This window comes from Molothrus ater, chromosome W (genome assembly GCF_012460135.2).
Source record: "Molothrus ater isolate BHLD 08-10-18 breed brown headed cowbird chromosome W, BPBGC_Mater_1.1, whole genome shotgun sequence".
Lineage (NCBI taxonomy): Eukaryota > Metazoa > Chordata > Aves > Passeriformes > Icteridae > Molothrus > Molothrus ater.
Genome location: NC_050510.2, coordinates 1917863 through 2062041, shown reverse-complemented (window position 1 = coordinate 2062041; position 144179 = coordinate 1917863). Strand labels below are relative to the sequence as shown.

The 144179-nt window shown below is 45.6% G+C and overlaps 1 protein-coding gene and 1 long non-coding RNA gene across 3 annotated transcripts; both read left to right on the top strand.

Annotated features, from left to right (window-relative positions):
• Positions 1-58596: 58596 nt before the first annotated feature.
• LOC118701525 (uncharacterized) lies at positions 58597-64179 on the top strand. Its single transcript, XR_008508932.1, has 2 exons — positions 58597-59455; positions 61913-64179. It is a non-coding gene; the product is annotated as an uncharacterized LOC118701525 (long non-coding RNA).
• A 2738-nt stretch (positions 64180-66917) lies between these two features.
• Positions 66918-117469, top strand: LOC118701502 (transitional endoplasmic reticulum ATPase-like). 2 transcript variants are annotated; one of them, XM_036406148.2, is made up of 17 exons: positions 66918-67087; positions 71471-71582; positions 73536-73708; positions 76588-76730; positions 78257-78387; positions 80095-80226; positions 80668-80770; positions 84147-84280; positions 84547-84682; positions 85672-85784; positions 86349-86513; positions 86624-86746; positions 102311-102523; positions 113096-113404; positions 114997-115152; positions 115496-115650; positions 117024-117469. In XM_036406148.2, the coding sequence occupies exons 1-17, from the start codon at positions 67071-67073 to the stop codon at positions 117127-117129; spliced, it is 2421 nt and encodes an 806-aa protein (XP_036262041.1). In that variant the 5' UTR covers positions 66918-67070; the 3' UTR covers positions 117130-117469. The 2 variants fall into 2 exon arrangements, with proteins under 2 accessions (XP_036262041.1, XP_054373746.1); XM_054517771.1 differs by lacking the exon at positions 71471-71582.
• Positions 117470-144179: the final 26710 nt, after the last annotated feature.

The window sequence follows — 144179 nt, the reverse complement described above, 5'->3', positions numbered from 1 at the left end:
TTAGACTGTAATAATTGGGTACTGGAGGCTTTTTCTTATCACTTAGAGGCTTTTTCGCATCACAAAATTTTAATTTGGTGTGAGACTTTCATAATAAAACATTCTCCTGTCATGAGTTTTCAGGCTTCAGTTACCATTAAAGCCATGGTTGCACAATTCTGCAGACAATGAGGCCAGCCTCCAGGCCACTGGGTCGAACATCTTAGAAAAGTAAGAGGCTGCAGTGCTCCCCTGTGTTCCCATACTAAAATCCTTTTAGTATGGTCCTGTGTAACAAACACATATAATTCAAATTCTTTTTCCCTTTCTGGAAGGTCTATAGCAGGAGCTTCTGCCATTTGTTTTTGTTTTTTTTTTCTAAATCTTTAAAATTCTTCTTTCCTTCTGTTGTCCATTCAAGCACTTTCTTAACTGGCAGGACAGGAGTATTATCGGGGGGCATGCATGGCTCCAAAAGACCTGCCTTTAATAGAGACTCAGTAACAGGCTGCAAGCCCTTCTTTCCCTACCTTGAAAAGAGAGTATTGCTTTTTAGGCACCCCATGTCCTGATTGCTTCAAAGCAGTTTGGAGAGGCTCCATAGTTAATTTTCCAGATTTCCCTGGGACTGCCCACACTTGTAAGTTTACTGCAGCATAGACCTTCTCAGACATTTGACACAAAATTCCAATAGCGTTCATTTTTGTATCACTTTTTACAATGTAATTTTGCATTCCCAATGTAGCCAGCAAATCCCTTCCCAGTAACTTATAATTACAAGTAGGAACAAACAGAAATTCATGCATTTCAAACCTAACCCCCCCCCCCCATGTACTAATTGTGGTAGAATGAAACACATTCGCACCTCTTTTCCACTTACCCCCTGAATAATTAAAGAACTTCTTGACAATTTTTCCCTTTTGGGATAAAATTCACAGTGGATTGAGAGGCCCCTGTGTCTTATCAGGGAACACCTCCTCCTGGTCCAGGCCCACCCTAAATGTTATCAAGGGCTCCAGTGTGGTGGGTCTCTGGTATAATGGGAAGACCTGACACCCCTAACAATCTATCTCCATTAATTGCTGGACTTGCTCCTCCTGAGGATCCAGTTGTTTCTGCAGACATTCTCGCTTCCAGTGTCCCTGCAGATAGTACACTGATTCCTTCCAAGACACTGTTTGGGTCTGCTCTCCCCTGCTGAGGAGGGAATGCCTCTGCCACGTCCTTGTGGCCAATCCCGTCTCTTCTGTCCTGGGGGACCCCTTGGGCCCTGTGGTGTATCCCTCCACGGCAGTAGGAACTCTGCCATCACCTTTACCTTCACCTTTTCCTCATCCCTTCTTACATACACTTGCTGTATCTTTCTAACCAGTCCATCCAGGAGCTTATTCTGCCCTTCCTCTAGCCCCCACCCCCGCTACTGCCTGTGGGTGCTCATTTTCACAGCTCAAAATAATTTGTTTCTCCAGTGACCCAAACAAAATCCTTAAAAGAAAATCTTAATCCTTCCACATATAATCCTCATTTCCCAGATATTCCTTGCTCCTCCTCTTTGTGCTCACTCTTTTCAGCATACATTGTATACTAGAGCCAGTCCCCATCCTGCCACAGTGCCCAAAGGCGGCCCCCTGCAGCTGGCAAATTTTGAGGATAACTGTTGGGAAGAATGAAAGTTTGACAAGAAAGTCTCACAGATATGTATGCTCGGCAGAAAGATTTTTGAATGTAGAATCTGAAGAAGGAATAGAGATGGAAGCAAGTTTTGATAGAGAAGAAAAGAATTGCTGGGCCAGTCTTACTGGATAACTAAGAAGGCAAAGGGTATGTTAGTTAGAAGGGGTTTTTATGACTTAGAGCAAAGGATAAACCCACCTCAAACAAGACGATGTTTTTACCAAGCAGAAAGATAGCACAGGCAAACAAGTCTGCCGATGTTGCAAGTAGAAAAAAGGTCTCAGAATTTTCCACTGCAAGAAAACTGAAAAACAACTTCTAGCTTAAACTGCAAAGTACTAACTTTTAGTGACTGGAGAAGAGTAACATGAACATGGTAATTATAGTAGTTATGATAGGCTATAGGTAAAAGTTAAGGTATAGATTGGTTCTTCTGTATTAAGATGCTCAGCAAAGTATATAATGCATTGTAACCAAAATTAAAGGGTCTTCAGGCCTGCCTGCAGCTGGAGCTGACGGCTGTAGGCACAGGCTCTGTCGCCCACAACCCTGGACTGCTGTAACATCTTGGATGTAATAAACTGCATTATGAAGAGCCGCCTGGAGTCACGCATCTCTCATTCGGGCTCTTACTGATAACTGCTTTCTGCTGCTACTTACCTTAACCATATTCCTACACATTCTACTTCAACCAATCCCTTCCCAACATACCAACACAATCTGTCCCCTGTTGCTGAGACCCCTTCACGACTCCCCTTAGTGCCTCTCTGGGCATGGATTTTCTTTAATTACCCCTGTGAGAGTGTGCAAACTACCTCAACATTTTTCCAAGGGATTCTTTGGACATATTTTGGGAATGTCGTCCCTTTTGCCAGGACCTGGCTTTACCTGTGCTACCTTCCATGGGTGCCCTCTCAGGTTTACTCCCTGAAAATCCTTTTGACTGGTGAGATTTTCAGTGGTCCTTCCCTTAATAAAGCCTCAGATTTGGCCTTATTATAAAGCAGAGCAATATAGCCCGAGAGCTCAGTCCCCAGGGGGACAGGGTGCCCGAGAGCCAGGCTTAGCTCAGGCCGAATCGCCGCGGGGCCACCATCTAGCAAGCATGGTGATTGTCAGCTCTATAGTGATTAGCAAGCTCTCAGGATTTCAGCTTTGCTTGCTAGGTAGTGGCGCCCCGGGCTTGAGGCTGCAGCAGACGGAGAGAGAGGAGAAGGAGAAGGCGCAGGCTGTTCCACGGAGATGGCTTTATTTGGGGAGGTCTGTGAAGGGTCTCTGCTCTTCTTCTTTCTCCCCTAATGGGGTACAGTATGCTTCTTTTATAGGGTTGGAAAGGATCCAAGCTTGACCAATGGGTAAGGGGTTGACATGATATTGCCTTATAGGGTTACAGAGATAGGTTAAGGGCGGAGGACAGGGAAACCGGAATTTTCTTTTGCTGTTTCAGCATTCCTATTGTTCATATCCTCCATGGTGCTTTTTCCAAACTTATGGGGTTTACTACACTTCCCTGTGGAGTATTTACAGATCCCCTAGTCTGCCACTCGTCGACTGGACACTATCAGGTACCCAAACAATTGCCCAGTGCCCGCCTCCACCAAAAGGAACTGATCATCAAAACTGAGTGAGGGGCGCCTTCAGCTCCACTCGCTGCCCCTGGATTCTCAAAGAATCCTGCATGACTTCCCATTTTGTTAGGAAAATTAATCTTTAGTATCAGAGGCTTATGTCCAAAAAGGAGACAGAGGAATCTTGTAACTTGATTGGAATAAAGGGAGAGGTCATGGGGCATTTCCCATGTGGTCTCTCAAATGGTTTGGTGATGCAGCCTCCTTTTTATCCTGAGTTCTCCACTGAATCACTCTCTTCCTTTCCCCATTGGCTGAGGTAATCAGAAGGTACAGACTTCCCGAATTGCCTACTCTATGCCCCACTCTAATAGACACCCTTCTTTTGTTATATAAAAGAAAGAAAAATAAACTCTTCTTAATTCTATAAGTCTCTGTTCTCTTGCTCTAGTTTCAGGGGTTTAGTACAGGTTTTGCTGAGCAACAGTCTGTGTTGCTTAGAAACAGTTTCTAGAACTAAGAGTTTCTTCTGTTGCTTCACTGTCTATAAGTACCTAGACTAGTCTATGAGCAGATTTACATGGTCTGTTTGTAAAGACACATTCACCTGACTCCTTCTCTCCTCCACATTGTTGGTGGTAGGGTGGCTGCCACTACTACTGCCCCCCACACACGAGGTCCACACACCCACCCTGCCCCCCCCACCCTCCCCGCACATACGCTTACCCCACACAACTTGGCAAACAACCCTCCACACACACACACACGCGCGCGCGCGCACACACACACACACACACGCTTTTCTCCACTGCCTTGGACTGATGTGCTTAATCATCCCCCACCTGACTTCCTTGCCCATTTGTCCAGGTCTGGCCTTGCCTTTGCTTCTCCTTCAAGCACTTGCATTGCCTTGCCTTAGAAAGCTACGACTTGCCTTGCCTTGCGCTTGAACCCCTCCCTTGCGTTGCTGTCCCTTGGTGTCCCCTCTCCCACCTGGAATTCAAGACCCCTTTTTAGTGACATTTCCTGGCTTTGCTCTGCCCTGTCTGCTCCTCTTACAACTGTAAAAGCTCTCATGTACCCCTAGTACTTCAGCAACACATGAGAGACAGCCTAGGGGAGGACACATGCTGCCAGACTCATCTGTCTAGGCAGCTTTTGTCTGGGACCAATCCAAGCACCTCTTGAATTTTGGACAGGCAATTCACATTTTGCCCTTGGGCTCCAGGACCAGAAGGACAGTTCTTTTGCATATGAGGGAAAGCCGGTATCTCAAGTGTTTTAGGTGCAGATTAGAGATGGCCCATGTGAGATCAAGGCTGGACAGAGCAATCCTTGAATGTAACTCTCACCTGCCTTGCCTTGGCAACCCAACAGTTTCCTCGCCTTGCCCTTCTAACCCTCCCTTGTCACAATAGGACACGAAATGAACGACACGCACAAGCTGAAACGTCCAAGGTAAAAAGAGCGTAGTTTATTTTTGAACTCCAATATTTATAGATTTTCAAAAGTGACCATGGATTGGAGGATGAAATTGCCACCTCTCCAGCCACACTGGTCAAACCAATGGTCCATCAATTTTCTCCTCCTCCAGAAAGGAATGCAAAACAATCATTATTTACATGAAAAGTGCGTAAGAAACTCCATTACAAAAATGTAAACATCAGAAGGCTTAGAAGAACTTAGAAGAACAGGGTGACATCTCACCCTTTTTCCATTTAAAAAAGAAAAAAGAAAAAATGAACAATGTTAAAAGGAAAAATGAACCATGTTCAGTGTCCCCTTGTGGAGGAATCATCGGAGTGATCACTCACGTTGTCTGCATTTGAGTCATCACTCGATGATTCATCCACTTGATGACTTTCAGTTTGGTCACAGTTTCCATTTTGCCTGTTGGCTGGATTCTGTCTCTGCGGTCTCAGGTCAGGACGAACACACTTCGAAGGTACCCAGCGTACCCCAGTATCTGTGGATACGCACGCATACCCACGCCCCGAAGCGATAAGGTCATAGGGACCTTCCCACTGTTTGGTTGTAGCAGGCTCTGGGCCTGCTAGGGCCCCGTGGAGGGAAGAGGCTTAAAGATAGGAAATGCCATGTCACGGTGAAATAGCAAGAAGCCCCTCTCTTCTGCCTTTCGGACCCCAGCTTATCTCTCTGTAACCCCATAGGTCACTTTCCCTTAACCCCTGCTATTGGACAATTTTAGATCCCCCTATACCCTATATAATGGGCTTTTTTAGCCCATTCTGGTTAGAAGAGACGTCACTGGAACCCTTCACAGACCCCCAATAAAGACATCACTGTGGAACATCAGAACGGCCTTCTCCTCTTTCACCCTGTGTGTGCCGGCCAGCCTGCGGCGCCTTAGCAAGCAAAAGAGCTGAACTCAAAAGAGCTGACAATCACTAAAGAGCTGATATCCCTTATGCTTGCTAAAGGTAGCCAGCGGCTGAGATCTGCTTGGGTTTCGCGCAGTCTGTCCCCGGAAGAGGACTGAGCTATCCGGACCGGGCAGCCTGCTCGGGGGCAAACCTGCTCCCAGCGGGAGGCTGGGACATGTGGCGGGAGGCTGGGACATGTGGCGCACCGAACATAAGGAGACAACTCAAGAGCAGCGTTTTCTTTGGAAAATTGTAACTGCCCTTCATTTTAGCAGGACTTCTCTGCAGGGGGTGTCAGTTGACCTTAAAAAATTTACATCTGAACGAAATTTTTTGAGTAGTCTGACAAGGCAGACCACCTTCCAGCAGACCTCAGACCCTACATGGCTGAAGAAGTGCAAGTTTTAAAACAGCCTTTATTGTGCGCCTTTTTCTCTGGGTCCTTCCTCCCTTTTTGGTTGTTTTTTCTTTTTTTTTTCTCATTTTTGTCTGCTGGAAGGGAAGGGATAAAATGGGGTCAAAACTTACTACTTTGAAACAATCCCAGAACGAGAGAGATTTATATTTACTAATCCTAGAAATCTTATCTTCTAACATCTTTTCTTTCTCTAAAGGTAAACTTTCTAAAAATAGCCTAAAAAAATTTATAAAATGGATTCTTTCTCAGTTTCCAGATACTTACACAGACATTATCACTAAAGACTTCTTTTGGGACAAAGTTGCGATGGCGATATATAATTTGCAAACTAACCAAGATTTCTCTGTAACTCAGTATATGCCTTTGTTTCATATTATAACTAAGATGGTAGAGAAAGCTAACAGAGATAGCTCGCACATCCAGCATTTCGAAAATCTCCCTTTAAATGCTAATCAAACTGATAACAGTCCTACTTTGGAATGCGGCTCTCTGGTCTCCGGTCTGCTGGGTCCTAGTGCCGGCCGCCGCAGCCCCTGTGTGGTGGTTTGACAGGAAATGTGTTTTTTGGGATGCTGTGTTTTGGGCCAATGGATATTCAGGCTTTAATATTGGCATTTAACCTGGCCATTAGGACATGGACACGCCTCTGAGAACACGGGGTTAAAAGCAGAGCTCTCCCCTGGGAGGGTCCTCTTGGGTTTCCGGCGGGAAAGAGTTCAGGTCTCTCCCCCGGCCCAGCTGCTGGCTGGGCAGGGGGAGGGGAAAAGCCATGTGGCCGAGAGAGGTAGGCCTGAGCCCGGGGGGTGGAAGGGTGGAAGAGAGAAAGGGAGAGACCGGGAGCCACCGGGCAGCCCCCCCTGAGAGACACAGAGAGAGAGAGAGAAAGAGAGCCGCTGCCTGGGACTGTAACCTTGAAGCTTGATAAACATGGGCCTGTGCCAGCAGCACGGCGGGGAAGGAGAAGAAGGGGGGGGTTCAGCCGGCCACTTGTAGGAGCTTTTAACCCCTTTTTGGAGAATGAGAACTTTACAGATCATTGACCTCTCCTGGAAGATAGAGTGGAAGATGAGGAAGGAAATGTGCAAGTGTGAGAGAGGTCTGGGCGAGCGAGAGATAGTAGAAGAGTAGAGAAGAATCTTAGTGGGAAGAGATGATGGAGTGGCTTTTGCTGGACTCTTTTTGTATAGCTATGGACAGACTCATGTTCTTTGTGATACAGAGACTGCATTCTAGGGGGAGGCAATGGCCTCAGAACCAAGAGGGTTCAGTGTTGATGCCCCTCGGCCCCAGGGGGTGAAAAAATATGGGGGGGACAGGTGTCCCAAAGGAGAGACTGTGCCTTTTTTGGATCGGGACAGAGCATCCTTAAAAGACAACCCTAGAAGCAGCTCTGGTCCGTGTTCAGTGGTGAGAGCACTGGACATGAAAAGGAAGAAGTCACGACGGCAGATGTACTCCGGGCGGTGCCACGAGTGACACGGAAACACACGAGGCTTCGACTGTGTTTCCAGGGGAAGCCCATGGTACAAGAAGGACTCCTCTCCTCTTGATGAACTGAGGATTGATTGTCTAAAAGGTGGTGCTGGACCGAGAGTTGGTGATTTGAGGAATAAATGTATTGTGTTGGAAATTTGGTGGGGGGAGGAGGAAATGCATTTATGAGGTTTTCATTTTCCCTGTGTGTGTGTTCCTTTTTATCTGTAGTTGTAGAGTAGTTAATAAAGTTCTGGTTCTTTTTTCCCTAAGTAGGAGCCTGCTTTGCTTATTCCTGGTCACATCTCACAGCAGAAACCAGGGAGAAGGTATCTTCATGGGGGCACTGGCATTGTGCCAGTGCCAAACCATGACACCCTGTCTCTCTCTCTGCAAAGGTCACGCCTAAATCAAAATGGATTTCTACCCTGGAAAATTTCCACTCTGCCTCATTCCCCCCTTTCCTAAAAGGAAGAAGTAAATTCTTTTACTTCATGCAAATTCCTATGACAATCAGTGTACTTTAGTGCTTTACCATGTACGTTTGATAAGGAGGTTAACACAGCTACTCGCTGTAGTATTCTCCAATTCCAAATTAGAAATATAATGGATAATCTTAAACTTATTCCAACTAATATTAACAAAACTACAATGGGATGACACAACTTATTAAAGATTCCATTTGCAGTTGGTGACTACTCAAAGATCACATTCCACCAGTGATGATCTGCATTTTGTTTTATTCTTTGCAGAATTCTGGTTATTTCTTTTGTATCATGTTGGACAGTAATTAGAGTTTTGTCTCTGCTTTCTTGGGTTTTTCTTCAAGATCTTTAGTAGGTCTTGGTGCTTAATTAATTGTTTTACTAATGTAAGGTCTATTCCAATAGGAGTAGGTGATAGTCTGTGATACATTGTATAATTGGTTTTAATCAACTGGTGAGATCTCACTGGGGCCAAGTACGAAAAATCACACTCAATAATCTTAAGAAAATTACAAATACAAAAATTAGAATGATTTCTGCTATATTGAATATTAATCCCAATGTTTCCAGGTGTGTCGTGCCTGGCTTCGTCTAGCCCTTGCTGTTGGACCAAAGGCAGCAGCTGTGGCGTTTTACCTCAGAGATACCTTTGGCCAGCTGGATGCTGCAGCTAGACACTCGGAACAAATCCAGGCAAAGTAGGAACTCAGTTTACCTCTGGTGGAAAAGGTTCAGGCGACAGTGAAGAGAAACAGGAGCGGATTCTATCGTAGAGTCTTAATCCAGAGTTTTATTTTAGGATGGGAGACCTCTGAAACAGCTCCCAATAGAACCCGGCCGCAAGATCTTGTGTCCTTTTAAGCCCCGGGGACAGGGGGAGGGGAAGGGACAGGTAAGGGCCAACCAGGTGGGAGGAGGGGAAGGGTCAAGGGATATAGACGCTTGGATAGGCCAATGAGGCCGGACCTGAGGGGCATCTTTTGAACTTCTGCCAACCACACGACGCCCTTGCTGGAATGTTAAGATTGATGGACAGCTCTTAGCAGGAGGGCAAAAGGGGGAGGGGAAAGGTTGGCACACCTGGGGGGGTTGGGATAGGTGAAACAGGAAATCACACTGCAACATCTCCCCCTAGTTTTGTTTAAAAAGAAGAGGACTGGGTTTGGGGTGCAGAATGCTTGCCAAACTATGGTTGCTAAATTGGTTCCTCCTCTACAGGAGGTTCAGTGCTTTCCACTGAGGGTTCCATGTCATCCATTGGAGCACTAAGGGCTCCCAAATGGTAAACTTCAGGAGGGGGAGATGAGCTTGAAATGAACTTGAGAACCATGCGTTTGATTAGTCCAAAAGCAATGCTAACAACTACAACAACAATAACTAATATAAACAATACTAAAATTACAGTTTTCAGAATAGATCCCAACCAGCCCGAGAGTCCCCAGCCTTTGAATAGTCCACTCAGCCAGTCGTCAGTTTCTCTCTTGATGTCGCTCACCATGGTTTTCATCTTGTTGATCATGGCATGGATGTTCTCTGCCTTTGATGACAAATTGAGGCAGCAGAGACCTTCAAATTCTTCACAGCGATGGTTGTGCAGAAGGAGCAGATAGTCTATGGCTGCCCTATTCTGAATGGTGGCTTGCCTGGTAATTTCCTCATCTGATAAGAGGTCACTCAGGGCAGTAAGGTTTGCCTGTTTTGCAACCCAACATTCCAATCGGCCTAATTCTCCCATGCTTTTTGCTGCCGAGATCCACGGCAGAAGGACTGTAATTGCGGTGGCTTTCCATCTAGACCAGTGAACAATTTCCGAATTACAGTCAGGGTCTAATTGCCTTAGGTCTCTTTTTTGGATAGCCAATGTATGTGTGTTGTTTTTTGTTTGCCAATGAATTAGGTTTGTTCGATTTGGGGTTAACAGGCTCAGCTTGCCAAAGGTACATGGACCTCCGAGCAGACAAGGAGGGAGACCTGCCCATGCTCTGTCTCCACATATTAAGAACATACCTTTTGGGAGTTCACGAGGCTTATAATCACCACCTGATGAGTGCATGACTAGGACTGAATTTTCACACCAGTTTTTGTCTGTAGAGTGTGGGTTGCTAGGGTCAGGATAGGTGTTTCATTTAGCTTCCTGATATTGTAATCGGGAATTGAATTTAAAGTGAATGCAAAAGGTTGCATTCATGGAGCCTAAGAGATGGAACTCTTGTGGCTCCCTTTTTGGCACTGGTAACTTTCTCGCCCACTCCTGCCAAAACAATAAAGGATTGTCAGCAGGGTAGCGGCCAGGAGAAGGTGCGAGTAAGTTAACTTCATTTAAAGCATTCCACATTTCATTTGGGAACTCTGAGGATTTAAAGGGAACTCCCTCCAGGCAAGTTGAGAGGGGGTCAGAGGCCGTTGCTGTGGAGAGACAAATGCGATCTTGTCCAAGGGCTCTGGCCAAGGTGGTCCATACATTCGCTTTGGGCTGAGGGACTATCCAGGAGATCGCTGGAGAAGTGATCGCAAGTAGGATGAGGAGCAGGCTCGGTCTCATGGCGTCTCGAGACTGCACACGAACAGTGGGATCTAAACTGGTACAAGGAAACTCAACACAAACATATATTACAAACTATTCCAGATAGGAGGCTTAAATGAAATTTCCTCCAGACAACGCGTGCGGCGTTTCCTTCTCCAGGCAGCATTAGCAACCTGGGGCGCTTCTGTCGATTTCTCTGAGACCTTGGGAATATAGGGCCTTACCCATTTGGAAGGAACCCACTTTAAACCAGAGGGAGTGGACACACAGGTGTATCCACATCCCCAAGAAACCAATTTGTAAGGTCCCACCGTCTTCCAAGTCTCAGGGTCCTTTACTAATACCGGAGGCTTTTCTTTCATCATCGTATGACTGCTCCCCCCAAAGTGGCGTAGGATGGGCGGGTTCAGGCTGTCAAAGGAAAAATTCAGAAAATTGATCGTGAACAGCACCCTGGACAACCGGATGTGGGGGGGTTCCACTTTCAGAATCTGTTGTTGCTGGTCCAGGACACTTTTAATATTGCAGTGAGTCCTTTCTACAATGGCTTGACCTGTAGGGGAGTAGGGGATGCCAGTTTTGTGCTCTACTCCCCATTGCTGCAGGCAGCTCTCAAATTCCTTGGATTTGTAGGCAGGTCCATTATCAGTTTTCAACTCCTTGGGGATGCCCATGAAAGAAAAAGCCTGTAAGAGGCGCTTAATGGCATCATTAGATGACTCTCCTGTGTGGGCAGAGGCATAAACTGCTCCAGAAAAGGTATCTACACTAACATGAACGTATTTCTGCCTTCCAAATGACTGTATGTGTGTAACATCTGTTTGCCACAGTTCACAACTGTTCAACCCCCTAGGGTTTGCTCCCGTACTCACTGTAGGGAGTGCATGTTGTTGGCAATTTGGGCATGTGTCCACAATCGCTTTGGCCTGTTCTCGAGTGATGTGAAACTGACAAACCAGGCCAGGTGCATTTTGGTGGAAAAGCTGGTGGCTGATTTTTGCCTGTTCAAAAACATTTGGGAGAGTGGCCATCACTGCAGGTGCAGCAAGAGCATCTGCCCTTCTGTTGCCTTCAGCGATAAACCCTGGCAAGTCGGTGTGTGACCTGACGTGCATCACATAAAATGGTTGCTCTCGGTGGGTGACTAACTTTACAAGTTTTGAGAGCAATTCGAAAAGTGCGATGTTAGACACTTCTTGCAGTATCGCTTGATCTGCCCTGGATACTACTCCTGCCACATATGCAGAATCCGTAATCAGATTGAATGGTTCTGAGAACCTTTCAAAAGCCCTGACAACTGCAGCCAATTCAGCAACCTGAGGTGAACCTTCCACCTCAGCAATGTCCGTCCCCCACTGCTGGGTTTGAGGATCCTTCCAAGTCATAACAGATTTGTGGGACCTCCCGGATGCATCTGTAAAGACAGTCGGAGCCTTTTTTAAAGGTCTCCTACTCTGAGCACTTCTCAATTTCAGAATAAATTGAACATCTTGTATGAACATTTTGTGGGCAGGTCGGTGGACAGAAATTTATCCTGAGTAGGAATCCAGAGCAAACTGCAACACTTCATTTTCTCAAAACAATTGTTCCAATATTTGCATAGTATTTTGACCCGATTTTAGCTCAATTGGAATGTGAATGCGCTTAAAGTCACATCCTGCTAACTCCCTGATCCGGGTCCTTGCTTTCCGGATCAGTTCTGCTACCAGCTCCTGAGGCTTTGTCATTCTCTTGGACCTTTTGTGACTGAGGAAAACCCATTCTATGATCAAGAGAGGGTCCCTCTGGTCCTGGCCCTTTTTAGGTGTGTCCTTTGCCTTAGGTGTTTGTTTTTCCTCCCACTGGAAAATGATTCCATGGAGGTGTGGCGACTTACCTAAGATGATAAATTTGAATGGCAGGTCAGGCCGCCATCAGTGGGCCTGTTTTGTGGACATGGCAATCTGAACCTTTTCTAGAGCTTTCCATGCCTCTGGGGTAATAGACCTAGGAGCATCTGGGCCCTCCCCCCCTTTCAATAAATTGAAAAGAGGGGCAAGGTCTTTGTTAGTCAGACCTAGCCATGGCCTTACCCAATTCAAAGACCCACACAACTTGTGGACATCTGCAAGGGTCTTGATCCTTGGATTGATTTCTAGTTTTTGAGGAACAATTGTTCTATTTCTAATTTCTAAGCCCAAATATTTCCAAGGTGGCATCTTTTGAATTTTCTTTTCCTGGAGCTCGAAACCTGCAACAATCAATGCATGGATTGTTAGGTCAAGCGCATGTGTGAGTAAATCATCATTGGGGGCACACACAAGGATATCATCCATATAATGATAGATGATGGCCTTTTCTGCAGCTGCACGCACTGGGGAAAGCAGGGAAGAGACATACCACTGGCAGATAGCTGGGGAAACCTTCAGACCCTGAGGAAGAACTGTCCAATGGTACCTTTTCATAGGGGCTTCCATGTTGATGGTCGGGACCGAGAATGCGAAACGCGGTGCATCATCAGGGTGGAGGGGAATATTGAAAAAACAATCTTTTATATCAATAACAGCTAATTTCCAATCCTGGGGAAGCATTGTTGGGGATGGCATACCAGGTTGGGGAGAGCCCATATCTTCAATGACATTATTAATTTGTTGGAGGTCGTGGAGGAGCCGCCATCTCTTTTTGTCGGCTTTCTGAATGACAAAAACTGGAGAGTTCCACGGGGACATGGTCTCCACAATGTGACCCTTTTTCAGTTGCTCTTCCACTAGCTCCTCAAGAGCCTTTATTTTTTGTTTACTGAGCGGCCACTGTTTCACCTCAACTGGTTTGTCTGTTTTCCACTTCAGTTTTTGGGTGGGGCGCTGTTGTTCAATGACCGCTGTACAAAAATCCTGTGGGGAGTCTGGAATATCAATTGTGACACCCCACTGGGCCATTAAATCTCTCCCTAACAAAGGTTCTGAATAATCTAACACAAATGGACAGATATTTGCCAATTGTCCGTTTGGTCCCTCGATTTGGATGATGCTTTTGGATTGTCTTGCCAATTGCAGGCCTCCTACAGCTTGAACGTGACCAGCAATGTTTTGCAAAGGCCAATGTGCTGGCCAGTCTTGTGCTGGGATCACTGTGCAGTCTGCACCCGTGTCTACAAGCATCTCAATGCGTTTTGACTCCCCACCCCCACTGACATTACACCATAATTTGGGTTTGTCTCTCCCAATAACTTGGACCCGGGCGACTGTGGGCCCTTGTTTTTCAGTGCCTTCAGGCAAAAACGGCACAGGGATAGCTTGGGCAACAATTTGTCCTTTGGGAAGAAACAGGGTTGGGTGGAAACAGTGCAGCCCGAGAACGAATTGCTCAGGATCTGATGTTGTCATTCCTGGAGCAATTTCAATCTCATGTGGTGTGTGTTTGGTGTCCCCAATGACGATGTACTTACAACGGATTCGGTGTCAAGTGCCCTTCTGTTCTGGATTAACAGAGACAAAATGCCAGTCAGTGTCTTTCAGGTGGAGTGATTCTGTCAGCTGCAACCTGAAAGGCTCATTGACAGAAGACGTGGTTAACATAGGTTCACTTAAATTGTAACAAAGGTTATTTTGTTGCATTTTCAACAGTGGACCAGCAGACATGGTCTTTGTAGCATCTGCTTCACTTACAGAAACAGTAATATTACCGCGCGCTTGGTTTGTTTTGCTTCCCTTATTCCCTTGGCCTGCTCTTTTTATGTCTGCATGCCTTGCAGGCCAGCGGTCCCCTTTCAGTTTTTTTGTTGTTGTTGACGCCCTGGGAGTGCTTGTAATTTTCTTCCTGTGCCATTTCTAAATTCATCAAATTGTTTTTTCAGGGGGCACTGTCTACTCCAATGTCCAAGGGTTTTGCAAAGCAGGCATGGCTTTGTGGGGTCAACCATTGCTGGTCGTCGCTGCTGCCCAGGGTACTGCTGTGCTGAGGGAATGGGCGCAGGGCTGGCCACGGCGACACGCTGAGGTGGTCTTGGCAGCAGCCTTGGTCTGGTGTCTTCAGCAACACTCATCAGAGGCACATTGCTGTTACAGACTAGAAGCATATCTTTTAGTGTAGGGGGGGGTTCGAGAGGGAGACTCAAAATTGCCACTCAACACTGTTCATTTGCATTTGTAAATGCCATTTCCTCTTAAACCTCTTCCCTTGCATTCTCTTTTTTAACTTGGATTTCAATGGCTCTAGTTAACCTTTCTACAAATTTCAGAAAAGGCTCTGATGGTAGCTGCTTAATCTTACTGTAGGGCTCAAAAGGCCCCTCAGGCTGGAGGGAAAAGAATGCTTTTTCAGCAGCTTCCTTTACTTTCTCGAGTGTTTCTACAGGTATTACAGTTGCTTGGATTGAGGGTGAAGACCACTGGCCTACACCGGAGAGATGCTCAAGGGTAATTAGCATGCCATTAGCATCTTTCGCTGTGTTTAGATCAGCATGCAAGCCTGGGAGAGCCTCTTTTAACAGTTGCTTCCATGCTAATTCCCATAATTTGAATTCTGTAGAGGTCATGAGGCATGAGATAAGCTGTTTTAAATCATGTGGGACTACTACAGTCCTACTCAATTCAGAATTTAAAAGGCCATGGAAATATGGACTGTGTGGGCCATACTCCCGGTGAGATTTACACACCTCTTTAATCAATTGTCGTCCAAAAGAGCTCCAATTAGCAGTTGGGGCTGCTCCTCCTTGTGCTGCAGGCTGATATGAAACAGGGGCAAATGACAAAGTGGGACCCTGTATTGGGTCTGCAGCTTCCTGCCCTGTATCATTTGAATTGGAATTGAGATAACAAATACAGGTTTGGGGACATGCAGTGGGCGTTCCCCCACCATGGGAACCCGGGGAGGGCACGGGGACTCAATGGGAACAGGGGGCGGGGACAGGGGGCAGGCACGGGGCAGAGACACCTGGTTACGTCACATCAGCAGATGCCCCCTGGGAGGAGTAGAGGGGCGGAGCTGAGGGTACTGCAGGTAAGGGAGGGGGAGGGAAGGTGTCACGAGGAACAGGAGGAGAAGAGGATGGGGAAGGAATTTTGGGATGTTTAAGGGGATCTTGGGAAGAAGACGACCAGGTTTGGTAAGGTGCCACGTGGCATCCTCCATCTTGGGTAGCCCCTAGGGACCGGGGGCCATTTTGGGGATCACTGCTCTCCGAAAAACTAACATGTGCTCTGGGTTTCAGAGTGGGGGAAAGAGGGTTTTGGAAAGTTTTCCACGAGACCTGGCCAGGTCCTTGTGGACAAGAGAACTCAGGCATTTTAACGTTCTCAGGGAGTCGACTTCCCAGCGCATGAGCAGGATTTGCTCTCTTTAAAATACTAAGTTTTGGGGTAAGAGTTTTAGGGCTGGAAGGGTGAGAAACAGGGAGAGCAGAGGTTCGTGGCTTGATATTTGGCTTTTTCTCCAATTCCCTTTGTTTTAGCAAGGATGTTCGAATTTGTAAACTCCAGAACACAAATTTAGCTGAAGATGTATTCCCAGACTGTCCCAAGGTTATCAATTCATGCCCTACTTTATCCCAAATTTGAATATTGTGGACTTCCTCAGGAGAAGTTTGTGGGAAGTGTAGAAAAGGCCACCTTATAAACTGTTTCAATTTTCCTTTAGAGAACTTTACATTTGCACTAAAATTCCAACAATATGATAATACACTCCTTTTTGTGCTGTGCTTAACTTCGAGCCCATTTTAGATGTAGATGGCACAGAACAAAGTCCCTCCGACCGAATACAAAGCCAAAATCAGCTACCGATTTCTAAAAAGACCACGGTTAAAAAGCGATAACGATCAGATGAAAGCTTTTACAATGCAGCTGTATATACTGCTTTTAAAATTGCCGCGGCAACAGCAGCAGCAGCAGGGAATGGGGACCCACCCCGCCGCGTGGAGACAGACAAAGCCTCCCCCGCCCGAGAATGCAGCCCCCCCAGGCACCACGCGGCAAGCCAAAACCGGCGCCGCCCCACGCCGCGTTAGAGAGCACCCCCCACTGCGGCACTGAGAGAGAGCAGCCCCCCGCACCGAGAGCCGAGCACGCTGCGCTGCCGAGCTGGGGGGAGGGGCAGACAGAGCTGTCCCGCTCCTCCGACCTACGGCGTGAATTCTGAAATCGGCGAAAACACTCCGCAGAGTTAAAGCTTTACACAGGGTACCGCCTTCGCTCCACAGGGCTGCGCAGCCTAAATGCAAGAGCAAAAAAGAATAAGTCTCACTGCAGAGACGGAATTTAAGCTTCTACCCCCCCCCCAAGGAGCAGAAATACTCATCGAAATCGAAGATGTTTCTGGCAAAGTCAGGCAGGCTGGTCTCTTCACTTTAATAGGACCCCTTGGGCAGGAGGGGCTCCCCTATTCTCCCCTGGAAAATTCGCTCACCAGAAAGGAGCTGCACTTTCCAGAGGCGCAGAGCGTCCCCGAGGCTTCTTGTGGGATCAGTCCCAAAGTCTCTCTGGAGAGCTATGCAACCACAGCTGTACAGTGGAAGCTAAGCTGCCGTAACGCTTTTCCAAGGTTCTGAGATTCCTTCTGGGGCTGCAGGTTTGTGTGGCCACACGTTTGGGCGCCACTATATAGAATATTAATCCCGATGTTTCCGGGTGTGTCGTGCCTGGCTTCGTCTAGCCCTCGCTGCTGGACCAAAGGCGGCAGCTGTGGCGTTTTCACCCCAGAGATACCTTTGGCCAGCTGGATGCTGCAGCTAGACACTCGGAACAAATCCAGGCAAAGTAGGAACTCAGTTTACCTCTGGTGGAAAAGGTTCAGGCGACAGTGAAGAGAAAAGAGCGGATTCTATCATAGAGTCTTAATCCAGAGTTTTATTTTAGGGTGGTAGACCTCTGAAATAGCTCCCAATAGAACCCGACCGCAAGATCTTGTGTCCTTTTAAGCCCCCGGGGACAGGGGGAGGGGAAGGGACAGCTAAGGGCCAACCAGGTGTTAGGAGGGGAAGGCTCAAGGGATATAGACGCTTGGACAGGCCAATGAGGCCGGACCTGAGGGGCATCTTTTGAACTTCTGCCAACCACACGACACCCTTGCTGGAATGTTAAGATTGATGGACAGCTCTTGGCAGGAGGGCAAAAAGGGGGAGGGGAAAGGTTTGTACACCTGAGGGGGTTGGGATAGGTGAAATAAGACATGGCATCACACTGCAGCCGTGTGGCCACTGAGGACATGGATACGCCTCTGAGAACACAGGGGGTTAAAACCAGACAACTCTCAGGAAAACTTTCTCTTGGGTTCCGGTGGGGAAAGAGTTCGGACCTTTCCCCTGCCCAGCTGCTGCGGCTGGGCAGGGGAGGGGAAGCCATGCAGCCGGCTGAGGTAGGCCTGGGCCCTGAGGACGGAAGGGTGGAGGAGCACTAAGAGACATCGGGCAGCCACCCCCCCAGGGCAGCCCCCCCCAGGAGAGAGAGAGACAGAGAGAGAGAGAGAGCTGGTGCCTGTGCTTGTGCCACCTTGAAATTTGATAGCAGGCCGGCTGAGAAGGAGAAGGGGGGGGTGCGGCGAGAAGGTCCCCAGCAGGTCAGCGTGGGAGTTGTGGACAGGCAGAGACTGAGATTTTTAACCCTTTTCTTGGATGATGGAAACCTTACAAATGCTAATCCTCCTGGAGCTGAATGAGAAGAGAGATAGAGATGAGATAAGAGGAAATGGGCCACGAGAAGTGGAGAAGAATCTTAGGTGGGAGGAGGTGATGGAGTGGCCTTTAGCTGGACTTTTCTTGTAGAGCTATGGACTGAACCTTTTTTCCTGTGACACTGAGACTGCATTTAGGGGGAGGCAATGGCTTGGAGCCAAGGAAGTGCAGTGATGTTATGTGAAAGAGTGCATGAACAGAGACAATGGGTGAGGAGGGTGGTTGGTGCCCTCGATCTACAGTGAAGGAGAAGATCTCTGTTCCTGAGACCCCTCGGCCCCAGGGGATGAAATTTGGGGGGGACAAGTGTCCCGAAAGTGAGAGACTGTGCTCTTTTTTTGGAACGGGACAAAGCACCCTTAAAAGGAAAACCCTAGAAGCAGCCATGGTCCATGCGCAGTGGTGAGAGCACTGGGCATGGAAGGAAGATGTCACAATGGCAAATGATCTCTGGGCGGTGCCACGAGTGACATGGGAACACAAGAGGTCTCAACTGTGTTTCCAGAGGAAGCCTATGGTACAAGAAGGACTCCTCACTCCTTGATGAACTGAGAATTGATTATCTAAAGGGTGATGATGGACTGAGAGTTGGTGATCTGAGGGATGGATGTGTTGGAAATTTGGTGGGAGGAGGAGGAAATGTTTTTGGAAGGTTTTCATTCTTTCTGTGTGTTTCTTTTTACATATAGTTGTAGGTTAATAAAGTTTTCTCTTCTTTATTTCTAAGTGGGAGCCTGTTTTGCTCTATTCCTGGTCACATCTCACAGCAGACACCAGGGAGAATGTATTTTCATGGGGGCACTGGCATTGCACCAGTGTCAAACCATGACACAGACTCTACAATCCTCTCAGATTCACCACTCCAGTGGATACAGGAGTGTGCACGAGTTGAGAATCAGGACAAGCACTTATGATTGCTCTCACCTGATCTTTAGAAATAGGAAATGCTTGCATAAGCACTTGAGCATTTTGATGAAAAAATGCATGACTCAGTTTTGCTTGCTCAAAAATATTTGGTAAGGTGTCCACAATGGGCATCGTTAATTTGTCTGCTTCTGCATTTCCTTCCACCAAGAATCCTCGAAGTGAGGAATGTGCTCTGATGTGAGAGATAAAGTATTTGTTTTCTCTGCATTGCAAAACGTCTTGCATGCATGCGAGATAATGATACAGATCAGCATTATCAATATTCTTTAAGAGCGATCCTTCTATTCTTTTGACTACATTAGCTATATAAGCTGAATCTGCAATTAGATTGAGGGGTTCCTGAAATAATTGTAATGCTCTGACTACTGCTGCCAATTCTACAATTTGAGGACAACCTTCCACTATTTGAATGTCTGATTCCCATGTTTTTGTTGTTGGGTTCTGCCATGCTGTTACTGATTTCCGTGTCTTCCCTGAACTGTCAGTGAATAGCGTTATTGCATCCAACAGGACTTCACTGAGCATTGTTTTTTCTCTAAAACTTAATTTTGTTTGCAACAGATTGTGGCTTGGGAAGTGAATTGAACAGACACCAGAATAATCTAGCAATGCAATTTGCAATTCTTCTGATTTTTGCAATGCCCAATCAAAATATTCTCTTTTCAATGGCAGATAAATTGTTGTGAAATCTTTGCCTGCCATCTGTCAGCAATCTCGCTCTGGCTCTGATTATGATCTGAGCTGTCATCTCTAATTTTGTAAAAATTGCTTTTTGAGATCTGTAGGGTAAGAAAACTCATTCAATTATCAGGAGAGGATCTCTCTTTGAATTGTCCCATTGAAATATGAGACCATACAATTGCATTTTTTCTCCTAACACTGCAAGAAGAAACGGTTGTGACAGTGCACAATGATGTGCCTGTCTTTGTTGAAGGGCCTCAGCAACTTTCTCAAGGGCTTCCTGGGCCTCAGCTGTGAGGGTTCTGGGAGATTAAATGTTGCAGTCTCCTCTTAATAAGTTGAAAAGTGGTGCAAGTTCATAATTGGTGATTCCCAAAATTGGCCTGATCCAATTGATTTCTCCCAAAAGCTGCTGTAAATCTTGTAAATTGTTGACATTGGTTCTGAGCTGTATTCTCTGTGGCCTAATTGTTTGCTCTGTGATTCTCCAACACAAGTATTTCCATGGTGAGACTTCTTGTCCTGTGTTTTGAACTTCTTCAATCATGCTGTCATGAGCCTCTTGCATTTCTTTGTGTGTTGGCACTGCAATGAGCAGATCATCCATGAGCTGATCATCGCTTGTGGATGTTTTTCTCAAGCTGGAGACAAGGCCTGTGCCACAAACCATTGGCAAATCACTGGCAAGTTTTTAAGTCCTTGAGAAAGAACCAGCCAATGATATCCTTTCAGAGGTTCTTGTTTGTTGATGCTTGGAACAGAAAATGCAAATCGGGGGGTGTCTTCTGGATGAAGTGGAATGTTGAAGAAACAATCTTTCAGATCTATAATTGCAAGTGGCCACTGTCTCGGCATCATTGAGAGAGAAGGAAGTCCAAGTTGAAGTGGTCCCATCTCTTCAATGACCTTGTTGATTTTTCTGAGGTCATGGAGCAATCTTCATGAATTGGAAGTTTTCCTGTGGATAACGAACACTGGAGAATTCCAAGGACTACCTGTTGGCTTGATGTGGCCTTTCTGCAGTTGTTCCTCCACCAATTCTTTGAGAGCACTCAGTTTCTTTTGTTCCAGGGGCCACTGGTCCACCCAGACAGGGTTCTCTGTCTTCCAAGTCAGTTTCAGGGTGGTGAGTGCCTCAGTGACCCCTATAAAAATCCACTTCAGTTCTTGTTCCCCATTGTGACAGGACATCTCTTCCCCATACTGTGATGGGTCTCTGCACAATGAAGGGACGAATGATTGTTACCTTTCCTTCTGGCCCTGTAACGATGATTGAGTTTTCACTCTGCATGCATAATGTGGTTCCCCCGATTCCTGTGAGAGACTTCAAAGGTGTAATCAAGTTCCATTCTCTGGGCCAAAAGATGGGGGTAATGACTGTGACATCTGCACCAGTATCCAACATGCCTATGATTGTGACTGTTTTGCTATTTTGTGTCTAGTTGCAGGTTATTTGTGGTTGATCATGGCCTATTTGTTTTATCCAGAAGACATAAGTTTCAATGCCTTCACTTTCAGAGGATGCTTGCCGATTCACTGTTGGCATGACTCATTTCTCTATTGCATTGGATGGTAGAGTGATGGCCTTGGCTATTGCAGTATTTTCAGGAACAATCAATGGAGATCGTAAGGCTTGGGCCAAACTTTTAATTCTTCATTATGGTTCACTGAAATGACTGATGGAAAGATGATGAGCACCAAATGCTGCTTCTGTCTTTGCCTATAATTAAAAATTCTTGTCTTTTCCATGATGTTCCAGTGACTCCTGTGGATATCACTGCATGACTCTCATTCATGAAGTATGTTAATTTGGAAGCTGCCAATTTGCATTGCGCACCTGGGGATAATAATCTGGGTCCCTGGGAAAGCGGCATATGGTCCTGTGTAGACAGTCTGACTGGGGTTCCCCACATATTGTATGTTTTGAGGGGCCCCAGGCTGATGAGCCGCCGTCATTTTTTGTGTCATAGCACGCTGGCATGCTGTGCTGTTTTTGGAGTTACCTGGCATGGGTAGAGGTCTTCCACACACGTCTGCTTTGGAACGACACTGATTTGCAAAGTGTCTCGCTTTTCTGCATCTTGGGCAACAATTTGGTGCCTCTGCTTTTGCGGTAGACTCTGGACAATACTTCTTTATATGTCCACATTTTCCACATTTAAAACATGGCCTTTTGGCAAGTTCTGCTGCCATTATTTATGTGGAATTATCTTGTTGAGGAGTTACATAGAGAGGTGTGAGGGTTTTTTTGAGTCTTTGATCTGCTGCTGCTATAAGTTTCCTGAATTGTTCCCCCAAGATGTTTGCTTGAATCACTGCTACATGTTGAGGAATGCCTACCTTGTTGCAGGGTTCTATCATTTGAGGCAAGGTTGGTTGTGGATCAGGTAAGGCATTAATTATATGTTTGCATTCTTCATTGGTGTCTTGGTTTGAAAAGACAGGTGTCTGCTAAGGAAAGCAGGAGCCTCCCCTGAAATGGAAAAATGTAAACCCCCTCCCTCCAAATTGTTATAATTTTGAAATTAAGGGGGGCTCTCAGGCAAAGATATGGGAGAAGGAATAACAGTTCTTTATTAGGGAAGAAAATAAAAATGAAATAAACAATGCAGTAATACAAAACAACACTGACAGTCAGAATACGACCTGACACCCTGTTGGTCAGGGTGTTGGTAGCAGTCCAATTGAAATGGTGGCTGCAGTCCTCCTGGAGTGTCAGGTGTGGTTCTGTTGAAGTAGTGATCCTGTAGAAGGATGTAGTCTTCCTCTAAAGATCCAGTGGTGGTGTAGATGGGTCTGGTCTTCCTCTGGGAATCCAGTGGAAAGACTGTCCTGGTGTCCCAAAATCTCAGATTATATCTAGTTAGGAATGCTTGGCTACTCCCTCTGGGCGGAGCATCTCACAATGGGATGCTGTAATTTTTATCAGTCATGCAGTGACACTCAATGGCTCATTAACAGAAGATATCTCCTAGAGGGAAGATTGGTTTCTGGAAGAGATAAAGAAAACTGCCCAATTAACCCAAGATAACTGCCACACCTCTAACAGATGGCAAATAGAATATACACATGACCCTGCAATCTAGGACATTATCCACCCCTTATTCTATTCCCATCTGCATCACAATGAAACCTTACACACTGTTCTCACTTAAGACTAGGTTTCCCTCTGGTACACAATGGCTTTCTCCATCTTTCTGCATTACCCACCAAGTGTAACCAGGTCCTTGAGCAAACACAATCTCACGGAGGGGTTTGTCTTTGCCTGAGGTGGGATTAATCCAAACAGTCTTTCCTAAAATACCTTTCATATCTACTGCAGGGACTTTATCTCCGTCCACTGTGTGTAAGGGTTCAGGCTAGGCAAGATCAGCTCGACTGATGGACCCTCGGGTGTTGACCATCCAGGTGGCTTCTGTTAAGTTCATTTCCCAATTTCTAAAAGTTCCCGTGCCAACTGCCTTCAGGGTAGTCTTAAGCAGTGTTGTGTTGTGTCTGTATAAGTTGGACTGTTCTGTTCCCCCCTATCATGTAATGGTTCTGCCCTGGTTCTCCCTTCCCTCCTTCATGCTGCCAGTTATCCCAACTCCTCCCCAGTTGCCTTGGAGATCAATGTACCCTTTCTCAAATCCCTTCACTGGTGCCCTGTCCCTCACTCGGCGCTCCCACCCTTCTCTCTAGAACTCTCTAGAAACTTCCAGCTAGAGCGTTGAGTGGTTGGCTCAGGGGCTGGGGCCCCACCCTCAAGTTATCCCCATTGGGGTTTTCCCTAAATCAATCTTTTGTATCCCACTCCCCTCTGAAACCCTATTCGTCCAAGGACTGACTCCTCCCCTGTGTCCCTCCCTCCTTATAAGCTGTTGCAACTCCTCCCTTGCTCTCTTTGGTTGTCAGTTTCCCCTGGGACCCAATAAACCTGGATTCACCACAGCTGGAGAGCGCTCTCTTCTTATTTCTGCTGACTGTAGCCATAAGCCAAGCCACATCCTACCACAAGGTCGCGCTGCTGTCATAGCACAGAGCGTTTGCCTTAGGTGCTGTCCCAAACCATGGAGATTGGGATAGTGCCCCCGTACTGCTAGCAGTGCTGGATAGCTAGCCGGGACGTCCGAGAAGGACAATCTTTCTCCAGCTGGACTGCTTCAAAGCAGTCCGTTGACCATTCAACTTTCCCGGCAGCTGGTGCATGATAGGGGATATGATAGATCCATTCAATACCATGTTCCCTGGCCCAGGTGTTGGTAAGGCCATTCTTGAAATGGGTCCCATTGTCTGACTCAATTCTCTCAGGGGTGCCCTGTCTCCACAGGACTTGCTTTTCCAGGCCCAGGATGGTGTTCTGGGCAGTAGCGTGAGACACAGGGTAGGTCTCCAACTATCCAGTAGTAGATTCCACCATGGTCAGCACAGAGCACTTGCCTTGGCATGTCTGGGGCAGTGTGATGTAGTCAATCTACCAGGCCTCCCCATACTTATATTTGGACCACCACCCACCATACCATAGGGGCTTTATTCGCTTTGCCTGCTTGATCGCAGCACACATCTCACAGTCATGGATAACCTGTGAAATACTGTCCATGGTTGAATCCACCCCTCGGTCTTGTGCCCACTTCTGGGTGGCATCTCTGCCCTGATGATCTGAGGCATCATGGGCCCATTGAACTAGGAACAACTCTCACTCGTGTTGCCAATCTAAGTCTATCTTTGACACCTCTATCTTTGTTGCCTGATCTACCTGCTTGTTGTTTCAGTGTTCCTCATTAGCCTGACTCTTAGGGACATGGGCATCTACATGATGGACTTTCACAGGTAGCTTCTCTGCCTGAGTGGCAATGTCTTTCCATTCATCAGCAGCTCAGATTGGCTTTCCTCTACGCTGCCAGTTGGCCTTTTTCCACCTTTCCAGCCAGCCCTACAGAGCATTTGATATGTTTTCTCCTCGAGCATGGTCTTATGAGATCTCAGAGAACCTTTCAAACCCGAGATAGCCCACCTACCTCAAATGGCATAAAATTAGCAGGATGACTTCTGAGGTAGTGTTGGAAACAGAAAAGTTTTAATAAAAGGCAAAATAACAAAGCTCTTGCAGAGAAAACCTGAGCCAGGGGCAAGAGGTTCTTGCTCCTGCTAAAAACACCCCACAAAAGTGATTATTTCTTTTCTTCTCTTCTTTTTCTAGTGAATTAATTAGGTGGGACCTTTTGGCTTCTGTCAAGTTGGCAGCCCTAGGTTCAAGGTAAAGTTTCAAAGGTCCTATGAGGAGTCTTTTTACTAAATTGAGGAGAGAAACTTCTGGGCTTTTTTCCTTTTTAAGGAGACAAAGGATAATTTGGTCACTCCATCAACAAGGGGTGAATCCTGATTTTAAAGGGTTAAGATCTTAACTGAGGGTTAGAACCAATTCATATTGAAGTTAGATACACCAACAATAGGTTAATGATTATTAGATGCTTAAGCTAAAGCTAATTGTTATATTATGAGCTCACTTGTAGAAGGAAGTGGAGCAAGTGAACCATTATAGGAACATACTGAAACCAGTAGAACAATGCCCAGCACCTGGACTCTATGTCAATCCATCATGAAGCAGGGGGCCTTGGATCACGCCAGAGGGTCACAGAGATCTGACAAAGACCTTCCTGACTTCATCCCTGGGACCACTGACCCAATTTGGGACCACTGACCCAATTTGAGAGAAGAATTGCTCACGCATAAAAGACTAATAACCTCATTTTAATACAAAACGGGGATGGGAGGTTCTAGGGTTGTGCATATGTATTATTTTGGGAAATAAATAAAAGGCAAAAATCCTTGTACGGTGCTGTCACGCATTTCAGGAAGGACCCCTCTGTGCCTCCTGCCGGCATAATAAACATATGACTTTCAAACTTTGACTAGTTAGAGAGTCTTTGTCCGTGATTTTTGGTTTGAACAATTCAGGGGCACATTCCTACAAGCACTGACTACCATCCATGAATCAGTATAAAGGTAGAGCTTTGGTCACTTCTCCACTTCTCTCTTTCAGCAATGTCCAGGGCCAGCTGAACGGCCTTGAGTTCAGCAAGTTGACTTGATCAACCTTCTCCTTCAGTAGCTTGTGCAACCTGTCGTGTGGAGATCCATACGGCTGCTCTCTACTTCCGGTTCATCCCTATGATGCGACAGGAACCGTCAGTGAAAAGAGCATAGCGTGTTTCCTCTGGTGGTAGTTGGTTGTATGGTGGAGCTTCTTCAGCACGTGTCACTTACTCTTGTTCCTCTTCATCAGTGAGACCAAAGTTTTCACCTTCCATCCAGTTTGTAATTATCTCCAAAATCCCAGGGCAATTCAGGTTTCCAATAAGGGCACGCTGCGTGATGAGAGCAATCCATTTGCTCCATGTAGCATCAGTGGCATGGTGGGTAGTGGGCATCTTTTCTTTAAACAATCACCCCCCCAGCACCGGTAGTCAGGGTGCCAGGAGGAGTTGTGCTTCTGTACCAATCATCTCCAAGGTGACTTGAACTCCTTCATAAGCGGCCAAGATTTCCTTCTCTGTGGGAGTATAGTTGGCTTCAGCCCCTCTGTAACTTTGGCTCCAGAATGTCACCCTGGTTTTTTAAGATTTTCTAAGCCTTCTGATGTTGACATCCTTGTAGTGAACTTTCTCACACACTTTCTGTAAATAACTCATTGTTTCGCATTCCTTTATGGAGGAGGAGAAAGTTGATGGACTGTTGGTTTGACCAGTGTCATTGGAGAGGTGGCACTGTCACCCTCCAATCCGCTGTCACTTTTGGAAAACTATAAATGTTGGAGTCAGAAAATAAACTTCCCTTTTTTCTTCACCTTGAGAACAGCAGTGTGAGCTTGGGTTCTTTCGTGTCCTATAGCGACACCAGAATCCCAGTGGTCAGCCTTGAGTCTCCCCAGACACCTTCTGCCAAAGGCTCCAGGACAAGCCATTGCTCCCAGCTGCAGAGTACAGCACATTCTTCACCTCTGGTCCCGTCCTGACAGGGCCAAGAGCTACCGCATGAGCGATCTCCTGCTTGATCAGGGCAAAAGCTTGCTGCTGTTCAGGGCCCCAGTGGAAATTGTTCTTTTTGCGGGTGACCAGGTAGAGAGGGCTCACAGTCTGGCTGTACTCGGGAATGTGCATTCTCCAAAAACCTATGGCACCTAGGAAAGCTTGTGTTTCCTTCTTGCTGGTTGGTGGAGACATGGCTGTGATCTTGTTGATGACCTCAGTGGGAATCTGACACCATCCGTCTTGCCACTTTACTCCCAGGAACTGGATCTCTCGGGCAGGTCCCTTGACTTTACTCTTCTTGATGGTGAAGCCGGCTTCTAGCAGAATCTGTATGATCCTCTCTCCTTTCTCAAATACTTCCATTGCTGTGCTCCCCCACACAATGATGTCATTGATGTACTGCAGGTGTTCTGGAGCCTCACCCTTTTCCAGTGCAGCCTAGATCAGTCCATGGCAGATGGTGGGGTTGTGCTTCCACCCCTGGGGCAGTTGGTTCCAGGTGTACTGCATGCCCCTCCAGGTGAAAGTAAACTGAGGTCTGCATTCTGTTGTCAGAGGAATGGAGAAAAACACGTTGGCAATGTCAATAGTAGAGTACCACTTTGCTGCCTTGGACTCTAGCTCGTACTGGAGTTCCAGCATGTCCGGCACAGCAGCGCTCAGTGGTGGAGTCACTTCATTCAAGCCACGATAGTCCACAGTCAATCTCCATTCTCTGTCAGACTTGCGCACAGGCCAGATAGGAATGTTGAAGGGTGAGTGGGTTTTACTGACCATCCTTTGGCTCTCCAGCTCACGGATCATTTTGTGGATGGGGATCACAGGATCCCGATTCATTCGATACTGCTGGTGGTGCACTGTAGAGGTGGCAATTTGCACTCGTTGCTCTTCCACCTTCAGGAGACCTACTGCAAATGGGTTTTCTGATAGTCCAGGAAAAGTGTTCAACTGCTTAATGTTCTCTGCCTCTACAGCAGCTATGCCAAAAGCCCATCTGAGTCCCTTTGGGTCTTTGTAATAGCCATTCTGGAGGAAGTCTATGCTTAGAATACACAGGGCCTCTGGGCCAGTCACAATAGGATGTTTCTGCCACTCTTTCCCAGTCAGGCTCACCTTGGCTTCCAACAGGGTTAATTGCTGTGATCCCCCCGTCACCCCGGCAATGGAAACAGGTTCTGTCCTCACATGTCCCGATGGTATCAGGGTACACTGCGCACCAGTATTAATTAAGGCATTGTATTTTTTTGGTTCTGATGTGCCAGGCCATTAGATCCACACCATCCAGAAGATCCGGTTTTCCCGTGCCGCTCCCTGGCTAGAGAGCCATTGTTTGTGATTTCTGGGTCTGTGTTTGAAACCCCCGGTCCAGAATCGGATCCGTGTTCCCGTTCGCTCGTTTCAAGGTGTCCCTGTTCTCCCGTAACTTCTGTCTGCCCCTGGCCTGTCCCCGCCAGGCTCTGTGAACTTGCTGAAGGCAAAGTCGTATTTGTTACATTCAAGAACTGTGGCGGAACCGCTGGGTCCATCCTACCAGCACCAGGTGCCATCCCGCCCGCACCAGGCTGCGCCACTTCCTTATTTTGCACTGTTTGCGTACGTTGATCCATCTGTGCAGTTCCTGGCTGAACAGATTGCGTATCTCGTGAACTTTTCGCAGTTTCAAACTCCTGCACGCCGGAGAGCGGTCCGCCCAATCTTGGGCTGGTCCCCAGTAATTCAGGGGGTCCCCTGTCTTTGGGGATCATCTCCGCAGGGTTAGGATGTCCCCTGGGAGAGCTGCAGTGAGCAATTTCTCAGGCTCTACCGATGCTGCTGGGGGGGGGGGGGGGGGGGGGGGGGCTATCCCTCCCGCTGCTTTTGGCTGTGCAGGCTGCACGGTCTGAGACTGAGGGCTTTGTAAGGCACTTATTTCTCTAGCCTCTTCTGTATGCTTCTGTGCATTGCATTTGCTGGCTATTATTATAAATGACCAATCAAAAGCTAAATTATCAAAAATGTGAAAATATTTATTTATCTTTTTCCACGACCAAAATACAATCCTCAAAACCACCACAGCCAAAGACAGCATCGAGCCCGGGATTGGCGCTGGGTGAACCTAGATCCAACCTCTATCGCATCAGACCCTTCCCTTCTTGTGGGGTTGTTTTATACAGTTTATTATGCCTGAGGCGGAGGAGTCCCAGTTTCTTTTGTAACTCTGCATATTCAAGACTATTCTTTTCACTGTGCAGAGCTGGACAATTGCCGTTTCCTGGTCGATAGCCGGTGTTAATCGAGTCCAGGGAAGTCGCATATTCACATGTATCTTTCTGGCGACTCTTGCTATCTTGATTGATGTTATCAAGAGGGTGATGATTGCTCTTAGGCGTGTCTTCCGATGACTCAGGATAACGGTGATCATCACGCTGGGTACGTCAATTCATAAGTTAACTGCCAGTTGTTCTCCTGCTGCCTTCAGAAATTTTGGAATTCGAATAGACGTCTTCCTCTCAGGCTGCTTGTGGTCAGAGACTCATTTGGATTTCACAATTTTTATAAAATACATTCTTTTATAGCATGAATTATTTCCCAACATATATTACAATGACTCCCCTTCAATATAAACACATTAATTCATGCTCCCATTACAACCCAAATAACTATCATCTATTTAATTTCTACATCTACCCTCCACCTCTAAGGATCTACAAAGAGAAGACTTTATTTAAATTCTCATCATGTCCCTGTTCTCCTTGTGGGATTCCTTAATAACCATTATAATTTTTCTCTTTGCGTTTGACCTGTTTCTCAAATTTTGCCAGGACTTTGGCAGCACTGCTCATACACTTTCCTTCTCCCAGGCTCATGATTTTGGACACGCTGTTTCCGGAAGCCAGCTCTGGGTCCATGGGTACTACAGATATCTGCATACCCTGTACCACAGAGTGTATCAGTCTAATAAAGTAAGGTATTAGACACAGGAGGAATATGACCCCAGCTACTGAACACATTACAAAAACAATTCTTTTGTTCCACCAGGCCCCATCAAATAATCTGTCCCACCAAGATGACTGAAAAATAGAATTCCACTTCTTAACTGGGACATGGGCCACCTTTTTTATTTCGGCTGCTAAACCCCTTATGGTCTCACCATTATCATCAATTTCAATGCAGCATTCTGATTCGTTGAATTTCCCACACACTCCCCCTTCCTCAGCCAACAAATAGTCTAAAGCTATTCGATTTTGGTACACAAAAGCCCACACCTGAGTGTGCTGCTGGCTTAACAAGTCCAGGGCCTCCGAGGTGTGGTTCGACACAATTTCCACCACTGCCTGCAGCCTGATCAATTGGTTCAGCAGATAGATATCCATAGCTTCTGTCCTGAGCCCATGTGGCCGGCCCATAATAATCAATTATCCTTGCTACCGGCCATTCTTCCTCTCCCCAAGTTTGCCTGCCGCTTATGACAGGTATCATTTTCTTCAAGCTTCTCCTCTCCCTGTTCAGGGTCTCATATAATGGGGCCCCTAGCAGGTTACTTTTTGTCCGGGGAAGAGTGAAGAATACAGGTCAGATCATGCCCAAAGTGCATGATCCCTTCCATCTGGGAGGTAACTTGCTGTATGCCTTTTTCCCACAAATCCAATAAATTCCATCTGGGGCTTTCTACTTGATATTAGTTTTCCCTGGGTCTCCCCAATATTCTTTTAGCCCTCCCAAGGATTGGTAAGGATTAGCTCCGGGACTCTTGACCCAGCAAAGTCCCATCTGACCATTCCATTTGCAATTTTTCTCATTTTTCTGACTCTAATATCCTGTAGGAGTTTCTGGTTGCCAGATTTTGCTCCTACTATTTGCATTCACAGTCAGGGTGGATATACACAGAGTATATCCCACTATTTCGGTATATTCCTTGCCCTCTCGACTGATGCAAATAGTTCCAATCACTCGCTGGTCCAACACCCACGCCTCGGGTCTCTGTGCTAACTTCGAGACCCTTAGATTGTCCCACTTCAGAAGTTGTTCTGGAGCCAAACTCTCACCCTTCCAGGGCCATTTTTCTGCCGATTTCAGCCCCCCACAAATCCAACAGTTTGACAGTCCCAATTCAGTTGCAATTTCCTGAACCAAGTAAATGAATAGGTTTCAGTCTGGGGAAGGTAATCCCCCATCAGCATATTGTTTCTCGAGCTGCTCGTACTGTTCACTCAGCATTTTCATCCTTTCTTGCTCCACCCTTTTCTTTCTTAACTCTGACTCCCTTCTCTTCAGTTCCTGAGTAATCTGTTTCATTTTCCCCTCAGGATCTATCCCATCTTTGTTCTTTGCAAAACAGACAGCCCTATCATATTGCAGACAAGCTCTATCATCATTTGCCTGTACTAAATCCAACATGATAGGCTCTCTATTTAAGGTGAACCTACTATCAGACTTCACATTCCTTCCCACCCAGTACGTTTTCCCATTCATCACACACATTCCCAACTTTGAATTATCGTAACACAATGGATTAACTTGATGATATGCTACAAAAATTGATTCCGTCTTTCCCCCGACCCACATGGTCCGACTACATTGACTACAAACGGGGATCGACATTGGTTCCGCATTCCTTTTCAATATTTGGTGGTTGAGCCTGTCTGACCGCCCATTCTGTGTCCTAGCCTTTGGATCTAAACACAACACCTCTTTGCCCAATCTGCACAATTTTACCTGAGTGCTGTTTATCAAACAGTACCTGCCAGGATCCCTGATGCATTTCTCTGGGGCTTGGTATGCTGAGATCCCCCTGTCCCTTTGTTCGATTGGGACCATCTGACTGCACTCACTGCACTCATCCACAAAGCTCTGATTTCCGTCATGGATCAGGGTCTCAATGTGCAGACTCCGCGTCCCGCACATGGCTAGGCTCAGGCCAATCAGGATTCCCACCAGGCGTACTTCTCTGCCTTTGCCTCTGCCCCCTGGGGTGCCACCAGCGGCGAGGAAGACCATCTTTGCGGCAGCAGGAGTATTCTTCAGGGAATACATTCTCAGACTATGCCACATACCTCCTTTTAAAGGCGCCCCACCTCAATATCTTGACAGCATCTGAGCTGCATGGTACCTTGATCGATTTTTGGCACACAACATCCAATATCTCTGCCTTTGATTTGAGTTGTCCACGTACCCCATTCTGGAAAATGTGGAACCACTCCTGCGAGTCCAATTCAATAATATCTAAACTTGTGGCTAGATTCAGAATACGGTCAGTCAGCTCAAGCTCTTCCTCCAAACACTGAGGTGCACAAGCCCTTTGGTCTTTGCCCCCTTCTACAATGCACAACAAAAACTCCTTGACAATATTCACACTTGAAGTGTACAAACGGATAGCATACACAATCTGACAGTATACAACCTATCCGATCACCGTCAGTCATTTATGTGAACGACGAAGCTTGATCTTCAGGTCGCCTGGAGAAGAGGTGATCCTCCACTCGGGAGCCTCTTCCTGATGCTTGACCTTTTTCACTCTGGACGCGTGTGTCCAACCTTTTTCCGCTGTCCAAATGGCTGTGTCTGTTGTCAGAAGGACAAGAAAGGGGCCTTCCCAGTGAGGGGAGAGGGGTATGTCTTTCCACACTTTCACAAGCACCCTGTCACCCAGTTGAATTTTGTGGATAGCAAATCCCAGAGGGGCGCTCTGAGATACTATCCCCTGCTTTCTCAGTTCCTGTAGGTTTTTATTTATCGCTACTAAAAACAGTTGAATTTGGCTATCCTCCAATCCGGGGTATCCCACCGGCATCCCGTGCTTATATGGCATTCCATACAGAATCTAGAAAGGTGAGAGCCCTGTCTCTGAGTCCTGATATTAAGTAAGGCAAGAGGGATGCACTTCAGCCAGGACGTCCGGGTTTCCAATATTAATTTAGACAACTGCACTTTCAAGGTCTGATACATCTTTTCAACTTGTCCTGAGCTCTGGGGATGCCACGGGGTGTGGTATTCCCATCGAATGCCTAGTGCCTCTGCCAACTGCTTGATAATCTTTGAAGTAAAATGAGTCCCCTGGTCTGAATCTATGTAATTTACCACCCCATATCAGGGCACAATCTCTTCTAAGAATTTTCTGGACACTGTCTGAGCCGTTGCCCTTGGGCTCAGAAAAGCTTCCACCCAGTGAGTCAATTTGTCCACCAGCACAAGCACAAATTTGAATCTTCCCACCTTGGGCAATTCAGTAAAATCAACTTGGATTCTTTCAAAAGGTTGGTACGCAATGGGATGACTTGCCAGGATTGTCTGTCTTGCTTTAGTCTTATTAATTTTCTGGCAGATCAGGCATCCCTGTACCTCCTGTTTGGCCAATTCATAGATTCCTCTGCACCCAAAAAAATTTCAGAAATTGTTCTGCTAGGGCCTGAGCCCCCCAATGTGTTCGCTGGTGCAGTCTCCTCAAGATTCTCCTGGTAAAGCTTTTGGAGACTAGTTCTCTCCCGTCCGGTAATTTTCACTTTCCTTCCTTCAATTTTCCCCCTATTTTCTCATAACTTTCAATCTCCTTTAGGGAGGGTTGAGGAGGGTGGTCTTGGATCTCGATTATTTTGATCTCCGGGGTACTTACCGTCATCAATGCTGCGCTTTTGGCCTCCTGGTCTGCCAAATTGTTTCCCCGTGTTTGAAACGGCATCCCTGCCTGATGCCCTTTCACATGGACAACAAAAATTTCTCCTGGCTCCCTTATCGCTTCCAGAATTTGCCGGATCAATTCCCCGTGCATCAGTCCCAGTCCTTGTGTGTTGATCAACCCCCTTTCTTCCCAAATTTTCCCAAATGTGTGAACTACCCTGAAGGCATACCTGGAATCTGTGAAAATCATTTCCTTTCTTCCCTTCAGTCCTTTCAAGGCTCTCAGAACCATGTACAATTAGCAAGCCTGTGCTGACCATCCTGCATTCAAAGGACCTGCTTCTATCACTTTTCCTGTTCTCCTGTCCACAACCGTGTATCCTGATTTCCTTTTCCCTTCGATTACCCTGCTTGAGCCATCTACAAACCATTTTTCCCCTTCATCCAATTCCTCTTCTTCCAAAACTGGTCTTATCTTGGTCTGCAATTCGACCGCTTCAACACAGTCATGGACGAGCTTTTCCGAGGCTTCCCCGAACAAAGACTGAGCTGGGTTTTGCACGGTTGTCGTCCACAATTCCAAATCCGGCGAGTGAATCAAAATGGCTTCATATTTTAACAACCTAGCGTCCATGAGCCATTTATCTGCTTTTTGTGGTAGTATACCCCGCACGTTATGGGGCACGAATACTACCAATGGTGCTCCAAAAGTTTTTTTTTTTTTTGCTTCTTCCACCAACAATGCCACAGCTCTGATAGCTTGCAAGCACGTGGGCCAACCCCTGCTTACAGGGTCCAAAAGCCTAGATACGTAACTGACCGGTTTCCTGACCCCAGCCCAATCCTGTGTCAGCACACCATGGGCTGTGTGACTGCTCACATCCACAAACAGCTGAAATGGTCGTTTCACATTGGGGAGGCTCAGCACTGGTGCTGCCATGAGTGCTTCCTTGACTCCCCTAAATTCATCCTCATCCTTTTCTGTCCATTTGATTCTATCCGTGGTGAGTTTTCCGTACAAAAACTTCACCTTCTCACTGTACCCTTCGATCCATTGCTGGCAATATCCCAACACCCCCAGCAACTGCCTTACTTCTCTTTTTGTCTGTGGGGGTGGCAGGGCAATAATCCCCACCACCCTTTCAGGATCTAACTTCTTTTTCCCTTTGGTTAACCAATGTCCCAAATATCTGACCTCGGGCTCTGTGAACTGCAGCTTCGACTTAGACACTTTTAGTCCTTTTTCCCCAAGAAAGTTTAAAAGCTCAATGGTACTCGTCCTTACATCCTCCTCTCTCGGACCCGCAATCAACAAATCGTCTTCGTACTGTAGCAATTTCGTTCCTTCCATTGGTACAAAGTGACTCAGCACTTCTTCGAGTGCTTGCCCAAACAGATTTGTAGAATCTACGAAGCCCTGAAGCAACGATGTCCATCTGAGTTGTTGCTTTCTGTTCATTTCTGGGTCTTCCCATTGAAGCGCAAAGTAATCTCTGCTGTCCTTCGCTAAAAGACAGGTCCAGAAAACATCCTTCAAGTCAATCACACTGTACCGCATGTCCTCAGGAGAGATGTTGTTCAGCAGGGTGTAAGGATTTGAGACCGTGGGGAACAGTGTCTTAGTCCTCCGATTCACAGCCCTTAAGTCTTGCACTAGCCTGTAGCTACCGTCCGTTTTCCGCACTGCCAAAATGAGGGTGTTGTGCTGGGACACGCACGGCTCCAATGTTCCTTTTTTCATTAGTTCGTCAATCACCAGTTTCAACCCCCTCCTCCCTTCCATGGGGATGGGGTATTGTTTGACCCGAATGGGGTCCTCTGGCCTATCAATTTCAATGTGAATTGGCTCTATGTCCAGCCTCCCAGCCTCCCCTTGGACATACCGAACCTTTGGATCAATTTTCTCCTCTTCCTGAGTGGTGAGTTGATACAATCTCACCTTGAGCTGGGAATCTTGCACTGCTAAACCAATTTCCAATGCCACCATCAAATCCCTTCCCAGCAAATTGAAATCTGTCTCTTATTAATAACATGTTTCCTACACACTTATTAGTTTCTGTCTCTATTTCGACATTCTTTATGATCGGAAGCTTAAACGGTTCCTCCTTCGCTCTGATTACCATCATTGAGTCATCGCTCAGAGAGCATCCTCGTGGTAACTGCTGCACAGTGGTCCGTTATGCCCCAGAATCTATTAAAAACCATATCTCCTGCCTGTGGGGTCCCATTCTCAATTTTATCAAGGGCTCCCTCTGTGTTCCAGATACCAGACTGAAAAGCCCCTGACACCCCTAATCTTCCTGAAACATAGCTTGATCCTTGACCTTGTTGGGACAATTCCTCCGAATATGCCCCTTTTGCTTGCAGTAGTAGCACTTGAAATCCTTCTTCTGGTTGTGTGAGCCCTTCCCTTGGGAAGAGTTCTGTTTCTTTGCCAGCGCAGTTTTTGCCAAGTGTCTGACCTGTTCCTGTTTCTGTGCCTCCCTTACTGCAACCACTAGCACTTTTGCCTGAATTTTCTGCTTTTCTTCGTCTCTTCTCATGTAGATCTTCTGGGCTTCTCAGAGCAATTCCTGCAGTTCCCTGTCCTGCCATCCATCTATCTTTTCTAATTTCTTCCTTATATCTTCCCATGATTTCGCCACAAATTGGGTCTTCAACAAGACCACCCCAATCGGGGATTCGGAGTCCATCCCGAAATACATTCTTAGGCTTCTCAGGAGACTTTCCAGCCATTCCGTGGGTGTCTCGTCTTTTCCCTGACATTCCCTGAGTACCTTGCTCATATTTTGTCCCTTCAGCACCACCTTCTGGATTCCTTGTATTATCATATTTCTAAGATTTATCATTTTCTGTCTCCCTTCCTCCATCTGGACATTCCAAGACAGCTTCTGGTCTGGCCACCTCTGATCTCCCCGCTCCCCCTGTGGATTCCTGTGTTCCCAATCCCTGATCGCAGCTTGTCTGATCATTTCCCTCTCCTCGTTGTTGAACAGCAACCTCAGGATCACATTGAGATCCTCATAGGTGTAGGTGCTGGTTCTTAGGAATTCATCTAATCTTTCTGCCACCCCCAATGGATCGTCCATCAATTTCCCCATCTCCTTCTTGAAAGCTCTCACGTCTCTGGTGTCGATCAGCACGTGTAAAAAGCCAATAACTCCCAGACTCGTTGGTACCTCCCGTAAAGGGAACAGACCAGACTTCTCCTCGTCCTCACTATCACCAGTGGTTGCCCTTCTCATTCTCTGCCTTGTTCGATGGGCCGGAGGAGAGCCAGCTTTCTTTGAGGGAAGTATCTGTTTCTCCTCAGTTTTGGGAAGTGTCGGGACTGGGGCTGCTCGCATGGGAGCAGAGGCGCCGATGCCTGTTCACGTGGGAGGAAAGATGCCGCAGCCAGCTCCAGTGGGAGCGGTGGCGCCGAAGTCTGTCCCCACGGGAGCAATGCCTCTGGAGGCAGCGCAGGTCCCTAAGGTACCTGGGCTTGCATGGGCTGGGGCAGAGGGACAAGGTAGGAAAGTGGAAGGTTTTCTAGTGGTTCCCATTCCTTGCCCCACTTTGCTGAGCATCTGAGAGTTCTGATTGGGTATAACCCCAAACAAGCATATTTCCACATCTCAGCATACTCAATTTCCTCAAAATCCTGCAGGTGGTGATTGACTACATGGTCATATAGGGTCTCTCACATCCACACTTCAAAGGGGCCAAAAACCAGCAGACCGCGTATTTTGCAATCTCTTTTCCCCCCCATTTTTCCATACAAAAATGTATGATCTTTTCCTTGGATTTCCCCTCCCTCCTGGGGCTGTCATCCCAATGTTCCAACATCCATCTAAACGTGCTTCCCCTCAGGATTTCAGGCAAAACCTTTTCGGGATCCTGAGGTGTTGTTCTTTTATTATTTCTCTAGAGTCTCATATTGCTGTTGTTATCAGAATTCTAAAGTCCATACCTCTTTGGCATATTCTCATGGCTGCAGATCTTCACTGAATCCTTCTTCTGCATGGTCATCTCTGTTCAGGGCTCCTCCAAGGCTCTCCCTGACTGGCTAACCCACCCCCTTTTATCCCAGTCATCTTCATTGGTTACAGCTGCAGCCCAATTAAGGACATCACAGCTGCAGCTCATCAAGGGAACTGGGACCTCTGGGGCAAAGCCTCTATACAGATATTCAAATACATTACATTTCTTCTACTATACTGGGGAGGGTTTCCCTGGGGCTTTTTCTAGCACTTGCTCTTTTTCAGTCCCATTTTCCAAAAAACCCTGCTCACTATTTTTCTCCCCTCGAGTCCTTAGGCTGGGATTCTCGACACGAGCTTCAAGTCTTGTCCGGTACCGATTTCCTGAGTCTGTGAAACACCACCAGTCTACTCAGCCGCACAGAGAACCGTTCTGTGGGTTTTTCAACTGGTACCGAGCTCTCTTACCTGCTTCTCCAGATCAGAAGGTTGACCAGTTCCCAAAACCTTTTGGGAACATTCTTTCCCCTCCTGACCCCAACTGTGATCGACCCCCTGAACTCCCTACGAGTCCCAGGTCCCATGTGTGATAAGAAAAAGCGCTCACTTCCCCCTTGACCAACCACTTCCCTCGTGGAAGAGTGGAACTGCGATCTTGGGGCCCACTCTTGCTTCGTGATAGAATCACGTCTCACACACACGCTCGATCACACCCCACTCAACCACACGTTACTCACGGTTCCTTTTCCCGTGTGGATTCTTCGTGCACGTCGATTTTCTGAGTGAAAAAAAAGCACCGCATCCTTGGAGATCCCCTTTTGGATTGCTCCAAGTTTTCCAAGAGCTCTGGGCCCATTTTATCGCTCTTTGGCTGTGGTACTGGCTTCAGTTCGGTGTTTGATTGGTTTCACTGACTCCCAATCCTGTAATGCCACTGAAATCAGCGGGGCGCCTCCTGACCGGAGAGGGGTCCCCGAATCCCAAATTCAAATCACGTTGGGGTCACCAGAATTGTTATAAATGATCAATCCAGAAGCCAAATTATCAAAAATGCAAAAAGATTTTATTTATCTTTTTCCGTGACCAAAATACGGTCCTCAAAACCACCACAGCCAAAGAGACAGCATCGAGCCCGGGATTGGCGCTGGGTGAACCTAGATCCAACCTCTATCGCATCAGACCCTTCCCTGTTCATGAGAGCCACGTCTTGCGGGGTTGTTTTATACAGTTTATTATGCCTGAGGCGGAGGAGTCCCAGTTTCTTTTGTAACTCTGCATATTCAAGACTATTCTTTTCACTGTGCAGAGCTGGACAATTGTCGTTTCCTGGTCGATAGCCGGTGTTAATTGCGTCCAGGGAAGTCGCATATTCACATGTATCTTTCTGGCGACTCTTGCTATCTTGATTGATGTTATCAAGAGGGTGATGATTGCTCTTAGGCGTCTTCCGATGACTCAGGATAGCAGCGATCATCGCGCTGGGCACATCTATTCATAGGTGAACTGTGGATTGTTCTCCTGCCGGCTCCAGGAATCTCGGAATTCAAGTAGGTGTCTGTCTTTGGGCTGCTCGTGGTCAGAGACTCATTTGGATTTCACAATTTTTATAAAATACATTCTTTTATAGCATGAATTATTCCATAACATCTATTACAGCCCGAAAACATTAACAGAGGATTAACCTTTTTTCATGGTTTGACACTGGCACAATGCCAGTGCCTCCATGAGAATACTCTCTCCCTGGTTTCTGCTGTGAGATGTGACCAGGAATAAGCAAAGCAGGCTCCCACTTAGAAAAAAAAATTATTAACTAAACTACAAGGGAAAGAAAAAAAAAGAAACACACAAGGAAAATGAAAACTTCACAAATACATCTCCTCCTCCTCCCCACCAAATTCCCAATACAATACATCCCCCAAATCATCGACTCTCGGTCTGGCACCACCCTTCAGAATACTCAATCCTCAGTTCATCAAGAGGAGGAGTCCTTCTTGTGCCAATGGTGACCTCTTCCTTTCATGTCCAGTGCTCTCACCACTGAACACGGACCAGAGCTGCTTCTAGGGTTGACTTTTAAGGATGCCTCGTCCCACTCCAAAAGCACAGTCTCAACTTTGGGACATCTGTCCCCCCCATATTTTTCACCCCCTGGGGCCGAGGGGTACCCACACCGAACCTTCTTGGTCCTGAGGCATTGCCTCCCCCTAGAATGTAGTCCCTGTATCACAAGGAAACATGGGTCTGTCCACGGCTACACAAAAAGAATCCAGCATAAGCTACTCCATCATCTCTTCCACCTGAGTTCTTCTCTATTTCTCTCGTGGCCCATTTCCTCTTATCTCATCTATACCTCTCTTCTCATTCAGCTCCAGGAGGATTCACATTTGTAAGGTTTCCATGATCCAAGAAAAGGGTTAAAAATCTGAGGGTCTGTCTGTCCAGAACTCCCACCGCTGCCCTGCCGGGCACCTTGTTGCACCGCCCCCCTTCTCCTTCTCAGTTGGCCACTATTAAATTTCAAGGTGGCACAAGCACAGGCACAGGCTCTCTCTCTGTCTCTCCTGGGGGGGGTGTGGCTGCCCAATGCCTCTCAGTGCTCCTCCACCCTTCCATCCTGCAGGGGCCTTCCCCTCCCTTCTGTCCAGGGCCCCGGCCTACCTCACCCGGCCACATGCCTTCCCCTCCCCCGCCCAGCCCACAGCCAGGCAGGGGAGGTCTGAACCTTTCACTGACCGGACCCCAAGAGAGCCTCCCAGGGGAGAGCCCTGCTTCTAACCCCATGTTCTCAGAGGCGGATCCAATGTCCCAATGGCCACATTAGGTGCCAATATTAAAATCTGAGCATCCATTGGCCATAACCACAGCATCCCAGAAAACATATTTCCTGCCAAACCACCACACCTTTAAAATCAATAGCCTGTTGCATATTCATACATCTCATACATGATGCATAACTTCCATTCAAACAAAGGATTCTGTCTGGTCAGTGTCAACTTCTTCCTCTTAATCCTAATGGCATCTTCAGGGCTGAGCGAGGCAGGAAGAAGTTAGTTTCTTCTGATAAGAGGGCAATAAATTCTTTTTCTCTGAAAGATTTAGGTGTCCTGTGGCTTCTATCTCGGTGTGAGTCCTTTCTTTAAAAAAAGTATCTTACATAGCATAGTTTCTATTTTAACATTTCTTATAACCTAAAACTATATTTAACACACTACTTAAGAGAATTATTACAGCATTACTTTCTAACACAACACATTAAATATTCATTTTAATATTTGCAAAAAGCCAATCATAAAATACGCATTTTTCACAATCCCCACTCTTATTCTTTGTAAATCATTTGGTTTGAGCAATATTTCTTATCTACTTGCATCTTCTGGACTATGCTGGCAAAATAAAACAGGGGATTACACAAGGAAGAAATATCAAAACAGCTGTAACACATAAAAGGAAAAATCTTAATTTCTTCTAATACATTACACCACCAGCTAGGTTTTAACATTGTTTTCTAATTTTTGGACTGGTACCTGGGTTATTATATGTATATATTTTCTTTCTTTGATTTATTTTGCTTTTTCTAGAATGACTTTTCTGTGGTCATCAATTTTCAACAATCTGATATATTAAACTTTCCACAAACACCTCCTTCTTTGGCCAATAAATAGTCTAAAGCCAACCTATTCTGATACGCTACAGTTTTTGTTTGGCTTTGCTGACTTGATCTTAACTCTAATGCCTGGGTGGCTTTATTTGTTATCATTTCTATAACTGCTTGGAGTCTTGTAATACAACTCAACATATAATTTGGGGTCAATACACAGTTAAATTGCTGTGCTGGTTTTACTTTTTTTGTTTACTATTTGTTTTTTTACCGAATCTTGAACTGTATCTTTAAGATTAAATGCAAAACAAATCCATCTCTCTTCTTTTGGACATTCAATTCCAAATCTTTTACCACATTTTCCTAAGTTTCTTGTAATCCAATAATTTTCTCCATTTTGCCTACAGGTTCTTAATTTGGATGGGTTATAACAGTGGCTGTTGACATAGGTGTGTGTAATAAAAAAGGAACTTTGGTTTCTTTCTATGTGATGCTTTCCGTAGCATTTATGACATGATCTTGCTGTTATCCCGAAAGGGAAAAGACAACAAATAAGTGCCAGAAACAGGAATAACAGAGGTCCAGTATGGCTTATACTCCCACCTTCCATGCCTGTGAGGTTGCAACCCACAGCAGGTGTATTTGATCTTCTTGGTGGCAAAATACAGATGCCAATCTGGTCTTGCCTTCTATTTCCTTGTCACTTTCTCTTAACTAATTTCCAGGCAAATTGTTTTTGCCACCCCTTAACTGTGGTTTCCCACCGTTCCTCAGGTATCTCTCATTCAACAGGCACTAATAATTCCCATCCACAAAACAAAGTTTTTACTTTAACTCTTCTTGCAATAAGAGCATAAATTTTGTGAACTACAATACTAATTATTCCCACAATTCAAGCATTTCCTTATAACCCAGCTAGCATGTCCAGTATAGGAATGAATCAAATAAAATTTACTGATGGAAATAGTAATTCCCCTTCTTCCTGTACAATTCACTGGCTAAGGTCAGAATACAAAAACAGTCTTGATCCTTCTGTCTGAAGTATTCCTCCCCCAAGAAGATGTTTTATTCAGGCAATGCTTGAAACCAGTGATATAAGCGTTGTCTTACTTCTTAATTCAGTGTTATTCTTTGGACATTTCTTGGATCATTAGGGTTTTCCCAAACCATCACCACCCAGTCCCCATTGGAAAGTCAGTTCGATATCACTTGGTTTAAATGTGATAGTCTATTCTTCAGGTTCTTTCACAAGTCCTATGATTCTGCTGGCATGAATTCACTCTCTTTCCGTGATTTGGATTGCTGCTTCAGTAGTACCTGGAAAGGACTTCGTAATAGCATAGCAATAAAAGAAAGACAATACTGCATTAACTTTTACCATTCACTTTTCTTCCAAACTTTCTGGGTTTAGCTAAAAGCTTTCTCCACAGCAGCCTCTTCTTCTTATATCCAGCTGTGCTAATAGCTGCCGAGGCAAATTCTTCTTTCTGTGAGCTACAGTTAGTTAAATAAGAAAGGCCAGACCAATTTTAACATGAGATGTATCACATCTATTGCTTTTTACTTTTTGGGCAACATTTAATTGTTTTAGCCTTACAAACCCATTCTTCAGGAAAAAAACTTCTTTTTTAACAGCAAACAAAACAAAAACTTCTTACTTAATAAAAACAAACCACTTTGTGGGGTTTGGGGAGTCAGCAATCTCTGCTTTGATTTTATCTTTAAGTGCTAACCCCCTCCCCCTCTTTTCACATCCTTGCTGTCAATGCTGTTTTTCACCTTTCCCTCACTGCTGCCACTTCGCTGCAGGGCCCCGGCCGGCGGGAGCAGGGGAGAACAGCCATGGGCATGGGGACCCTGGGGGCTATGCCTTGGGTCCTTTTTGCCCCCTCTCTCTCTCTTCTCTCTCTTTCTCTTTCCTTCTCTCTCTCTCTCTCTCGACCCGCTTACCGAGGCTGACGCTGCCATCCTGAACTCGGGACCCCGACAGCCTGGGAGCCACCCCAGCAGTTCCGCAATGGAGCCAGCCTGCTCCTGGCCAGCAAACCTGTGTAATCTTCTCCCAGCACCGCCGCCGGGTCACCTCCATGAATCAGTCCCTGCCGCAGCCCCCGAGAACCCACTGCTCATACGAAAGCGGTCAGACACCTCCCAACTTTGACAACCCTAAACTTGGCGTTCTCAGGTGCTCCTGACATTCTTTTTCTTTCTTTAGTCAACTTATCCTCTTTTCCCTTCAAGGAGGGCCTGTTCTGCTAAACCTTTTCCGGACCCCAGTTCGGCTCTCAACAACCATATGTTAAGACACTTCCCTGCCTTTCATGCAAAAAAAAACCAACTGCATTCACACTTCTGCTCTCTTCTACCACCAAGATGTCATCACTCCACATTCCAACATCCCAGAGTCTGCTAACTGTGGAGAGCTTTTTGGATAATTGGCTAGCTGAGAAAGGCCACTTCGATGTGATACCGTTGGATAAAGATAGGGGAAACAAGCTGGAGATTATGCAACAAATGTCCAATCACTGACAAAGGTCATAGTGACCTTCGCTGAAACGGGAAGATGGGGGAGAAAATCGCTTGCCAGAAAATGAAGATAGCCTAGGTAGAGAAGCTATAAGAATGTAAACATAGAAACAAAATAATCATTAGAGCATAGAAGTAGGTGTGGTTGATCTAAGTGTGCTTTAGCCAATAATGAGCTCAGCTTTTGCAATATGTATAAGCTTCATTAACACCAATATAAATATGTGTGAGCTTTCAATAAACTTTGGCATTTGCTATTCACGCATATTGTGTGAGGCATTTCTTCCGCCGTTCACGACATATGGTGACCCCAGACGTTTTCGCCGGTAGCCACGGTCGAGCGGCGTAAGGAGTTCGGGTCCTACCGCAGCCGAGGATGGCGAAAGCACCGCTGAGAAAGGGGAGGTGCCGCGCCTCGGGGACCTCATCGGAGACCCCGGCTGATACGTGCTGCCGGAGCCTGGAAGGGCTGCAAGAAGCGCGCTGTTATCTTTAACATGTATAAAGAAAGGCAAGCAGCATATGATTTATTTATTGACTTTTTATGAGGGCGTCAGGTTAAGGGTATAGATTTGCAGAAAGAGCCTCCTGGGTTATTAGCTTATGGGTGTGCACAGGGACTTTTTCGAAATCCTCACACAGTGCATGAGCTGTCCGAGTGGCGTATATTTGGGGATAAGTTGTGGCAGGCAGTCATAGATGATGATAAAACCGCGAGAAAGTTGGGAAAGTTATGGCGAGTCGTGCATGATGAATTGTTGAAATACCAGGCAGAGGAAAGAGCTGCCCAGCAGGCTAGTGCAGCCCATGAAAGAAACAGGAGTTATGGGGACTGGTTTGGTTCCCCGCTACCCCCTGTTACGTCCACAGTCAATCTGCCGCCGGCATCACCTTCTGCTTTAAACGGCAGCTCCCCACCCACATCGGCGCCTGCTATAAGCAACACGGCCCCGCCAGCATCGGCGCCTGCTTTAAGTGGCACCCCCTCGCCGACTTCAGTTCCTGCCTTATACGGCGGTCCCCTGCCGGCACCGGCACTTACTTCAAGCGGCGGCTCCTCGCTGACACTAGCTCCCGCTCTAAACAGCAGCTCCCCGCCGCTATCAGCTCCTGCTTCAGGCAGCAGCCCCCCCCCCGCGTGTACTCCAGCAGTGCCGTCCGCGCCGCCTGCCCCGGTGTCAAACCCTACACCTCCTCCGCCTAGTAATGCGCCCATCCCCGGGTCAGAGAGTGACCTGGCAAGGGCCGTTGCACAGCAGCGAAGGGAGGCATGGGCGGCGGTAGCGAAAGAATTCATGGACATGGGGGATGACGAGGCGATATCAGCTGCTATGGAAATTACCTGCCCAGTGGTTTATTCTCCCCTGGCGGGGGGAGGGTTCCAAGCTACAGTAACTGCTTTGGATTGGAAATTGTTATCACAGTTACGATCCACGGTTAGTCAATTTGGAGTAACCAGTGAACCCACAAAACAAATGCTGGATTACATCTGGGGCACTCAGGTTTTTCTGCCGGCAGATTGCAGGGCGCTAGTACAGCTCATTTTTACTCAGCATCAACAGCTTCTGTTCAACGCACATTGGCATGCGATCTGTCAGCAATGTGTTGCAATAGTACGGCAACCAGGCGACCCGTTATATGGGGTGACCCTGGAGGAGTTAATGGGGTTCGGGCCTTTTCTTAGAACGGAAGCACGGGCATTAATTGGTCCGGAAAAGTGCAGGGAGGCTATGCGGTTGGCACGTTTAGCTATCGACAGAATTAAGGATCCGGGAGGAATTCCTTCTTACATGGGGATGAAGCAAGGTAAAGATGAGTCATTTGGAACTTTTATAGATAGGGTAGCCAATGCCATTGAACGGGCAGGAGTCCCTGAATTCATGAAAGGGACCTTGCTAAAGCAATGCGCACTTCAAAACAGCAATCCGCCTACCAAGAATGTGTTAAATACCCTGGGAGCTAATTGGTCTATAGAGGAAGCTTTAGAACGATTAGCAAATGTTCCAGTCGGATCACAAGCAATGCTAGTAAATGCTATTAAAGAGCTAGGGTTCGGGTTACAGAAGCAGGCAGAGTCTTCCCAGAACCAGGTACTGGCAGCCCTCGCCCCGCTTCAGGCAGCAGCAATAAATGCTCCACGAGCTCCATCTACTGGCCGATTCAAGTGCTACCGGTGTGGAGGTATGGGGCATACACGACGGGACTGTCCCGCCGTCAGTGTTTGGTGTAACAATTGCCTCCTGGATACCCACAACACCGGAGCCTGCAGACGCCGCTCGGGAAACGGCAGAGCCAGCGCGTCCACCAGCCGCCGCGCCCGGACACAAGTAGCAGCTGTCACCGCTTCAGCTCAACCGGCCTCCAGCCCGCCACCACCGGGAGCCTCGGATTGGACCTGGCAGCCACAGCCACAGTAACTCTGATGACTACCCACCCAGAAAAGGTTCCAACTGGGGTAAAGGGACCACTCATTATTGATGGATTACCTATGGGAGCTTTGCTTTTAGGTCGTTCCTCGGCTACAATGATGGGACTATTTGTTTTATCTGGAATAATAGACACTGACTATACAGGGGAGATTTCTATTATGGTGCATACTCTTTTTCCATCTATGCAAATTGAAAAAGGACAAAGGATAGCTCAATTAATTCCTTTGCAACAGTTGGCTAAAACTGTACCCCCTCGTCAGGCACAGTCGAGAGGAGAGCATGGATTTGGATCCACTGGGGGTCTTACTCTTTTAACAATGAACTTAAATGAACGACCAAAGCGCACTGTAATTTTGGATTATCGGGGTGAAAAGCAAACCTTGGTAGGATTATTAGATACTGGCGCGGACTCCAGCATTGTGAGTCCGGATTTTTGGCCCCACAACTGGCCATTGCAGTCAACCACAATGCCAGTAACCGGAGTTGGAGGCCTGACACTTGCAAGAAACACACCCATGCTATCTGTGACTATTGATGACAAAACTGTGCGGAGTGTTTTGTCAGTTGTACCTTTGCCTCCTACTGTGCAGTGCCTTATTGGTCGGGACATTTTGGCTCAGATGGGTGTAGTACTGACAAATGAACACCCTTTGGGCTAAGGGCCATTGCATGGACTTTCCCAATCCCATTAACCTGGACCAAGGACGTTCCGGTATGGGTTAAGCAGTGGCCGTTAAAAAGGGAGAGTCTCGAACAGGTTCACATATTGGTATATGAACAATATAAACAAGGACATTTACAGTTGTCAACAAACCCATGGAATACGCCCATCTTTGTTATTAAAAAGAAGTCAGGAAAGTATCGCTTAATACATGATTTGCGGGCTGTAAATGAACAAATGGAGCCTATGGGAGCCTTACAACCAGGATTACCTAATCCGGCTATGCTGCCAAGGGACTGGCCACTTTTGATTATTGATCTGAAGGACTGCTTCTTTACTATTGCTCTTCATCCTCGAGACACTCGGAGGTTTGCATTCACTCTGCCGGCTCTAAACAGGAGGGAGCCGGACAAGAGATTTGAATGGGTATCTCTTCCCCAGGGCATGCGCAACAGCGCCACCTTGTGTCAACTTTATGTCGACGCAGCTTTACAACCCTTACGGCATGCCTGGCCTGACACAATCATTTATCATTACATGGATGATATTTTATTTGCACAACCAGAATCTTTTGCAGGTCAACAAATTCAGGCAATATATGATGCTTTGAAGCTCTATGGACTGACTGTAGCTTCTGAGAAAATTCAGTTATCTGCACCGTGGAAATATTTGGGGTGGACACTTACTGATCAAATTGTTACCCCTCAGAAATTGCGATTAAACATTAAATTGCATACATTGCATGATGTTCAGAAATTACTGGGGGACCTACAGTGGCTATGCCCCATTGTTGGTATCCCTAATGAACTGTTAGATGAACTTCGACCTTTACTAAAGGGAACTGATCCGGCACAGTCTGTTCGTATAACCCCTGAACAGGTTGAGACACTGCAGCAGATATTGGACTGTGTCACACAAGGCAGTGTTCGGAGACGTGATCTTGATCTTCCTATACAGCTGACAGTTTGGTGTGGACCAAAATTTTTACTGGGTGCACTTACTCAGCATAACAGAAAAACGGGGGAGATATGGGCCTTGGAATGGATATCTCCTCCACCTCAACAACATAAAACCCTTCTTCAAAACATTGAAATTTTAGCTGATTTGCTCAAAAAGGGTCGTGAACGGGCGGTACAGATTACGGGAAAGGAACCTGATCAGATACAGATACCAATGAAGAAAGATACATTGACCTGGTATCTGACAAACAGTATGGAGTTACAAGAGGCCCTATTGGGAGCCGGTAGTGTGACTGCCACTGATGATATTCCCAGTGTACCACTGAATTGGGTAGGACAGTGGGGTTGGATTCAATGCCCAAAAAGATCACTAAAGCCCTTATCGGATGCTATAACTGCCTACACAGATGCAGGAAGAAAATCCAAAACCGCTGCAGTGACCTGGCAAGAAGAGGGACAATGGCATCATCATATACTCTGAGCTACTGAGTTGGACACTTTGCAAACGATGGAGCTATTGGCTGTTGTATGGGCCATGATGCATTTCTCTGGACCTCTTAACATTGTAACAGATTCTTTGTATGTTGCAGGAGTGTGTGAGGGAATAGAGGATGCCTCCATAAAAGAGGTTCAAAACTGGAGGTTACATGAGCTGTTTATGCAGCTGCAGAGAGCAATTAAGCTAAGAAAGCATTCTTTTTGTGTTATCCATATCAGAAGTCACAAATGGGATATTGGTCTGGGAGAGGGCAACATGCGAGCAGATAAATTAGTCTCAATCACACAAGCAACTCCGATTCCCAAACAAACCATAGCCAGAGAGGCACACTCCATGTTCCACCAGAATGCAAAAGGCCTTCATAGAGAATTTCAAATACCTATGGAGGAGGCACGGGCAATAGTCAAAGCCTGTCCTATATGTAGTCATCATAATGGAGGCTGTGGACTAGGTCTGGGAGTTAACCCAAGAGGGCTGAGCAAAAATGAGACCTGGCAAATGGATGTCACACATGTGGCAGAGTTTGGGAGGTTGAAGTACGTACATGTTACCATAGACACTTACAGTCATTTTATATGGGCCACAGCACAGACTGGTGAGAAAGCAGGGCAGGTAGAGAGACACCTCAGTAGTTGTTTTGCATTAATGGGAGTGCCACAGCGCATCAAAACAGATAATGGGCCTGCTTACTGTAGCAAAAGAATAAAGCAATTCATGCAGATGTGGGGGATAGAACACGTAACAGGCATCCCCAATTCTCCTACAGGGCAAGCGATTGTAGAGAGAGCAAATGGTACTTTGAAAAGATATTTGAGTAAATATATGGATACCAGAGAGCCACAAGAAAGATTGTTAAAGTGTTTGTTTGTTTTGAACCACTTGTGTGTTTTTGGGGAAAATAAAGTTCCTGCTGTGATTCGTCACTACGTACAAGAAACAGATGGTGTAAAGAAAGATGTATGGGTGAGATACAGAGATCCTAAAACAGGACAATGGCAAGGTCCTGCTAAGGTGTTATATTGGGGCCGCGGATATCTTTGTGTTTCTACCCCTACAGGATCTCTGTGGGTACCTGCTAAATGGACCCGAGCAGCTGTGTTTGATGGAAGACCTCGATCAGCTGAGCGAAGAGGATCGTCAGCGAGTGGAGACGAAGTTGTTGATCATCCTTCGACCGATACTTCTTAAACTGAAAGGACAGTGTGATGCTGCCATCGATCGAGCAGTTGATTGGTGCAAATCTCTTGATAACATATTAAGCTTGCATTCGATGTTTTCTTATTTTGAATTTGAAGGGCCTAGGGATTTAGCTTGTATTAAGTGTCAAGATAAACGTTGTGCTGCATGGATACTGCTTTTTTGTGGAGGTTGTCTGGAAACTAAGTGGGTACATCAATCTCGATTAGCTGAATTGTGGTGTGAAAAGTGTGGTTTCTATTGGCGGTTTGACTCTTGGCAGAGAGATCTTAAATCGTTTACAGGACTACCTGGTTTCCAAGGGTTACAGTTGTATGAGTCCCCAGAACAGAAAATCCTTGCATGGTTTAGATGGGAAATACAACATTTAGTCAAACGTGTTTTGGGGGTATCTCGGTCGTGTATTTTGCAGACTAAGTGTGGTAGAAATATTCCTCTGTCACAGTCGAGTGTGATAGGTCCTATTTCGGGAGGTCAGGATCCCAACCAAGTGTGGGAGGATTGTTTGAAGAACCTAAAGAAGCTAAATCTGAGAAAGAAGAGACATTCTTAAAAATTTGTGACAGACATGATGGCCGGGTGGTTCAAAAAGGTGCCTGGAAAAATCAGGGTGAGATGGAAACTTTATGTTATTGCTTTGTTAGTTTTTGCTTCTTTTGTGGACAGTGTAGACCATCAGGCATGGGCCCCTCCTCAGCCCAAGACTAACATATGCGTCACCCTGGCAAAGTTAACTAAACAGGAGGCTATTTGCCTGTCATTATCTTCTCCTGGCAATCCATTCACAACCTGTTTGGTTGGATTACCAGCAGATCCCTGGCCGTGCCCTTCACATGTACCAACTTGTAAGGTCAGCAATGCTAGGACGAGTGTGGATAATTGGGATCAGTGGATTTCCCACTTTCCTATAGCACCACAGGAACCCCAAGAGTTGGAGTTGTTAGGGTCAGTGATGGCAGATGCATGCATTCATTTTAACCATAGAAGCCTGCTTTCAGTCAAGAACCATTCTAATGTTGTAACTTCCAGCATGACTGTCTACCGAAATGCATCGGCCTGGTGCAATTATACAACAAAGAGAGTGTCAGTCTCATCAAATGACCCTATTCAATTGCCAGCAGGATATTTCCTGATATGTGGAGACCGTGCTTGGGCCGGTATCCCATCAATGCTGCACGGGGGACCATGTACACTTGGACGGCTGTCTCTACTTACACCTAACATGTCCATGATACTAAACATGAGCCGCCGCCATCATAGAGGCAAACGAATGGCTCATGCATTTGCAGCAGACTGCCGAGATGATGTAAAGTTTTGGTCCCCAGCGGCCATAGTTGAAGCATCTTTCTTAGCTCCAGGGGTATCAGCAGCACGTGCTCATGCTATTTTAAATAGGTTAGGGTGTTGGCTTGCTAAACAAACAAATGCAACTTCTTTAGCAATTTCTAGTCTTTTGCTTGATGTTGATTCTATTCGCCATGCGACACTTCAAAATAGAGCTGCAATTGATTTTCTCTTACTTGCACAAGGCCATGGCTGTGATGAATTTGAGGGCATGTATTGCATGAATCTTTCTGATCATGCACAGTCTGTTCACTCACAGCTCTCTGAGTTACGGAGGTTAACTGGGAACTTACAGGTAGAATCAGGCCTTGGTATTGATGGATGGCTCAAATCTTTAAACTTAGGATCATGGTTACGCTCTATTGTTAAGGTTAGCATTGTAGTAGCTATTGTTGCTTTGTTGTTAGTATTAATTTTGCCATGTTTTTGTATATGCTTACAGAATATGGTGCGAAAGATGATAACTACCGCATTTAATCAAACCATGCTTGTTCAACAGAAAAATGGGGGAAATGTAGAGAGCTTTTTGGATAATTGGCTAGCTGAGAAAGGCCACTTCGATGTGATACCGTTGGATAAGGATAGGGGAAAAAAGCTGGGGATTATGCAACCAGTGTCCAATCACTGACAAAGGTCATAGTGACCTTCGCTGAAACGGGAAGATGGGGGAGAAAATCGCTTGCCAGAAAATGAAGATAGCCTAGGTAGAGTAGCTATAAGAATGTAAACATAGAAACAAAATAATCATTAGAGCATAGAAGTAGGTGTGGTTGATCTAAGTGTGCTTTAGCCAATAATGAGCTCAGCTTTTGCAATATGTATAAGCTTCATTAACACCAATATAAATATGTGTGAGCTTTCAATAAACTTTGGGATTTGCTATTCACGCATATTGTGTGAGGCATTTCTTCCGCCGTTCACAACAGCTAACCACCCCCCTACTTCAACTTCTCTCTTTCTTCTCTTCTTACTCTTTTTTTTCTTTGATTCAACACACCTCAGACGGGACAAGGTATACTCAACTAATTTACTTCCAAAAGTAAGCTTACAACTTTATTTTACTAGGATTGCAGGAGCTGTTATAACTTAAATACATACTGGCTAGCTGTGGCTTACTGGGTCTAACATCTTTGATATATAAGCTACTAGATATCTTTTTACTCTTCCTCACTCCTGAATTAAAATTTGATAAGCTACTCCATTTTCTGTATTTATGTATAAATTATAAAGGACTTTTCTAACAAAGGTAAGCTTAAAGCTGGTACTTAGGCTAGTTTTCACTTCAACTCTTTTAATTTAACAATATCTTCCTTGGTCCGTTTTAAATAATCTCCCTCTGTCAAATTTTCATACACAAATTTTACTGCCTGTGTGTACCCCTCAATCCATAATCTATAATATTTCAACAATCCAAGTAATTTTCTGATCTCCCTCTTTGAAGAGGGAGGGAAAAGGAATAAAATTCCTGCAATTCTCTCATGGTTGGGTTTCCAACTACCTTTATTTATTAAGTGCCTAAGATATTTTACCTCTGGTTCTACAAATTACAGTTTCCCTTTTGATACCCTTAATCCTTTTTCCCCGAGAAAATATAAAAGTTGTATAGTAGCCTCTCTCACTTCAGCTTCCACAGATAGTAAAAGTTCATCCACATATTGGATAATTTGTATTCCAGGAGGACTAGGGAAATCTTGTAGTATTGTTTCTAAAGCTTTCCCAAATAAGTTTGGGGATTCCGTAAACCCCTGTGGTAACTTTGTCCATCTTAATTGCTGCTTTCTCCCAGTTTTTGGATCCTCCCATTTGAAGGCAAAAATATCTTGGCTGTCCTTGGCTAGTGGGCAAGCTCAAAAAGCATCTTTAAGATCCACTACACTAAACCACTGATGCTGGGGTGAGACTTAGAAGAGTATAAGGATTTGGTACCACTGGGTAGCGAGTCTGAGTTCTTTTATTAACCTCCCTTAAATCTTGTACTAGTCTATAACTCCCGTCAGACTTTACTGGGAGAATAGAGGCATTATGAGGAGACATACAAGGTTCTAATATCCCATCCTTTATTAGTCCTTCTATTACTGGCTTCAAACCTTCCCTTCCTTCTAAAGATATAGGATACTGATGTACATGTATGGGACAATCTTCTCTCTCAATTGTAACCCTTATGGGGTCGATATTTATTCCTCCCCTATTTCCTTCCTCAGCCCAAAGTTCCTTGTTGATTTTTTCTTCATCCTCTTGGCCTAATATTAAAACTCTAGCTGTCATTTTCCCATCTTCTGGTAGAACTCCTATTCCTAATTGCACTTGTAAGTCTCACCCCAAGAAGTTGCTACCTACCCCTGGGACCAATTAGACATCCCCCATCCAAATTTTAGTTTCCTCCCTCAATTACCACATCTTTAATGACCAAAACTGTAAAACTTTCTCCTTTCGCCTGTTACTTTCACTGTATGTTTACTCACACTATAGCCTTTTGGAATATTGAACAGGCAGGTTCTCTCTGCCCCTGTGTCTATTACAAATTCCAATTCTTCTTCTTGGGGACCCACTTTTAAAGTTATCACAGGCTCCAGATGGTATTTGTCCCCTAAAAAAATAGAGCCTATGACCTCCCTATTCCTCTTCTGTGCACATCTCTTTAAAGATTTTCAGATCTTCTGCTTGCTTAGGACCATTTTCCTATTTCTCTTAAGTTTGTTTATCTATTTAGATGGAGTTTCTTCTTTTCCCTCTAAAAAGCTGTCCCTCAAAAACCTTTTTTTTTTTTGCATTTCACCTTTGATATGCTGTCCCATTTATTCCCTTGATTATGTAATTACGATAATTATTCATGTGTTTCCTCCCCTCATTATTTTGACCCCACTCAGGAGGTACAGTTGGCATTTTGTCTTCTCTGGGGGTCCCTGCGGATTATCTTTTTTCCCAAGCTTTTATTCCAGCTGCTCTGATTAATTGCCTTTCTTCCTGACACAATATTATTTTCATTACAGACGGCATCTCTTCTCAAGTATAAATGTTTGGACCTAAAAGTTGGTCTAATTGTTCAGCTATGCCTATGGGATCCTCCAAATATCCCTTTTATTTATTTCTTAAAATTTCAGACCTCAGACGAAGTCAAAGGAGCATTCATAAACCCCGGTCCGCTCCCTCCTATAGGAACCTCTCTTAATGGAAATAGACCAATCCCTTTATCCCATTCTTTTTGGATTTTTATCTTCTATAGCCTTTCTCCTGTATTTTTAGGAAGAATCAGGAGAGGGCTTTCTTTTAATTGAACTTTTAGTGTTTCGATAAGGTGATTCCTTTAGAGAGTTCCCCTGACCAGCCGGAGCTGTGGTTACCAAGGGAACGGAGCACGGGGCAGGACGGGTGGGATTCGGCATAGTGCCGAGTCTCGGTCCTCCAAAGGCGGGGTCTGCAGGCGGAATCGCCCGAGGGGGATCTTCCGGTGCAGACCGAGCTGGAGCGTGGATAGCCGGCACATGGCTAATGGCAGCTGATCCGGCAAAGACAAAACAGGCGACAGACCCCGGCTGCAGCGGTGGTAGCCGACCAGAGTCAGGGCAGCCGGGGATGGGGCAGACGGGACGCCCCCTCGGTGCGGTCGGCGCGGTGACCACGGTCTACACGGCAGGACAGACCCTCACCCCCACCGGCACGACCGGCGGAGCGGCCGCGGGCCAGGCGGCCGGGACTGAGGCAGACGGACTGGGACAGACGGACTGTGCCGGAGCCGGCACAGGGGCTGGGGGGTGCAGCCGCGAACGGGTGGGGGAACAAATGGAACGGAGGAGGTAATCTTTTGTTCCCAGCCTTTTTTTCTTTCCCCGTTTTTCTTTTATTGCTTTTTCATTGGGATTTTTGATATTTTAAGATGTTATTTTCTTACGATCTTTCCCCCCCCCCCCCCAGGATGTGGTATATTCTTTTTCTTCTGGATTAAACTTTTTTTTTTTACAAATAAATCTAGAGCTTAACAAATCTAAACTTCTGCTTGGATACTTTGAAATGGTCGACGAGCTAACTCATGACCTTCTCATGTTGTTTTTCTCATCACCCTTTTATTTATCCTTTGGCAAATTATACATCTTTCAGTTATTTGTTTTTCTACTCCAAAAATCCCAATGCACCCATAGTTCCTTAAAAAAATGATCACACAAAGCCCGAGTATCCCACTGGGTTTTCTGATGCGCGTCTTCTAATATTCCCTAGTAAGCATTTTATTAACTAATTGTCTTCCATCAAGATGTTTCTATTTCCCTGATTTATCTTGTTCACCACCTATCTTGTTTAATTCCTTTTTTCTCTGCTTCCCTAAACTTTGGAATTTCCAATTTTTCCTCATTTGGAGTTAATATTAACTCTTTCAGCTCCATTTTCTGCTGCATCTTTAGCTTCCTGATCTGCCAAATAATTTCCTCTTATTTCTGGGGTCTTTACCTTTTGGTGTCCCTTAATATGTACTATAGCTATCTCTCTTAGGTAATTGTAATGCCTCTAAAACCTCTAAAATAAGTTTCTCATGTACTAATCCTTTTCCTCTTGAATTAAGTAATCTCCCTTTTAAAATTTTTCTTAAGGTATGTGCTACTCTAAAGGCATATCTTGAATCAATATATAACTCCTTTCTTTTGTGTTAAATATTCTAGTGCTCTTTTTAAAGTATATAATTCACAAGTTTAGCCTTCTAGTTTAAGGTTAATTTCCCTTTTTCCATACTTTGCATGTTTTTCTCATCAACTTCGGCATACCCTGTATTTTGCAAGGAGTTGTATTTCTGTTAGCTAACGTAACTCCCAAAGGGCTATCTTGGGGGTATCTCTTCTAGTATGCTTTTATTCCCCCTTTTTTCCCTGTATCCAACTTACTGGTTTTCTGTTCCATTTTCAAGATCTTATCTATTCATCCCCTGCTTCTGTTTTTCAGTTTTTACTAACAACTTAAATACCACTTTTCTTTCAACTACTTACACCCCAAAAAAACTTTTTCTCACACTCATTTTCAATACAATACACCTCCCTTCAAGATGTGGTAAAGCTTAAAATGCACAATCCACATTACCTATACTTTCATTCGTCTACATTCATTCACTTTTATTTCTCATTCACCTTCACACATTCCTTCACACCCTCAAGACACAAAGTGGATCCCTATCGCTAGAAAATCTCGGGTCCCTGTGGCCCCCCCTTGCTTTGGGGTTGGCCTCCAGGCCTCAGTATTGCAGGGCCTCCTGGAAGGGCCCTGACTGGTCACCTCCGGTGCCTGTTCACCTGTGAGGCTGTCTGCGTGTCACTCACACTCTTCAGCTACAGCCCCCTCACACGCCCGAGGGAACAATAGCCTGGTTTGCAGGTCACACACTCCTTTTCCACTGCCCCCCCCCCCCCCTCCTTCCCACCTGCCCAGGAAATTGAAGCTGATTTTGTGTGTGACTCACTCTCACACACACACAACAAGACAATTATAAGGTACCTTTTACTTTCACATCACCTATTACAAGTTTAGGTGTTACTGACCAGTCCCGGTGCTATTGGATATCCCTCAACCCAGCTGTGTTGTCCAACCCCAGATGCTCTTGGATATTTTTCCCTCAATCCAGCTGTGTTGTTCAACCCCAGATGCTCTTGGGCATTTTTCTGTCCCTCAACCCAGCGGTGTGGTACAACTACAGATGCTCTTGGGCATTTAAATTTTTTTCTTGGCTGTGTTGTCCAACCCTGGATCCTGTTGGGCAAAATTTTTATCCCTCAATCTAGCTGTGTTGTCCAACCCTGAATGTTCTTGGGTATATCCTCACTCTGGCAGAATTCTGCTCAACCCTGCTCTTGGATGCTCTTGGAACGTAAATCCCTCAACCCAGCACGTTTTTAGGGGCCCCTCCTGTCCTGTTTCCTAGTGGATTGGGCTAGGAAACCTTGCTCCCTACCTCCGAGGGGTCCAACCCCTCCCTGAGACCCAGTCCCAGTTACCCTGGGGGATTCTTTCACTCCTTTTATCACTCGCTTCGTCTCTTTACTGGCCGCTTTCCTCGCGGAAAGCCGGAAATGCAGCATGGGAGACTCCAGCACTCACTTGGCAGGTCGGGGACAACCAGCCCGCCTCTCATTCACACACATTCATCTCCCCCCACTGCCCCCTGAGAAATACTTACCAATCTCTTTTCCTTCCCGGGTTCTTCGTGCGCACTACTAGTCTTAGGGGGTCAATTACCACGGTTGTAGGGAGCCTTTTTTCCCTTCTCTTTGTTTTATTGCCTCCTTTTGTCCACCGATCATAACTCTGTCGGTCACCTCAGGGGAAACAGAGCGAGGCTGCCAAATAGGGCAGGGGACGCCTTCCCCACTCTGACTCTCCTAAAGCACCGGCAGCGAGGTGTTAACCATCCTCTGCTACCATAATTGTGGAAAACGCCAATCACTTGTTTTTAAAATTTTAAAAGTTTAATAGTAATAAAATGGTTATAAAAATAGTAATACCATTAGAGTAATAATAATTTGGACAATTTGAATTAGGACAATATGAGACAATAGAAACAAAGAGTTACGGACAGTCCAGGTACCTTTTTCTGGGCAGTACAAGCCTGAAAAAGGACACCCGTTAACAAAGGATTAACCCTTAAAAACATAAGCCTGTTGCATATTCATACACCTCACACATGATGCATAAATTCCATTCAAATACAGGATTCTGTCTGGTCAGTGTCAACTTCTTCCTCTTAATCCTAACAGCACCTTCGCCTTCGAGGCAGGAAGAAGTTAGTTTCTTCTGATAAGAGGGCAATAAATTCTTTTTCTCTGAAAGATTTAGGTGTCCTGTGGTTGCTATCTCCGTGCAAGTGCTTTCTTTAAAAAAAGTATCTTACATAGCATCGTTTCTATTTTAACATTATGTTATAATCTAAAACTTTATTTGACACTACTTAAGAAAATTAATACAGCATAACTTTCTAACATAACACATATAATATTCATTTTAATATTTGCAAAAAGCCAATCATAAAATACACATTTTTCACAGAAATCATTCTTCTTCCGGGTTACTTGATAGAGAGGGTTGACAATCGGGCTGTAATTTGGAATGTGCATTCTCTACAATCCCAAAACACCTAAAAAAAGCTTCTGTTTCTTTCTTGTTAGTTGGTGGAAACATTGCTGTTGTCTTGTTAATAATGTCCATTGGGATCTGACAACATCCAACTTGCCATTTTATTCCTAAAAGCTGGATCTCCTGGGCAGGTCACTTTATCTTACATTGTTTTATGGCTAAATCAGCTTTCAGAATTATTTGAAGTATTTTCTTCTCTTTCTCAAAAACTTCTGTTGTGTTTCCCCACTGTATACTTTAAGACAATTATACAGGGCAGACTCCACAATGAGTTACTGCCCCTTAGTTTTAACCACTCCCCTTTCACCAATAAGGAGAGACGAATGTGAAGAGATATAAATGAAAAAATAACAGTTTACTAAAAGGAAAAATAGAAACAACCAAGATAACAGCAATAGATACAAAAGTGCTGAGTCCTGCCTGTTATAGATGGATAATGAGATGATTGGCTCTCCCAATTAAGGGATGAATAGTGTGAATATTAAGAGAAGCTTTATTGATGTATAGTTATGTTATTGTAGTTTAGATGTCCTCTGTTCTCCCCATCTCCCCATAGTTCCCTCCCCCCCCCCCCCCCCCCCCCCGTATTGTTGCCATCAGACAGCCTGGGTCGTCTAGGACAGGTAGAAAGAAGGTGTGCGCTTGTGCCCCTTCCATGGGGCAGTTGGGAATGGAAAAGCTTGTTGCTAGGGGGGTGCAGCATGACAACACCTGACCTTCCAATCAAGTTGCAAGAAAGCAGTCTCCACCAGCAAACGGCAAAGAAGAGTTGACTGACAGACTCTGGGAGGGGCCAGGGTTGGCTGATGTAACCCCCTCAGGAGTATAAAAGACTGAGCATCCATCTTGAAGACGAGTCAGCCATGTGGTATGTAGCCACGAGGGCAGCTTTCAGGTCTGCTTTTCCTTATTTTGTCACTTTGCTGTATTTTTGTTAAGGTATAATAAACGTTTTGCATTTTTAAAGTGAACAGTCTTTTATCACATGCCCCTCCCCGGAACAAAGAAAACAATATGGCGGAGAAGTCCCCTTCTCCAGACCACGTGACTGAATGAAAAAACAAAGGAAAAACAACACAGAAACTGAGCCTCTGCGATTCCAGAACTCCCTCCTTCCCCAAAGAACAACCTGCGGGGGACAGAAACAAAGCCAAAACCTGGAAGAATTATTTTTTCCATAAAAAAAGAGTCACTGCTGCCGAGCTGCCTGCTCCATGCCATACGACAGGGGCAGCGTTCCGGTTGGCAGTTGGGGGTTGCGAAATACCATTTCCCGAGGCTGCGAAGGTCCCATCGGCAGTAACGGCTGTGGGCTGTGGCGAGAAAGTCCGAAGAAGTGTCTCTGGCAGCTTCGGGCAAGCTTCGCCCCCCCTTCCTTGGCAAAAGGCAGGCAGCTGGAACTTTCGTGGAGAGCGGGTCTGACCCCTCCTCTGCAAAAGAGCAGGCAGCCACAGCGAAGTTGTCGCTGTTATAGATACGTATTATAATATTGGCTTTTTGCAAATATTAAAATGGATTCTGTACGTGTAGTGTTAAAATAACTTTGTTATAAAGATACAGGGTTTTTTTTTCTGTTGTTGATTAAGCTTAGTGAAATAACTGATATGACTATGCTTGTGTTAAAAATGCCTGCTTGCATGGGATAACATCCAGTGAACATAGGATGAGGACACCTGCTACAGATATGCTAACTATCATCATTCGCCGTCTGAAGACAATGTGGGCCGGGGCCAAAACTGAAGATGATGATAAAAAAGGAGTAAAACCACAACCAAGGAATACGCATGCTCTAAAAAGGCGGATCCAAGGAGGAGGTATGCTAAACAATTCTTGGAACATGTAAACTAGTTTGGGGAAAAAGTTTACTATGCATACGGGTCTATGAATATGCAACAGGCTGATGTAAGGGAAAAGGTATTTAAGGGGTATCTCCGAAAATAACAGGGTGGTCTTGGCTGAATGCCAAGATGCACCCGGCCGTAATAACATTTGCTCTATGGTCCTTGTCTCCTATTGTCCTTTATTAAACTTTTTACATTTTCACAGGAGAGTGAACCTGTTTTTCACATCACAAAATACACTTCAAAGTAGATTCGGATTGCTAAATGAGGTTTCCTGGGTTGTGACTGGGAGACCTGCCCGAGACAACCCCCTCGGGAGCCTAGAAAGAACAATAGAGAGCCCTCTGTATGTCTGTTGCCTGTTTTAAAGGGACCCTGCACCTGCACCCCCACTACCCCCCTCCCTCTTCTGTGAACTTCGGTAAAGCACAGAAGTTTTGCTTCCCGAGTGTGGGTCTTAAAGGCAGTAAACGAATTTGGGCGGGTTGATTTAGAGAAGATATGGAAAATATGATTTTGGGTCACCTTTCATGTTAAACTCTTCCTCTTATCTCTGTGACACCCACACAATCATATTATCAATGTATTGCAGGTGTTCTAGAACTTCACCCTGTTTCAGTACAGTCTGGATCAGTCCACGGCAGATAGTAAGGTTGTGTTTCCACCCCTGGGGTAGTTGATTCAAGGTGTACTGGACATCCCTTAAAGACCTGAACCATATGCAGCAACATGCTAGCTCCTAGCAAAAAGACCAGATTAGTTTCAAAGGTTTTCAAAATCTTCAAAGTTCTAAAATGTTACTGTAATCAGCCTGGAGGAGAAGGAAGGAAAGAAAAGAAGGAGGGAAGAAAGATGTAGGAAGGTGTCTCCCCCATATGTTGTTCTTCTGAAGAGAAAAGGCTGAAGTTGTGATTATTAATCGTTCCCTATAGGTGCTTCCCAAAGTATAGAGGTGCCTGCAATACTGAATACATACACCAGATTGGTGTCCTGACCAGTGACGTTGTCATATCATAAGCCAATACTAAACAGTACCCCACAATGATAGTCTTAGCCCAGGCCCCAAGGACAATAAACATTACACCAGGGAACATGTGCTGCAAGTAAGGTATTACTGGTATTACAGAACAAAACCCTGAGACAAAATGCAACAACTGTGAGAGCGAATAAATCCACATTGTAACCTGCAACTATTAAACCGGTACAATGAACGTTTAAAACAATCTTGTTTTAACATGCTCTGGTCAGATCTGTTGTTATCTCAACCCTTCAAGCCCCACGCTGGGCACCAAAAAGTACTGTCGTGGTTTAAGCCCAACTAGCAACTAAGCACCACACAGCTGCTCGATCATTCTCCCCCACCTCCTCCCCACCCTGGAAGAAGGGGGAGGAGAACTAAAAGTAAAACTTGTAGGCTGAGATAAGAACAGTTTAATAATTGAAACAAAATATTATAATAAAAAAATATTTTAAAAAGAGAGATAAAACCCAGGAAAAACAAGTGATGCACAATACAGTTGCTCACCACTTGCTGACTGATGCCAAAAGCTGTCCCCAAAACATGATTGGCCTCCCTTCTTAATACCTCTCCCAGTTTATATATTTGGCATGATTTCTACGGTGTGGAATATCCTTTTGGTCAGTTCAGGTCAGCTCTCCTGGCTGTGCTCCCTCACAGCTTCTTGTGCAGCTCCTCACTGTCAGAGCATGAGACACTGAAAAGCCCTTGTCTCAGGGTAAGCACTGCTCAGCAACAACCAAAACCATCAGTGTGTTATCAGCATTATTCTCATATTGAATCCAAAACACAGCACTGTACCAGCTACTGAGAAGAAAATGAACTCTTATCCCAGACAAAACCAGGTCATCTGTGTTTCAAACTGTGGACAGTTTAGCTCATCAATTGCTAGCCTGCACCCACAGCTCCAGTGTGTATGAAGAGCTTCCCCATATGTCTGCTCTGAGAAACCATGGACTGTAGCTTTGCAGGACTCCCCACGGCACAAAAGGGCTAGCACCAAGCCAAAGCTCGGTTCTGTGATGGCAAATGGGAGGGCAGAACCTGGGGGCGGGGTAAACTTCTTAATGCTTCGATACTCCCTTTCTTTCAGGCCTTTCCCTTAGTACGTGGTTTTGTGTCTGTGTGAGTTGACACAGGCAGGCAGCCAGAATAACCACAAAAACATGGCTGAAATGAAAAGAGTAAATTTATCTCATTACCTTGCTATCCGGAGGATCCCGAAGCAACACCTGGGCGGAGACACTCAAGCGGGAACACAGCACCTTCAGGCTCAGTCCATGCTAGTAGGCAGTGGGGCTGCTGTTTGCACCCATTTATCAAGGGCCTGCGAACGCATATTTTACCACCATGCTGTGACTTCTGTGCTTTTTTATGATCTCTGAGCTTTGATCTTCTTTCTCCCAAAACAGGAAGCTCAAGCATGTCCGTGAGAGGGCCTCCAAGTCTCTTCAAAGATCTACGTTATCTCTACACAGAGATTCTACTTCTCATAACAGACAGGATAAACAGCAGTAGGCATAATACATGGAGTTTCCTGCACTGTTATTCTCTGAGCCTTGGCATTCCCAGCTGCAAGGTCCCTTGAGCAAATCTACCATCCTCCTCACCATTCTTCTACTTTTAAACCTTTCCTCCCAACAGTATCTGAAGCAGACAACCTTTCGGTGAAAAATGCGTATTTTATAATTGGCTTTTCGCAAATATTAAAATGAATATTATATGTGTTATGTTAGAAAGTTATGCTGTATTAATTTTCTTAAGTAGTGTCAAATATAGTTTTAGATTATAACATAATGTTAAAATAGAAACTATGCTATTGTTATGGTTTGACACTGGCACAATGCCAGTGCCCCCATGAAGATACATTCTCTCTGGTTTCTGCTGTGAGATGTGACCAGAAATAAGCAAAGCAGGCTCTTACTTAGGGAAAAAAGAACCAGAACTTTATTAACTACTCTACAACTACAGATAAAAAGGAACACACACACAGGGAAAATGAAAACCTCACAAATGCATTTCCTCCTTCCCCCACCAAATTTCCAACACAATACATTTATTCTTCAAATCACCAACTCTCGGTCCAGCACTACCTTTTAGACAATCAATCCTCAGTTCATCAAGAGGAGAGGAGTCCTTCTTGTACCATGAGCTTCCCCTGGAAACACAGTCGAAACTTCGTGTGTTTCCGTGTCACTCGTGGCACTGCCCGGAGAACATCTGCCGTTGTAACCTCTTCCTTTTCATGTCTAGTCCTCTCACCACTGAACACGGACCAGAGCCGCTTCTAGGGTTGTCTTTTAAGGATGCTCTGTCCCGATCCAAAAAAGGCACAGTCTCTCCTTTGAGACACCTGTCCCCACAATCTCTCCTTTGAGACACCTGTCTCTCCCATATTTTTTCACTCCCTAGAGCCGAAAAGCATCAACACTGAACCTTCTTGGTTCTGAGGCCATTGCCTCCCCCTAGAATGCAGTCTCTGTATCACAAAGAACATGAGTCTGTCCATAGCTATACAAAAAGAGTCCAGCAAAAGCCACTCCATCATCTCTTCCCACTAAGATTCTTCTCTACTCTTCTACTATCTCTTGCTCGCCCAAACCTCTCTCACACTTGCACATTTCTTTCCTCATCTTCCACTCTATCTTCCAAGAGAAGTCAATGATCTGTAAAGTTCTCATTCTCCAAAAAAGAGTTAAAAGCTCCTACAAGTGGCCGGCTGAACCCCCCCCTTCTTCTCCTTCCCAGCCGTGCTGCCGGCACAAGCCCATGTTTATCCAGTTTCAAAGTCACAATCTCAAGCACCGGCTCTCTCTCTCTCTCTGTGTCTCTCAAAGAAAGCTGCCCGATAGCTCCCGGTGTCTCTCTCTCTCTCTCTCTCTCTGTATCTCTCAAGAGAAGCTGCCCGATAACTCCTGGTGTCTCTCTTTCTCTCTTCCACCCTTCCACCCCCGAGCTCAGGCCTACCTCTCTCCCTACCTCTCTCGGCCACATAGCTTTTCCCCTCCCCCTGCCCAGCCAGCAGCTGGGCCGGGGGAGAGACCCGAACTCTTTCCCGCCGGAAACCCAAAAAAAACCCTCCCAGAAGAGAGCTCTGCTTTTAACCCCGTGTTCTCAGAAGCGTGTCCATGTCCTAATGGCCAAGTTAAATACCAATATTAAAGCCTAAATATCCATTAGCCCAAAACACAGCATCCCAAAAAACACATTTCCTGTCAAACCACCACAGCTATGTAAGATACTTTTTTTAAAGAAAGGATTTGCAGCAAGATAGCAGCCACAGGACACCTAAATCTTTCAGAGAAAAAGAATTTATTGCTCTCTTATCAGAAGAAACTAACTTCTTCCCACCTTGCTCAGCCCTGAAGATGCCGTTAGGATTAAGAGAAAGAAGCTGACACTGACCAGACAGAATCCTTTGTTTGAATGGGAGTTATGCATCATGTATGAGGTGTATGAATATGCAACAGGCTATTGTTTTTAAGGGTTAATCCTTTGTTAACGGGTGTCCTTTTTCAGGCTTATGTTGCCCAGAAAAAGGTACCTGGACTGTCTGTAACTCTGTTTTTATTGTCTCATATTGTCCTAATCCAAATTGTCCAAATTTTTATTACTCTAATTATATTGCTATTTTTATAATCATTTTATTACTATTAAACTTTTAAAATTTTAAAAACAAGTGATTGGCGTTTTTCACACTTTCCACACAGTGAGTCTCTTGCCAGAAGCATACAGGTTTACTTTGGGACTACAAGACAGGACCCTTCGAACTAACCCAGTCAGACTCCCCATCCCCAGCTGCTGAAGTCTCCCTGCACCAGGTTGGCATGAGGCCTTTAAGGCCTCTAAGACCCAGAATTACTGTTGGATAAAGCTGGATTCCCAAAGGAGTGAAACAGACTAGATCTCCTTTTCTAATAGAGCTGAGGCTTTATTTTAAGTCTTACTGTGTCCTTTTTCCAGAGTGAACATTTGCAGTCATGGCCTTGATGCTGCCTAGAGCTGCTGTGAGCCTGTGGGCTATGCCCTGGGTTTGTGGGAGATCAAGGGCAGAGATGTCCTCATTCCTTTGAAATGGGCATCGACTGTGCTGCTGTATACAGTGGAGCCAGCTCTGTGCTCCCTGCTCCAGGGAGCTGGTGTCAGAGCCAGACCATCTCATAATGCAAAGAGTTTGCCAAATCATCTGTCCTACCTGTACTTTGTATACTGGTGCTTTACTCGATCACTGTAGTTTGGAGCCCAGAGAAGTGGTTTTGCCTGAAGCATGCATAATAGGTCTGACTTCAATCACCTTGCACTAGCCAGAGAAGGTGGCAGTGTTGAGACCTGTGACTGTGTGTCCCCTCTATCCCCGGGGGGAGGGGTCTGTCCTAACCACACTGCATGGCTCTGGGCTCCTTTGTGTGACAGTGAGCAAGGGTGAAGGGGCACCTGCTCCCACCTGGTGTTTGGTGCAGCTAATTTTGTATGAGGAAGGTCCCACAACCACATTAGCCAAGCTTTTGGCAAGCCTTCTCTCCCACAAGAGGGAAGAAATAGTTTGGAACTGCAAGGCAAAGGGTGAATTGAGGGAGAGGAAACAGGACATGACAGAGAAGTGTGAGGTAGGAGCTGCTGTGGCCTCTTCTGAATGCTGAAGGGGCCCTAAGAGGACTTTGCCCTGCAATTCCTTCAGAAAAAGTAACTCGGACAGTGAGGGATGAACAGAGGGGATTAAAAACCCAGATGCTGGGGGAAAACTCTGTCCTGGTTCTGGCCAGAACAGGGTTCACTTTTGCAGTAGTCGGGAGGGAAGTTATTCTATACCACCTCACATCATTGCCGGGGGCGGGGGAAAGGGATTCTTGCTTCCGAGGAGAAGGGATTCCTCCGGGCTGAGAAAACATGGCAGACTAGTCTGGCATTTGTTTATTGTTGGGGGCTTTCCATGTAAATTCGTTTTTTTCTTATACCTTTTGTTATTAATATTGTTGCTGCTACTGTTCAGTTTTCTGATTTCATTGCTGTTTCCAGTAAATTGTTCTTATCTCAACCCATGATCTTCACCTTCTGTGCCTCAAAGTCTCAACTCGATCCAAACGACCCAGACCCAGTGGGAAGCGGGAGAGGAAGAGGGAGGGAGAGAGAACAGCCTGTGGTTTGGGAGAGTCTAGGTGGGGGCACCAAATTGGGGAGTACCATTCCTAAACCACGACAAACACCTTGCTGGGAGAGGTTTAATTCAGCAGAGAGACTCCTCTGGGCTGGAAGAGCCCCACGGCTGCTCTTCTTCAGTCCCACCTTACTGCTTGGGCTTTAAAAAAAGGAAGGCAGAAGAGAGGAGGCAGGGATTAAGTACTAGTCGGCTCTTTGGAAGAGACCACCAGATAATTAAATTATTCATAAGCATCTAGGAGAAAACAAGGCAGTGCCTGCCAGCACTGGATGCTTGAGAACAAGCATCATACATGTATGATTCCTCCTGATATGAGCAGGGCTGGGGCTGTAGATGCAATGCCACTTGGCTGTAGCAATGTTTCTAGTCCTAAGGAAATGCCACCCAGGTGAGGATGTGAGTGCCCAAACAGACCTAGAAGTGGTTGTGGAGGGGTGGCTGGTGATGGAAGAGCTGTGGGATGGCTGTTTCAGGTGGTTCAAGGGGAACTAGAGCTTCAAACCCCTGGTCGAACAGGGTCTGTGCTGGGACAAGCGTCTAGGAATGAGTCCTGCAGTGGGGCCTGGTGGGGCAGTCCAGTCCTGCCTAAAAAATCAATCAGGGAAAAGAAAAACCTGCCAAAAAAAAAAAAAAAAAAGAGGAAACGAGTCCTACAGGTACCTTTGGGTGGAGAGGAAGGGCTGGGTCCCTTCACACACCTTTTCACTCGGGGAAAAATCAATCCTCTGGGACATGTTCCCTGCAAAGCCTTGCCGAGGCCGCAAAGAGACCACCTTCTACGGGTCCAAACCTGCCTCTCACTGCCCGAACCTAGGCGCGCGGTCCAGTCAGGTGAGCCCGGGCACGCAAAGGGCACTCGAGCACTCTCCTCTCGCCCCTCCTGCTTGGCTGCAATCCTTCCCACACGTTTCCCTTTCCTCGGGTGCTTAGCCAATCGCTAGGCCAGGGTAGCTCGGATGGCTGTCGTAGTGGGACTTTCCGCCTGGATTTTCGCGTTGGTGGATTTTTGCCATTGGCTGCTCGACCCGTATTGCCCTATAGAACAGCCACAGCAAGGAAGGCGCTGCAATTGATTGATGGGTGTTGTTATTGGCTCGTTATGATTGGGAGAGAATAGGAACGGGGCGGAAGAGGGAAGAGTGCGCGTTTTTTTTTTCCTCGTTCCCTCGCTTCCACCTTTCCGATTGGCTGAGATGGTAACCGGACGGAATTTCCGATTGGTCAGCGCACGCTGTTGTTAGGCGGGTGAGGCAGCGCGAGGCGGAGTTTCCTCTTCCGATGAGTCGGTTCTGAGGTTCGCTCAACGCGAAGCGTCCCGTCGTACCATCGCTTCTGCGAGTCTGTCCAAAACCTACTGTCACCCGTCTTGAGGAGCTGTTGCCGGCCGCCTCGCCTTTTTTCCTCTCAGCGCCATGGCCTCAGGATCCGAGTAAGTGTGGGCCGTCCGCCGGCAGGCGGCGGCCTAGGCCCGGCTGCGGTGGCGCTGGGCCCGGCTTGGCCTAGCTCTCCTTACTTCGCCTTCGCGCGGCGCTACCCAGGCTGGGCCTGACGGCGAGCCCAATCCTCCTCCCGATCTCGCTGTGTCATTCAGGTTCTGAGGAAGTGGGGGTGGGGCCGGGAGGGGGATGGGCTGCTCTTCGTGTTTGCCCAGCCAGGAGCTTGTCTGCAGCGGGGCCCTAGGTACCGCCACCCTTCGCCTGCCGAGTCTCCTTGGGAAGTGTTGAGTAATGGGGGGCGAGACCTGGCCGGGGCCGTCTCGCCTGGGCTAGGCCTCACCCAGGGAAGGCTTTGTTTTCCAGAGCCCGGAGCTTTGGGGTGAGCGGCTGGCCGGGACATGAGGGGGAAGAGGCGTGTCCTGGTCTCCTCCCCGCAGGTCCGCAGCGGCCCTCGGATCGGGGCTGGAAGAGACTTGGCATTGGAAGAGGAAGATTTGTTGTACCGGACTAGCCCCTGTGGCAGCTGAAGCAATTAGCTATATTTTTGTCTCTAGTGTCTTGCCTCACTGTCTTCAGTTCCAGGCTGAGGGTCATATTTTGTGCTCCTCAAAAGTCAGTTGAGTAATACTGGCTTCTCTGCGCCCAGCCCATGTGTGCAAGTCACTTCACAGTCCCTTGAGAGGAGTAAAAATAAAACCTAAAGCTAATTTCCAAATCCAAGAATACTTCAAGTGACTTGTTGGCTTCACCAGAGGCTCTTTCAGTCCCTTTAGTGTCTGTGGTTTATCTTCTCCTTTTCTTTTGCAACTTCTGCAATTTAGACCCACTTGGTCTTATTAAGTCAGTTCCAGCAAGGTGTGCCAAGAATTTAAGGTGTGTGGTAGAGCTTGTGATGGAAGTGATGGTCTCAGAGGTGTATTTTGAGTCTGAGATGAGCAGTGTTATTAAAAAGAAATGTATGTTTTTGCAAAGTTGTTCTCAACACATAGGAATCAAAAAAAGTTCCCGTACAACTGGAAAACAGTTACTTCTTAGTTACAACTTTTGGGTCAATGCTGTTGGCAGCCATCTTGTCTAATTGAGCTTTAGCACAGAGTATAGCATTGCAAGACCTAATAGAGTGTTTCTGAAAAAATTCTTGGGTTTCTGTGTGTACCTGTCTGAAACAGTATCTGAGAATTTAGCATCTTGAGCATGGGTATGAACTCGCTGCTTGATTGTCATGTGGTGTTCCAGTAAAGCAGCTGCAATCATCAGATATTCCACTCATTTACTTCAAGGGATTTTTTTTAAATACTTACCCAAAGAAAGTAGTTCAGACTGTAATTAGGATGTTCAGGGTGGTAAAAAAACACTGACAGATTTTATCTAGGAAGTGAGTTCATGAGGGTATTGATAAAAAGGTACACCAGCATACAGGAGGCATGACTGTTTTCATTTTTGTTACTAAACCTGGAATAATTTTGAGTTGGTGATTTTTCATTGTATATTTAACATAGACATGCAGGAACAAGTTAGTTTGCTACTTTATGTGGAGCTCTGAAGGTTGGTAGTTGTTTTCAGAAGATTCAGTAATTACCTTCTGATCTCACTCTTCATACTGTCTACCACAATGCATAGCCTCTGGGCATTATCACATGCTGAACAAGGAAAGCTCTGACACAGAAAAGTGATGAAGTGATGTAATTGTAGAATCACAGAATGGTTTGGGTTGGAAGGGACCTTAACAATCATGTAGTTCCAACCCCTCTGCCATGGGCAGGGACACCTTTTGCTAGACCAGGTTGCTCAATGCCCCATCAAGCCGGATCTTGAACACTTCCAGGGCCAAAGGCTGGAACTAGATGATCTTTGAGATCCCTTCCAACAAAAAACATTCTATGATTTTATGAACCCACAGGAGAGACGCAGTGATAGCAAATGGTGATAATAATATTCTAAATTGCTATTAGAAGATGGGTAGTGCTTGTCTGTCAAAGTCCTTACTCTTGTCTGTAAGAGAAATAACATTACTTTCCTGTGTAGCTGTCATAATTTCTTAAAACCTTTTTTCTTTGTCAGCAGAACTGTTAGTTCAGATAACTAAAGCTGACCCCGTGCGTTTAGATACTTACACGCTGTGTTTCTTGGAGAGCTTTTCAGTTGCTTTAAGTGCAGCAATGTACTGACAACACTGATCCAGTTTTGCTTCTTACTTAGGAAAATGCAGATTCAGTTCTTCAGTACTAAAACTTTTTTTCTCACACTCAGCAGAACTAAGTGGACATCTTGCTGTGCTCTTCAGCACTGCTGTGTGTTCAAAGATATCTGAACTTTTTTTCCAGATATATATAATACAACTTTTGATTTATTGGAAGTTTTGGTCCAAAAGCTTCCACTTGCTGCCCAGTTCCTCTTCCATTTATTTTTATCTTGTATCCCAGACCATTTTTTAGGCTGCACAGCAATTTCTGCATCCTGAGGGGCAGCTGCTCAGTTTCAGTGATGACTTATGTAGCCAAAGTCTGGCATTGGTTTCTTATCAAAAGGCCTTTGGATCCACATTTCATGTGCAGAAGGATACGATTTGCATTTACACTTTGAATAGGCTAAATTGTTTTTTTGGTGTCCCTTAGCCTAAGTTTTAAAATATACATGCTAAATTAATTTCCAGTGTCCAGGAATGTTGAGGCAAGGTCCTTACAAGTAGGTGGTTGTTTTTATACACTGTTTTAACCACAAGATCCTGTTTAACATGATGATATATTGGTTTCTTGTTGCACTCTAAGTTTTCCTGGAAATCCCAGACCTTTTAGGACTTTACCCAGACCATGTTTTAGGTTTAAGAGGGAATGAATTCATGAGCTCCTCCCTGGAGGTATCCAATAGCCTTTCTTGTGTCTGCTTTGGGTTTAGAAAATGAATCTGTAGCATCTCACATGGTCATTGAAAGGGATGGATGTTGATTTCTCACCTCTTGCATTCTTTAATGAAGAGAGGAAAAAGATGGCTTTTAAAAATGCAGTGAACATGCCAAGTGATGCACTGCTGATACAGTCTGTGTTTATGCTGTGTAGCTGCTTGTTCTGCCACTTCCACTCGAGGTTTGATTTCTTCTGGTTATTTTGTGCCCAAAACAGCAAAATAGAGCCAAAGCGTACATCCAGCACCATTGTCCGCAAAGCTTCCTACTCTTTGCTGGTGCTTGCTGTTTGCTTAGGACAAAGGAACAAAGGAAAACTTCTTTTTTTTTTTTTTTTTTTTTTTTTTTTTGAGAATCAAACCAAACTGTGCTAAGTTTCTGTTTTGACCTTAGTCACTGGCACATCTGGACTGCTTTGAAAGAGTATGCTATTGTGGCTGGCTAATATACAACTTCTAAGAGCTCCTTAGGAATCAGTTGGTCCAAGTTCATATTTATTTTGTAAAATGAACTATTTGCTATATTAGATTTTGAAGTAAATAAATTAATCTGCCTTTCTTCCATTTCCTTTTTGTTTGGTGTGCTCGATTTTGTCAAGGCAAATGAATTATGTCACATATCTTATGGTGTAGTAGGCTAGAGCTGCAGTGAGTCCTGTGATGGTATTATGAAAAGGTGCTTATATCTTCAAAAAAAAAGTAAACCCCATTTTTCATGAGCACTTGAATATTTCTACTGGCTTGCTAGGTTTAACTAATAGGCTTTGACAGCCTAAACTCTTACAACTCTTCCTGTCAGGAGAGCTACAGCATTGTCCTTTAATTCCCCTATTTATCTGGGATTTGACACTAAACAGACTTGAACTTTTGTTTCTGTGGCAGCAGTTATATGTGATTTCGATGAGTCTGACTAATTCTTTTAGGCAAAGCATCTTAGAGTCAGCAGCATCTCACTGACCACTTCTTTTTATAGATAGCTTCATAGCTTGTATCCATTTCAGTAGTAAATTGACTGATGCCAGACCCCCTTCCTAAACCCAGATTGGCTCCTCTTCCAGGTACCTCCCCCCAGTTTATATACTGGGCATGACATTCTGTAGTGTGGAATATCCCTTTGGCCAGTTCGGATCAACTGTCCCAGCTATGCTCCCTCCTGGTTTCTTTTGTGCAGCTCCTCACTGGCAGAACATGAGACACTGACAAGCCCTTGTCTCAGGGTAAGCACCGCTCAGCAACAACCAAACCATGAGTGTGTTATCAGCATTATTCTCATACTGAATCCAAAACAGCACTGTACCAGCTACTGAGAAGAAAATTAATTCTTATCCCAGACAAAACCAGGACACTTGCAAACAAGTATAGTTTCTAAAAGACAAGACAACAAAGAAACCTGTAAAAAATGGAGAACAAAACAGGTGCGTGTGAAAGGGGGAGCAATATCACTTGGACTCTTTAACTTCTGTTTTCTCTCCCAGCTCTAAAGGTGATGACTTATCAACTGCTATTCTGAAGCAGAAGAACAGGCCTAATCGGTTAATTGTTGACGAAGCCATCAATGAAGACAACAGTGTTGTGTCACTTTCCCAGGTGTGTCACCTATAAAAACAAAGCATTTACTCTGACAATTTGCAAGCTGTTGTTGTCTTTTAACTTGAAATCTAATTTTGCAACATGAATCTAAGTATTTGTGTCAGAAGCTGCAGCAGTTACAAGTGAGGGAGGTGGGTTAAATAAATAATCATATATAATAATTATTAATAAATGAGAACATATATTCTAACTTTTAGGATTCACTTGAGCTCATGCCCTTAGTCTGGCTTTAGGATTAGATCTTGACTAGTGTAGTGAAAACCCCTGTCATTGTAGGTCTAGTATATTGCTTCTAAGATGTAATCCTTCGAAGTCAACCAACTCTCCTTCAAATGCTTGAATTCATAGAATCATTAAGGTTGGAAAAGACCTCCAAGATCACTGAGTCCAACGTTTGATGAAACACCACCGTGTCAACCAAACCATATCACTAAGTGCCATGTCCAGTTGTTTCTTAAACACTTCCAGGGATGGTGACTCCATCACTTCCCTGAGCAGTCTGTTCCAATGCTTAACAACCCTTTCCGTGAAGAAATTCTTCCTTATGTCCAACCTGAACCTCCCCTGGTGCAGCTTGAGGCCATTTCCTCTTACCCTGTCACTGGTTGCTTGGGAGAAAAGGCCAACTCCCACCTGGCTACAACCTCCTTTCAGGGAGTTGTAGAGAGTGATAAGGTCTCCCCTGAGCCTCCTTTTCTTCATGCTAAACAACCCCAGCTCCCTCAGCCACTCCTCATATCACTGACTCTCTAGACCTTTCACCAGCCTTGTTGCCCTTCTCTGGACATGCTCCAGCATCTCAACATCCTTCTTGTGAGGGGCCCAAAACTGGACACAGTACTAGGTGTGGCCTCACCAGTGCCAAGTGCAGGGGGACAGTCACTTCCCTCAGCCTGCTGGCCACACTATTTCTGATACAAGCTAGGATGCCATTGGCCTTCTTGGCCACCTGGGCACATGCTGGCTTGTGTTCAGCTGCTGTCAACTAGTGCCCCCAGGTCCTTTTCCACTGGTCCACTTTCCTGCCACTCTTCTCCAAGCCTGTAGCACTGCATGAGGTTGTTGTGACCCAAGTGCAGGACCTGGCACTTGGCCTTGTTGAACCTCATACCGTTGCCTCAGCCCATCAATCCAGCCTGTCTAGATCCCTCTGTAGAGCTTTCCTACCCTCCAGCAGATACACACTCCCACCCAAGTTAATGTTATCTGAGAACTTACTGAGGGTGCAGTTGATCTCCCCATCCAGATTATCAATAAAGATATTAAACGGGACTGGGCCCGACACTGATCCCTGAGGGACACCACTGGTGACTGGCCACCAACTGGATGCAGCACCATTCACCACCACGCTCTGGGCCATACCATCCAGCCTCTTCTTAACCCAGCAGAGTGCACCTGTCCAAGCTGTGGACTGCAGCATTCTGCAGGAGAATGCCATGGGAGACAGTGTTAAAGGCTTTACTGAAGTCTAGGTATATAACATCCACAGCCTTTCCCTCATCCACTAGGCAGGTCACCTGGTCAGAAAAGGAGCTCAGGTTGGTCAGGCAGGACCTGCCCCTCCTAAACCCATGCTGGCTGGGCCTGATCCCCTGGTTGTCCTGTGTCTGCTGTGTGATTGCACTCAAGATGATCTGTTCCATAATCTTGCTGGGCACCAAGGTCAGGCTGACAGGCCTGTAGTTCCCCAGATCCTCCTTCCAACTCTTCTTGCAGATGGGTATCCCATTGGCCAACCGCCAGTCCTTTGGGACCTCCCCTGTTAACCAGGACTGCTGACAAATGAATGTGAGTAGCTTGTTAAGCTCTTCCACCAACTCCATCAGTACTTACAGGTGAATCTCATCTGGCTCCATAGACCGGTGATGGTGTAAGTGGCTCAGCAGGTTACTAACTGCTTCCTTCAATTGTTTTGTAAAAAGTTTGTTCTAATGCTGTTATTGGTTACAGGCAAAAATGGATGAACTGCAGCTGTTTAGAGGAGACACTGTCCTGCTAAAAGGAAAGAAGAGGAGAGAAGCAGTCTGCATTGTTCTGTCGGATGATACCTGCTCAGATGAGAAGATTCGCATGAATAGGGTTGTTCGAAACAACTTGAGAGTGCGCCTGGGTGACGTCATCAGGTGAGGACTAGTTTGTTAACTGTTGTGTATCTCTGGGTTGCCGAAATAATTTGTGCCCTGGCTTTGAATTGTTTTGGTCCATAGCAGAGACAGGGTCCTGCAGGAAGTATTCTTGCATCTTCTGGAGGAGGTCACAGAAATGTTTTCAAGTGTGTCTTACATCAAGGATCTCAATTTACTTTTGCATGTCTTTCTGGCTGTATGCATATTCAGATTAATACTAAGATTCTTGAAGACTCTTTGGGACCTTCACAAGCCCTGGTCCTGTCGTTAAGTAGTTGAATTACCCCACTGTTGTCATAGTATTCTTCCCAAATTTACATTGTCAAATGAATTCACAAGTTTTTTCCATCTAAATTTTTTATGTTCGCAAGATAACTGAAAGCTAGTAAGCAACATTGTAATTGATCTTATAGTATGGCTAGCTCAAGCACTGAGCTGCCCTATAACAAACAGAAGTTAAAACTTGAAGTAGTCAAATATCAATATTGAAAATCTCTGAAGGTTGTTTGTATACCAATTTTTGTTATAAAATAATTTTAAAATTACGAATGCTGGAAGTGTTGCAGGAATTTTGTACAATGCTTGCAGAAGGTAGTGGGAAAGCATTGAAGGATACATTTTGACTTACAGGAGGCAGGTTCCATTCTATAATGGGAGTGGAAAGAAAAAATATGTCAGCATTTCTTAAACATAAAAATGCTAATTTGCAGGTTTAGATATGTGAGAGAAGACAGTTATTTCTCCTGAGCATTCTTCTAATCTGGAATGTTGTGCATGTTCTGGGAAAATTGGAACCTGATTTCTGACACTAGACTTCCAGGGATGATATCTGAAATAATCCTTAAACAAAAATGTGTTTCATATGAACTGTAGAGGAGAGGGACAAGTCTGTTTCACCCATCTCTCTACCATTAGAAAAATGCAAGTTTTAAACGTGACTGTAGTTGGAAGAGTGTTTTGAGCTAGTCTGTGGATTTAAAATAAAGGTGAATCCTTACTTTATATGAGGTTACTGTTGGAGTAATTTCTAGTGTGACAGTTCAGCCGGTGCTATCCCCTTCTCTGCTTGGACTGTCTGTAACAGTTCTCAGCCTTTCAGGTGTGTTACTGATTGTCTTGGCTTCATTGCAAGGGTCAGAGAATTTTCACACCTCTTGCACACAAAGTTTTTCTTGCTGATCCTGAAGTACTTACTGTATTAATTTCTTTGGCTTGGTTTCTGCCAAAATCCAGATTCATGCACTAATCGCTTCCTGCTTGTAGTCTGTCAGCTGTTTTCCTTCAGTGAGTCAGTCTGTCTTTTCATTTACTCTTCTGCTATATCCTCACTGTAAAGCATGTAGTTAAAGAATCTCCTAATAGTCTCTAACAAACTAGCATATGAAACTTGCGTGCTCAGCTGCAGTTGCCCGTAGGCTTTTTTTTAGCCGGCAAAGCCAGTTTGAGTTTTCTGCCTCTGCCGCAGCTTGATGCTCTGATGTATTGCTATAGTAGGCTGTTGGCCTACGTTGTAAAATAATAGCTGAAATTTTTATTTAAAAGGGGGGAAGGGGCCTTCAGACTTTAACCTAAATGTTAATTTCCACAAAAAAGGATTGACAGACACCTAGCTATCCCTGGTTGGTACTGAGAACCTTTGTTCAGAATCAGGTTTATCAGCAACAGGAACTCTATTCTAAGTTATGAGGAAGAGAGGAAGGAACAAAGATTTCCTCTCAACTCCCTTTCCCTTACAGTTAGTTCAGCAGTAGCTCATGCAATCACAGAATGGTTTGGGTTGGAAGGGACCTCAAAGATCATCTAGTTCCAACCCTCCTGCCATGGGTGGGGACACCTTCCACTAGACCAGGCTGCTCAGAGCCCTATCCAATCTGGCCTTGAACACTTCTGGGGATGGGACATCCACAACTTCTCTGGGCAACCTCTGCCAGGGCTTCACCACCTTCACAGTAAAGAATTTCTTCCTATTATCCAATGTAAATCATCTCTCTCTCAGTTTGAAGACATTCTTCTTTGTCCTGTCACTGCATGCCTTTGTAAAAAGTCCCTCCAGCCTTCCTTGTAGGTTCCCTTCAGGTACTGGAAGGTGCTATAAGGTCTTGCTGGAACCTTCTCTTCTCCAGGCTGAACAGCCCCAACTTTCTCAGCCTCTCTTCATAGGAGAGGGGCTCCAGCCCTTCTTATCATCTTTGTGGCCTCCTCTGGGCTTGCTCCAACTGGTCCATGACCTCCTTATGTTGGGGGGGCCAGAGCTGGACACCATATTCCAGGTGGGGTCTCACAAGCACAGAGAGGGAGAATCCCCTCCCTTGACCTGCTGACCACGCTGCTTTAGATGCAGTCCAGGACACAGTTGGTTTCTGGGATGCAAGTGCACATAACCAAGTCATATCAAGCTTCTTGTCCACCAACACCCCTAAGTCCTTCTCAGCAGGGCTACTCTCAATCCATTCTCCACCGAGCCTGTACTTGTGCTTGGGATTGCCCTGACCCAGGTGCAGGAGCATGTGTTGAAACAAAAGTTAGCTCATGACTCTTACAGGTCTTGAGGCTGCATTAGTAACTTGTGAATGTATCTTGGGCACAGCAAAGGGGAGCCTCAGAAGAGTGGGGGGGAGGGGAGATAGTACTAAACCCTTCAGCAGTTTTGGATAGGGCTGAGAGGAGTGAAGGAAAGCACATGTTGAAAAGACTAGCTCTTTGATGGGCATGATTTTTGCCTTGTCAGCATTCTTATGCACGTGGGAAGTCTCCATAGGGCTTTGGAGGGTCCTTTCTGGCATTTATACTGGCCTGAGAAGAGACATCACTGCCTTTCCCAAACTTGCGTTTAAGTCCAGCATGATATGGTTAACTGAAGTTTTCTTCTGTTGCAGCATCCAGCCTTGCCCAGATGTGAAATATGGCAAACGTATCCATGTGTTACCAATTGATGACACAGTAGAAGGGATCACAGGGAATCTGTTTGAGGTCTATCTCAAGCCATATTTCCTGGAAGCTTACAGACCCATCAGGAAAGGTAATAGCACCTGTTATTGAAGTCCTGATGGCAGTGAATGTGAGCTAGTCCTGATACCAAATAAAAAGAATTTCTGGAAGCTTGCACAAATCTCCATGGAGCATTAGACTAACGACTGTAGAGTAAGATTTTGTTGTTGTGGATTTAATTTTTTCCTAAACTTCAGAGGAAAGAGTGATATCTGTTGCTGGCTGGTAGAACAGCTTGATAGTTCTCTGTCATGGTTTAATCCCAGCCAGCAACTAAGTACCATGCAGCTCAGCTGCTTGCTCACACCTCCTCCCTCCTTCTCAGTGGGGAGGAGGATTGGAAAAAAAGTAAAACTCATGGGTTGAGATAAGAACAGTTTAATAATATTAATTATAATAATACTAATAATAATTGGAGAGAGAGAGGGAGGGAGGAATAAAACCCAAGAGATACAAGTGATGCACAATACAATTGCTCACCACCCACTGGCTGATGCCCAGCCCATCCTCGAGCCGCAATATGTGGCTCCTGGGCAATTACCCCCAGTTAACATACTGAGCCTGACATTCTATGGTGTGGAATATCCCTTTGGCCAGTTCAGATCAACTGTCCCAGCTGTGCTCCCTCCTGGTTTCTTTTGTGCAGCTCCTCACTGGCAGAGCATGAGACACTGAAAAGCCCTTGTCTCAGGGTAAACACTGCTCAGCAACAACCAAAACCATCAGTGTGTTATCAGCATTATTCTCATACTGAATCCAAAACACAGCACTATACCAGCTACTCAGAAGAAAATGAACTCTTATCCCAGATGACACCAAGACATTCTCCTGTGGTTTTTTGCTACGCGGGATGGAAGGACATCAAAAAAGGCTTAGGTCAAAGTCAGTTTAATGAGATTTTTCTCCTGAGTTGCTACCACTTGATGAGATTTGGGAGTTGCTCACATATTAATCAATGGGTTAGATATACTAGCTGGCACCCTGACTAAATGCACTTTTTCCAAAGTAATTTAATTAATAACTGGGAAAGTGCATAAAAAACAAATATATGTTTAGAGATGTGCTGGTAGCACTTCTGCTGGAACAAATAGGTCCTAATACAATATATACACAAGTTGAATTTATCCAGCTTCTGTAGTCCAGTTTACCTAGGATTCATAGTGCAATATCATGTATTATTCTTTTTTTTGGAGCCAACCAATCTAGTTATAATAACTTCAAAATTAATTTAGATTAAATAAAGGCTTTTTGCCATTTTTAGAAATGTTAAATTGAAACTGGATGGAAAAGAATCATGATACCTTGCCTTTGTGTTTTATATTTAGGCAGAATATTATTTTTCTATTGTTTGCTGGTTTTGTTTGCTGTTTGTTTTTGATGAAATTTGATGGTGCTCGAGTGGTCACAGTACATGCAGCTCTTGAATTTAAAATGCAGAGTAGTGTTAAAAATGCCAGCAGTGTATACCTGTGTAACCCACTTCATTGTTCTCTGGGGCTGCTGGTAGTACAAGGGTTGACGTTTTGCAGCAGGCTACTGAAATGTGGGGTTTTATAGGTGACATCTTCTTGGTGCGTGGAGGGATGCGTGCAGTGGAGTTCAAAGTGGTGGAGACAGATCCAAGCCCATACTGCATAGTGGCTCCGGACACAGTGATCCATTGTGAGGGAGAGCCCATCAAAAGAGAGGTGAGCAGAATCCTGCTGTGCAGTTCTACTGAATCCCCTCTGTCTGAAATCTGTTTTAGTGACACTCCTTAAGAGCAGCAGTGTTTGCAGTTCCTGTTTTGGCATTTTGTGTATTGAATGTAATGATTAAAACCTCTGGTTTCAGGAGATGAGCTGCTGCTGAAGATAGAGAAATGTGCTTCCAGTATCCTTCCTCATATGCTGAGATAGCACCAGTGTATAGGTTTGCTGATGAGATGCCATACTTTGGCAGCAGCTCTTTTGCATCTGCTTCCATATATCTCACGCTGGACTTAGATTCATCTTTTAATTCTAAAGTTCCCTTGATACCTAGTAGGGAGGGCTTACAATGTTGCTGAATTTCATGCCATGTGAAAAGAAAGCAATTGGTACTTTTTTAGTGAGAGAATTGAAGTGTAAATTATGGATTTTTTTTTCTTTTTTCCTCCCAGTCCATTAAGGTGTCTAGCCTTGAGTGTCCCAAGCTTGAGGCAGCCTGAGTGGATTGTGTGTCAGGTCTTGGCCACCTTACTGTTACAGAGTAGGAAATCTCAGAAATGGGCTAAGGTGACTGTATGCTTCATAAAGTAAGTGCCTTTTTACTGCCTGCAGATCAGGGTGAGTCTTAGCTTGTAGTTAGCTCTGCCTTTTCAAAAAAATTCACCCCTATTTGACACTCGTGAGGCCATGTCTGGGCACTAGATGAGTCCAGTTTGGGTTCTTCAGGATACAACAGAGATAGGAGCAAGTTCAGCCAAGGCCACCAAAATTGATGAAGGAGCTGGAGGTCAGAATGAATGAGGAACAGCTGAGAGTGGGTTGATGTAGCACAAAGAAGGGAAGGCAAAGGTTCAGGGTTACTGGCAACTGCCTGATAGGAAGGTGTGGATAATCAGGCTCTCCCAAGAACTGCACCCAGGGACAGGACTAGAAGCAATAACACAAGCTGGATCAAGGAAAAATCCCAATGGAAAAAGGTTTCTCCAAACCGTGGAACAAGCCCTGGAGAGGGCAGGAACCTCCATACCTGGAGACCTTCAGCACTTGGTAGGGCTAGACCCTGAGCAACCTGATTGAAGTGTAGTAGTTCCAGTTTGTGGGACTCGGACTGAGCCCCTCTGAGATTCCTGGCTGTGTTGTTTTATTTTAGCATGGCCTAATGTTACAGATAACTAAGGCCAGTAGAAATTTGGACAGCCAAATGAACGAATCCTGTAGAGCTATACTGAAAGAGTTGGTTACAGGTGGTCTTATTTGCACATCTGGATTGTAACATTTTCTGTTAATTTGAGTCAATCCCAAGAGAAAACACTATGTTGGAGAATTGTATGGTAGCTAGGATATGTCAGGTAGTTAGAAATACCACTTAGAGTTTAAAGAATAAGTATATTTTATGCTGGGCTTCATTGTCCTACCATCTTTGCTAGCCAAATCAGAGGGTCACACAACTTGTTTTGCACTAGTCTGTAGGGGCCCTGGCAGCAGAGGCTGTCATTCAAGAGGGTAGGCTTCAGTGAGGAATTTCCCTCTGCATGTCTGGGAAGAGAGAGCTAAGAAACAGTTGTAGAAGATACCAGAAAGACTTGAAAATGAGAATCTCAAGACACAAAGAAATGGCAATGAGCAAAAACCTGGGTTCTGTAGACTAGGATGGATTGTTGAGCTACTGTTTTAACTCAAATGTTTAATGTATTTCCTCCTGGGTAGGATGAAGAGGAGTCGCTGAATGAAGTGGGCTATGATGACATTGGTGGCTGCCGGAAGCAGCTGGCTCAAATCAAAGAAATGGTGGAACTTCCCCTCCGACACCCTGCTCTCTTCAAGGCCATAGGGGTGAAGGTATGTCCCCATGTGCACCAGGTAGATGAGTGGGCTTGCCCTTGAAGATGACTTGATATCAGAGGTTCATGACGTATTGGGAGGGGAATAAGTAATTTGGGTTTGGGTTTTTTTTTGGGGGGGGGGGGGTTGGTTTGCTTATGTTTGGAGCTTTTTTAAATGCTGGTGTTAGGAAAGTATCTCCTTACATGTTTTGGACGCAGATTAAAGTACTGACAACTTGCAAAGCAGAGGGGTGCTTTGAATCAGTGCTGCCAGTTACTGGCAAGGTTTTTGTTGTGTGAAGTAGTAAAGGGTGTTGATAGCAATGTTGACATGGCAGCTGTTGCATAAGATTGCATCACAATTTCAGACTGGCTTTATCAAATGCTTACAGATTTGCTGTGAATCTACTTAGGCATTCAGATACTCACCACCTAAATCCCTTGCCTTTGTCCTCAGCCTCCACGTGGGATCCTGCTGTATGGTCCTCCTGGCACTGGTAAAACACTGATTGCCCGAGCGGTGGCCAATGAAACAGGGGCTTTCTTCTTCCTGATCAATGGTAAGTTTTGTGGCTGCTTTGGCCCCAGGTCTGCTGTGTGCTCACTTGTCCATCTTATGGTAAGGAATGTGTCGGGTTCGGCTGTCTGTCTCTGCCCCGACACGGGTAGGGTGGTTCTTGGGTGGCACGCATTTCAAAGGACGAGTCTGGACTCTTCAGCTTTTCGATCTTCAGATTGCTTATTGTTTCTTATCTACAAAATTTTCTGTCTGCCCAACAGAGGTCTGATCTGCAAGGCAGCCACGGGCACTCGTGACCACCCACGGGGCGGTCATGTCTTTTTATACTAAAATCTACATACATGATATTTAGCCTTATTTTCCAATATGTTTCACCCATGTTGGCAAGTGCACCTTCACCATAAACCAATCCCCAAGTGCCAACATCACCACAGGAGATGGAAGACAAGAAGAAGAAAGAAGAAGGACGAGACACACCCTGATCCCTCCATCTTGTCTCCATAACCCCCCTGTACCAAAAACCTTAAAGTTTATATTTCACCCTATAAATGTGTCCCTTTTTACACCCTTCACTCTAAAGTGATTCTCATGTCCTCAAACTGCTGTCACTTCTGTGGATGGATCAAAATCAAGCCACCAAACACTCTTGGCAACATTCCAGGATTTCCAAGACCCCCAAGGGTTCTCCTGGCATCTCTGGACATCGGGAGTGATGTGCTGAGTTCCCACAGGAATGGTGTCAATAGGGCTTGTAGAGCCATGCTGTCTCCCTGACATCCTTTCTTACCTCTTTGAAGTGTGCATCTGGGGACAATTGGAGGCCATTTGTGTGGAAGTATCTGTAGTGGCACTTCCCTTAAGCTTGATTGTTTTGTAGCTGGCTCATTGGAAAGACAGCTTTGTAATACAGGGACCTGGAGTCTGTCTGGCTTAGCGTTTGCATATGTTGTTGAGGGCAGAGCTGAGAGTGGTGAGATTATTCTATGAAAATTGGTGCAGGACGCTTGTTTCTATTGCTGCCAGCATGTTCCATTCAGAAAAGAAGCTGATCTGCAGTGGATTTGTTTTTCCCCTCAAGTAAAGCACAAGACCTGTTTCTGTTTCATGTAATATTAATTGTGAGGAACTATCCTGAAAGCTATGAGTACCTTGGGACTTAGCTACAAGTGACAGAACTTCCTATTGATCACTCTTCATCTGTAGCAGTTGAGGTGGATACTGGTTTATGTCCTGTAATGATCAGACTGTGACTTTTCCTCAGTGCTTTTCTGTGCCATTTTACATTCAGTGTTGGAATAACTGAACATTTGTACTTAAAGAGTGATGCTTTTCTTCTCTGATTTCAGTCACTTAGACCCATGAAGGTGAAAGCAAAGAAATATATAGCACAGTATAGCAGTGAGCAGCAGTAGGGAAGTGACTTGCTTTATATCTCAAGATATCATATATAAATGGACTAGTTTTAGCCATATGTTGTCTTTGTCGTATACTTTCTAAGTATGTGGAAGGTGTTACTGCATGCTAATGAACCGGACATTTTAGACACTTGTATTTCTGTTGCATAATACAAATAACATTGTCAGAGTTAGCAATGCATTCTCTGTCTGCTAGTCCCAAGCATGGAGCTGCAGTGTTGTAGATGAAGCTGGTATGAATTGGTGAGTTACCTGTTGTCTTGGTTTGGAAAGACAGGTGTCTGCTAAGGAAGGCAGGAGCCTCCCCTGAAATGGAAAAATGTAAACCTCCCCCCCTCCGAATTGCTATAAATTTTAAATTAAGGGGCTCTCAGGCAAAAAATTTGGGAGCAGGAAATAACAGTTCTTTACTAGGGAAGAAAATTTTAAAAAGATAAAATAAGCAATGCAGTAAACCAAAACAACACTGACAGAGTCAGAACACAACCTGACATCCTGTTGATCAGGGTGCTGGTAGCAGTCCAATTGGAAATGTGGCTGCAGTCCTCCTGGAATGTCAGGTGTGGTTCTGTTGGAGCAGGGATCCTGCAGAAGGGTGCAGTCTTCCTCTGAAGATCTAGTGGAAGAGGCAGCTGTTCCTCTGGGAAATCCAGTGGAGAAAACAGTGCTGCTGTTCCAGAATCTCAAGATTATATCTGGGTAGGAATGCTTGGCTCTTCCCTCTGTGTGGAGCATGTCACAATGGGATGTTATAGTTCTTATCAGTCATGCAGTGACATTCAATAGCCTGTTATCAGCAGATTTCTCCCGCAGGGAGGAGTGGTTGTGAAAGAGATAAGAAAAACTGCCCACTTAACAGAAGGCAACTGCCATACAGATGGCAAATAGAATACAATTTGCTTGACAATCCAGGACACCTGTAATGAAGCATTATTAGTACCTGCTTGTACCAGTGTCTCTGCAGCTGGCCTGCTTCAGTCAGCTGGCAGCCTTGCTCTTCCAAGGGTCAGGTTTCTTTTTCTTGGATCCTTTAGAAGCATACTTTTTCTTCATTACCACTCCCTTCAGCATGATGGAAAATCTGTAAAAACAGAATAAATCTGTGAACCTGCACTAGTGTTCAGCAACTGTAGGCGATCTCAGAGGAATGCTGCCCTTCCTTCTGGGATTAATGTGGTTACACATTTTTATTATTTATTCTTTGAGAGGAGATGGGGTTTGGGGTGTTGTTTTTTTGGTGGTGGCTTGTTGCTGTTGGTTGGTTGGTTAGTTGGTGTGTGAGTCAATACAGTCAGGCAGCCAGGGCAACCATAAACCCATGGCTAAAACATAGAGTAAATTTATTTCCATTACCTAAATAACGGAGGGAATCCTTGAAGCAATACCTGCACGGGGGCACACAAGCAGAGATATGGGCACTGTTAGTTCATGCCAGAGGATTACTGACTACTGTTCACACAGGCTTATCAAGGGTTATTTTCAGCTGCAAGGTCACTTGAGCACTCACCAGTGTTTTGCTTTTTAACCCATTCCTCCCAACAGTTGGGTTTTTTTGAACTCATTTATAAAATCTTATAGAGGTAAATGCATACCTGTGTAATGCATGCTATAGACAGCTTTGGCATCTTACAGCTTTTTCTTTCCCTACCTTGATAACTTGCCACCAAATAATTTGATTGCTTCCATTGTGAGCATTAACTGTGTGGTGGCACATTTCAGAGAAGCTCACCAAGTGTGAAATAGGGTAAGGGAAGAGGCAGCTAATGGTAGCTCATTGGCTAGTGTTACATTCTGTTAAACTGAAAACACTGAAATGATGATAGTAAGTAATTCTGCATGCTGGTCTTGCCTTTTCAGATGTAAATTTAATGAACTTGGTTGATAGTATTTGCTTTGGCTTGAAATATAGATACATGTGAACCTTGTACTAAAAAAAATTCAGCTGCATGTTTTTGGGGCTAGCTGCCTCTCTTCTGGGTGCCACAGTTGCTTTTTTTTTAGGTCCTGAGATCATGAGCAAGCTGGCTGGTGAGTCTGAGAGCAACCTGAGGAAAGCCTTTGAAGAAGCAGAGAAGAATGCTCCTGCCATCATCTTCATTGATGAACTGGATGCCATTGCTCCTAAAAGAGAGAAGGTAAAGAAAGCATTTAGAACGTAAAGGAGTGCATCCTTTTTGGTAGCAGCTGGCATGAGTCTCTGCATTTGACTATAGGGTAAAGCAGTATTTCACTTAATGCTTGAAAGCAGTTGGATGTCAGAATTTGGATATCAGAAGAATCTGATGTAGTTCACGACGTTTCTTAACAGCTCATGTCTGTTGTACCTGTCTGCTTTGGTGCAGTACTAGCTCCTGTGTGCTGTGTTTTAGAGCTTTTGGTCTAGATATTACTTTCTCCACAGACACACGGAGAGGTGGAACGTCGCATCGTGTCTCAGCTGCTGACTCTTATGGATGGACTGAAACAGAGAGCACATGTGATCGTTATGGCAGCCACCAACAGACCTAACAGCATTGACCCAGCTCTCAGGCGATTTGGTAACCATAATTGCCATCTCTTTTTCTGTGTATCAGATACTTTGTTATGGACTGTGCTTCAGGGGCCTTGGAAGGACTGAGTAGAAATGAATATTAAACATCCTATGTGTTACATAAGCTTCTTTCCAGCTACTTGTTTGGAAATAATTTCTAGATTTCAGCTTTTGGTATAATCTTTTGTGCTTTATTAGATTAGAACTTGTAGAAATAATAAAATACTTAGAGGGTAGCACATTTTTTCACTGCATCAGTTAGGTGAGGCTATTTCAGGACTAAATGCTTAAGGGGTTGTTCATGCCTCAGGTTGCAGGAGGCTCTGAATTGTCCCATTTATCTTTTATTGATGAAAAGTCTGGTAGTTTCTGAGATTCAGGTTTTCAAAACTTTGCAGTGTAAATGAATGTCTGTTGTATGACCAGTTGGTAAAATCAAATTTGCAGGAAAAATGGCCTCTTAAATGTCTAGTGAGGCATTTGAATGCACAGCTATAGCTAGAAGAAAATGATAGATGTACATGCCCTAGGTAATATTACAGTAATACATGAGTTTCCTGCTTCCCCAGATATTGGGGCAGTTCATGTTTTTCACCACTTGGGTGCTGCTGTGAAAGTTCTGAAAAATTTAATCTCTCAGTATTTGTGGACACAAAGGTAGGAATAAATAAAAATGTCCCATGGTGTGTTGGTTAGGATAGCATATTTTCCTATAAATTAGGATTGGAAAAAAAACGAAATCCTCTGTATTTATATAATCCTGAACTCTACTTAATGCAGTAGTCTCACTTTCCCTAAATGGCTATAAGCCTTTTTCTGCCTTCTCTGATCTGACTCTGCTACTGTGCTGATTGATGCTGCAGGGAAACCCAAAGCTCTGGTATTTTCTGAAATTGTTTGTGGCTTGTCATCAAGTTCCTGTGTCAGAGGAAGGTATCAACTATAGCTCCCTTAGTTTGCAGAATCAGCAACTCAACGTGTGCTTGTACTCCCCAGGTCGTTTTGACAGAGAGGTAGATATTGGTATCCCAGATGCCACTGGGCGCTTGGAGATTCTGCAGATTCACACAAAAAATATGAAACTGGCTGATGATGTGGATCTGGAACAGGTGAGTAGCATGCTATTACAAAAGCTTGCCTCTGCTCATTTAGGACAGCGTGAAACTGAGCAAATATGTGATCTCTGAGCTTCCTCCTAACTAGATTACCAGTGACCAAAAATCCTCACTTGCTAGTTAAGAATGCTATGGCTAAGTGAAACAAATGTGTACCAGTCCAGTCTGGAAGTGCCTTGCCACTGTCCTGTGTTTGTTTGCTGTGGCATTCTCTTTAAAAATAAAGCAAGTCTGAAACAGCACTCACAGAGCTGGCTGAACATTGTAGTAATACTGTATGGATTTAATCTCTGTCCTGAATGAAGAACTGCAGTCCTCAGGGTTATCTTTCTGCACACGATCTATTCCAGTTGCAACTTTGTTCTCAGGTAAGAGGTGGAACAGCAGTGTCTTTGGCTGCTAAATGTGATAGCACTTATCTTGAATTTGCAGCAAAGCACTAATGTTTCTGTCCTTCAGAGTTTTGTTGCACCTCTGAATGAGGGACCAGAGCATGCATTGCCCTTGCAGAGTGCTTGCTTGTGTTCCTGAGAGTCACAGTTAATGCTCTGCTTTCAGGTGGCAAACGAGACCCATGGCCATGTTGGCGCTGACTTGGCTGCTCTTTGCTCAGAAGCTGCTCTTCAGGCTATCAGAAAGAAGATGGATCTCATAGACCTAGAAGATGAAACCATTGATGCTGAAGTGATGAACTCACTGGCTGTGACCATGGATGACTTCAGGGTAATGGAGGAGTACCCTTCTTTCTTTTGTGTGCAATGTCTAATTGCTTATCTGAAGCAAGTGAACATAAAATATTAGAATTGATATAATGCTTTTTCTTCTAACAACAGTGGGCTCTGAGCCAGAGCAACCCTTCTGCTCTTAGGGAGACAGTGGTGGAGGTGCCACAAGTTACCTGGGAAGATATTGGTGGTTTAGAAGATGTAAAGAGAGAACTCCAGGAACTTGTACAGGTAAGGTTTCCAACAGATTTTTTCCTAGTTAGCTTGAAAAATAATGATTGTCATGGTTTAGGAATGGTATTCCCCAATTTAGTGTTCCCATTGAAACACTCCAAACCACATGCTGCTCACTCACTCCCCCCTCCCCTGTGGCAGGATGGAGAGGAGAATTGGAGGCAGAAAAGGTAAAGATCATGGGTTGAGATAAGAACAATTTACTGTAAACAGCAATGAGATAAGAAAATGAACAATATTAATAACAGTGTACAGGACAGGTGAATGATTCACATGTGAGTACTCACCATAGGGAACGTGACATTATCCCCAACTGCTTGTTTCACGTTATCTGACCGAAAGGGACCCCCGCCCTCTGCCCCCTGCATGACGTGAGGTGGTACCCTGTCCTGGCCAGAACCAGGACAATAATAAAATTCAGAACCTCTGCACATTCCTGTTTGGGCTGTGACCAGGGTAAATGCAAAGTTTATATGGTATTTTCATGTAATGGACTGAAAATATCATGCTGTTCCATCTTAGTGAACCTGGGGAGAGGGAGGTGCTGGGAAGCAGCATCAGGCTTTCCTGAGCTGAGTATACCGGGACATCTTGGGTGGGTGTTGTGCTACATGCAGGAACAGCAGCAGTTCTGCTTCTCTTAAGTGGAGACTAGCATTAGCACTGCTGCCAAGAATCCTGTTATGTGATGGCTTTAATATGCTAGAAAGTAGATGAAGATTCTCATGCAGAGAGCCTCTGAAGTTTGACTTTGCAGCAGTGTTAGCATAGAGGTGAGAAGTAATTGAAGCCTTCTATGAAAGGAGAAGCTGGAACAAAGTCATGAATGGTCTGTGGAATTGAGGTGGTTTGGGTTTGATACATCCCTGCTTTCAGTTGCACTGTAGAAACAGCCTGTCTGTGAATAAAAGAATCTACTTTTCAATCTAACTTCTGTCATTAAAATCATCACCTGTCTCTGATCATGTTGGAAGGATAAATGCTCACATCAGACATCTTGACTGTCTTTGGAGGGCAGAGAAAATAGGTTAGATAATGAGCTAGCTGTTCTCATTTGCTTTTGCAGGGCAGACTGAAGTTGGGGTTACATGTGCTGGAAAACTACCTGAACTGGCACTTAGTTCATAGGCTTTACAATTTAGTTGTGATGCTTTTTAAACCAGTGCCCATTTAAAAACACCAGTGGCACTGAGCAGGCAGACTCTTGTGTTTAACCCACCAGAAATCAAAATTATTTGGGTTGGAAAGGACCTCAAAGATCATTCCAAACCCCCCAGCCATTGTGTAGTGGGTTGATCCTGGCTGAATGCCAGGCACCTGCCAAAGCTGCTCTCTCACTCCCCTCCGCAGCCAGCCAGAGGGGAGAAAATTTAACAAAGGGTTCATGAGTTGAGACGAGGACTGGGAGAGATCACTCATCAAATACCATAGTGGGCAAAATAGGATCTAATTAAAGTATGAATTTAATTTATTGCTAACAAAATCAGAGCAGGACAATGAGAAGTAAAATGAACCCTTAAAAAACCACCTTCCCCCCACCCCTCCCTCCTTTCCAGCTCTACCTCCTACCCCAGCAGTGCAAGGAGACAGGGAATGGGGGTTTTGGTCAGTCCATTACCCATGGTTTCTTCCACTGTTTACGGAGAGAAGTCGTTCCCTTGCTGCACTGTGGGGTCCCTTGCCATGGGAGACAGTTCTCCATGAACTTGTCCAACGTGAGTCCATCTCACGAGCAACAGCTAAATGTGAACTGCTGTAATGTGAGTCCAGCCCATGGGCAACAGTCCTCAAACTGCTACAGCTTGAATCACTCTTCCATGGGGTGCAGTCATCCAAGGACAGGCTGCTCCAGCAAGGGCTCCTCTCTCCACGGGCCTCCCATTGGGTCACAGCCTCCTCTTAGGCATCCACCTGCTCTGGCATGGGTGTCCTCCACAGGCTGCAGATGGATCTCTGCATCCCCATTGATCTCCATGGGCTGCAGGGGGACAGCTGCTTCGCCATAGTCTTACCCACAGGATGCAGGGGAATTTCAGCTCTGGTGCCTGGAGCACTTCCTCCGCCTCCTTCTCCACTGACCTTGATGTCTCCATAGTTTTTCTTCTCACGTATTCTCACCCCACTCTTCTCTGGCTGCAATTACATCTGCGCAATAACTTTTCTTTCTTCTTAAATATGTTATCGTGGAGGCGTTACCACCATTTCTAATTGGGCCAGCCTTGACCAGCAGCACATCCGTCTTTGGAGCTGCCAGGGATTGGTTCTGCCAGACATGGGGGAAGCTTTTAGCAGCTTTTCACAGAAGCCACTCCTGTAGCCCCCCCGCTACCAAAACCAGGCCATGCAAACTGAATACACATGGACAGGGACACCTTCCATTACACCAGGTTGTTCAGAGCCCCATCCAGCCTGGCCTTGGATACTTCCAGGAATGGAACGTCCACAACTTCTCTGGGCAACCTATGCCAGTGCCTCACCACCCTCACAGTAAAGAATTTTTTCCCAATATCCAATCTAAATCTACCCTTCTTCGGTTTGAAGCCATTCCCTCTTGTCTTATCACTACATGTACTTGTAAAATGTCCCGCTCTGGCTTTCTTGTAGGCATCCTTTAGGTACAGGAAGGCTGCTCTAAGATCTCCCCAGAGCCTTTTCCAGGCTGAACAGCCCCAGCTCTCTCAGCCTATCTTCATAGGAGAGGTGCTCCAGCCCTCTGATCAGCTCTCTGCTGTGTTTGCATCAGCAGGTCTACATCCTTATTTTGAGGGCCCTAGAACTGGATGCAGTACTCCAGGTGGGGTCTCAGAAGAACAGAGCAGGGGGGCAGAGTCACAGAACGGTTGAAGTTGGAAGAGACTGCAGTGGATCATCTGGTCCAACCCCCTTACTCAAGCAGGGTTATCCCAGAGCACATGGCACAGAATTGCATCCAGACAGTTCTTGAATACCTCCACTGAGGGATACTCCACAACCTCTCTGGGCAATCTGTTCCAGTGCTCAGTCACCTGCGCAGTAAAGAAGTTCTTCCTCATGTTCCGGTGGAACTTCCTGTGCATCAGTTTCTGCCTGTTGGTTCTCATCCTATTGCTTGGCACCACCAAGAAGAGCCTGGTCCATCCTCTTGATGATACTCTCTTCAGATACAGATACACATTGATGAGGTCCCCCCTCAGTTCTCTTCTTAAGGCTGAACAGGCCCAGCTCCTTCAGCCTTCCCTGATAAAAGAGATGTTCCAGTCCCTTAATCATCTTTGTCACCTTCCACTGGACCCACTTCAGGAGCTCCATGTCTCTCTTGTACTGAGGAGCCCAGAATGGGACTCAGCACTCCAGATGCCGCCTCACCAGGGCTGAGTAGATGGGCAGGACCACCTCCCTTAACCTGCTGGCAATGGTCTTCTTAATGCACCACAGGATCCCATTTGCCTTCTTGGCCACAAGGGCATTGCTGGCTCATGGACAGCTTGTTGTCCACTAGGACCTCCAGGTCCTTCTCTGCAGAGCTGCTTTTCAGCAGGTCACCCCCAGCCTATACCGGTGCCTGAGGTTATTCTTCCCCAGGCACAGGCCCCTGCATTTGCCTTGTTGAACTTCAGACAGTTCTTCTCTGCCCATCTCTCCAACCTGTCGAGGTCCTTCTGAATGCCTGCACAGCACTCTGGGGTATTGGCCACTCCTCCCAGCTTTGTGTTGTCAGCAAACTTGCTAAGGAGGGATCTACCCCTTCATCCAAGTTATTGGTGAACAAGTTAAACAATACTGGGCCCAGTATTGAACCTTGGGGGATATCACTAGTGACAGGCCTCCAACTAGACCCTGTGCCACTGATTACAACCCTCTGGGATCTGCCATTCAGCCAGTTCTCAATGCACCTCTGTCCACTCATCCAGTCCACACTTCCTGAGTTTGCCTATGAGGATGTTGTGAGAGACAGTGCTGAAAGCCTTGCTGAAGTCAAGGTAGACAATATCCACTGCTCTCCCCTCATCCATCCATGTAGTTATTTCATTGTAGAAGGCAATCAGGTTGGTCAAGCATGATTTCCTTTTAGTGAATCCATGCTGACTACTCCTGATCACCTTGTCATCCATGTGGATAGAGATGGCCTCCAGAATGAGGAACTCCATTACCTTTCCAGGGATTGAGGTGAGGCTGACTGGCTGGTAGCTCCCTGGGTCCTCTTGATTGCCCTTTGTGAAGACTGGGGTGACATTTGCTTTCTTCCAGTCCTCAGGCACCTCTCCTGATTGCCACAACTTTTCAAAGATGATTGTGAGCAGCCTCGCTCTGGTGTCCATCAGCTCTCTCAGCACTCGTGGATGCATCCCATCAGGGCCCATGGACTTGTGAATATCAAGTTTGTTTAGGTGTTCTCTGACCCAACTCTCCTTGACCAAAGGAAGGTCTTCCTTCCAACATTCCTTTACCCTGGTCTCCTGGGTCAGAGATCCCTGAGGGCTGGTCTTGTCAGTGAAGACTGATGCAAAGAAGACGTTCAGTAACTTTGCCTTCTCTGCGTTCTCTGTCACCAGGGTCCCCTCTTCATTTACTAATGGTCTCACATTATCCTTAGTTTTCCTTTTGTTACTGATGTATTGGAAGAAGCCCTTCTTGTTGTCCTTGACATCCTTGGCCAGATTTAATTCCAGATGGGCCTTGGCCTTTCTTGTCTCATTTCCACTTACTCTGACAGCCTCTTTATATTCAGTCCAAGTGGCCTGACCCTGCTTCCATCTCCTGTGTTTCCTGCTTTTGCTTGGGTCCCCTTTGCCTGATTTCTTGCTCATTGGGATGTACCATTCTTGAGCCGGGAGGATATCGATCAAGTCTTTTGGACTCCTCTTCCCTGTAGGACTTATTCCCATGGGATTCTTCCAAGAAGGTCCCTGAAGAGGCTAAAGTTAGCTCTCCTGGAGTCCATGGTTACAATCTTACTTGCTGCCCTGCTTCTTCCTCGCATGATACTGAACTTGTCAATCTCATGGTTACTACAGCCAAGGCTGCCCTCAACCTTTACATCTCCAAAATGGCCTTCCCTGTTTATTAGTATGAGGTCAAGCAGCACATCATTCTGTTACCAAAAATTTGGTAAAATACAAATCTCCTTTACACCAATGTAGCATTAAGAAGCAGGCATTCTTTATTTGGCCAGATGCATGAGGGGATAGCTCCTCCTAAAGTTGAGCACAGTGAGTACAGGAAAGTTTATATACTGTATTTTACATACATATTAATTGATTGTCCCAAAATAAACATACATATGATAATCATTTTCCAGAAATCATTAACATATTTTCCCTCCCCTTTACACATGTGTTCTTTTGTCCTGGGGGTCTCTGGTGGCCTCTAGTGATTGAGGGACCCCAATGTAATACCTGACCTGGTCAAGTTGGCAGGGCACTGGGACTGGTGAACTTCCAATTCTTCTTACACAATGGGCATTGTGCAGTTCTGTAGGTCAGTGGGTTTTGAAGAACAAGCATTGTGTTAGCTCACCAGGTGTAGACAATTTTTCATCTGGTAACATTCCCCCCTTTGAGGCTTGTGAAGCTTGTCTTTTTAAGCCTTCATAAGCCTCACTTTGATTTTTAATAACATTGTATAAGTTCCTCACATTGCATTAGCAATCATGTTTTTTATGCAACTTAAAGCAAACATCGTAATCACAATTATTACTATGATCACAATTATGCTTTGCAAAAATGAGGCCAACCAACCACTCAGAGAAAATGCAAGTCCTTTAAATATTTTATTTAACCAGTTACTTTCTAATTTTGTCCCTAATTTTCTGCTAGATGCAGCAACTGATTTTATCCTCTCTATCTGATCATCCAATTTAGCAGTCACATTCAGAATGTGCACACAACAAATATTGTTGTTTAAATTCAAGTATCCACATACTCCATGTTCATGTAGTAGCAATAGATCTAAAGGCAATCTGTTTTGTAAGGTCATTTTAGTTGTGCCTTGCAATTGGTCATTTATTTCAGCAAACCCCAATTGAGTTGTATTTGCTAAAGCTTCCATTTGCAGAGTCAAATTGTGTATAGCTAGTCTGTTCCTAAAGGTAAATATTTGAGGAGTAAAGATGGATTTTTATATCCATCCCACTATAGTTTTCCTATTCTTCTCACATGTGTTCCCAGATTTTTGTCAAATTGCTGACTAAAGTTCCCCACGGAACTGGATTTTCTGCAGAGGTTGGTATTGGTAAACAAGCTGTTATAGAAGTTACATTCTGTAATCTGACTTTAGGACCATATTCCCCTTCCAAGAATTTAAGATCATAGTTTCTATTATTATTATAAATATGCAATTATTTATCATCTTCATCTAGGTCCAATAAATAGCATCCCCCTAGAAAATCACATTCTATACCTAAAACTATAGGATTTAGATGAAAAACCTCCAAGGTGTTAGTCAGTCTTGTTTCTGCTGTGTTTAATGTGTGGTTGCTGGTTTTACCCACATGTGATGAAGCCAGGGTTCGATTCCTTTTACCTTGAGTGCAGTGTAGGTTACCAGGAGGACTTGATATGGTCCCTTCCACTTCTCCTGGATTGGTCCAAAATTCAAGGTTCTGATGCACACTGTATCTCCCAGTCAGAAAGGATGTACAGGCAAGTCTAGCCCCAATGATCTGTTGACAGTGTTGTACCTTTTAAGACTTAAAAGAGTTAGTTCCAGTGCTATTAAATATTAATTTCAGCAAATCTTTTGAGACTTCCCTTGCCTTGTTGGTACAACATGGGAAAGCTTCTGGCCATCCAGAAGAAGTATCTACCAATACCAAAATGTACCAGTTCCCATTCTGCCTGGACAGTTCTTCAAAATCAATTTGCCAATTATCACCTAGTGAATTCCCCTGTTTTACTATCCCGACGGTGGCCTTTTTCCTTTCTTGGGATTATTTTGCAAAATAAATCACACATTTTTCAACAATTAATCTATTATTTTCTGTCATCTTTGTGCTAACTATGTTCCTTGATAAACTAGTCACCATATTTTCTATTTCCTAATGTGTTTCCTGATGTTTTAGTTCTGTTATCGTATACATTAATTGTGGAGGTACAATTACCTGCCCACATGAGGTTACCAATCACCTGCTGGGATTTCCCATAGCTTCTAATGATGGGGCTAACTGCCTGTCCTGGTTGCTATAATTTTGTTTTGTTCCCAGCCATTCAACTTTTTGCTACATATTAGTGCAAGGATACCTTTTTCAGCAACCTCTTTAGTTGTTTTGTCAGCTAATTGATTCCCTGTATTAACTGGGGAGTCTCCAAACTGATGGGCTTTACAAGGGCATCATGGCCACTTCTTCTGAGTTTTGCACACTCTGTAGTAGTTGACTAATTTCTTCTTTGTACTTAATAGGAGACCTCTGTGCCGACAACAATCCCCTTTCCTTCCATTTCGTTTCATGGATGTGTATTATTCCAAAAACATATTTTTAATCAGTCCATCTGTTTACTCTTTCAGTGATTTCTAACACTCGTTGTAAAGTCATTACTTATGCTTTTTGTGCTGATGTGTAAAAGGTAAAGCCTGGCTTCTATTGTCTGAGTCGAGGTTCCCACTGCATATCCAGCTGCCCATTTTCTGTTTCATACCATGCTGTTCCCACTGGTGTATAGGTGCAGTTCCTGGTCCTGGATGGGATTGCTCTTGAGATCCAGTCTGCCAGAACACACTTGTCCAATGGTTACCAGGCAGTCATGGTACAAAGGTCTCTGGGCTTCTTCTGAAGCCTGAAGAAACATGGCTGAGTTCAAAGCAGTGGTTACCTTAAGCAGCTCAACATTGTCCTGCTGGTATTTCAGCATCCTGCTGGTGATATCCTGTCTTCCTTTTTGTACCAATTGTTTGGACAGGCTGCTTCCATGACCTCAAATGCTGCACCAGTCCCCCTAGTGCCAGGTGCATCTTTTCATGCCCAAATAACTCAAATGGTTTGGTTCAAATGTGAGAGTCACAGTGCAGGCATTGTCATTAAGGTTCTTTTAGGGCTTCAAAGACCCTCTGACTCTCAGGAGTCCATACCAAGTATTTTTTGGTGGAGGATCATACAAGGGTTTTGCCAGTACTCCATAACTGTCAATCCATAACTGACACCATCCGGCCATACCTAAGTAGGCTTGTAGTCCTTTGCTCTGGCGTCTGACAAACAGCTTCTTTTCAGCTGCTTCCCAAGCTTTTTTTTCCCTGCAAGATCTCAAAACATATATTACTGCTTTGCTTGAAGCCTTTACCCAGCTCCTTGGCTTAGAGGGCACTAAACCTGTTTGTTAATAACGAGTCTTCAGGAGGAAAAAGAGAATTCTTCCTTGTACACAGTGGTTAGTTTCCAGCATTCTTTTGACTTTAAATTTCTTGAGACGTGGTACAGAGCCTGTGTGCATCTCTAATGTAGAGGGGGGCTGAAACTCCTGAGTCTGTAGGGTCTCTGAGAATATCCTATCACTTTCTCATCTTCATGAACGCTTTGCAGTCTGCTTGCTTCCTCACATAACTCCTTGACCTGGTGACATAGCTCCCTGACAGGGACACACCTTCTGCAGAGGAGATGACTCAGCCCCAGCTTCCCAGATAGGCATCAGGCACTCCTTACAACCAGAGGCCTGCAGAGCTACGTGTACTGTCAAAAGGTCTGTCACTGATGCAGCAACTCCAACTGCCACTGGGGAACAAGCTCTACAGTGTCATCACCATAACATTGGGAGCTCACACTAGTAAGACTGGGAAAGAAAGGGCTTCCCTTGCCCCTTGGCATTAACTGCTGCTCCTAGTTCCTGCTCTCTGGTACTGCTACTATGTTGGCCCTCCTATTGAGAGGAGCCCTTCCTTGTCAACTGCAGTGCAAACTGCTGCACCCCACCTTGGCTGACATGCCATGTCCTGTTTGCCCCCTCTGTTTGCTATGCTCCTGGTCTCTCGTGCTCCCTGGGGGCTCCTGCACCTGAGCTGTTCACCTCTGTGAGTGACAGACTGAGCTTAAATCAGCTGCTGTCACTCCTGGCCCGGCCCATGCTGAGTCAGCTGCTGTTGTTCAAGCTCCACATGGGTCTTGACGGTCTCCTGGGGTTACCCTGCCTTTAGAAACTCACTGATTGCTGCAATCTCCTGCTCTGCTGCAGGATGTGCCTGCACAAGAGCTGTTTGCTCCCTCAACCTGCTAGCCATGCTTTGATGCAGCCCAGGACACAGTTGGTTTCTGGGCTGCGAGTGCAGATTGCTGGTGCATGTTGAGCTTCCCATCAATCACCACCCCCAAGTCCTTCTCAACAGGGCTGCTCCCAATGCATTCTCTTCCCAGCCTGTACTTGTGTTTGGGATTGCCCCGACCAGATGCAGGACCTTGTGTCGCTGTTGAGTTAGGAAATCAAGGAAAAGACGACACAGACTCCAATGCTTCTTAGAAGGCATGAAGCAAGGTTTATTAGAAACTGCACATATTTATAGACAGGATAGTTCACCCAGAACCTGATTGGTCCTTAAACAACACCCCTCACACCATTGGTTAATTAGGAACAACACGTTATTGTATCTTTCCATAAGCATCATGTACAAACATTCCACATGTTCACAAACACCAGGTGGAGAGATTAAGATAAGAATTGTTTTAATTCTTTCTCTGAGCTTTCTCACAACTTCCCCAGGATGATGCGTGGGAAAGTTATCTGTTTCTCTCTCTAACTAAACTGTCAGCATCCACAGGTCCCCCTTTTTTGTTTAAAGCGGAAGGCAGCGTTTGTAATCCTCTGCGGGGCCCCTTGCAGGAAGGAGAACAAACACAGCTGAAGCGGTCCCTTTTGCAATTTGCCGGTTATGAATCAGAACCTCAATCAGACGCTGACTTAGAATGGTCAGGGAGATTCTCTAACACATACCATCGAATTCTTTACAATCACATCCTTTTACCAACATCAAGTCTTGTTGTTCCTTCTTACAAGAAATCCTTACTAATTCTAATACAGTAACAAAACATCGTTAGTCTGCTCAAAGAATTGGCAGTCTAACATGTCAACAACCCTTTCCCAGAAACAAAGAAAAAGATACAATGGTCATTCCCTACTCATAGAAGGACCATCTGATTGATGATTGGCAGCTTGATCATCATTTGAATGTTGCCTGTTGGCCACATTCTGTTTTTGGTGTCGCAATTCAGGGCGGACACACCTTGCAGGTATCCACCATACCCCAGTATCTGTGGAAACGCATGCATACCGGCGACCCCAAGCAATAAAGTCGCACGGGCCCTCTCACTTATTAGTGGTTAGGTCCCGTATCCAGACTTTTGCTCAAGGCAGGTGCGACTCACCTGAAGACTGCAACGAGAAAAGGTGATTTAAAATGACAGGATTGTTTGAATTTTGTGGCACTGTAAGATGATTGATTGTATATAGAGCTTTTTCCAGTCAGCTGTGTGGGATTTCTCTGGGCATTCCGCTTTTTTGTTTTTCCAGAACATGCTTTAAAGTACCATGAGCATGTTCAACAATAGCTTGACCAGTTGGAGAATGCAGAATACCAAGTTTATGTGAGACTCCGCATAAGCACAAAAACTGCCACGTCATCTGCGAGACGTGGGCAGGACCATTATCAGTTTTCACACAAGAAGTGATGGGGGGTGGGCATGGAAACCATAGCACAAATTTGACCTGTAAAGTCAGAGTCAATGACACCTGGATGCACAAAGATTCCTTGGAGGGTGGCACTAGATCTTCCCACAAGCAGTGCACTCAATCCTTGACCCAAAGGTCCAAAGGCATCCAGAGGAACCTTATATACACAACAAGATCCTGATTGTTCCTGTGGTGTGCACATCCACTCCGGCTGCTCTGTGGGTGCTACCCCTAAGCTGGCTGAGTAAGCCTGTGCTGGTACCATGCCCTGGAGAATCATTTGTGTTGGAGCGCAGTTCCCCTTTGCACTTGTCTTCCTGTTTCCTAAACAGTAAGAGCCTGAGATGAGAGATGCGGGACATCAGGCGGCTCTTCAAAATGCAGTTTATTGTATCAAAGATGTTACAACAGTCCAGGGTCATGGGTGACAGAGCCTGCGCCTACAGCTGTCAGCTCCAGCTGTAGACAAGCCTGAAGGCGCTTTAGTTTTGGTTACACTGCATTATATACTTTTCTTTGCTGAGCATCTTAATACATAAGAACCAATCTATACCTTTACTTTTACCTATAGCCTATCAGAACTACTGTCATTACCATATTATGGTTAATACTATCCAATTACATGAGTTAGTATGTTACAGGGTAAGCTAGAAGTTGTTTTTCAGTTTTCTTGTAGTGGAAAATTCTTAAACCTTTTTTCTACTTGCCACATGGACATGTCTTGTTTGCCTGAGGTATCTTTCTGCTTGGTAAAAACATCTTTTTGTTTGTGGTCAGCTTATCCTTTGCTCTAAGTCATCAAATCTCTTTCCAACTCAACATAACCCTTGCTTTCTTAGTTGTCCAGCAAGACTGGCTCAGCAAACCTCAATTTACACATCTATTATTCTTCTATATCAAAACTTGCTTCCATCTCTATTTCGTTCTCAGGTTCTACATTCAGAGATCTTTCTGCCAAGCATACATATCTGTTAAACTTTCTTGTCAAACTTTCATCCTTCCCAACACCAAACCTACCAAAAGCTGACCATTGGCATGGTATTTAGAGTTACATTGGTTTGCATAATGACCTGGCTTTGCACACGTAGCACACAAGAAATTAGTCTTATTTCCTTTCTTTTTCTGTGTTCCCTGTTTTTGCTTGCCCTTATTTTTCACCTGTTTCTGTTGTCCATCCCCTGAGGCTGTCCGGCCTGGCTGTAAAGCAGCCACCAAAACAGATGTTTTGTAGTCTACAGAACCTACTTTTGAACATTCTTGGACAATGTCTGGTAATGTTGGGTCGCCTGGAAGAGCATCCATGATCTTCCAACAATCATCGTTTGCAGTCTCTTGCTAATTGCTTACATAACATCTGCCTCAAATCATCATCCTCAACCTACTTTTCCAGGGCTGCTGCAATTTTCTCAACAAATGGTAAAAATGGTTCTCTTATTCCTTGAGTTATTTTCACATATTGTGGCTTGGGAGCAGCCATTTCTATAGTTTTTAACAGTGCTCCAAAGCCTATCTTTTGACTGCTCAAGAATGGCAGGGTCCCAGGTAGCCTGAAGATCAGGATTAGAGAAGGCATTCTTCCCCATGAGAGCATCCACTCCCACGGCATACCTGGGATCATTCAGAGGCAATCACAGGTTCTCTGCTGCAGCCCTATCTGCCATCTTCCTCCAGTTGTCCTTAAAAACTTTAAATTGTACAGGTTGGAACAATATTTGAGCTATATGTTTAATATCGAATGAAGCAAGCAGGTCAGTGTTTAACACTCTGATAATTTGCATAATTTGTGAAGAACCAAGCCCATATTTTTCTGCCTTACCTTGCAAATCTTGCATGACTTGCCATGCTATGACACCGTGCTTGTCGACTTGTCCTGTATTTGCAACAGCTTTATACACGGGAAAGGCTTGGACTCCCCCTTCCGACAGAACATTGCCTCTCTGATCCACCTGTGTTCCCTCCTCAGATGCTGGATTAACTACTTGACTGTCCCCTGTGGCCCCTTCCTCTGCATTTATTGTGTTGATGAGTCTGCCCCCGGGCATTCCCACCTTCTCTAACAGGTCCCAATCCCCATTTTCCAGAGCCTGCAATTTGACCAATTCCCAAAACTGGCGAGGGTTTGTCAGTCGCATGGTCACCTGACAAGGGGGCAGCGTCCAGAGATGACTCTGGTATGATGTCGCTGCTTGTCGGTGCCAGCATTCCGCCACCAGGCCACACCCCTGGTGGGGGGCAGGTTGCCAGTCTTTGTTGCTGTCGCTGTCCGTGTCCTGGGGCAGGCGGGACAGCCTGTGGGAGGTGGAGGATGGCAGGCCAAGCTAGAGGCACCGAAGCAGTGAAGCCAGCTGCAAGCCCCGAGGCGGGAAAGTCAGCAGCAGCCGGTGAGGTGGGGGACCCGGCCATGGTGGGTGATGTGGGCTGTGGCGGTGAAGCTGCAAGAGACATGATGCCCACTGATCCGCATGCAGCAGAGGGAGGAGAAGGAGGAGTAGGCACAGGCAGTTGCGCCATTTCCGTAGATGAAAGCGGAGGGGAGGAAGAGACCACGGATCCGGTCGTGTCATTTGTCGACAGTGAAGATGCTGCCACTGCCACTTGCACTTGCACTGCAGAGGAGGAGGGGACTGGCAGGGGGAAGAAAGTCGGCAGGAACAAAGGCGCCCTGGCGAGCGCTGGCAGTGCGGGGGGAGGGGGTGGCACATACGCTTCCACTGGTTTCGCAGATGGGAACGTGGGAACGGAGAAGCCGAAGGGGCGGTCGTTCCAGCCACGTCCGCTCACTGGCGGTGGAGGCAGTTGCGCCGCTGCTTGCAGTGCTGCAGTGCAGAGGAAGAAGGAACCGGCAGCAGGATTGGGGAAGCTGGCTGTCCCCCGGCCAGCTGTGGCGCAGAGAGGGGAGGGGCTGGCGGGTGTGGCAAAGCTGCTTGCAGAGCAGGGAAAGCTAGCGCCGGCGGGCAGGGCGAAGCTGGCTGTGACAAGGACGTGCCGCTTACTGCTTGCAGAGCAGAGAAAGCTGGCGCCTCTGGGGGGACGAAACCAATTGCAGCAAGGGCCCCACTGCAATCGCTCATGGTGCAGGGGAGCGAGAATCGCTGTCTGTGGCAGGGACACCCTGGCCGCTGCCTGCAGTGCTGGGAGAGCCTAAGGTGGCGCGAATAGAGGGGGACACTCTGCCAGGTCCAATTGGGACGTGGCTACCAAAGTTGTCGGGGGTGGCATCACAGGAGAAGGATATTTCGGTGGAACATAGTCCCTGGGTGAGGGATAGATTCTGCGGGGAATCCCCATGTCTCTTGGGGGTCCAGGCGGAGCCGAGAAAGAGCCAGCAGCCCCCTGCCCGGCTCCCTCTCCCCCCAGGGTGTCTGTGTCCACGGAGAGAGCATCTTCACTTTCTAAGTCCCCCATCTCCATTTCACTTCCCCTTGGGGTCCAACCTTGCAAAGCTCTCGAAAGGACTCCCCAGGTAACTGCTAAATAAGATGCAGTCTTATCTCCGCTGATGACCTCGTCCCACAGGCAGTTGCTTAGTAACAGCCAAGTCTCTGGATTAAATCCGGTGTTCACATCTACTGAAAAGTCATGGGATCTTGCCCAGGCAAGTAAAGCACGCAGGGAATGATCTGACACAGGAACCCCCATACGTGGCAAAGCGTCTTTCTGTGCAGAAAGAACTAATCTCTCTTCCGTAGAAAGTTGGTTCCCCATGTTAAAGGAAACCATTCCCAGCAGCCCACATGAAGCAGTAGTCTACCCCGGGATGTAGACACTTTAGCTATGGTGGGAAAAGCCGTTCCACCCTAGCTCTTTGACATTGGGCTGCTACCTGTGGTCATGAAAAGACCAGCCATCTCAAGGAGGCATGGGGAAAATCACTGTTACCTCTCTTAAATGGAGGACAGAGGGTGTCCAGTCCGTCCTGCGAGGACTGGTGGGGCCACCGCGGCATCTCCCGGTGGGGTCGATCCGAAGCATCCCGTTCGTCCTGCAGTTTCTGGAGGGGCAACCAGATGTCGCTGTTGAGTTAGGAAATCAAGGAAAAGACGACACAGACTCCAATGCTTCTTAGAAGGCATGAAGCAAGGTTTATTAGAAACTGCACATATTTATAGACAGGATAGTTCACCCAGAACCTGATTGGTCCTTAAACAACACCCCTCACACCATTGGTTAATTAGGAACAACACGTTATTGTATCTTTCCATAAGCATCATGTACAAACATTCCACATGTTCACAAACACCAGGTGGAGAGATTAAGATAAGAATTGTTTTAATTCTTTCTCTGAGCTTTCTCACAACTTCCCCAGGATGATGCGTGGGAAAGTTATCTGTTTCTCTCTCTAACTAAACTGTCAGCATCCACAACCTTGCACTTGGCCTTGTTGAACTTCATGGGGTTTGCACAGACCCACCTCTCAAGCCTGTCCAGGTCCCTCTGCATGCCATTCCTTCCCTCCAGCATGTTGACTGCACCACACAGCTCGGTGTCATTGGCAAACTTGCTGAGGATGCACTCAATCCCACTGTCCATGTCACTGACACAGATGGTAAATAGTACTAGTCCCAACACTGACCCCTGAGGACACCACTTTTCACTGGTCTTCACTTGGACATCAAGCTGTTGACTGCAACTCTTTGAGTGTGACCATCCAGCCAATTCCTTATCCACTGAGTGGTCCACCCATCAAATCCCAATCTTTCTAGTTTAGAGCCCACGATGTCATGTGGGATTCTGCCAAATGCTTTGCACAAGTCATCTCAGGTAGTGCTTCTGGTAGGAGCAGAAACAAAACTGGTCTAGTGGAAAATGTCCCTGCCCGTGGACTAGAGGATTTTTGAAGTTCCCTTCCAACCCAAACAATTATGTGATTCTAAGATATAGTCCTGTTCTAGCTTATATTGCGAGGTTTTAATTTGTTCGTTTGGTTCTCTTTTAGTATCCTGTGGAACACCCAGACAAATTCCTCAAATTTGGCATGACCCCATCAAAAGGGGTTCTGTTCTATGGGCCGCCTGGTTGTGGTAAGACACTCCTGGCCAAAGCCATTGCTAATGAATGCCAGGCAAACTTCATTTCCATCAAGGGGCCGGAATTGCTCACCATGTGGTTTGGTGAGTCTGAAGCCAACGTGCGTGAGATCTTTGACAAAGTAAGTATTTCTTCTACTCCTTGTGCTATGTTCGTGCTGAGGTACTCCCAAACCCTCTACTGCACCCATCTTACTGGCCTGGTTTTGTTTTCCCTGCTTGCACTGAGAGCAGAGGCTGCTTTTCTGATGTTAGGGTATTGTCTTGGTTTGAAAGACAAGTGTTTGCTAAGGAAGGCAAGTGCCTCTCTTGAAATGGAAAATGCAAATTCCTTTCTTCCAAATTATTATAATTTTGAAATTAAGGGGCTCTCAGGCAAAGATATGAGAATAGGAGTAACAGTTCTTTACTAGTATGTATAAATTAAAAAACCCTACAACTTAATAGGAGAATTAAAATAAAATGCAGTAGTACAAAAACACTGTTAGTGTCAGAATACAACCTAACACCTTGTTGGTCAGGGTGTTGGTAGAAGTCTGATTAAGTGGTGGCTGCAGTACTCCTGGAGTAACAGATGTCGTTCTGTTGAAGCAGTGATCCTGTAGAAGGGTGTAGTTTTCCTCTGAAGGTCCAGTGGTCTTGTAGAAGGGTCTGGTCTTCTGGGAATCTAGTTGAAAAAGGCTGACTGTGGTGTTCAAAATCTCAGATTATATCCAGGTATGAATGCTTGGCTCCTCCCCTTGGGTGGAGCATCTCACAATGGGATGGTGTAATTTTATCAGTCATGCTGTGAGACTCAATGGCTCATTAACAGAAGATATCCCCCTGGAGGGAGGATGGGTTGTGGAAGCGATAAAGAACACTGCCCCACCTGGTTTTAACAGATGGTAATAGAATACATACTTTTGGTTACACCTTGCATTGCAATTTAAGACAGGTATTTATTCTCTTTTGCAATATAGCTATTTAGATGGTTTTCTCCTACTGGAATTTGTATCTGTTGTTACATGATTATAAATGCCCCAATGTCTTAGCAGTGAGGTTAGCATTAGGATGGCATAGATATTCACTGCATCCCTGAAAACTTATTTCAACACCTCATTAGCCATCACCTTCTACAGATTTTTAAAGGATGTTATCGGTTCTTCTTTTTCTACAATTGGACTAAATAATCATTGTAGGCCACTTCAAACTGAAATTCTTCTCTTCTCTTCTCTTCTCTTCTCTTCTCTTCTCTTCTCTTCTCTTCTCTTCTCTTCTCTGTTGCAGACATCTTTTCACTAAAAATCCTTTCTTTAGGATTTTTCCTTCTGAGAAGCTAAGAAGCCTCAGAGACAGAATGTAAACAATGGTTATCTGCTGCTGTGGAATGCAACAGGTCCACCTGTGATTGGCCCATCTTAGATGTTTATAATTAATGACCAATCAAAGAACGAGCTATCTCGGACAGAGTCCGAGAGAGCTGCCTTTGTTATCATTCTTTTCTTTTCTATTCTTAGCTTAGCAAGCTTCTGAAAAAAACTGTCCTTCTTTTTCTTTTTAGTATAGTTATAATGTAATATATATATATCATAAAATAATAAATCAAACCTTCTGATCATAGAATCAACATTCTCGTCTCTCCTCTCATCCTAAAAACCCCTGTGACCACGGTCACATCTCTTCTCTTCTCTTCTCTTCTCTTCTCTTCTCTTCTCTTCTCTTCTCTTCTCTTCTCTTCTCTTCTCTTCTCCAATATATATGGCTTGCAAAGGAGCCCACTTCCACTGCCCAGTTTCCCTGTAGATGGTGTGACCTCCTGTCCCAGGAGGTTATCTGCATGGATTATCTTGGGAATCCTCATTCCTGTGGTCAGGGAAGGTGCTGAAAGAGCAAAGTTGGAAAGAGAGTGAGAGAGAAAAATTTAGGTTGAGAGGGAACCTCAGAGGCTATCTGGTTCAGCTGTTTGTCCAGAGCAGGGAGGTACCTTGGAAATTGAATCAGATTGCTCAGGACTGTCTTGGTTTGAAAGACAGGTGTCCACCAAGGAAGGTGGGAACCTCCTCTGGGATGGAAAATATGACCCCCTTCCCTCCGAATTACTATAACTTTGAAATTAAGGGGCTCTCAGGCAAAGATATGGGGAAAAGAATAACAGTTCTTTACTAATATGTATGTGTATAACAAGGCAAATAAACAAAACCAGAAAACCCAGTAACAGCCTTCTGTCGGCTGTCAAGCACTTTCCCCTTTGGTGTAGTTACAGTCACGGCCGGCAGGGGCACTGTTGACTCCTGGCTGGGCAGGGCAGGTGCAATAATTCACTCGCGGCTGCAGGAGGCGCTGTGCCATGAGCTCAGCTGTCTCTCACGTGGGTAATGGCGGGCACAGCCGGCAGAAGAGATGGAAAAGGGGCTTCCTTTACAAACTCACACGGGGGCAGTCAGTCCCGGTGCCCCTCTGGATAGCAAAATGAGCTGTAGCAAGAACCTCACAAGCAGCAAGCTGGAATGGCAGGGACAAGCAAACCCGGGGTAGCAAAGAGAATGTAACAGAAATTCCACAGCTGTAGCAGGAGCCATGGGGTGTCCTGGTAGGCACAGTGCTGGGTTGCAGTGTAGCGAAAACCCCAGAGCAGTGGCAGAAAAATGGTGGGGCTGGGCAGCAGCAGCTGGGCTTCCAAACACTGCCAGGAGAGGCTCCCTTGGAGGGGGAGGGGCTCGGGGTCCTGGGTTTTCCCCTGAGGCACCTGAGTAGATTGTGAGGGTTCTTTCCAGAGAGATAGGGTGTTAATAAGGTCTCAGTGCAACAGCCACTCGTACAAGCAAAAGCCTCACTTGCGGTAGGAGAGAACAGGTAGGAGACAACAGTAACGGGCTGGACTCTGCAGTGGCATCAACTGTTCCCTCTGATCCCAAGCACAAGAGAGAGGGAGAGGAGTTGAGCCCAGCCCCTCACCCCCAGGCCAAAATATCGAAGTATCTCTGCCCTCCCCAAGAGAAAACCCCTCAGGTAAGAGAGTAGCCAGCTGCACCCTTCCCTCTCCTCCTCCTCCCAGCCACATCTTTTGTCTCTCGGTTATTGTCTCTTAGTTACAAATGGGACAAAATTCCATGAGAGAAAGAAAAAATAAAAAAAAAGCAAGCAACCTAACCTCCAACAAGGGCCCTGTGTTATGAACATGTGCTAAGGATGAAGAATCCCTGACCTCTCTGGGCCCTGTGCTAGTGTTTGAGCTCTCACATTGTGAAGATTTTCCCCCCTGCTTGTTTCTAACTGGCATTTTCTTTGCAGCCATTTGTGTCTCTGGTCTTTCATCCTTTTGCTGTGCGTGAGAAACAAGGCTCACTCTTTAAAAATTTTTAAAGTTTAATAAGGGATAAAATGGACAATATCCGGTGCTGGGGTGCTTGGCAAACTGCCAAAAGCACACCATTAGCTCAAAACAATTTTCTTATATACTTTTTCATTACATTGGTTAAATGCATTTTCATGAGGATTATACATATTCAAACATTCCTCTGAGTTCTTTTACATGTTCCTAGAATTCTTTAGCTTTGTTCAACACTGACCCGTTGTGCAATAGTGTAGTTTTGATTTTTGGGAGTTGTGTATGTCATTTCCTCACAATATGTATGCCATTTCCTCATAACATCAAACGGGGTATTATTGATAGCCCCAGGGTCAGTTGCAGAAGTCCTTTTCACATCCTTTCTTTCAAAGTTATTTGTGTGGTTCCTTCAATGTTATCTAATCATACAGACAGTTTTAGCTATTTCCACAAACTTATCTAAGTTATTCTCACTATTGTCAGTTAGTTAAAAATAAAAGCATCGTGCAAAAGTTAACATTCCATAGTCTCTATTTTAATATTTTGCGAAAGCCTAAACTACAATATATATTTATCACACTGATCCATAGATAAGGTACACATGGCCAGGGAAATGGCCACAAAAGCTGACAAATTATATCAAAAACAGTTAAAAAGTGATTACAAACTGTACTACATCAAAATCGTCATTAATAATAATTTGCAAAAGCTAATACATAATAGTGAAAGCAAACAAATACATAGTTATTTATAACACTGTGCATTTTGAAGAAGGATATAGCTCCCTTTTCCCTATAACTCTACAATTAGGTAGCTGAAGACAGATTGGATTTCCCCCTTCCATTTGATATTTCTTACCTACTGATACTCAAGTGCCTAAATGTCTCGGTTTGAGACAAGTTTAAGAGGAAATGTCCTGAAAGGAACGTCTTGTCTGAAGAAGGCAGGTTTTGGCACTCCCTCCCTGTAGTGGGTTGACCACTGGCCAAATGCCAGTGCATTCACAAATATTGTCTACTCATCTTCCTCTGCTATAATTGGAGCAGAGGAGGGGGAAAAAACCAGTTACAGTAAAGCTCATGGGGTTGAGATAAGGATTAGGAGAAAATGCTTTAGGGGCAAAAAAGGCTCAAAATTTTAAAGGGTATAAAGAAAACTTTATTAACAGAACTAAAAGAAGAATGATAAGAACTAAATAAGCCTTTAGAACACTTTTCTTCCCCCAGCCCCTCTTTCCTTCTCACTAACAACATAAAGAGACATAACCTGTGATTGTCAGTTTACCACTTCTAAAAAAGAATCTTTTTTCAGTTCATTTAAGGATAGGAGTCTCTTCTGCCAAGCCACAATAAACAGTTTCCTTGTGGTTTAAAGTTCACAGTTAAACAGTCTGCTCATTAAAAACTTGTTGCTTTATGAAAGTCCCTCCCACTGACTTACAGTTTTTCCCACAACTGCTCTCAAGGGCCATTTTAGCTACCGGGGTATAATTTTAAGGATGAGCTGTTCTATTACAGAAGCAAAAGTTCTCTTCTTCTGTCTCTGGAAGTAAAAATTCTATTATTCTATTTCTGAAAGCAAAGGTTCTCTTCATCTATCTCTGAAAGCAAAGATTCTCTCTCTCTTTTCAAGTCAGATCACAGCTTCTTTCAACATCTATATTTTCTAGTTCTCTTCTGAGCTGAGGATGAATGCTGCATCCCCCCCCACGTGCTTTATGAATTACAGGGAAATAGTCTGGTGTATTATGTTCTCACCTTGGCTTGCAAAAGGTTTTCAGCTCCAAAACCGGAGCATCTCCTCTCCTTCTTTCTTCTGGGCTTCAGCCCCTCCTTCTTCACTGAACTTGGTGTCGCCCTGTTGTTTGCTTCACGTGCCTTCACCTTTCCTTTTCTCTGACTCGGGAGAAGATTGGTGTCTATAGGTTTTATCTCAAGTGGAATTGTACAGTACGGAAAGGGTTCATCTCATCCAGGCCCTGCATCTGGGAATTGCATGTTCTGCCTCTTGCTGCTGGTCATCTGATCTTCCCCAAGCCGCGCCCGGCCGCCGCCGTTTTCTGTCCTTTTGTCTGCAGTGAGGCAGATTAGAAGCAGACAGGCATGCAAAGTCTCTCACTGGCTGGGCTAGGATGGCGGTGGCTGCTCTGGCCGCATGGCTGTTTTCTGGCCCTGACTGCTCTCAGTTCCAACCATGGGACCACTTCCTGCGCAGACTGCAGAGCTGCTCACTGGTCTCAGCCACACGGTGCCCCGTTGTGCCATGACAGACCCCAGCAGGACAGCTTGGCAGCTTGTAGCTGGAACGGGACCCGGCCGGGCCCAGAGCCCAGCAAAGCCGGCCTGGCCTGATGACTCTGGGTGGAGTTCAGCAGCAGCAGGATTTCAGCAGCAGCGCTGTGGCCCGGCCTAGCCTGGCCTTCCCCTCCTCCGGCCCAGCAGCCAGGCCATGCGGGCTTGGCCTGGCCTTACTGGGAAGGGTAGAGGGGGACGGCCTCCACTCTTTTGAAGAAAGCAGGAAATAAGAGAGAACTTTTCATGGTTTCTCCTTGCTTAAATATGGTATTCATAGAGGTGGTTCTAGCTTCTCTAATTGGCTAATTGGTGTATCAGTTATCAAAGCCAACTAGAGTTTGGTTTTGCGAGGCATGGAGGAAGCTGTAATGTTCTTTACAGAGAGAATTACTTCTGTACCTGATGGTTTTTTTCCCTTAACTAGAACCAAGCTATTTCAAACCACAACACTCCCCCACCACTGATATGAAAGGAATTTCTTGGAGGAAAGTGAAAAAAAATGTAATGCAGGCACAGGGAAAAAACAAATAATGTTAAATATTAAAACCTTCTCGCTGTGGAAAAAGCTGATGGATTCAGAGTTCTTTCTGTAGGTGTGGCGTGGCTCCTCCCAAGGTCCAGAGCCGGAATGCAGCATCCTGGGGCCTCCCCGCTGGCTCCCGGCAATGGTCTGTTCTTGGACCAGAGCAAAGCTGAACAGTTCCAGAATGTTATAGATGAGTAATGTAATGGTTGGCTCTCACAACTAAGAGATAGATATTATGTGTATGTTAAGATGTATAGTGATGTTATTGTAATATGTCCTGCCATAGTCCTCTTTCCTCTCCCTCTTGTAATAGCCTTAGTAGGTGGCATTTGGAGAGGGCTGGCTTATTACTAGGAGGTGCGGCATAACAACACCTGACCTCCAATCAAGGCAAAACTTTGGGAGGGGCTAAGGGTATAAAAGTCAGAGCATCCATTTTGTAGACGAACATGTGGCTGCTAGTCACGAAGACTCTCAGCACTGCAATTTTTCCTTATTCAGTCCTTTGTTGTATTTTTTTTTGTTTAAGGTTTAATAAACCTTTTAAAATTTTAAAAGTGAGGGTCATTTCTCACAAATGATCTCCTAGATCGTCTGGGAGACCCTTTAGTTAGACTGATTAAGACTGAGAACAAGTAGGGAGTCCCCAGAGAAGGAGGAAATACAGAGATGTCAACAGGTATACCCCCCAATAACCCACTGAGAAGAAAACAAACCTGGTAGATGTGAAAAACGCCATTCACTTTTGTTAAAATTTTAGAAGTTTAATAGTAATGAAAACAGTAATGAAAATAGTAATAAAAATTAGGACAATAAGAAACAATAAAAAGCAAAGAATTATGGATGTCCAGATGCCTGGCACTCTGCCACACAGCACACCCTGCTAACAAAGGATTACCCCTTAAAAGCAATAGCCTATTGCATATTCATATATCTCAGACATTATTCAAACATTCCTTTCACACTGGGGTGTTTCTGCTTAATTTTAGCTTTCCCCCTTCATCTTGTAAATCAGTCTTCTTGGTTCCTCGAAGTCTGAGCTTTCCCGATAAGGAGGCAATCATTCTTCTCTTGGGGTCTTGTTGTCTTGTTGCTGTTATCTCTATCCAGATAGGATAATGCGAAGAATTTCTTGATTATCTTTTCCATTCCTTGAGCTAGTTACAAAAAGTATCTTGCATCACATAGCTTCTATTTTAATATTATGTTATAGCCTAAAAACTATATTTACCACACTAAAAAGAGATTAATACAGCATTACTTTCCAACATAACCCATATAGTATTCATTTTAATATTTGCAAAAAGCCAATATTATAATATATAACAGTAGAGATGTGACCCCAACACCAAAAGTATGCAATATTATGTAATAAAATACAATGAGAAGGAGATTGAATATATGTACTAGCCATGGTGTGAGTCAAAAGAAAAGCAGATGTATTGTTTTAACTACTCTACACCCTACTCCATCCAAAGAAAATCCTAGACTCCAGAAAAAAACCCACTAGCTTAGAGTGTACTTTGTTTTCCTCCTCCCTTTTACCACCTTCTGCCTTCTTGTCTCTTTCTCTGTGAATACTATTTTTCGATCTGCTCTTGTAGCATAGTGTTGAGTAGTACTGGTAGGTCATTACTGCAGTCACTTTTATTTTAAACCTTACTTAGGTTCTCTGTGAGAGGAAAGAAAGTTGGCAAAGCTTTGCTAAGCTTCTGCTCTTCCCTCGTCGCCCTGAAAAAGCTGAGTCTTACAGTACACTGCAATGCTCTGTTTCCCTCGGGCAGTTTAGTTTGTGTACATCATCTTAAAAATGTGTCTGAGAAAATCCCTGAAATGTCGTGTTAATTTTTTAACACTTTACCTGAAATTGTTGTTTTCCAGTTGATTTTGATATTGAAACCGTTCATTGTAGCTGTTCTCCATACAAAGAAACCTTTAGACAGGTTTACTCTTTCAGTAATTTCTGCAGTTTGTGGTAGTGGTCTTGGTATTTGTGTGCTTCAGTAGTGTTCATCTGGCCACGCTTCATTTGGAAATGGAATTCCCAAAAGATGAATGTTTCAGGTTTGAACCCAAAGTGTATATATTTTATGTTCTTTTGTGTGTCAGAGCTCATGTGCTTTGTTACACTGCAAGGATGCAGATGCTCATGGAATCTCTGGCACTGCTGTAGAAAACTAAATATATACCTCATAAAAGTGTACCTTGAGTCAGCACTGACAGCTGTACATCCGGAAGTGATTTTCTGTCAGACTGAACCAAACTTCTTTAGAAAACAGGAGACCTTACATTGATGAGAATTATTTATTAGAAATTACAGTTGTTTTCCACTCAAATTTCCATGCATAACATAGATACCTTTCCCTCTTTCAGTCCAAGATTAAATCTTGATAAAAAACTTTGTTTCAAAGTCACTGTCACCACTGCAGAGAGGCCTGAAGCTTTCCTTACTGTATCTCCAGAGGACTGTGCGCTACCCTCCACAGTAATAAAGGCCACAAATACCCCTCCTCAGTTAAGAAATAAAAGGTGCCTCTTGACAAAACACAAGCTTCCAAGGCAGTGGAGTAAGACTGTTGTTAGTTCCTACCCCAACATCCCATGATAATGTAAGGGATGAGAAACACCACGTGTACTATGCACTAGCAGTGATCTTCAATAAATCCTTCTAATCCTCTCCTTTGTGCTAGTCAAGCTCCTAGAGAAAACAAGACAGCAAAAAGTGCTCAGTTTTGCCCTTGTAGAGTGAGACGCAAAAAGCAAGAATCCAACATAGTCTCTTTTTGACCTTTTCTTTAAGACAGGCCTGTCTGTTCCCACCCCAAAGGCACAGAGGGTGTTCTTTAAACTGTGCCACAATGTCCCACCCATACTTCCCTCTCCAGTCCCCATCCCCACCGTGACATGATCCCATGAGGAGAGACCCACGAGGGCATCTGGGGCAGGAGAGCTTTGAGAGAGTGCTGTACACGTGTGTGCTGGTGTGTACGGCTCTGTGTTCACATGTGTTTTCTAGTGTGCCCAGATGTGGGTGTACACGTCCTGCTTTGCATAATGTACGTGTGTTAGTGTGCACAGCACTATTCATATAGATTTGCTGACATGTATACATGATGTGTGCACTGCTGTTTACATGTGTGTTAAATTACACACTCTCAGGTGTGAGTGGGTCTATGCACAGCTCCATGCTTGTGAGTGTGCACAAGTTCTGCAATGTGAGCATGGCTCTGAGCGGGACATGCGTATATTAATGTGTATGACACTGCACATATTGGTGTACTCAAGCTCTATGTGGAAGCAGGTCTTGTGTCTGTAGGCACATGTGCATTAGTAGGGACTGTACATAAGTGAGTGTCTGTGTAGCGTGTGTGCTAGTGTGGCAGGTTAGGTGTACACAAGTGTGTGCTGCTAGCAAGTACTATAGTGCACAAGAGCTCTGTGCCGGTGAGCAGGTACCTGTGTGTATGTGCACTAGCTCTGCATATGTTCCTGTGTGCACACACAGGCTGGGCACACCCAGGGACATAGCTCTAGATACACAGCTCTGTGCATCCAGCTGCTGTCCCACCTGGAAAAACAGACATGTGTGTATATATGTATTTGTGTGTGTGTGTGTGTGTGTGTCACTACCTAGCTCTGCTGGCTTGAGTGGCTCCTGGCTGTCTGTGTAAACTCTGTTCTTGTAAGGAGAAAAAATTTTCCTCTACATATAAGTTTGCCAAAAAGTTTATGTAAAGTCGTGTATAGTGATTTCCATCAAATTTAATAGTGTTTAAGTTTCCATTAAATCCCTATAAACAGGGGTATCTACAATTGCTGTGATCCACTGCTGTTCTAACCCACGTTCCCTAAAAACTGCTGCCATCAAAACGGGATGCTAGGCCAAGTACTAAACCTCTCTGTGATTGTAATGTTTCCTAGGCCATAGTTCCCTTATGTCAACAGTAGTAACTACTTTAAGACTCAATTAAACATATGAGGCAGTGCTATGTGCATTGTCTTCAGTTTAACCCCTCAGTGGGGGGAGGTCCCTTTCAGGTACTACTAACAACTGAATCGGCTGTGTGAACCGCTGAACAAGAGTGGACTCATGTCAACAGAATTAAAGGCCCAGTAAAAGAACCCAAAGAATAGACTATAACATCCAGACTGGGTGAGAGATAGATAACCAAAGAAGCTCAAAGACATCCAAAAAGTAGAGTCGAGCTTCCACCAGCCAGCTTGAAGATTGTTTTAACTAACACTTTGGGCGGGGAGTTTGAACTGTATAGTTTGTTAATGTAATTGTCCTGTTTTAATAGATGGGAATTACAAGCATCTGTTGAGGGGAAGTACACAGGGGAACCGTAAGTGGTATTGGGGCAGTTTCCTCAAGGACCAACAAGTAAAATAAAACAAGAAATAGAGGGCAAGATCAGGTTGGCCCCTGTGTTCGCCACCGAGAAGATTATAGCCCTGCTGCGGGCAGCAATCCCGTAGGCATGGTAAGGTAGGGGCAAGAAAGCCATACCAGACTGCCTAGTGGTATTAACATGGAGTAATTGTTCCCATTTGCTTCTTACAGGCTCGCCAAGCAGCCCCATGTGTGCTCTTCTTTGATGAGCTGGACTCCATTGCCAAGGCCCGAGGTGGGAATATCGGTGATGGCGGTGGTGCTGCAGATCGTGTCATCAACCAGATTCTGACCGAGATGGATGGCATGTCCACCAAGAAAAACGTCTTCATCATTGGTGCCACCAACAGGCCAGACATCATTGACCCAGCCATCCTGCGCCCCGGCCGCCTGGATCAGCTCATCTACATCCCCCTGCCTGATGAGAAGTCCCGGGTTGCAATTCTTAAGGCCAATCTGAGGAAATCACCAGTTGCCAAGGTAGGATCTGTGCTTTGACTGTGTCTGGCTTTGGTTTGCTGTAAGCTGTACCTGCTCCTCACAAGCTGGGGGTAGAGCAGAGGGCTGGTGACTGCTCCTTACAATCCAGAGCTGGGAAATCTTCAGTCCCTGAAAAATGGAAGTGAAGAAGTAGGGGGACGCTTGAGCTCTGAGAGTAGGTATTAATAAAGGTAGGTGTTGGTATGTAAGCACAGCAGGTCTTTGTCACATGGTGGAGTTCTGCCCACAGCATGGGAACAGGAAAGCCTGTTATAGTAAGATGGAAAAGATTCTTGTACTCTGAAAGAAAAGTAAATGTAGAAAACAGATGGGAAATGGAAACTGAAGAGGAACTACTGAAGTTAATTGATGCTGAACTGAATTGTTGCAAGAGCTATGTTCCTTGCATTGGGAGCAGGCAATAATGAAACTGATAGTTAATCAGAAAAAAACAGATGTCAAGTGAGAGCTCAAGTTATTTTATGACAAGTTTACCTTTTTAGGTGCTGTTGGGAAGGAAAGCTTCAAAGGAGGTTGCAGTACTACTCCCTCAGTTGAAGGGAAGGAGCAGAAGATTGGTTGTCTTGGTCTGCCTGTGTATCATTCCTATTTCCAGTCTGACAGTGTTTCATTTGACTCCTTATTCTGAGACCAAAGTAAATAATATCCTAAATCCACAAGACAACCTGCATCTTCTTGAGGGTAACCAATGCAGAGGCATTTTTCCCCTTTACTCCACTCTTGTGATACCCCACCTGGAGTACTGTGTCCAGCTCTGGGCCCCCCAGCATAGGAAGGACATGGAACTGTTGGAGCAGGTCAAGAGGAGGCCACAAAAATACTCAGGGGGCTGGAGCTCCTCTGCTATGAAGACAGACTGAGAGACTTAAGGCTGTTCAGCCTGGAGAAGAGAAGGATCTGGGGAGACTTCATAGCAGCCTTACAATACGTACAGGAGGCTTACAGGAAAGATGGGGAGGGATTCTTTGTCAGGGTGTGTAGTGATGGGACAAGGGTGAATGGCTTCAAACTGAAAGAGGGCAGGGTTAGATGGGATACTGGGAAGAAATTTTTTACTGTGAGGGTGGTAATGCCCTGGCACAGATTGCCCAGAGAAGTTGTGGATGCCCCATCCCTGGAAGTGTTCAAGGTCAGACTGGATAGGGCTCTGAGCAGCCTGGTCTAGTGGAAGGTGTCCCCACCCATGGCAGGAGGGTTGGTACTAGATGATCTTTGAGGTCTCTTCCAACCCAAACCATTCTGTGATTTACAGCTGCTTCCCAGGATCTTACTGGGTGTGTGGGGAGTATGGCCTGCCTTTATATGTGGTTAACTTTTCCCAAAACCAAGAACCTTAACAGCTCATCTTTTCAAAATTGACCAAAGTGGAGGCAGCACCTTTATACCATGAGATCTAAAGACACTTTTTTGTCACCTGAGGATGTAAGGTATAAATGATAGGCTTCTCTTGAGGGTTGTTTTTTTGGTTGTTTTGTTTTGTTTTGTTTTGTTTTGTTTGTTGTTTTTTTGTTTTTTTGGGGTTTTTTTGTTGCTGTTGTTTTTGTTGTTTTGTTTGGGTTTTTTTCCACTAGGATGTTGACCTGGATTTCCTAGCTAAGATGACCAATGGCTTTTCGGGGGCTGACCTGACAGAAATTTGCCAGCGTGCCTGCAAACTGGCCATCCGCGAATCTATCGAGAGTGAGATCAGGCGAGAGCGTGAGAGGCAGACCAACCCTTCTGCCATGGTGAGTGGTACACCAAGCTTTCCCCACTTATGACACAGGCAGCCCACCTTTGCCTGTGGGTGAGGCAGAATGCATTCCTCTTCATAATCCTCAGTTGGGGATGAGTGGGGTCTCAGCAGAGAGCATGGAATGGGAGCATGAGGCCCTCCTGGGGTACCTCACTGTCAGCATTGCTCAGAAAGCCAGCCCCTGCTGCAGCCCTGACTTAGTCTGCCACAGTGTCTCTCTCCAGTTCCAGCTTTGGTGGGTGTTGGAGCCTCCTGATCTAGTGGGAGGCTGTGTGTGGCTGTTGGGCTACAGAGCTTAGGCATGCAGCTCACCTGGTTCCTCTGTCCTGCTGCAGGAGGTGGAGGAGGACGACCCGGTCCCTGAGATACGCAGGGATCACTTTGAGGAGGCCATGCGCTTTGCTCGCCGCTCTGTCAGTGACAATGACATCAGGAAATATGAGATGTTTGCACAGACCCTACAGCAGAGCCGTGGCTTTGGCAGCTTCAGGTAAACATGAGAAGGGCAGTGTGGCTCAGTTAGCCCCAGAACAGAGCATTGAGGCAGCTTTCTGCTGGATTCTGGGTAAAAAATTTCCTCTTCCACTGCATTTTCCCCAGCATGTACAGCAGAAAGCTGAGTGTGTGGCAGGTGTAGGCTGTGCTGCTGGTTGGTTTTAGCTGCTCTCAGTACTCCTGAAGTCCAACAACCCTTTTTCCTTTAACACAAGTGTCTTGGTTTAAGACAATTTAAGGGGAACATTCTAAAATGAGTTACCTCCCCTTATAGCTTTAAATAATCCCTTTCTACCAATAAGGAGAGACAAACATGAGTAGATATAAGTGAAAAAATAAAAGTTTACTAAAAAAACAAAACAAAAAAATAACAGTGATAATCACTAGTTACAAAGTTGCTAAATCTCACAGAATCCCCAGGAAGAGAAACTCAAAATGGCAGAGTAAACCCTCTGAAGATGGTGCCCTCCACAGACGACCATGTGTGGGGAAACAAAGGGAAAACGGTTTAATCTCCACCCATAAATGCAAAGGAGATCCCCCTAATTGTCCCGTGGAACAATGACAAAATGGCAGAGAGTCCTCTTTCTGGGCCATGCATTTGAGAGAGAGAACAAAGGAATCAATGCGGCAAACAAGCATCCACAGTTCCAAAGCTCCCCCCCCCCCCAAAACGAACAACTGGAGCAGGGGCAAACAAAAAGCAAAACCTGGGAAAACTATTTCTGTCCAAAAAGAGTCAATGCTGCCAGGGAGCTGACATAGGCTCTCATGGTGGCTCAGCAAGTTTCCTCTCTCTCTCTCTTTGCCTCTTCCTTGGCCAGCTGGATCCAGCCAGTGTCGGCACTGCAGCCTCCAAACCACTGGTGTTGGTGCTGCTGTCTCGGGTCCCTGTTCTGATTGATGGGGGAGAAAAAAAATGGACTTCTGAGCACCTAAGAATGGTAGCCCAACCTCACCTGGCAAAATTCACTTTGTAGCAGTTTTTGATTGCAAAATGCAGCTTCTTGTGTTGCTACTGTTGCTAGTAGAGGCAAGAGAGAGCTCTGCCTTCATGCCCCAACCTCAAAAAGCCCAAGAATCCCCCAGCCCCACAGTTCCATTTCTGGCCACAGGGTCTTAAGGAGACAGTAACAATCTTTGGGCACAGATGGATATGGACTACAATAACATTTTGGGTTACCCAGGACAAGTGATACCTAGAAGTCATATAAGCCTTTTGCATGATCTGCTGTAAGATTTCATCCCATTCCTCCTGCCTGTCCTACTTGTCACTGGGGTTTGGCACAGAGGGAGGGTATGGCACTGAGCTGCAAGGAGGCTTTTGAACAGCATCTCTTCTCTCCTGTCCTGCACTGCTGCATGCAGGTTCCCATCAGGCAACCAGGGCAGTACCGGTCCGAGCCAAGGTACAGGAGGTGGCAGCGGGGGCAACGTGTACAGCGAAGACAATGACGACGATCTCTATGGTTAACACTCAGCTTGGTGGACCAGCTCCATATCAGGCCACATTGTACAGCAAAAAAAATCCAGTGTTCAGTGGACTCTTAGCTTCTTCATTCTTCAGTCAGAACAGTGTAGCTGCACACCAGACTTTGTACAGGGAATATTTTCTGCAAACACAAATCCAGAGTGGTGTTCAGTTGAGAGGCAGACAGTGAATTAACAAGGAGGGGAACTGACTTAATTTCTGAGAAATTTCTGTGCTAGTTTATGTGGCAGAATCAGCAGCTTTAGTAAAGAATACAATGCTAGCCTGTATTAAAAAAAATCCCACAAAAATGATAAAAACTAATAAAAGTCCCACAACACTCCTTTGTGTGTGCCTGGTACAGTGTAGTTTGTGTTGTCCCTGTAAACTCCATGTCTCGTGCTATCTGAACACTCCTCAGTCTGGTGGAGCCTATCTGTATGCATGCTTCCCTGGTGTGTTTGAGGTTGTTTTTCATTGTTATGTCTCTTAGCCCAAGTTAACAGAAGAAATTGGTTTGGCAGTCTGTCTCTTCCCTGCTTCAATTTGGCAGGAAGCACCAACTAAGAGAGCCTGGTAGCAGGTATCTCTTGCTTCTCTGATGCTGGCCCTGAGCTGTTGGGTCTCCTGCTGCTTTGGCTCCTCTGCAGCAAAGGATTTCAGTAATACTGGTTCGATCTGCCCTGCCTGAAGGTTGGTACAAGGGGGCTCTTGGGCTGTCTCTGAAGTTTGTGGTGCAGCATGATATTATTATTATTATAAAAGGGGATGCTGCAGCACTGTTCATCAGGCTTTGTGGAGAGATTTTCCCCCTTCCCCTGCAGTACTTTTGGAGTTCTTATGACAGGCATGTCTCTCTGCTGCCAGCTTGCCCCTTTTTTTGCCTCATACTCTGTAGTTGGGTTTTGATCATATTTCTTATGCTTCCTTTCTGGTTACAGGTTGCTGCCTTGCTCCTTGTTTTATTTTCCCTTCTCTGAACTGTACTGCTGTACTTCAGTGTTTTATATGAGAGAAGCCCTGGGTCTGGTCTCATCATGCACACAGGAGCAGTGTGGCATGCTGGATATGACCCAGCTGTGAACTGAAGGGGATAGCCTGTTTGAGACAATGGCCATAAGACTCCCAGAGTGGTCATGTGCTATTGACTTGGAGAGAGTGCAGGAACTGAGGATTTCTGCAAAGTTTAAATGTTGATTGTGTGGCAGAAGGGTGCCCTAGGCTTTTGGGGCTGAGCCACACTGAAGAGGGCAACCTCCCCTGCGGCAGGAGTTTTGTGGGGCCTGAGCAATGTGAGTTTCAGCCCAAGAGCTTGGCAGACCTAGGAGAACTACAGCAACCTGGCTAGATTTAAGGGGAGACATGCAAGAGTCTTGTCTCAAAATGGTAGAAGGATGGGACTATCCATGAGAGGGGGACTAGTGCATAGCAATGGGGGAAAAGAACACCTGCTGTGGTAGAACCTGTAAGCCCCTGGGAAGTGGGGGTAGCCCCTTCTCAGGTCCTCTGTCCCGTTTAAGAGCTGTCTCCCCGCCAGCACCACTCTTGCCCTGTCGTTATGCCACCTCTGTTCTGCTTTGCAGAGAAAATGCTGGCCATTGTCTATGGCAGCAGGGTTAAGGATGGCCTGTCCCTCTCAGGCTGGCACTTCCCTTTCTGGGGATAACTGGCACCTGAAAACCTTTAGTCTAGGGCTGCTTCCCTGCCTGTACTTTTCTCTGCTGCTCTGTGCTCCTCCAAGCAGGGTGGATGCAGGTACTGGCTTTGCTTTCATTGTGTCCTACCTGTTCATCAGTGCAAGCCCAAGAGAGGCAGCTCCAGCCAGGGAAGAAACCAGCCACCTGGGTAGGCTCTCCACCCCGTTGGGAGCTCTCTAGGACTCTTCCAAAAACCTTCCTCAGCTCTGGTATTGGGCGAATTTCTTCCTGCCAGTTTGGGGATGTGACCATTCAGCAAGCCCCCAGCAGATCTACCCTGGCATCTCTGCTGTGGAGGCTGGTATAGAATATTAATCCCGATGTTTCCGGGTGTGTCGTGCCTGGCTTCATCTAGCCCTCGCTGCTGGACCAAAGGCAGCAGCTGTGGCATTTTCACCCCAGAGATACTTTTGGCTGGCTGCATGCTGCAGCTAGGCACTCGGAACAAATCCAGGCAAAGTAGGAACTCAGTCTACCTCTGGTGGAAAAGGTTCAGGCGACGGTGAAGAGAAAAGAGCGGATTCTATCATAGTCTTAATCCAGAGTTTTATTTCAGCATGGTAGACCTCTGAAACCGCTCCCAATAGAACCCCGACCGCATGGTCTTGTGTCCTTTTAAGCCCCGGGGACAGGGGGAGGGGAAGGGACAGGTAAGGGCCAACCAGGTGGGAGGAGGGGAAGGCTCAAGGGATATAGACGCATGGACAGGCCAATGAGGCCGGACCTGAGGGGCATCTTTTGAACTTCTGCCAACCACACGACACCCTTGCTGGAATGTTAAGATTGGTGGACAGCTCTTAGCAGGAGGGCAAAGAGGGGGAGGGGAAAGGTTGGCACACCTGGGGGGGTTGGGATAGGTGAAACAGGAAATCACACTGCAACATCTCCCCCTAGTTTTGTTTAAAAAGAAGAGGACTGGGTTTGGGGTGCAGAATGCTTGCCAAACCATGGATGGTAAATTGGTTCCTCCTCTACAGGAGGTTCAGTGCCTTCCACCGAGGGTTCCATGTCATTCATTGGAGCACTAAGGGCTCCCAAATGGTAAATTTCAGGAGGGGGAGATGAGCGGAGATGAGCTTGAAATCAACTTGAGAACCATGCGTTTGACTAGTCCAAAAACAATGCTAACAACTACAACAAAAATAACTAATATAAACAGTACTAAAAACACAGTTTTCAGAATAGATCCCAACCAGCCCGAGAGTCCCCAGCCTTTGAACAGTCCACTCAGCCAGTCGTCAGTTTCTCTCTTGATGTCCGAGGTCTTTTGCCAAGGTAGTCCATACGTGCTTCGGGCTGAGGGACTATCCGGGAGATCGCTGGTGAGATGATCACGAGTAGGATGAGGAGCAGGCTTGGTCTCATGGCGTCTTGAGGCTACACACGAACCATGGGATCTAAACTGGTACAAGGAACTTAAGACAAACATATTACAAACTGTTCCAGAAAGGAGGCTTAAATGGACTTTCCTCCAGAGAACGTGTGCGGCGTTTCCTTCTCCAGGCAGCGTTAGCAACCTGGGGCGCTTCTGTAGATTTCTCTGAGACCTTGGGCACATAGGGCCTTACCCATTTGGAAGGAACCCACTTTAACCCAGAGGGGGTGGACACACAGGTGTATCCACGTCCCCAAGTAACCAATTTGTAAGATCCCACCGTTTTCCAAGTCTCAGGGTCCTTTACTAAAACCAGAGGCTTTTGTTTCATCATCGTATGACTGCTCCCCCCAAAGTGGCGTAGGATGGGCGGGTTCAGGCTGTCAAAGGAACAATTCAGAAAATTTATTGTGAACAGCACCCTGGACAACCGGATGTGGGGAGGTTCCACCTTCAGAACCTGTTGTTGCTGGTCCAGAACTCTTTTAATATCACAGTGAGTCCTTTCTACAATGGCTTGACCTGTAGGGGAGTAGGGGATGCCAGTTTTGTGCTCTACTCCCCATTGCTGCAGGAAGCTCCCGAATTCCTTGGATTTATAGGCAGGCCCATTATCAGTTTTCAACTCCTTGGGGATGTCCATGAAAGAAAAAGCCTGTAAGAGGTGCTTAGTGGCATCGATAGATGATTCTCCTGTGTGGGCAGAAGCATAGACCGCTCCAGAAAAGGTATCTACACTAACGTGAACATATTTCTGCCATCCAAATGACTGTATGTGTGTAACATCTGTTTGCCACAGTTCGCAACTGTTCAACCCCCTTGGGTTTGCTCCCGTACTCACTGTAGGGAGTGCATGTTGTTGGCACTTTGGGCATGTGGCCACAATCGCTTTGGCCTGTTCTCGAGAGATGTGAAACTGATGAACCAAGCCAGGTGCATTTTGGTGGAAAAGCTGGTGGCTGATTTTTGCCTGTTCAAAAACATTTGGGAGAGTGGCCATCACTGCAGGTGCAGCAAGAGCATCTGTCCTTCTGTTGCCTTCAGCAATAAACCCTGGCAAGTCGGTGTGTGACCTGACGTGCATCACATAAAATGGTTGCTCTCGGTGGGTGACTAACTTTACAAGTTTTGAGAGCAATTCGAAAAGTGCGATGTTAGACACTTCTTGCAGTATCGCTTGATCTGCCCTGGATACTACTCCTGCCACATATGCAGAATCCGTAATCAGATTGAATGGTTCTGAGAACCTTTCAAAAGCCCTGACAACTGCAGCCAATTCAGCAACCTGAGGTGAACCTTCCACCTCAGCAATGTCCGTCCCCCACTGCTGGGTTTGAGGATCCTTCCAAGTCATAACGGACTTGTGGGACCTCCTGGACGCATCTGTAAAGACAGTCAGAGCCTTTTCTAAAGGTCTCCTACTGTGAGCACTTCTCAATTTCAGAATAAAGTGAACATCTTGTATGAACATTTTGTGGGCAGGCCGGTGGACAGAAATTTGTCCTGAGTAGGAATCCAGAGCAAACTGCAACACTTCATTTTCTCGAAACAATTGTTCCAATATTTGCATAGAATTTTGACCTGATTTTAACTCAATTGGAATGTGAATGCACTTAAAGTCACATCCTGCTAACTCCCTGATCCAGGTCCTTGCTTTCCGGATCAGTTCTGCTACCAGCTCCTGAGGCTTTGTCATTCTCTTGGACCTTTTGTGACTGAGGAAAACCCATTCTATGATCAAGAGAGGGTCCCTCTTGTCCAGGCCCTTTTTGGTGTGCCCTTTGCCTTAGGTGTTTGTTTTTCCTCCCACTGGAAAATGATTCCATGGAGGTGTGGCAACTTACCTAAGATGATAAATTTGAATGGCAGGTCAGGCCGACATCGGTGGGCCTGTCTTGTGGACATGGCAATCTGAACCTTTTCTAGAGTTTTCCGTGCCTCTGGGGTAATAGACCTAGGAGCACATGGGTCCTCTCCCCCTTTCAATACATTGAAAAGAGGGGCAAGGTCTTCGTTAGTCAGACCGAGCCATGGCCTTACCCAATTCAAAGACCCACACAACTTGTGGACATCCGCAAGGGTCTTGATCCTTGGATTGATTTCTAGTTTTTGAGGAACAATGGTCCTATTTCCAATTTCTAAGCCCAAATATTTCCAAGGTGGCATCTTTTGAATGTTCTTTTCCTGGAGCTCGAGCCCTGCAACAATCAATGCATCGATCGTTAGGTCAAGCGCATGTGTGAGTAAATCATCATTGGGGGCACACACAAGGATATCATCCATATAATGATAGATGATGGCCTTCTCTGCACGCACTGGGGAAAGCAGGGAAGAGACATACCACTGGCAGATAGCTGGGGAAACCTTCAGGCCCTGAGGAAGAACTGTCCAATGGTACCTTTTTATAGGGGCTTCCATGTTGATGGTCGGGACCGAGAATGCAAAACGCGGTGTGTCGTCAGGGTGGAGGGGAATATTGAAAAAACAATCTTTTATATCAATAACAGCTAATTTCCAATCCTGGGGAAGCATTGTTGGGGATGGCATACCAGGTTGGGGAGAGCTCATATCTTCAATGACATTATTAATTTGTCGGAGGTCGTGGAGGAGCCGCCATCTCTTTTTGTCGGCTTTCTGAATGACAAACACTGGAGAGTTCCAAGGGGACGTGGTCTTCACAATGTGACCCTTTTTCAGTTGCTCTTCCACTAGCTCCTCAAGCACCATTATTTTTTGTTTACTGAGCGGCCACTGTTTCACCTCAACTGGTTTGTCTGTTTTCCACTTCAGTTTTTGGGTGGGGCGCTGTTGTTCAATGACCGCTGTACAAAAATCCTGTGGGGAGTCTGGAATATCAATTGTAACACCCCACTGGGCCATTAAATCTCTCCCTAACAAAGGTTACGAATAATCTAACACAAATGGACGGATATTTGCCAATTGTCCATTTGGTCCTTCTATTTGGATGATGCTTTTGGATTGTCTTGCCAATTGCAGGCCTCCTACACCTTGAACGTGACCGGCAACATTCTGCAAAGGCCAATGTGCTGGCCAGTCTTGTACTGGGATCACTGTGCAGTCTGCACCCGTGTCTACAAGCATCTCAATGCGTTTTGACTCCCCACCCCCACTGACATTACACCATAATTTGGGTTTGTCTCTTCCAATAACTTGGACCCGGGCGACTGTGGACCCTTGTTTTTCAGTGCCTTCAGGCAAAAACGGCACAGGGATAAGCTTGTGCAACAATTTGTCCTTTGGGAAGAAACAGGGGAGGCTGGAAACAGTGCAGCCCGAGAACGAATTGCTCAGGATCTGATGCTGTCATTCCTGGAGCAATTTCAATCTCATGTGGTGTGTGTTTGGTGGCCCAATGACGATGTACTTACAGCGAATACGGTGCCAAGTACCCTTCTGATCTGGGTTGACAGAAACAAAATGCCAGTCTGTGTCTTTCAGGTGGAGTGATTCTGTCAGCTGCAACCTGACAGGCTCATTGACAGAAGACGTGGTTAACATAGGTTCACCTAAATCATAACAAAGGTTATTTTGTTGCATTTTCAACAGTGGACCAGCAGACATGGTCTTTGAAGCATCGGCTTCACTTACAGAAACAGTAATATTACCGCGCGCTTGGTTTGTTTTGGTTCCCTTATTACCTTGGCCTGCTCTTTTTATGTCTGCATGCCTGGCAGGCCGGCGCTCCCCATTCAGTTTTTTTGTTGTTGTTGAACCCCTGGGACTGTTTGTAATTTCACTCCCATGCCATTTCTAAACTCATCAAATTGCTTTTTCAGGGGGCACTGTTTACTCCAATGCCCAAGGTTATTGCAAAGCAGGCATGGCTTTGTGGGGTCAACCATTGGTGGTCGTCGCTGCTGCCCAGGGTACTGCTGTGCTGAGGGAATGGGCACAGGGCTGGCCATGGCGACACGCTGAGGTGGTCTTGGCAGCAGCCTTGGTCTGGTGTCTTCAGCAACACTCATCAGAGGCACTTTGCTATTACAGACTAGAAGCATATCTTTTAGTGTAGGGGGAGGTTCTAGAGGGAGACTCAAAATTGCTGCTCGACACTGTTCATTTGCATTTGTAAATGCCATTTCCTCTAAAACCTCTTCCCTTGCATTCTCTTTTTTAACTTGGATTTCAATGGCTCTAGTTAAGCTTTCTACAAATTTCAGAAAAGGCTCTGATGGCAGCTGCTTAATCTTACTGTACGGCTCAAAAGGCCCCTCAGGTTGGAGGGAAAGGAATGCTTTTTCAGCTGCTTCCTTTACCTTCTCGAGTGCTTGCACGGGTATTACAGTTGCTTGGATTGAGGATGAAGACCACTGACCATCACCGAAGAGATGCTCAATGGTAATTGGCATGCCATTAGCATCTTTGGCTGTGTTTGGATCAGCCTGCAAGCCTGGGAGAGCCTCTTTTAGCAGTTGTTTCCATGCTAATTCCCATAATTTGAATTCTGTAGAGGTCATGAGAAAAGCTGTTTTAAATCATGTGGGACAACTACAGTCCTGCTCAATTCAGAATTTAAAAGGCCACGGAAGTATGGACTGTGTGGGCCATACTCCTTGTGAGATTTACAGATTTCTTGAAACAATTGTCGTCCAAAAGAGCTCCAATTAGCAGTTTGAGCAGCTCCCCCTTGTGCTGCAGACTGATACGAAACAGGGGCAAATGACAAAGTGGGACCCTGTATTGGGTCTGCAGCTTCCTGCCCTGTATCCCTTGCATTGGAAGCAACAGGATCACAGAAGCAGGTTTGGGGACATGCAGTGGGTGTGCCCCCACCGAGGGAACCTGGGGAGGGGGCGGGGATGCAGTGGGAACAGGGGGCGGGGACAGGGGGAAGGCAGGGGGTGGGGACACCTGGTGACGTCACCTCAGCAGCCTCCCCCTGGGAGGAGTAGAGGGGCGGAGCTGAGGGTACAGCAGGTGAGGGAGGGGGAGGGAAGGTGTCACGAGGAACAGGAGGAGAGGGGGATGGGAAAGGAAGTTTGGGATACTTAGGGGGATCTTGGGAAGAAGATGACCAGGTTTGGGAAGGTGCCACGTGGCATCCTCCATCTTGGGTAGCCCCTAGGGACTGGGGGCTATTTTGGGGATCACTGCTCTCCGAAAAACTAACACGTGCTCTGGGTTTCAGAGCGGGGGAAAGAGGGTTTTGGGAAGTTTTCCATGAGACCTGGCCAGGTCCTTGTGGACAAGGGAACTCAGGCATTTTAACGTTCTCAGGGAGTCGACTTCCCAGCGCATGAGCAGGATTTGCTCTCTTTAAAATACTAAGTTTTGGGGTAAGAGTTTTAGGGCTGGAAGGGTGAGAAACAGGGAGAGCAGAGGTTCGTGGCTTGATATTTGGCTTTTTCTCCAATTCCCTTTGTTTGAGCAAGGATGTTCGAATTTGTAAACTCCAGAACACAAATTTAGCTGAAGATGTATTCCCAGACTGTCCCAAGGTTATCAATTCATGCCCTACTTTATCCCAAATTTGAATATTGTGGACCTCCTCAGGAGAAGTTTGTGGGAAGTGTAGAAAAAGCCACCTTATAAACTGTTTCAATTTTCCTTTAGAGAACTTTACATTTGCACTAACTAAAATTCCAACAATATGATAATACACTCCTTTTTGTGCTGTGCTTAACTTCGAGCCCATTTTAGATGTAAATGGCACAGAACAAAGTCCCTCCGACCGAATACAAAGCCAAAATCAGCTACCAATTTCTAAAACGACCACGGTTAAAAAGCGATATCAGACGAAAGCTTTCACAATGCAACTGTATACACTGCTTTTAAAATTGCCGCGGCAGGAGCAGCAGGAGGGAATGGGGACCCGCCCCAGCCGCGTGGAGACAGACAAAGCCTCCTCCGCCCGGGAATGCAGCCCCCCCGCCCTGAGAGCCAGGCATGCTGCGCTGCTGAGCCGGGGGGAGGGGCAGGCAGAGCCGTCCCGCTCCTCCGAGCGACCGCGCGAATTCTAAAAGCGGCGAGAACACGCCGCAGAGTTAAAGCTTTACAGGGAACCACCTTTAGCTCCGCAGGGCTGCACAGCCTAAAATGCAAAGAGCAAAAAGGAACACGTCTCACGGCAAAGACGGATTTTTGAGCTACTACCCCCCCAAGGAGCAGAAATACTCACTGAAACCGAAGCTGTTGCTGGCAAGGTCAGGCAGGCTGGTCTCTTCACTGAATAGGACCCCTTGGGCAGGATGGGCTCCCCTATTCTCCCCTGGAAAATTCGCTCACCAGAAAGGAGCTGCACTTTCCAAAGGCGCAATGTGTTCCTCGAGGCTTTTTGTGGGATCAGTCCCAAGTCTCTCTGGAGAGCTGTGCAACCACAGCTCTTTCCAGTGGAAGCAAAGCTGCTGTAACGCTTTTCCAAGGTTCTGAGAATTCTTCTGAGGCTGCAGGTCCGTGCAGCCTGACCTTGGGTGCCACTATATTAAATATTTATCCCCGTATGTTTCCGGGTGTGTCCTGCCTGGCTTCGTCTGGCCTCACTGCTGGACCAAAGGCTGCAGCTGTGGTGTTTTCACCCCAGAGATACCTTTGGCTGGCCGGATGCTGCAGCTGGGCACCCAGAACAAATCCAGGCAAAATAGGAACTCAGTTTACCTTTGGTGGAAAAGGTTCAGACGACAGTGAAGAGAAAAGAAGCGGGTTCTGCCGTAGAGCTTGAATCCAGAGTTTTATGGTAGCATGGTAGACTTCTGAAGGTGGTAACAGCTCCAGACAGACACTGGCCACATGGTCTCGTGTCCTTTTTAAGCCCCGGGGACAGGGGGAGGGGAGGGACAGGTGAGGGCCAACCAGGTGTGAGGAGGGGAGGGGTCAAGGGATGTGGACGCTAGGACAAACCAATGACCCCAGGCCTGGGGGGCATCTGCCAATCACACGACACCTTGCTGGAAGGTTAAGATTGATGGGCAGCTCCTAGGCAGGAGGGCAAAAGGGGGAGGGGGAAAGGTTGAGGCACCTGAGGGGGCTGGGACGGGCCAAACAGGAAACCGCACTGCAACACTCTGTGATGACAAGGAAGAGTTCCAACTCTCTGAGGTCTACCAATATGTTCAGGAAGGGACACGACACATTCTGGTAAGTGCCCTTTCCATCCAGCTTGAGGATAAGGAGATCTACAAAATTCCAGCTGGTAAAATTGGACCCTCTGATGGACCAAGAGACATTTTAATCATAGGGGACTCTAGTATTGGACCAGGCCATTTGCAAGTATTATCAGAAGTCCAAACTGTGGGACCAAGTGATGAAATCACTGTGACTGTCTCATGCGTACACCCACCTTGGTATTTGTCTAAGGGTACACCAAATCGCCCAAGCTTTCCTCTTGCCCACATGGACTGACATTTTGCCAGAAAACCATACAGTCTTGTGGGCAGAGTCTGTGGGCTGGGACAGACCTATTATTGAGTGCGGTCTGTTTAACAAAGGGGACAAAGTTTTTCTTCCAGGTGCAGCAGACACTGGAGCGGACGTGACCATCATTTCCTGCTCCCAGTGGCCACAGGGCTGGGAGCTAGTGCCAGCCAATGGAGTTATCTCTGGGATTGGAGGAGCTGCCGCCTCTATGCAAAGCAAATGAACAATCCTTATCCAAGGACCTGAGGGTCAGGTAGCCACAGTAAGACCTTTCGTGGTAAGAGCACCCATCACCTTATGGGGCAGAGACATCTTGTCCCAATGGGGAGCAAGGCTGGAAATCCCCTCACCACCACAGGATTTTTAGTTGGGGCCACTGTAGATGTAGAGCGTCCCACCACACCGCTCACCTGGAAAACTTATGAACCAGTGTGGGGGGATCAGTGGCCCCTCTCAAATGGAAAGCTAACGGCTGGCGCTCGAATCCCTAGTGGAGGAGCAGCTGTCCAAGGGCCGCATAGTACCATCCATTAGCCCTTGGAATACCCCTGTCTTTGTCATTTGTAAATCAGGCAAAGACAAGTGGAGGCTCCTACAAGACCTCAGAAAGATCAATGAGGTCATTGAGGACATAGGCCCTCTGCAGCCTGGCCTACCCTCACCCTCAATGCTCCCCCGAGACTGGAAATTAGCAGTCATTGATATCAGAGATTGCTTTTTTAACATCCTGCTCCATCCCAGAGATGCCTCAAGGTTTGCATTTTCTGTACCATCAATTAACAGACAAGCCTCTCTCAAAAGGTATCAATGGAGAACTCTTCCTCAAGGCATGAAAAATTCCCCAGATATCTGTCAAATGTTTGTTGCCTGCATGCTCTCAACCCATTCGAGAAAAATTCCCTGATGTGATAATTTTTCACTACATGGACGATATTCTAATTTGCACTGAGACTGACTATTATTTAGAGACTGTTCTCAAAAAGACAATTCAGGTCATTGAAGGAGCATTGAAGGAGCAGGGTTTGAAATTGCCACCGAGAAGATTCAATGCACCTGCCCGTAACCCTACCTAGGACTCCGAATCGGTGAAAGGACCATCGTACCCCAGCAGTTCACCATCAAGGACAACCCGAGAACTCTGAGGGACATACATCAGCTATGTGGGAGCATCAACTGGGTTCGTTCACTGCTGGGGATCACAACTGAGGACCTTGCACCCCTCTTCAACCTCCTGCGAGGCTGCGATGACCTCGATTCACCACGGACAGTCACACCAGAAGCCCGGGTAGTGATCCAAAAGGTATCAGAGGCACTGTCCACAAGACAAGCCCACCACTCTGATCCCACCCTGCCCTTCCAATTTGTCATCTTGGGTGAGGCACCAAAGTTTCATGGTCTCATTTTCCAGTGGGACCCCACTCTGAAAGATTAGCTGTTAATTATAGAGTGGGTGTTCCAATCACATCAACCACATAAGACTATCACTACACCCCAGGAGCTGATGGCTCAGCTCATCATAAAGGCCAGATCACGCTTCAAAACCTTATCAGGGTGTGAGTTCACATACATTTAACCCCCAGTGAAATCAGGTGAGCTGGAAGCTCTGCTCCAGACCAACGAACACCTCCAGTTTGCTCTTGACAGCTACCCAGGTCAAATCTCTATGCATTTGCAAAAACATAAACTATTTAATGTGTGTTTTAATTTGGTCCCAAAATCATTAAAAAGTAGCACTCCTTTAAAGGCACTAACTGTTTTTACTGATGGCTCTGGAAAATCCCACAAGTCAGTTATGACATGGAACAATCCTGATGCTCAGGAGTGGGATGACGCTGTTGAGTCAGGGATGGACTAAATGACTCCATGGTTCAGAAGGCGAAAAAGAGAGATCCTTTATTAAGAGATAGCATCCTTTTATAACCAGGATCGCTAAGGTGAAATCTGATTGGTCTCAAAGTAAAAACCTTTCACACTATTGGTGAACTATGAATAGCACACTCTGAAGGTACATATCTATAAACAACATGAACAGAAAGAGAGATAATAATTGTTTTCATTCTTCCTCTCTAAGTTTCCCAGGCCTGAAGTCTGGGAGAATTCTCTTCGACTGAACTGAGAATCTCCACAGTGGGAGTCTGATGGTCAAATTGTTCAGGGATCCCCACAAATTGCAGAATTAGCAGCTGTTTTCGGACCCTTTGAGAAGTTCAAACAACCCTTGAATCTGGTTACTGATTCGACCTATGTTGCTGGGATAGCTGAAAGAGCAGAACATTCTTTTTTAAAGGAAGTCCCAAATCCAGATCTATATAGATTGCTTTTGATGTTAATATACCTCCTTTCCCACCTAAAGCAACCATATCACATTATGCACGTGAAGTCACATACTGACCTCCCAGGACCAGTTACTGAGGGCAACCGGAGAGCAGATATTTTAGCCATGGCAGTGCAGACCACCCTACTGGACATTTTCAATCAGGCCAAACTGAGCCATCAGTTTTTCCACCAAAATGTGCCAGCCCTTGTCTGGATGTTTAAAATCACAAGGGAACAGGCAAGAGCAATTATGGGCTCCTGCCCCAATTGCCAAGAGTTTGCATTGCCCTCTATGGGAGCCAGGGTTAAACCCTGAGGCCTCAAAAGTTTACAGCTTTGGCAAACAGATGTCACATGCTATGCACCTTTTGGGAGAGAAAAATACATTCATGTGTCTATAGATACATTCTCTGGGGCTGTATTCACATCTGCCTACTCAGGAGAAAAGCCAAAGATGTTGCCAAACACTTTCTTCTAGTGTTTTCCACCCTAGGCATCCCCCAAGCCATCAAAACAGATAATGGTCCTGCTTACACCTCCAAAAATTTCAAACAGTTCCTAGATCAATGGGGGGTGAAACACACCACTGGCATACCCCACTCACCAACAGGGCAATCCATTGTAGAGAGGGCTAACCGCACACTCAAGACAGTGTCACAGACACATTTTATGAAAAATCCTTTCCTTAGGATTTTTTCTCCTGAGAAGCCAAGGCCTCAGGAACAAAATGTAAGCAATAATTATCTGCTGCTGTGGAATGCAACAGGTGCATCTTTGATTGGTCTCATGTGGTTGTTTCTAATTAATGGCCAATCACAGTCCAGCTGTCTCCAACTCTCCGTCAGTCACATGATTTTATTATCATTCCTTTTTCTATTCTTTGCTAGCCTTCTGATGAAATCCTTTCTTCTATTCTTTTAGTATAGTTTTAATATATATCATAAAATAATAAATCAAGCCTTCTGAAACATGGAGTCAGATCCTCGTCTCTTCCCTCTTCCTGGGACCCCTGTGAACACCACCACAAGACAGTCTTTGACCAGTAGCGTGGGGGAGTTGAAACACTACCAAATATGGAAAGATTATGTAAGGCTCTCTATGTTATCAACATTCTTAATAATTCATTCACAGAGCCAAACCCCCCCATTATCAGGCACTTCTCCAACACTAGCAGAGCTCAACTCACTGAGAAACCCCCTGTGCTGATCAAAGACCTGGAATCCAAGCAAATAATGAGTCCATTTCCATTAGTTACTTGGGGCAGAGGCTATGCCTGCATGTCCACAGAATCTGGCCTCAGGTGGATCCCCAGCAAGAATGTCAAGCCGTTCATTGAATTACGAAGTGCAGCTCCCAGAGACACTTCCCTGGAACCTCAGAGATAGGAAAGAGACCAAACTCAGGTAGTGTGGAGGAGGAGAAGGAAAAAGACTGTAAACACAAAGGTCCCTCACAGAACAAGATGACCCTCCACTGCTCCAGAAGACAAAAGACTCCCTGTTTAATTTTATTCACTCATTGGTTGCACTGTTACCCCCCTTTTTGTGAGCTTTACCTCTCTTTAGTTTCCTACATTGTTATCCCCCCTGTTTTCCCACACCTTTTCTACTCAGTAAAAACTGAGGGGATAAAAGGGTGTTTTGGTTTGGAAAGACAGGTGTCTGCTAAGGAAGGCAGGAGCCTCCCCTGAAATGGAAAAATGTAAACCCCCTCCTTCCAAATTGTTATAAATTTGAAATTAAGGGGGGCTCTCAGGCAAAAATATGGGAACAGGAAATAACAGTTCTTTACTAGGGAAGAAATTTTTAAAAAGATAAAATAAACAATGCAGTAAACTAAAACAACACTGACAGAGTCAGAACACAACCTGACACCCTGTTGGTCAGGGTGCTGGTAGCAGTCCAATTGGAATTGTGGCTGCAGTCTTCTTGGAATGTCAGGTGTGGTTCTGTGGGAGCAGCGATCTTGTAGAAAGGTGTAGTCTTCCTCTGAAGATCTAGTGGAAGACGCAGCTGTTCCTCTGGGAAATCAGGTGGAGAAAACAGTGCTGGTGTTCCAGAATCTCAAGATTATATCTGGGTAGGAATGCTTGGCTCTTCCCTCTGTGTGGAGCATGTCACAATGGGATGTTATAGTTCTTATCGGTCATGCAGTGACATTCAATAGCCTGTTATCAGCAGATGTTTCCCTGGTGGGAGGATCGGGTGTGGAAGAGATAAGAAAAACTGCCCACTTAACAGAAGGCAACTGCCATACAGATGGCAAATAGAATACAATTTGCTTAGCAATTCCGGACAGAGGGGAAGGTAGGAGAGGCTGTTAAAGTTGCACAAATCTAAAAAAAAATCCATTTTGACAAACTCACAGATCAACTCATCACCCCCAAGCATCCTGTTATGTCTCCGGCGGCAGTGAACCTCCAACTGCTCCAGATAGGATTTTGGATGCTCCTCACCTTCCCATCAGTCTGTGCGTGGATCATCCCTCAGCCCAGCCAGAGCATCTGGGTCCCACTAGCCAAGACTTTACAGCAAGACAATCTCTGCCTGTCCATGGGCTGCATGCGCATCCCATTGTTCACGTGTCTGGTAGGGATTCCCTTGGTAGCAGATGACTGGCCTATCACTAACTCAGATCTCCTCCACACCACAGGCAAGAGGCTCAATCTGGTAGATACTTGGGATGAGTGGACAAAGATTCTGCCAGATGATATAGAGGAACTGATTTGCGGAAACAAACAAAATTCCACAACTTTTGTGAAAGTTGTAAAGCCAGTATGTTTATTCCAGCGCTGGACGCATGTGGGAATCGTTCCCCTAAAATGACATGTGTACCTGTGGGAACTCCAGATCCCCTTTTATCTCCCTCTCAAATACCTATGCATGCAATTTCACAATAGGTTCATACATATTCATTCCACTGATTTTGTGTGACACTTGCCACTAATTCTTCTTTATCAGAAAGAACTCCTGGGTCAGGTTGCCCTGCTCTGTCTGCCCCCCTCTCCCCCCTTATCTCTTGTCCTTCAACTGAAGCAGTCCCTCCAAGCACAGGCCCTTTGCAAGAACAGGCAGTCAGACTAAACAGCAAGCTACAGGCTAAACTCAAAGATGTACATTTCACTTAAATCAAAATAGATTTCTACTCTGGAAAATTTCCACTCTGCCTCATTCTGCCCTTTCCTAAAAGGAATAAGTAAATTCTTTTACTTCATGCAAATTCCTATGACAATAAGCGTGCCTTAGTGCTTTACCATGTACATTTGATAAGGAGGTTAACACAGCTACTCGCTGTAGTATTCTCCAATTCCAAATTAACAATAAAAAGGATAACTCTAAACTTACTCCAACTAATGTCGGGTTCGGCTGTCTGTCTCTGCCCCGACACGGGTAGGGTGGTTCTTGGGTGGCACGCGTTTTAAAGGACGAGTCTGGACTCTTCAGCTTTTCGGTCTTCAGGTTGTTTATTATTTCTTATCTACAAAATTTTCTGTCTGCCCAACAGAGGTCTGATCTGCAAGCAGTCACAGGCACTCTCTGACGACCCACGGGGCGGTCATGTCTTTTTATACTAATATCTACGTACATAATATTTACCTTTATTTCCCAATGCTTTTCACCCATGTTAGCAAGTGCACCTTCACCATAAACCAATCCCCAAATGCCAACATCACAACAGGAGATGGAGGACAAGAAGAAGGAAGAAGAAGGACAAGACACGCCCTGATCCCTCCATCTTGTCTCCATAACCCCCCTGTACCCAAAAACCTTAAAGTCTATATTTCACTTTCTAAATGTGTCCCTTTTACACCTTTTACTCTAAAGTGATTCTCTTGTCCTCAAACTCTTGTTATTTCTGTGGATGGATCAAAATCAAGCCACCAGACACTCTTGGCAACATTCCAGGATTTTCGAGACCCCCAAGGGTTCTCCTGGCATCTCTGGACATTGGGAATGATGTGCTGAGATCCCACAAACTAATATTAACAAAACTACAATAGGGTGACACAAGCTTATTAAAAATTCCATTTGCAGTTGGTGACCACCCAAAGATTACATCCCACCAGTGATGATCTGCATTTTGTTTTATTCTTTGCAGAATTCTGGTTATTTCTTTTGTATCATGTTGGACAGTAATTAAGGTTTTCTCTCTGCTTTCTTGCATTTCCTTCAAGATCTCCAGTAGGTCTTGGTGCTTAATTAATTGTTTTACCAATGTAAGGTCCATCCCAATAGGAGTAGGTGATAGTCTGTGATACACTGTGTAATTTGTTTTAATCAACTGGTGGGATGTCACTGGGGCCAAGTACGAAAAATCATACCAAATAATTTTAACAAAATTACAAATACAAAAATTAGAATGATTTTTACTAGACAAAATAACATTGTTATCAATGTTTACAGCAGCACAAGCAGTTCTCAAGCATACACAACCTTTACCAGTATATACAAGCACAGTTTTCTGATCAGTGACTGGATGAATTTCGAAGTGGCAAATACTCTGTTCAGTGTCTAGACACACATCTTGGGCATTAATAGTATTGCTTTCACAAATGAATCCTAGTTGTTCTCTAGTAATGCAGGATTCTAAGTTTACTGTTTGCCACTCTTCATTCACCTTTCGTGCCCACACCCTATGTTCTGAAGGGTAGAGTACTGTTTTTCATTATTTAATCCTAGTGCAATGATGGGGTGGATAACGTAAACAGTGGCATTACGTATGATAAGCACAAAGGCAGTGGCCACATTAGAAGCAGAATCATAGGTGAAATTTACCATAGTCCACCAGGATTGAAGTTTCCTTTAAAAAGCAATCACATTATCCCAGACAACCTTCCAAATTTCAGCTAGAAAATTACCTTCACCCCCTTCCCATATGATCAGAGCTGCTGTTGCCTGCATCTATAACTGTGCTTGTATACAACTGAAAGCTAAAGACACATTATCTTGAACTGTACTAAGCGCCTCTACTATTAGCTTGTGGTCTTGGTCTCTGGCCTTTTCCCACTTTGGCAATACTTTTGAAATCTGCCACTGGCTAGTTCCTGATGCCAATAGAGATGACTGTAAAGGCTGCTTCAATTTTGCAAGGCCACCTGCTGCAGTGGCCAGCTTATTCATCAGTATTTCTGCCAGTATACTGATTAAAAGCCTGGATCAAGGCCATTCAGAATCACTTTGGATAGAGGTACTCTCTAATTCTAAGACTCCAGTTATAATTATATACAAAACAATTCTGTAAGTGAAAGTACGAACTGCTCCCGGCCGCAATATACTCATTTTGCCTGACTAAGTTTTGGTCTCAGTTCACTGTTGTAAGAATCCGTGTATCTTGGGCTGTTGTATGAATCCACTCCGGCTAGCTCGGACCCTAGCCCACATGGTCTTACATGGAGAATGTAAAAGACGAGAAGCGCTCTTCTCCACGTGGGGACGAGTGTCCTGTTTATTGGCTTGGGAGGAGACACTTCAGGTTCTAGCTACCTTCCAGGTGAAAAAGAGGCTGTGACCTTCTTGCAGTGGACTTTTGTACCCAAGGGGATGGGGACAGCGGAAGCGGATCGCAGCCAATGGGATACCATTGAGGAGGGGCGAGGGGAGGGGTAATCAGGGGTCAGACGACCAGGGGGTAGAGCAGAGGGGTGCATGAGGGAAAGACTATGTGATGGGGGAAGAGAACTAACAATCTACATGACATAAAATACTCAGTACAAATTTCCAATCACCCAGTGCAAAACAACAACTAAATAACTATTTAGTGCAATACAACACACTGTCTCCTGATGTCACTCTCCAAGGGGCTTCTGGGGCCTTCTTCAGTCAAGAGTGGTGGATCCAGGCATTCTGCTCCTTGATCTTGATTCCAGTGAAGGTGGTGAGGAGCACCTGGAATGGTCCGTCCCACTGTGGTTCCAAAGTCTTTTCTGTAAGAGGCTTAACATATACATAATCCCCAGGCTGTATGTTATGTACTGGTCCATCTAGCTCCCTGCTCCGAGTTCCAGTCACATGTTTTCCATTTTCTCTGAGCTGTCTACTTAAAGCCCCCATATAGGTGTTGTGGCTGGAACTCTGAAGGCAGTATTGTTTTCTCTGGTCACCTCTCAAGCCTTGACAGTTCTGGTGGGGAACGCTTCTGGCCACCCTGAAAATATATTTGTCAATATTCATAAATACTGACACCCCCCCTTTCCATGGGAGTTCTGAAAAGTCAATTTGCCACTGCTGTCCCGGTCCATGACCCCTCTCAATCTGACCTAGTTTTGGTCTGGGGGTATTCTTGGGGTTAGTCTGGAGGCAAGGATCTCACTGTTGGTTTACTTGAGTAATAGTGGCATATAAATTCCTGGCAACGATTCTTTCAATCAAATATGTGTTCTAGAAAGCCTGTGGAAACTACTACTTAAAAGTCAACACTTCATTTCGATGCACTCTGTAACACTGGCAGCCTTGGTCATTCTGGGAAAGGAGCCACACTTTATAAAAGCTTTTAACTAGTGAGGCCCCAGTGTGTTTTCTGGTGCTCCTCCTTTACTAGTGACCACACAAATGGGAAGGGATTACCAGCTCCCTTTCAATGGTAGCCCACCCCTCGTGGTTGTATGTCCCTTTTGATTAGTATTATTATTATATTCTGGCTTACCTTCAAGGGAAATCTGTCCATAATTACCTCACCTTTTGCTGCTTTCTTTGCCTCTCCATCCGCCCGATCATTTCCTTCCTCAAATTCTGAGCTCACTCTCTGATGTGCCTTAATATGCCTTTTCAGGCAGCTGAACTGCTTCCAGCAGCTGGATTATCTCTTCTTTCCTTGTGAGGTCAGCAGTCCCCTCTCCCTCCAGAAGGCTCCATGTGCATGCACGACTCCTAATGCATACCTTGAGTCTGTATAGATGTTTATTCTCTTTCCTTTAGGCATTTCCTAGGCACGGGTCAGTGCAATTATCTTGGCCTTCTGCACAGAGGTGCCTGTTGGTAAGGCTCCAGATTCTATTACCTCTCTGCAGGTGGTCACTGCATACCCAGCATGTCACTTTCAATTGGCAACGTAGCTACTCCCGTCAGTGAACCAGGTCTCTGCATCGTCCAAAGGAGTGTCCTTTAAGTCTGGGCAGCTGGAGTAGGTAGCTTCAATGGTCTCCAGGCAATCGTGGTGTACTGCTTCTCCTTGATTTCCAGTGAGAAAAGAAGCTGGGTTGACAATATTAGTTACCACTATCTCTACATCATTTTGCTCTACCATGATGGCCTGGTATTTCAGGACCCTCTGTGGTGAAAGCCAGTGGCTGCCCTTTACTGCCAGTACTACAGACACTGTGTGGGACACTAGCACAGTTATTTTCTGTTCCAGGGTAAACTTGCATGCTTCTTGAATATTCAGCAGGACTGCTGCTACAGCTCTGAGGCAACCTGGCCATCCTTTGGCTGTTGCATCTAGTTGCTTGGAGAAGTAAGCAACTGGCCTCCAGTATGGACCCAAGTCCTGAGCCAATATTCCCAGGGCAATTCCCCATCTTTCATGGGAAAATAGAAAGAATGTTTTACTTACATCTGGAGCGGGAGCTGACATGAGGGCACTCTTTAGCTGGTGAAAGGCCCGTGTGGCTTCCCTTGTCCACTGGAGATCTCTGTTTCCATTGGCAATAAGAGCATAGAGGGATCTGACGAGCAGTCCATAATTATAAACCCCACAGCTGGCACCACCCTGCCATGCCTAAGAAGGTTCGGAGTTCCTTTCTTGTCTGGGGTTTCAGGGTTTGGCATATGGCTTCCTTGCGAGCTTGCCCTAAAGTCCATTGCCCAGCACTTACCTCATACCCCAGGTAGATTACTTTCTGTTTCACTACCTGTGCCTTTTTCTTTAATACTCTGTATCCTTGGAGCCCTAGGAAATTTGAAAGGCTTCTTGTCCAGGCCACACATGCTTCCCTTGTCTGAGTGGTTACTAGAAGATCATCCACGTACTGCAATAGCCTTCCTTCTTCCTGTGGAGCTTTCCAGGACTCTGGATCTTCGCAAGTTGTTCTCCAATCAGAGTGGGGGAATTTTTGAAGCCTTGAGGCACATGGACCATGTAAGCTGTGTTTTGCACCGCTTTTAGGGCTTTCCCATTCGAATGCAAAAATTTTCAGGCTGGCTTCGGGGATAGGGAGGCAAAAAGAAGGCATCTTTCAGGTCTAAAACAGTAAACCAGCTTAGCTCAGGTGTTAAATAAGTTAGTAAAGTATATGGATGTGCTACCAGAGGGTATAAATTCTTTGTTATCTTATTGACGGCCCTCAATCCTGTACTATCAATTATTGGGATGATTTATTCCCTCTCTTCTTTTTCAGGGGGTACTGGTTGAGTCCCTTCTTTAAGCTTGATTACTATGGGGGGCATTCTTCACTCTCCCTGGTACATCAGAGCCCCAGACCCCTGAAAATACTTGTCCTAATATCTCTTTACTAATTTCCTTCTTAATTTCAATGGCTGTTAATGTTAAGCCTAAAATCTTTACATCATTTACCTCCATAGTAACCCCCCCCCCCCCCATTTTAGAATGTTTAGCGAATTGGGCATATACAAAAACTTGTAAGTACACGTTACTTTAAAGGTTTGCAAAAGTATGCCTTCTCAGACTGGCCAGTTGTTCCCCACACTACAACATAATCATTCTCCACAGGTACTAAATCTTTATTTAAAACTGAATATATGGCCCCTGTATTAACTAAAATTCCACCCTTTTCCTTTCTTCTGGTCTCACTGCCTCTCGCAGAGGGGTCTGTTACCTCATAGTTCTGGATGAAATTGGACTGCCAGAAGGGGGATGGGTGTGAATGAGTAAACATTTGGAGCCTGAGTCCTCTTCCCTTTTGGGGAGGTCCTCCTTATCCTTCCTCCCTTACCTTAGGAGGAGCTTTAACAAATCATATGTACTCATTTTGCGAGTTGTAATCATTTTGCATTTCGGCATGATAAACTTTGTCTGATTTCATACATTGCTATCTTTTGCTGCATGCTGAACAACACATTTGATTTGCCTTCTCTTTGCTTTGTTTTCTTTTTCAAGAGCTAACAGCAGTGGGCCAGAGGCAGCTCTGAACCCACAGTTGCTCTGCCATTATGGGTGATTCTTTAAGGTGAAAAACATATCAGCATATGGGACCTTATGCCATTTACCTTCCTGTTTTAAAACAGCATTAACTGCAATACGGTATTATAAATATTTTTATTTTCTGAGCCGCACCTACTGGCAGCTTTCTCCCAGTGAGCCCCTCCCAAAGGGGCTAGTTCAGGAACCTCTTTCCTCTGGTTAGTTCATTATCTCCTTCTCCTAATACTGTCTTGTTTCCACCCAAGCCTCACAGTGTCTTTTCTCAGTTTTTCCTCACACACAGACCTCCAGGTGGCAGGTATCAGATGTGATCCTCCACACATAAGCTTTAAGATCTCAGGTTCTGAATTGGCTTGATCAGGAACCTTCAATTTACACTTGAGGCACAGAACAGCAATACCAGCGCCTCTCACAAACTCTGCATTCCACATAAGGTGCCACCCTCTCAATGCACAAATAGCTCCTGAGAATTGCCTGCAGGCTATTCCATTTATCACTTTGGTGTTTATCACTTAACCTCTATGGTGGGTTGTTCTCAGTCCAAACTTACTATATTACCAGCTGAAGTCCCATAAACTCATTTGTTTCTTCTATCTAAACTCTGTTTTACAAAATCTCAGTCTTTTCCAGTTCTCTTCCCACGCAATCTTATTAAAGCATTGTTTCTACTGACACTCACTTTACTGCCTTGCAAAAGGCTGTGATTGTTACAGCAAAAACTCTCATATGCCCACAAACACAGACACACACACCACCCCCCCCCTTATCTCAAATTCACTCGAGTCATAGCTTGAATTGCTGTGTGGGGAGGAAATTCCTGGAATTCCTTTAATTAGTTTTACCACAGTTAAACATAAATCACCATACCGTAGTTCTTCTGTGTAAAATGCTGCACTTGTTGCAAACAAAATCCTAAAATCTCCACAACCACCACCATACAATCCCGAGAATCAAATTACCACAATGCGGGGGAAGAACCACACAAACTCACTGGGAAAGGGCATATCTCTCAAAGTGCCCACTTTTCTCAACACAACACAGCATACAATACTTCAGCATTTACCCACATCAGCTTTCTCTGGTCCTCACACACTCTGGACACAATCAAAATAACAGCACACAGCAAAATTCCGGGGATGAAGTCCAAACTACTAGGGCAGACGAACTCCCTGAGCTGGTCGTCACAGTTAAAATGTGCCAAATATTCACAAATCACCACCTTTAAACACAATAAACGTCCTCACCGACGTTTCTCCACTTGTTCCACTTCTCCGCAGGGCACTCCCTGCCCCACAGCCTGCCCCAACTGGCGCCTCAAGCCTCACCCGGCCACTTCAGACATGGGTAGAACTCCTCCCCCATGGGTACACTCACTTGTTTGCTCTCTCTTTCATACACCACGCACTCGCACAATTACAAACACATTAACATTAACCACACAATGCATTAACCATACAGTGTCTGGACAGCACAAACACACACAGGTTCAGTCGACCCACCCCCAGGGTCGCTAGCGATCACTCTAACAGTGTACCCCTGTCTCTAGTCCAGCTGCTCTATTGACCGGTCTCCCTGCAGGTACAGGAACATCTCACTCAGACGTCTCTGAGTTACTTACTCACACTTACTGAACAGTCCTATCTCTCTCTACCCTGGGGCCCTTTGATATACATATTGTTTATCCACACACCAGCAGGTCCTTCTCTGTCTCCGCAGGAGGCAAGCTGAGACTAGCACAGCTCTTCCGGGAAAATCCCGGGGCACGCCTCAGAGGTCCATCTTCCCCTCTGCCCCTGCGAGGACAGAGACGGTCTCCTGGCTGGCTCGCCATACTGATTTGCGGAAACAAAACTCCACAACTTTTGTGAAAGTTGTAAAGCCGGTATGTTTATTTCAGCGCTGGACGCATGTGGGAATTGTTCCCTTAAAATGACATGTGTACCTGTGGGAACTCCAGATCCCCTTTTATCTCCCTCTCAAATACCTATGCATGCAATTTCACAATAGGTTCATACATATTCATTCCACTGATTTTGTGTGACACTTGCCACTAATTCTTCTTTATCAGAAAGAACTCCTGGGTCAGGTTGCCCTGCTCTGTCTGCCCCCCTCTCCCCCCTTATCTCTTGTCCTTGACTGAAGCAGTCCCTCCAAGCACAGGCCCTTTGCGAGAACAGGCAGTCAGACTAAACAGCAAGCTACAGGCTAAACTCAAAGATGTACATTTCACTTAAATCAAAATGGATTTCTACTCTGGAAAATTTCCACTCTGCCTCGTTACCCCAAGAATTGGACTTGCTGGGATCCTCCAAAGCAACTTACTGTGTCAAATTTTACATTAGACGACTGAGTCAACATTGACCCGAAATTGACCCGGCAAAAAACACATACAGAAAAGACATATCACCAATTAACAAAGCCTATAATGACCTAAATTGGTGTAATTACACCAGTCACATACTCTCTGTGTCCTCACTCCACCCCAAAGTGTTGCCCTGGGGAATGTTTCTTATCTGTGATGAGAGACTGTGGGCTGGGATCCCTTCACGTCTCCAGGGGAGTCCCTGTAGCCTTGGCAGGCTTTCTACCCTCACTCCAAACATTACATTATTACATAATTTGAAACAAAAAAGCATATCAGCGCCCCAAAAGAGATCCTATTCTGAATTTGATGAAAACTGTGATAGCAAAGTTTATAATTGCAACAAAGGAAAGAGAGTTGTGGTCTCACTTTTCTTACCTTGAGTGGCCACATCTAAGGCTCTTGGTGAGCTTTCTCTCCTGGAGTGTTGGCTTAATAAGCAGGCAAAAGCTACCTCCACTCCCGTCAGTGACCTGCTTAGTGACAGAGGCTACCAGGCACCAAATATTGCAAAACAGAGCTGCCATAGACTTTCTACTGCTTGCCCATGGACATGGCTGCCAAGACTTTGAAGGGATGTGCTGCCTCAACGTCTCTTCACACGCAGAATCCATCCACACAAGCATCCAGAAGCTGAGAGAGCAAATAAAGGACTTAAAGGTGGAAAAATACCCGGACTGGATCAATGAACTTTTCAGACAGTGGGGTTTCACAGGATGGGTTGCATCTTTTGTCAAAGGAATTTTTGGGATTGTAATAATTATCTAGTTAAGTGCCCTGGCAACAGCAGTGACTACCTACCATAGTTAGTCCTCCTGGGGGGAAAAGACAGATTCCCACGTGGACTTCTGTGTCACAACTTCCCCTGGTTTCCCCTTTCCCTCTCCCCTCACTGGCTTGGTACCACTGGTGGCTGCCCCCCCTTCCCTGGAGACCAATCCCCTTTGCCCTGCCCTTAGCTCTGCCCCCATCCCTTCCCCTTCTTAAGCTGCCTGCACCATGTGGTTGTCCTCTTTCTCGCTGGGTTCCCTCTAGCTCTATGTGATATACTTTGCTGGAATAAAACCTTGCAAAAAGGAGCCTTTCTGACCTCTCTCTCTGAGCCAGCTGTGGTGAGTGTTGTGTGTGGATCCGACTGCGTTGCCTAAATGTTAACCCAACCTGCTTTTTTACAGGAGAGGTTTGTTGGGAACAGATAATAGGCAGCAGCACTCACCATTCAACACCTGCATTTTTACCACTCATCAGCAGCCCAGATTGGTTTTCCTCTATGCTGCCAATTAGCCTTTTTCCACTTTTCCAGCCAACCTCACAGAGCATTGACTACAATCCATGAATCAGTATAGAGGTAGAGCTTTGGCCACTTCTCTCTTTTAGCAATGTCCAGGGCCAGTTGAACGGCTTTGAGTCCAGCAAGTTGACTTGATCAACCTTCTCCTTCGGTAGCTTGTGCAACCTGTTGTGTGGGGCTCCATAAGGCTGCTTTCTACTTCTGGTTCATCCCTACAATGTGGCAAGAACCATCAGTAAAAAGACCGTAGCATGTTTCTTCTGCTGGCAGTTGGTTATATGGTGGAGCTTCTTCAGCATGTGTCATTTGTTCTTGTTCCTCTTGTCAGTGAGACTAAAGTTTTCACCTTCTGGCCAGTTTGTAATTATTTCCAAAATCCTAGGGTGGTTCAGTCTTCCAACACGGGCGCGCTGTGTGATGAGGGCAATCCATTTGATATATGTGGCACTGGTGGCATGGTGGATAGAGAGAACCTTTGCTTTGAAAATCCACTCCAGCACCAGTAAGGACCACCCAGGTTCCTTCCCTGGGCATATGTCTGGGAAGTTCTTTCAGGAGGATTGGACATGTTGTCATCAGCATCATACATGGCAGTTGGGTTATGGACCACTGGAGCTGCTTCCTTTTTGGTGGCACTTTCTCTCTGAGTCTTGCTGTTTTCCAATTCAAGTACCCGTCATGCCAGAGCAGCAGTAAGTTTTCCATCCCATCTCTTCACTTTTTCTCCACAATCACACAGGAAGAACTACATCTCAGTTTGTGGGGTGTGCCTTCTCTCCCCGTCTGGGGAACATCTGCATTTGGTACGCGAACCTCTGATCTGTATTGCCAAGATTTGGAGAAAGCCCTCTTTCATCTCCTCTCTGAGTTTCTTGTGATTCTCCTCTATCTTGTAATTTCTGCAGACGTGTTTCCACCGCTGCAATTCTGGCGTGTGTTGGGCCATGAACAGCATCTGCATATGCTCAGAGCTTCTTCGCCATATCAAGTATGGTCTCCTCACTGTCATCCCGCTTCATTATTGCTAAAGAAGAAGCACATTCTTGTGGCCCAAGTTGTACAAGTTTTCGCTACATCACAGGTGTACATGGTACCAAGTCTGGATTTACAGTGTTTAGGTCATCTGAGAAGACAATGTCTGCCACTGCCATTTCTCTTAAATGTTGAATCCCTTGTTCTATGGTCTTCCACTGGGTTTGCTGCATATAGAGATCATCTGCACACAGATATCTATGTGACACTTCCCTGGACCCATGCCCAGAGACTGTGAGGGTCAGCCCCTCTCATAATTCCTTGGTCGATAACTGGATCATGTGACAGGGATCCCAAATGCCTCACTTCACTACCATCCAGAATTGTAGCCTTGCCTACAGCATCCCAAAGATGGACTAACCAACTAACTATAGATTCATCAGGTCGTTGAGTGTAATCCTTTTTTAGACCATGAAGGTCCTTCAGGGAAAAGGACTCAAGAGTGACCTCTGATTTTGTTCTTGGCTTTGAGAATCCTTTCCCTGGATCATCATCATCCACTGGTTGATC

Excerpts from the sequence above, each read along its gene's own strand:
- LOC118701502 (XM_036406148.2), top strand. Across the intron at positions 86,514-86,623 it reads TGACCATGGATGACTTCAGG|TGGGCTCTGAGCCAGAGCAA; the intron begins GTAATGGAGGAG and ends TTCTAACAACAG. Across the intron at positions 115,651-117,023 it reads CGTGGCTTTGGCAGCTTCAG|GTTCCCATCAGGCAACCAGG; the intron begins GTAAACATGAGA and ends TGCTGCATGCAG.